Source organism: Pithys albifrons, chromosome 4, assembly GCF_047495875.1.
Source record: "Pithys albifrons albifrons isolate INPA30051 chromosome 4, PitAlb_v1, whole genome shotgun sequence".
In the NCBI taxonomy this organism is placed as follows: Eukaryota; Metazoa; Chordata; class Aves; order Passeriformes; family Thamnophilidae; genus Pithys; species Pithys albifrons.
The window spans coordinates 39,921,605-40,062,993 of NC_092461.1; the positions used below are offsets into that span (position 1 = coordinate 39,921,605).

General features: G+C 41.2%; 1 protein-coding gene across 1 annotated transcript; it reads right to left on the reverse strand.

Moving 5' to 3' along the window:
* Window positions 1-39,441: 39,441 nt before the first annotated feature.
* On the reverse strand, window positions 39,442-113,669 carry FER1L6 (fer-1 like family member 6). The gene is made up of 41 exons (XM_071554242.1): window positions 113,635-113,669; window positions 104,003-104,085; window positions 102,442-102,568; window positions 101,792-101,846; window positions 101,565-101,696; window positions 100,805-100,867; window positions 96,079-96,157; window positions 94,772-94,928; window positions 93,543-93,729; window positions 91,786-91,978; window positions 90,446-90,792; window positions 86,976-87,084; window positions 85,123-85,303; window positions 82,104-82,224; window positions 80,716-80,816; window positions 79,992-80,082; window positions 79,105-79,224; window positions 77,883-78,035; window positions 76,453-76,639; window positions 75,777-75,901; window positions 73,753-73,887; window positions 73,117-73,266; window positions 70,078-70,188; window positions 67,373-67,534; window positions 66,045-66,228; window positions 65,671-65,855; window positions 64,976-65,098; window positions 64,811-64,850; window positions 62,941-63,056; window positions 61,692-61,823; window positions 60,542-60,667; window positions 59,344-59,471; window positions 56,904-57,074; window positions 55,583-55,743; window positions 52,639-52,781; window positions 51,984-52,072; window positions 49,916-50,014; window positions 47,441-47,682; window positions 46,948-47,111; window positions 43,650-43,750; window positions 39,442-39,628 (listed from the first exon to the last, which is right to left on the reverse strand). Exons 1-41 carry the CDS (start codon window positions 113,667-113,669, stop codon window positions 39,442-39,444), a joined length of 5,595 nt encoding a protein of 1,864 aa, XP_071410343.1.
* Window positions 113,670-141,389: the final 27,720 nt, after the last annotated feature.

The window sequence follows — 141,389 nt, forward strand, 5'->3', positions numbered from 1 at the left end:
CTGGGCTGACATAACATGTAGCCCAGGCGACCAGGTGGGCTTCCCCTTCCCCTTCCACCACATACAGCATAGAGGAAAAGACTTTGGCACCCAAAAACCTGATCTACCACATTGCTTGGTAGTGCAGGCATTGCTAATATGGGCCACAAAATAGCTGCAAATGTCTATATTTTTAAAACCACATCAATTCTCAGCTGTATGTAAGACTGAATGACCACAATGATGTTGTATAACACCTTAGTACCTTCTTTTTCCCATCTGTAAGCCAAAAATAGTAACACTAAACCTAACAAGAGATGTTGTGAGGCTAAATGAACTTCTGGCTCTCATCAAAGGATACAGTTTAGGGCCACTGCCTTTGGTAATGCTATGCTCATACTGGTCTCCAGATTTATCCCACTGACTGTTTTATCTGATGTGTTTGCATTGCAGATGTTAGATATAAAATAAATGGGAAAATATTTTCAGTATGAAGAGTGAAAACATTATCAATTTTTCCAATCATTTAATAACTAAGAAAGTGATGAGCTCCCAAAATATTAGTTAAAAAAACAACAATAAAAATCAATGGAATTATTTTCCTTTGCCATCTGTTTTTTATTATTTAAATACATAAATATTAAATCCAGCAAAGACTGTTAAATAATTTGTTGTGACATTCTGAATGGAAGGAGCTTAGACTTCATCCTTGGGACTCTTGGATGAAACCTGACAGCATGTGTTGGAGTAAAACAGACATTCCAGAAACATATCTTTCTCCGTTAAGATTTCCAGAGAGAGGCAGAAGAGTTTAGAATGAAAGAGTTTAGAATAAAAAGGTTTAGAATGAAAACAGCTTAAAGAAAAAGTGAGATTTTTTTCATTGCCAAATATGACCCACCTCAGCACCAGGGATTTTCAGAAAAATACCTTGTGAAGGCACAAGAGTTGACAGCTACAGGAATTTTAAATGATTGATGTTCACTTCTGTGAGGGTTATGAACCATTAAGCAGATGTTTGCACCTCTAGTTTCCACTTTGGCCCCTGATTCTTCACACAAATGCTGTCTGAAGGGACATGTAGAACCCAGACACTATACTTGGGATAACACTGAGAGCTCATCCCTCGCAACTTTCTCACCCTGTTTAAAGGCACCTTTTTTTTCTTCCATATTTTATGAAAGTAACTCTGTCCTCAATATGGGATATATTTAACAGATGAGATTTTGAGCACACAAGTTAGAGATATATCCTAACAGAAATGAAAAGTGTACCCACAAATTTTCTAACTTACCTTGTGTATTGCTGGTGCAGATCGAGAAGGTAACAGGCCATGACATTCCTATCCCTGGTAAAGCTGCAGTATAAGGGCAATTGGACCATCTAAGCATGCAAACAAGAGTTTTGCCACAGAAAGAGGCACCTCAAATCAGAGGTCTCCTGGTTTGGAGGCAAGGTCATACCTCCTGTTTCTAACTCTCACCTCTGGTCTATTTTTTTGAATGTTAACAAAGCATCACTTTATTTTTTGCTGCAGCTGGTTGAAGATAGCGAGCAGGACATCTTCTTGAGCTCTTACATGGTAGGCATTGCTCCAGTGCTTGAGAGTGGAGTAGGTGAGAAGTACCTGCCCATTTTCTCCCTCTGACTGTCTGACTGCATGACTTTGGTGCCAAATTTTGGGCATGGACCACTATGGCACAGGCAAACATATTGAAAATACAGCACTAGATGGAGCATGCATGATAAATACTGTCTTGTTTTGCTCTTGGTGGCCAGTGCTACAGGGTGCAAATGTATCTTTGTGAGGAACTCATTTCAGACACTGCTGAAACCACATTTATTTGTTATCTTCTTATTTAGTGGTCTGGCTTGGACCACACACAGATTGCAAACTCTGTTATGGCACATTGTTGTTACTGTTGATTGATCTTTGGTTTACCAATGCCGCAAAATTTCTCCCCAAGCTCCTTCTGCTGATCTTCAGTGTGGGAGAACATGCTGAAGTCACATTCTCATTGTGAAATGAATTCTCATCTCATTGTTCAAGTAGATTTTCAAGATCTCAGTCCTATGTTTCCTCCACATCTTGGAAGGACAGGAATGGCACCTTCTTTTCCAAATATTTGTATTTGTCTCTGGCCAAGCCACTCACTGGGGCTTCACATGGCACTGAATCAATCAAAACCTGTGTTAAAGGTGGATTTTGAAATAGGCCTTTTATGTTAAGTTGTATGATTGATAATATGATGATAAGGCAGGAAAAAAGGGAGAAATTAATGTAAGCCTGTTTGAAAACCTTTGCAAACTTTGCTTTCTGAATGCACAGTAAATAATTTGTAGATACAGAAAAGAATTACCACATGTTCAAATAATTGTTGCAGAGAAGAGTTGGACTTCTTAGAATGACTGCCTGGCTCTGACAATCACCTAACAGGGGAGATGGAAAAAGTCACCTCTGGTCTGCTGAACTATCCAAGTGACTACACTATGGGGTCATGCCCCAAAAGGGAAGTAGTAGGTCAAAATTCAGTGGCAGACAATACAGATCATCTTTAAGCACCAGATAAAAAAGCTTCTCACATTACTTTCTGACTGATAAAAGACAGTTATTAATAGTCAAGGTGACTAAGGCTTGTCAAAATCACTTTACATGCCCACAGAACACTCTTGCATCTCAATCTCTTTGTTAGAATCATAGAATAGAATCATAGAATCGATTGGGTTGGAAAAGACCTCCAAGATCATTAAGTCCAACCCTTGGTCCAACTCTAGTCCATTTACTAGATCATGGCACTCAGCGCCACGTCCAATCTGCGTTTAAAAATCTCCAGGGATGGTGAATCCACCACCTCTCTGGGCAGCCCATTCCAATGCCTGATTACTCTCTCTGTAAAGAATTTTTTTCTGATATCCAACTTAAATTTCCCCTGGCAGAGCTTAAGCCCGTGCCCCTTTGTCCTATTGCTGAGTGTCTGGGAGAAGAGACCAGCCTCCACCTGGCTATAACTTCCCTTCAGGTAGTTCTAGACAGTGATGAGGTCACCTCTGAGCCTCCTCTTCTCCAGGCTAAACAACCCCAGCTCCCTCAGCCTCTCCCCATAGGGCTTGTGCTCCAGTCCCTTCACCAGCCTTGTTGCTCTTCTCTGGACTCGCTCCAGCACCTCAATATCCTTTCTGAACTGAGGGGCCCAGAACTGAACACAGTACTCAAGGTGTGGCCTCACCAATGCAGAGTACAGGGGAAGGATCACTTCCCTGGTCCTGTTGGCCACGCTGTTTTTGATACAGGACAGGATCCCATTGGCCTTCTTGGCCACCTGGGCACACTGTTGGCTCATGTTGAGCTTCCTGTCGATTAGTACCCCCAGGTCCCTTTCTGCCTGGCTGCTCTCCAGCCACTCTGTGCCCAGCCTGTAGCGCTGCAGGGGGTTGTCGTAGCCAAAGTGCAGGACCCGGCACTTGGCCTTATTGAACTTCAGCCCATTGGAATCAGCCCATCTCTCAAGTCTATCCAGATCCCTCTGCAGAGCCCTCCTGCCTTCCAGCAGATTGACACTCCCTCCCAGCTTGGTGTCATCAGCAAATTTGCTGCTGATGAACTCAATCCCCTCATTTAAATCATCAAGAAAGATGTTAAACAGGATTGGACCCAATACAGACCCCTGGGGAACACCACTGGTGACCGGCCGCCAGCTGGATGCAGCTCCGTTCACCAGCACTCTCCGGGCCTGACCCTCCAGCCAGCTCTTAATCCAGGAGAGGGTACACTTGTCCAGGTCATGGGCTACCAGCTTTTCCAGGAGTATATTATGGGAGACAGTGTCAAAGGCCTTGCTGAAGTCCAGATAGATCACATCCACAGCCTTCCCCTCATCCACCAGGTGGGTCACCTGATCGTAAAAAGACATCAGGTTGGTCAGACAGGACCTGCCCCTCCTAAACCCATGCTGGCTGGGTCTAATCCCTTGTCCATCCTGAAGGTGCTGTGTGATTGCACTCAGGATGAACTGTTCCATAACCCTGCCAGGCACGGAGGTCAGGCTGACAGGCCTGTAGTTGCCAGGGTCCTACTTGCAGCCCTTTTTGGGGATTGGGGTGACATTGGCCAACCTCCAATCATCTGGGACCTCCCCAGAGAGCCAGGACTGTTGGAAGATGATGGAGAGCGGTTTGGCAAGCTCTTCTGCCAGCTCTTTCATCACCCTAGGATGGATCCCATCTGGTCCCATAGACTTGCTAGGATCCAGCTGGCTCAGTAAGTCAATAACTATTTCCTCCTGGAATACAGGAGGGGTATTCAGCTCCCTCTCCCCGTCCACCAGCTCCAGAGGCCAGTTGTCTTGAGGGCCACCTGTCTTACTGGTGAAAACTGAGGCAAAGTAGGTGTTAAGTACCTCAGCCTTCTCCTCATCTTCCTTACCTATATTTCTCTCCAAGTCCAACAGAGAATGGAGGTTTTCCTTGCTCCTCCTTTTGTTATTAATGTATTTATAAAAGGACTTTTTGTTATCCCTAACTGAAATAGCCAAATTTACTTCAAATTCCACTTTTCTTTCCCTAATTTTTTCCTGCATGACCTAGCTCTATCTGTAAATTCTTCATAAGTAGCCAGCCCTTTTTTCCATAGTCTGTAAACTTTCTTTTTATCCCTGGTTTCTTGCAGAATCTCCCTATTTAACCAAGCTGGCTGTCTTCCCCTCCGGCTGGCCTTTCGGCACACTGGGACAGCCTGTTGCTGTGCACTCAAAATTTCCTTAAAACATGTCCATCCCTCCTGGACCCCCTCGCCTTTAAGGGTTGTTTCCCAGGGTATGCTCTGAATCAGTTTTTTGAATAGGCCAAAATCTGCTCTCCGGAAGTCCAAAGTAGAGGTTTTAATGGTGGCTCTCCTTACATCCCTGAGGACTGAAAATTCTATTATTTCATGGTCACTGTGCCCCAGGCGGCCTCCAACCACTTCATCATCTACCAGCCCCTCTCTGTTTGTAAACAGTAGGTCTAGCAGGGCCTTACCCCTGGTAGGCTCATTTACCAGTTGATGAAGGAAATTGTCCTCTATACACTCCAGGAACTGCCTTGACTGCCTCTTCTCTGCAGTATGAAGCTCCCAGCAGATATCTGGCAGGTTAAAGTCACCCACAAGAACAAGGGCTGGAGATTTTGAGACATCCGCCAGCTGCTTGGAGAACAATTCATCTCCTTCATCATCCTGGTTGGGTGGTCTGTAACAGACTCCCACAAGGGTGTCAGACTTGTTGGCCTTGCCCCTGATTCTGGTCCACAGGCACTCAACCTTGTCACTGCTGACCTCAACTTCAACAGAGTCAAGAGACTCTCTAACATATAAAGCCATCCCCCCACCTCTCCTTCCCTGCCTGCCCTTTCTGAAAAGCTTGTAGCCCCCCATAGCAGCACTCCAGTCATGTGAGTCATCCCACCACGTTTCTGTGACAGCAACTATGTCATAGTTTTCCTGCTGCACTATGGCTTCCAGCTCCTCTTGTTTGTTTCCCATACTGCGTGCATTGGTGTACATGCACTTCAGCTGGGCCATTGATTTCATTCTCAACTCGGGCTCTGTGCCCTTAGGCCTATCTCTGGAGAGCCCAGTTGCTGTCCCTTCCCCCTTCAAACCTAGTTTAAAGCCCTCCTAACTAACCCTGCCAACTTATGGGCTACCATTCTTTTGCCCTTCCCAGATAAATGAAGCCCATCTGCTTTGACGAGACTGGGCAACATGGAGTTTGCCCCATGATCAAAAAACCCAAAATTTTGACGATAGCACCATCCCCTAAGCCACCTATTGGTAAGCTGGGCTTTCCTAAACCTCTCCTCATTCATCCCAGCTAGCACAGGAACTGAGGCAATTACTACCTGTGCTCCTGTCCCATGAAGAGATCGGGTCAGTGCCTTGAAATCTTTTTTAATTACTCTGGTACTCCTTTTATTAATGTCATCACTTCCAACCTGGACAACCAACAGCAGGTAATAGTCTGAGGGTTGGATAAGCTTAGGAAGTTTTTTGGTAATATCCCTCACCCTGGCCCCGGGAAGGCAGCAAACTTCCCTGTGGGACGCGTCTGGCCGACATAGAGGGCCCTCAGTTCCCCTCAGAAGGGAGTCACCGATTACAACAACCCTTCTCTTTTACCTGTAGTCATAACCCGCCCGGTAGACTGGGGGTAACCAGAAGACCTTGTAGACAGATCTTCCTCCTGACTGTCCTCCAACAGACTGTCCGAGTCCAGGGCCATATACCTGTTTTTTAAGGGCACCCTGGCAGGTGAAAGGGGTCGAGAGGGGGTGTTTTTGCCTCTATGACCAGGCACCTGTTTCCATTCGTCCCCATCCCTATGGTCTGTTCTGTCTGCCTGATGGCAGGAGGGGCTGGGCTCCGCCACATTCTGCTGGGCTTCCTTAGGAGTGGAAAGGGTATGACTCCACCAGTCAATTTCCCTTTCACTCTCCCTTATGTTTCTGAGCCTATCGACCTCTTCCTTTAGCTCTGCCACCAGACCCAGCAAATCGTTCACCTGCTCACATCGTATGCAGGCGCTTCTCATACTGTCCTCTGGTAGTAGGTCCAGGCTCAAACAGTCTATTCAGCCAGAGGCCTGAGTGGCTGCATCCTTTTTAGAGGGTTCTGTCTGTATTGACACCCCTCTACTGGTTACAGGAGCAACAGCTTTAATTTTTTTGGGATGCATGACTGCCTTGAGCTGTGGGCAAAGGTAGAAAAGAGAAACAAACAAACAAACAGAGAAAAAAACAAAAGGCCACAGAAATACCTAGGATTATGCCCTGCCTGTTCGCCCTGCCTGTGCAAACTGCCGTGCAAACTGCCGTGCCACGCCCTCACTGACGTGCCACGCCTGTTTGCCCGCTCCTGTTCGCTGCGCTCCAGGTCACTTGTGCTCCCTAGAGAAGTTTTTAAAGCCTTCTCACTCTCCTGCTAATGAGCAAGCCACGCCTCCAACTCCCCCCTGAGTCAATGAAGACAGACTTGTAGGGAATGAGTAATTCTGTTCATTTAAACACTACTGTAAAAAGAGACAAACAATATTAAATTTTCCTCATCCACTCTGTAGACTTTTGGGTGTCTAGACAATGCAGCTCGGGTGGAGACATGTGGAACATGGAAGCCAGTACTTAGCCAGCTGAATCCTGGCTCTACTACCCAGATAACGCTCCTTAATGCATTATGTATCTGGACTTTGAATTGCTCAGGACCATTTTGGATCTGCTGATCTGCAAAATTAGGTGATTTTCAAATGCCTGTCCAAAGACTGAAGAGTTGAACACAGGTGTGCATCAGAAATCCCACACACTCAAAATGCTGTTAAAGTCCATAAAACTATTATCACAAATTCATGCTGACATTCTTTAGTACTGTTTATTAGGTTGAAAATACTTAGAAGGATAAAAATAATTTAGTAGTAATCATGCTCTGAAACTGAATTAAATTACTTGAGGACTTTAAGAGCTTTTCTTTAAGTTGGACTCTTCTTTCAGATGGTGCACATTAGTTTCTTTTGGGAAATGGGTACAACATAACCCTGACTTAACTGCACAGCCAATGCAGTCAGATGCACAGGACACATATTTTCTTGTATAAGTGAAGTCTGGTCTTGCAACCACTGAATCTGAGTAAAAGGACCTATTAACTCTGGTGGTGATGCAGGACGATGTTTATGGGTACCTGAGAATGTGGCTTGTCATTTCTGCATTTTCCTCTACCACTATCACTAAGTTCCTAAGACTTGCAGGATGTATCAACACAACTTATTTTTCCACTGTAGGAGTTCCAGCTAATTAGTCTAAAGTCTCTCCTTGTCATTCAGGCCAACTGCCCTTTGGGTCTGCCCTCCTATACAATGCCAACCTCCAGGTGTTTGGTATCACTGCCAAACATGACCAATATTGTGCTGCCCCACTCTCTCCAGCTCCTGAATCAAGTGTCACTCTTTCTTTAATTCAGCCCAAGACCATCTTCTTCCCTTCATTTGGTGTTTGAATTTCCAGAGCTTTCCAAACATGGAAAATGTAATGTTTTTTAAAAAAAATCTTCTTCAGCATGTTGTGGTGGTGCATCCCTCTCACCTCCTCGAGCCTGCTCTACCATCTCAGGAGCTTCTGGTAAGTTTTGACTGAACCACCTTGGAGAACTATCCCTTGACCACACTCGTCAGACACTGAAGCATCCCATGACTATACCAGGAACTTTTGCGTGGTAATGGTGAGAATGACACTAATCATGTCAAGACAATCAGTTGCCTGACCAAGATGGGGAATGAGGGTCAATCAGTTATCTCCTGACAGCCTTGGAACATCATTTACCTGAATCATAGCCCGAGTGGAATGTACCATTGTTTCTGTACTGTGTTGGTAACAGTAGTCACCAAACTGGCTTATGGCCAGGATGGAAATTTACCCATGGCTAAAGCCAGTCATCTTGCAACCCTACAGCCAGCCTAATTGGGGCCCTCTGAGCTCTCCTGGACTGCAGTGGTCTGTGCCAGCACCTCTCTCTGAGTGGGACACCTCTCGTAGCTCACAAACCCCACATTTGTGATACATGAAGGACTGCGGCTGACTGCAGGCTCTAGGTGATACACCCCCTGTCCTCAAGATGCAACCCTTGCCATTGTGGAATGCAAAGGGACTTGATGTTTCACTGGACCTGAGGAGAATTTTTAACGGGTACCTCTACACACATGGGTATAGACGTATACATTTCTTTGCCTGTCTGTGTGCCTGCAAATTGACTATGGTAGGAATGTTGTTTTCTTGAATCTGTAGTTAAGTCACTGTTGTAATTGTAGTAAATCCTATCCATCCACCTCATAAATACTAAATTAGTCAATGATTAAGTGCTTCTATAGCCTTTTGCACCCCTAAGTTTTTGTATTCCTGTCCTTTGCATCCTTCCCCTTTTGCATCCCTGGTCTCCATGTAGATCATTCTAAATTGATTCTAATTTGATTTTTCTTTATGTGCTTCATCTGTGTTGTAAGTAACAAAATGAACCTCACGAATGAACTTTGTTAAGTCATACTTTCATGAATTCATATTAAAACCCTCTTTTTGCCAGTACCTTTGATGGTGATTCTTCATGCAGCTTAACCACTCATGCACAACATATGTAGATCAAATATTGTCTTTGCTCTCTTTCCAGATGTATCTTGTTGCTTGCTCCTCTTTCTATAAGAGGTAGAGCTATTTCACCTGTATTATTTTAAACAACTGCTTTACATGGCCCCAGAATTCATTAAAGGAATAATATGTCAACAAAAGTGACTACACACTAGGGTTTAGGTTTTTAATTTCAGGAGAATTCACACAGTCTGGACACACAGTGGTAAATTATCATTGCCTTCCTCTCTCAATGTCTGTACAGAAGAGGCAGCTATTTAAAAGATTTCAGGAAACTGTTATTAAATAATTGGATAGAGAGAATTGGCCCATCCTGCTTGTCTCCATGCTGCTCCTCCTAGCACTGGGACTGTGAGAGCTGACAAAAACTTGCCCCTTTCTTGCCCAGGCAGCATGTTTTGGGGACAGTCCAGGCCTTTGCAAGCCACCTGACATGGGAAAAAGGACCTAAGCAACTGACACCAGTGCAGGAGAGTGCCACAGAACTTGCCTGACTCCATTTGTGCCCCTCTTGCTGCTCCCATTGGATTTGGCCCATCCATTCCTCTCTGTGCTGTGCAAGCAGAAAGCAGCATATGTCCAAATGTCCTTGAATCATTACCCAACACATTGCACAATCCTTGCGTTACTGTGAGCTGGGAGGTACGTGACCTCCACACATCTTGGGAGAACATTTGATACTGCCCACATGCCCTCACTGGCATAGTTATGCTGCCAGTTTGTGATCAAAGAGCACTTCGAGCTTCCTGGGAGCAGTGAAGTGAGGTGGAGTGCCAAGGGGGATGTCCTTCTGAATCCACCTTGGTGCAGACCCGAGGGAGCTACACAGCTGACGTGTGACAGCCTCCAGAAAAGCCTCTGAGGAGGGGGAAGTTCAGTCACAGGGCCTGAGCTGTTCCTCTTTTATATCAGCCTCTCCAGACTAAGAAAACCCAAATCAAACAATTATGTAATAAATGCATGGCATGTACAGTGTTTCCTCAGCTGGAGCTGTGTTGGCTCTGAGGCTGGGTTTGGCCTGCCATGCAGACAAGGATGCCCAATGCCTTTGTGAAGCCAAGACCCTTGTATGCAAATTGGTGGCATTATATCTTTTCCCAAGATGCATTAAGTCTTTAATCTGCAAAACATAAACCATGTCTCAGATGATGAGATGGGTTGAACAGCTGCTAAGGAAGTTCTCTCTCGAGGGCTGTTAAAGCAGGAGCATCATTCTATGGTTTTATGATCTCAGTGTGGAATAGGGACAGAAAGTACTATTATAAATCAAATTTCTATCTGTAGGAATATTCTTGCTTTTTCACAGGGTGGTGGGTTTCTATATCCAGTGGTATGGCATTGTGCAGGGCAGAATTTTTAATAAAGGACCAGAATTTCTAATAAAGGACCCTTTTTCCCTCATTAAGGCCTAAAAGACTATCAGGAGGGTAGAGGAAATTTTCCTTTAAATGGATGAAGCAGTAATGAGGGACTGAAAAGTATTTGAATGCTGCAGTGAACACTAATTTACTTCTGTTCTATATTTAGATTATAGTAAGCATGTAGTCAGGCAGAAGGATATGGATATAGAAACCACAGAGTTTGGGGAAATGAAGGATTAGGGCTTGGGTTGACCTGAACTCATGTGAAAAACTTCCTTTCAACATTTATTATTTATCTTAAACACTAGGATCTGGTTGTGCTAAGCACTGGGAAAAAAAAATCCCAAAACTAAACAAAATCCCTGCCTGTATGAATTTGCCATCTGGAGACAAATAAGGCTGAGCATGGGCCGCAGGCAGGGTCTCTCATGCCTGTGTTCAGAGTTGAGGTTTTGGTCCTGACCTATCTACACTCAAGTTTTCACCTGCATTTCCTAAGCTTTTGGTTCTCACCACATTTGTAGAATCATAGGAACTTTAGTGGCAGGGGTTCTCCATTCTGAAAAATGGGACAAAAATGTGCAGTTGTAGGGGATGCATTAGAAAGGAATTACTATAAAACCACGTTCTGAATGTCTTGAAAAAAATATGGAGTTAGTGTTTCATGGGAGATACTTACATGTAATTGTACACTGCACCTGAAATCTCATTATATTCCATGTTTTGTATGCTGTGTGATGCAGAACATGACTGAGGAGAGCTGCAGCAGAGCATGGTCCTGTGTCCTGTCCTGGCTGAATGCTCCCCTCAGTCATCCAGAGGAAATAAGCATAGTCATTAGAGAAGAAGCCAAGTACTAAAAAAATTCAGATGAGAAACGAATCAGTTGTTGACTCGCTCTAAAAATACTTGCACAGTTAACACATAGGACCATGAGATCTTGGGTCATGCCTGTGCCAGACAGGGCCTTAATTCATGTAAATTAATGAGCTTTAATAATCAAATGACCATTTTCCCGTGTTAGAGGAGTATGGCTTGAGGTATAAATCGCTGCAAAAGCTACCAAAATTTGCAAGCTAACTCACTGATCAGCTGTGTATTTTCCACTATTAACTCCAGGGCTATTACAAACTATAGTAATCAAATATGAAGGTCATATTTAAAACAAGGACAGAGGTAGGAAGTGGAAAAAAATAGGAAGCAGCAAAATTCAGCATGCTTTTTAACCTGGAGAAATGCAGGAAAGATTGGGATGTATTTCTGCATTTTGTTCCCTTATGTCAGTCACTTCCGTACAGTGTGTGCTGTGAAGGAACTGGAGAAATAGTCATAAAATAGCAACAAGACCACAACATACAAGGGAATGCAATCCAGAGCCCAGAGCAGGGCAGAACTGTGAGGAGCGACAGTGGCTGTGGCAATTCCTTACAGAGATGAATTTAGCCAGTATAAAAATAGAAGTTGTCAGGCAAAACAGAAAGTCCTGGAGACAAGCAGGTGGCTGCAGCAGATTTTTATTTGAAATGTTAAGGTGAAGGAAAATTACCAATGTCATCCAGCCTTTCTCTTCTTGATATTAAGAAGAAGCCAGAAAAGCTCATGGAATTCTCTTGTCTTCCCACTGAACACCTCTTTTCATGGAAAAAAAAATGAAGATAATGCGCTTTATGAACTATTGCCTCTTCCACAATTAGTGTATTGATGTTCTCTTTACTCCCACAGTTTGGGAGGTCAGTCAGAGGGTGGATACTCTTCCAAATGTAAGCTGTAATTTACTGCCTTTATCAAAGTTTTTTCAGTTTCTCCAGAGCTCTGAGACACTCATCTGCATCCCTACTAACAGCTGAAGGCGGTTGCCTCTGGCAAGGAAGGAAGCAATCTATTCCTGAAGTAACCAGATTATGTCAGAAATGGGAATAGGCAGAAGCAGACATACAACAGCCAGAGCACTCTATCAGCAATTCCCAAGGACTCTTATCCAACAGCCTTGATGCAACACTGTACAGGAATTTACTGGCAATGTAACCAAATAAAGCTCAATGTACTGCAAGAAGAACAAAGCATTTTAATCAATTAGGTGCTACATGCAAACCAATAAAGATGTCATGAGAGTACATGCTTTTGCAGATAATTCATTTTGAACAGACTGGGCATAGTCTTTTGTGTAAAAAATGCCTCTGCTGTTGTTAGATTGGGAAAGATACATCATACCTAAGTTTGGATGACTTTAGTGCATGTATCTCCATCTGAGCTCCTCATCCTAAGCTCCTGACACTGCCAAAGGAAAGAAAAAGTAGGCAGTTTAAAATATTTATATAGTGTATTTTAGGTATTGACTTTGGAGTGAGGTAATGAACAGTTGTAACTACTATTAAGCAAAGCTAGATGAATGTCTCTGACATGCTCTTCTCTACATCTGGTCACATGAATCCCATGAAAGGAGTACTTCACCCTAAGAGACCTTGGCCTGTGTAGGTTCCCAGTGCTGCCCAGTAAATATAACTCTCTGCCCGTGTGGATGTGCTGGTTTATTTAACCTACAAGAACTGACAGTCATCTGGGATAACCTCACTGATCTGCCAGAGCCAGTAATGGGAGGATTATGGTTAGCAACACATCTCTGCCTTTGAGGCAGCACTGTCTAAACCAGGTCTCTTCTCTGGACTATTTTCTAGTACCTTTGTATCTTCAGGGTTGCCTGAACACCACCCATTTATGTTCTTAAACAGCAATAAGGACTGCAGGAGCTGTTCTTTGCAGTGTATGGCCAGGAGGACAGGCTGTCTACAGAGTCTTTTCACACTCTGCTGAAACAGGTGTTGACAGCAGTATATCAGCCTGTGAAGTTCTGAGGCATAGATAAGATCCCCCCAAATCCTTTGGTCTTCAGTCACACACTCTGATACACTCTTGTATGTAGGCTACTAATTTCCACTTGTTTTCCTCTGTAGATCTATCCTGCTCTCTTTGTCTTTCTCCTGAACCTTCCTGGGGTTTCTTTGAGTTATTTTTTCACAGAATTTTTGCATTTTGCAAATTTATAGCTGTTCAAAAGAAGCATGAAAGGCATGCATTAGGCCTGAAATCAAAATGTGGGGAGTACAGTCTCAAATCCTTTTGCTCCTTGGAGTTCCTCAGAAATGGCAATTTCCACCATTGAGAAACTAGCATTTCTGACATTGCATTTCAAATTAAAAAAAAAAACTACTAGGAAATGTCAAATTTTGTACTAGTACAGGCACTTTCAGCTGTAGTTGTGTGCTGAGGAATTAAGAGGAAAGTTTGAATTCCATAAAAGACAAATGTTTTTCAAATGAAATTGTCACTTATGACATTTTCAGCCACAATTTAATGAAGTTTATCTCTGTATTCAGTTATGACTTCCTTCACTAAATTCTCTTGGCAGGACACTGGCTTAAGAGAGATGATTTTGCCAGCATGCTGTTTTGCAACAATTTCTAATTTTACTCAAATAGCTTTTCCCCAAATAGCCCATGGGCAGGTGGTATAAACAGTAGCATATATATTGTGACTACCTTTCTAATTTCAAAACAGGTTCAAATTTATTTTGCTGCTGTCTATCTGGCAAATGACTTCTGGTCATAATCTGTGATGCTACCTTTTGTGTTTGATCATCTCATTACAAAGAGATGATCAATCCTAAAAAGTCATGTTGTAATGCCAGTAATGACCTTGTGTGCACATTCAGATGATGAGCATTTTTGCTGTATTTCTTCTTATGCTAATGAAGTGTCTTTGGTCTTGTTATTGCTATTGCCTTTTCTGCAGCAAAGGTAGAAAATGTTGGATGCACCTCTGTTGTAAACCAATGTACTAATAAAGGGACAGATCTGAGTAAGTGATTTTGAAGAACTTCTCTCCAGCTGATAGAAAATATGCATCAGAAAGTGCATAATGGGATATAAAGGGATTTCACTCTGTGTGTATGTTGGCAAAAACAGTATCAGTGCATATATTTCCATATTCAGAATGGAAAAGGGAGGGAGTCTTATATTATGGTCATTAGAGTACGAGCTTCTTCAGTACCTCCTGGGTCTTACCTAAAAGGAGCAGAGCACTGCCAAGCAAGCCAGTCCCATGGGGGCTGTTTAGCCATCACCTCACTTCACCTCTGTCCTGGCCTTCTAATGTTTCCTGCTAGAGCAACAGCTGCTTGTCAGGGTAAGCTCTGATCAGGACAAGGCTTGACTGGCATCCTCCTCCTGCACCATCCTGCAAAGGGATCTCACTGGCAAAACAGCTTTCATTTCCCCTCCTTTTTCTTTCTTTACCAGTCCTCTTCCTGTACCTTCAGTCCTTGTGACATCTGGAAGTGAAATGACTAATGATAACATCTTATAGCTCAGATCTTCTGTGCTTCTCAAAACACTTCAGTGAAGTCTATCAGTTGGCATCTCATTTTTCTGAAGTAGAGGCCTCTGAGGCAGAAGAGGAAAACAAGGACTGTACAGCAGCACCTGTGCCAGTCTTTAGACATCTAAAAGTCTTCATGTTTAGTTTAAACTGGTTGCATATGCCTCCTCTATAGCTATAGGCACACAACAGAACTATTTTAATTGAAAACTGGGATTAGAATGGAAAAAAATTTAATAGAATGTAACGTAACGTAACGCAACGTAACATGACAAGATAGAATAGAATAGAATAGAATAGAATAGAATAGAATAGAATAGAATAGAATAGAATAGAATAGAATAGAATAGAATATTTTGGTTGGAAGGGACCTGCAAGGATCTTCTAGTTCAACTGCCTGACCAGTTCCATGGCTGATCAAGTTAAAGCATGTTGTTAAGGGTGTTATCCAAATACCTCTTTAACGCTGACAGGTTTAGGCACCTCCCTAGAAAACCTGTTCCAGTGTTTGACTACTCTCCTGGTACAACCATGCTTCCCAATATACAGTCTAGACTCCTCCTGTGGCAGCTTTGAACTATTTCCACACATCCTATCACTGGATTCTAGCCAGAAGAGCTCAGCCTTCTGCCCTTCTTCTCCTCAGGAAGCTGCAGTACTGATGCCAACCCTTTGCCTACTCCTCTGCCAACTAGACAAGTCCAGAGTTCACCACCCCTCCTCACAGGACATGCCTTACAGCCCTTTCACCAGCTTTGTTGTCCTCTTCTGGACACACTCAAGGACCTTCACATCCTTCTTAAATGATGGGGCTACGAATTGCACAAAGTGCTCAAAATGAGGATACATTAAGGTCCTCAACAGCGGGATAATCACCTCTTCAGATACCTCCAGTTGAACTACTCACCGTAGGTTTCCTTTCCACTCAGCTGACAGAAGTAGGCTGATTCATCATTCCTCTGATAGAGGAGATGAACTGCACTTACTCCTCTCCACTGATCATAAGGTAATGCAGTGATGACTTGCTTGGCAACAGATGTCTGTGTTTTAGAAGCTGATGTGCAGTGAGTCGCATTTCCTCTTTATGATAAATGTCAGTATACTCTGAGATTACTTTTAATACACTGTCACGACTACCTATTGCCCTGTCATGAACGTCATGTTCAGACTCAACTCCAAGGTACAAATGAGAGTGATGTTTCTTGGTCTTGGGTATAACTTAACAGCTCTTATCTAATGTCTTCAACAAATTTTATGACTGAAAAGTTCCACAAGGTGGCTGACTACAAAGGACATTTGCCAGCCATAACTTGTGCAAAAGGGTAAGAAAACAAGACAAAAGGACTATTTTTTTGATCTTGACATTAGTCAACATTAAAGAGTTATAAAAGCAATTAGCCTTGACTAAGGAGAATAAACATCAGGAAAACTGAACAAGCAAACTTGAAATAACTTTGTAGACTGTTGTAATTTCTGAAAGCCATGTCCTTCTTACCCTTCACTTTCTGGTGTACATCTTGCAAGAGGTCCTTTGTTTTTTCAAGTGTAGGTCATTGCCAATCCTGGGTTAAAAATGCCCTGTTCAGAATTACCACAGATTATCAAATTTAATCATTGTTAGCTGCTTCACCAGCATGTTTTGGAAAACAGCATCTGTAGGACTGGGATTATGCAGAGCCAAAGTCTCTAGGTAGTATGAAATATCATATTCCTTTTATCTTCATTTTCAGTTTTATGATCTCGTGTGATAAAGATAAAACAAAGCACTTCTCATTCATTGCATCTTCCAGTAAAGAAGACCCAAGCCATATCTCCTGGGTAAGCAACATAGGAAGTGTCTTGTAATATTGCAAGACATCTCAGCACAGCCAGCCCATCTTTGCCTGTGAGAAATTATCCCATCATTGCCCTTTGTGGGCTACATATCTTCTTGAAGCAGGTATTCTCAAACCCCATTTATATCCTGATAGTCTTAGTACCACAGGAACTATTTATCCATGCCTGAAAGAGCCATTTTGATTTAACTAGAGGAAACAAAATATTATCAATTAACTAGGGAAATAAAATATTATCACTTAACTAGGGAAATAAAATATTAACATTTTATTCTGATAAAAAAACCCCACATCTCAGATATAATTTTAATGCAGTGGGAGGATGGGTATGTTTAAAGAATCATATCCATTTGGCTGAATTAATTATTGAAATTAAAATTCTGATATAATCCAGCAAAAAAGATGAAATCATATTGAGAAGCAAATACTGTATTCAGAAATCAAGACACTCACATGCACAGATGTCACAAGAGAAAGATAAAGGGCAGATGGCTTCTTGGTCATCATTTCAGTTTTCATCTGGATTAAGTCTCACACAGATGTCAGCTTTGCAGGCCAGGGCAAAAAACCTAAACAGTAAACTGAAATGTAAAGGAGGAATATGTCTGGGTTTTATACCAGTCTTTTGATTCTTTGTGCTGAACAGACTCAGCTCTACCTGAGCCATGCTGGGCTTGAAATCATGTGTGAGAACAATTTCTGGTTATTCCAATGTCATCTTCTTCTTTGGCTGAGCTGATTGAAATCATATCTGAATGCAAAAACAAACAAACAAAATAAAAAGTAAAAAAACCCAAACAAACAACAAACCAACCAACCAAACAAACAAAAAAACCCAGAAAAAATGTGGAGAGGAAGTACAAAAGTAGAAAGGCTAGAGGAAAAGGACTTTTATGCCTTCTGTTCAGCCAAGTCTGAAAGTCATATTTGGAAGAAGCTGCATCTCTTGTGATATTCTCCAGTCACTGAGTTTCATGAATTTGAATCTTTAGTGCTACACTTCCACAGAGTGACACACTTTGCTGTATATCCTGACACAAATTTTTGCGGGTATTTTGTGCCCACCTACCCCCTTAGGCAAGGCAGGCCGCCATGCAGGTGTTGCCTTCCATAGCTCAGCCTGCCACCCTGATCTCTCTCTGCTGTTGCAGTTTTACAAATCCACTGGTAGTGCCCCATGACAACATACCCAGGGTTAGAGACGCACAAAGCTTCAGGGAAGAGCCTCACACCGTGTGTTTGTCTTGAACAGAGAGCTTTAGAAAATCCTGCTGGCACCTTTTGCTTGTTGTTGAACCAGCAGACAAGAGTCACTAAAGTTCTCTCTCTGAGAAATATCAGGTACTTTGTTATATATATGTGGTGTGATGGAGGAATGTGAGCATAAAGAAAGGGCAGCAGAGGGGCACAGAGAGTGTTGCACAGCAAGAAGACAGGACACCTAATTAGGTGACCTGGAAGGAAATGGAAGACAGAATCCTGTCTGGGACCTGTCTCTGGCTCATGACCCAGCCATGTTCATAAATCCCCATCCCTGTAAGGAAAGATGCAGGTTCAAGGGTGAAACTCTCTAGAAGATGGTCAGAAGGGCAAAGCTGAGCATGATACATTTGAAGATCTGGTGATGTGTACACCCTGCAGTTGGGCTGCCTCTGGCCTGGTGGTGGAGTGACCCAGCTCTCCATGAGCTGCAACTTGTCCATAAGGGCAGCTCTGTGCAAATCCTTACAGAATGTTCAGTACTGAGCAGCATTGTGTGATCTCCAGGTGTCTGATGCACCACAGTTCCATGGTGGAGGTGCCAGCAAGTGGCACCCAGAAGTGCACAGAGTGGTCCCAGGATGGCCAAGGCTGGGGAGAAGTTTGTGCCCTGAAAATGGCTTCTTCCCTGCAGCACTCCCCAGAAGGCACTCTCAAAATACATCCAGAGAACAGGAAAGCAGGTTTCATTTCACACTGTATTTTTTATGGAGATATGCATATATATTTAATTCCATGGTTGTGAGAATAATGACATTATTGCAGCCAGGATGGTGGGGAAAAAAACCCAAATTCAGGTAGAATCATGAATCCAGTTATTTTCATCAAATTCCAAGACTTCCAGGAGATGGAAAGAGATGGAAATTCTACTAAGCAGACATTTCCTACTCTAGTCCAATGCGTAAAAGAATACAAATCTGTCTAGAGAGGATGGAAAAAATTAGGAGTTATGTCGGAATTTAAAGTGAAAAAAAAAATATTTCATTTTATTTTCCAAGGAGGAAAGTTAGAGGCAAGGAAGAACAAGTCACAAACCTGCAAGTGATACCAACTTTTGCTAGGGTAGATAAAGACAGCTGATCCAAATCACCAGAAAACTGGTGACACAGTGGACCTCCCACATCCACCTATTCTGTCTCTCATGTGTCTTTTCTTTATCAGTTCTCCTCCCTGGATCAAAAACATTCTGTCTGCTTATTAGTTCCTAGAGAACTTTTCAGCTGCCATATCACTTTTCAGAATTATGTGTGAGCTACAAATGAGAAAATATGTGTATTATGCCTCTGTATCAAAAAGTCTTGCTTCCACAATCCACATTTTCCTGGCATGCACATTACCTTTTTCCTGGGATGATCCATCTTTTTCTCTCTGCTCCCTTCTTGAGCATTTCATTGCCTTTCACCTAAACTTCTGTTGATTTTGTTTTTTCTATTCTCAAAAACAAGGTAAAAAAATAGTACACATTTTTAATAGGTGATTTTTCTGGCCAAAGAATACAATGCAACAAACTCAGAGTAAAAAGTAAATTTCATGAATTTCAGCATCTCAGTGAATGCCAGATACTGCTGACTGAGAGAAATTCAGATGTAAGAAATTCCATGCTGTGAAAGAGGTTTATTGGCATTCTGTCCTTGCTGAACTTTCAGCCCTGGCAAATTATGTGTCCATGGCAATACATGAGGGATTAATTTTGTCTTCCTTGCCACTTTTTAATGCTGTATACAGTGGGTATTACATAACACAGACTGAAGCACACAGTTTAGTTGAGCTTTGGACAGACCATCTCAGACATGGACACTGCAATGCACATCTGCAGAGAAGGACTACAGCCTCCTCCTTTTCTCAAAAGCTCAATTGTCAGAGGCACAAACTACATCAAATGGGCTGCAAGAGGAGCAAGGAGGAAGATGAAGTAGGAATATAGTTCTAGAGTTGTGCAGTTCTCCAAGTAATGCCTGAGAAAACCCAAGGGCACCATTTATATTTACCCCTGTCACAACTGTGTAATACAGGTCATACATTACACTGAGGGTTTAGGTGTTTTGCTTAAGTCTAGGACTTCAGAGATGGGGCCAGGGGTTGAGTCCTCATTTTGGGATATTGTGTACTGCCAGTTCCCTTCATGGACCTCACTCACTTATCCTTGAGAGTCTTCTGAAATGGATCACTCCCAGGGCTTGCTTGATGCAATATCCAAGTTTTTTTTCTTTATGTCTAACTATTTCAACTTGAATTAATATGTACCTATATACTTTTAATATCCTTTTAAAACTTCCTTCTAGAAAATATAGCATCAATTTTATAGCAGTATGTTAATTTTATCCACTAGCAGAAACCAGTTTCTCTTACACATTTCTTCTGTTCCAGTCTTGGAAAATTTTCATGCTGCATTGACACAGATAAAAAAACTGCAGTACTCTGTAGAAAATGTGTGAAAATATTAATCTTATTAAATAAAAGAATACATTAAAATAGGAACAGACTATTCAAAAAAAGCTTCACTGACTACAGTTAGCCAAGGTGCAGCCTCACACAATGAATTGCTGATATTATTCTATTGACTTTCATAGAAAGAAAAATAACTAAGTGAAATTCTAAATGGATTCAGCAACCTTCCATGAAAGATTTTAAGATCTAGAATTACTCTTAACTAAGTTCATTTCTTTTCACTCACCACTCTTTGGATAGCTGAATCACTGCCTTTTATTGCAGCAGATATCATAAAATACAACAATAATCAATCTTCTGCCTAACCTGTCACAAGTAATCAACTACCAACAGAAGTGGGAGGTTGAGTTTGCATTGGAGACAGTCTTTGAGGAATGCTGTTATGTGGTACATTTTATGTCTGATCTACAAAGTTCACTTATACTTAAGAGCTGACCTGAGGTCAGGTTAAGACATAGAATTTAGATTACATGTAAATAAGTCACTTCTCTGCCCTTTTCTTGGTCTTTGAAGTGTCCAAGTTCTCTGTGAATCCTTACAGGACATATTTTCTTGCTATCTCTTCTGCTCAGATCCTGTATATAATAATTGTAAAGTCACTCTGCACATTATGGTACATTGGAGTAAAAATGATTTAGGAGTGTCTTTATACAAAGGTGATGTCCTGAGACAGCTTCCACAATTCAGTGTATTGTGCACATCTGTCCTTATGCTCCCAAAGCACCTACAACTGGAAAGCTTTAAGAACAGCTTTATAGAACCACTAGGATTAACAATGGAGAAAATAAACTATTTTCTCTGACCATTTCCTTCCCTCTCCATGGCTGACTCTAGTACATGCCTATGAAACATGAACAGCAAGTGACTGGATTTGCCTGACTCCCCCACCTTTCCCCAAGCAACACAGCTCAGCAGGTCACACTCGGCTAATTATGAAGGTGACTTTTGCAGTTAGACTACAAGGCCCCTGCGGTCACTCTGCTGCCCTGTTCAGCATGAATACAGTCTCACCTGGAACACTTGGATCCATTCAGAGCCGGTGACTCAGAAACAACAAAAAGACCTTGAAATATATGTCAGGTTCCTATGAGGGAAAAAGGAGTAATACCCATTTCTATCCCAGGAGGGGCAGAATAAAAACCAATCAAAGACACAGAGAAGAAGTTACCTATTGAAGAGTAGAGAACTCTTTCTGTGAGATCAATATATGAGGAATGACCTACTTGCCTGCCCTGCAGACGTGATCCTTCTAATCTTACAATTTGCCTTACAAGCATGTCTAGCAGCACTTGTAAGTTTGCTCAGTTGTAAGAGTTGGAGATGGAATTTCCCAGCCTGAGGTTTAGCAAAGCTTTCAGCCCAAAGAGCAACAAAATTTGAGGTTCTAACACTTCTCTCAGCTCTGCTGCTAACTGGAAGGATTTGATTTGGAAAATCTACAGTCTTTACTGTTCTCAGTCATCCAATCCAAACTGGAGGAGCTACTTCAAAAAAAACAAAACCAACAAACCTTGGTACATACCCAACAGAGACATTTGTATTTTGTGGGTTTTGAACAGAAAGACTCTGCATTCAGGGAATTGAGTTCATCCCACTTGGCTCTTAAAATAAGTGATGTCTGATCAGGTGTTGAAGAAGTTCCTTCTATTGCCACTTTTAATATTATGTGGAAGTCTCACAAAGTGCCTTTAATATCTCACATGCAGCTCCCCCCTCGTAAACTAAATGAAAATGTAAAGCAAGAGTGGCTACATCTTGGTATAGGTATAGCTAATTGGTATAGGACCTGTCTTAGGCACTTATCTCTGCCAACTTCAAACACTTTCCTTGAATTTGGAAAATGAGATGAAGCACAAGCTTTTGCCATCTATTTCATGTCAATCTGCCAAGGTCACCTTCACCTGCATCCTGCTGAGCTTTGGAGGGAAGAGGGATGTTCAGATCCTGTTAGCCCTTCTGAACAAGGTCTGCTCCCTGCTGCCATTCATGGAACCAGCATCCAGCTTCTGGGCTGTTTTCATGATGACATGGGCTTTTTTCCAATCAAACACATATTTGCAGTACAATTTAATTTCTCAGGTAGTTAGCTTTAATAATGGCAATTAGCAAATTGGAAGAGCATACTTGACCTTTGAAGTCTCTGCAGTGATTTTTCTGCTGTTTACTTGAAGAAGAGCAATACCCTGAACCCTGCGCAAGAATGCAGAAAACATCTGTATCAGAAGAGTTGTGAGAATGTGGCAATGATATTACCATTAGAAGAAAAATAAACAGATATCTGATATTCCCCCAAAGAGATTGATGGATAAATGCTGCAATGATAGCAGGAAAAGGGTGTTTTCATTTGGTAAAATACAGAGGTGAGATAGTTCCTCCTTTCTTCATGGTTATCTGATAGGGCCATGCCCAAATGCAGGCTGAGGTTAAGGAGTGAAGTCCATGTGAGGAGACAGAGATACCTGCTGGAGTGGGATCAAAACACAGAAAATAAATTCCAAAGGAGTAAAGACCTGAGTGTTTCAGGGACTACCTTGCATAAAACTTTCCATTCTCTTGGACAAGTGAGGCACGTGCCAAGAGCACTCAGAGATGGGTGCCTGGAGCTGGAAGCTGACCCCCCCAGCTGCTGTAGAGGGACTTCTGTCTGGGAGCTGACACTGTGGAAAAGTGCCTAATGAGCTGCCTTTGAAGCTCTGCAGGAGGCACATTGTCACTCGTCCTGGGTGCCGGGTCCCAGTGGTACTGCCTGTAGACATCTCTACCTCATCTGCTGTAGAGTCTTCTCACTTTCCCAAGTCTCCTAATAAGGCAAGGCAGAGGTGACAACATGACAGGTTTATTTCAGCCAAGCCAAAGAACAAGTAGCTACTCTGCAAATAGGGGGAAAGATTAGAGAAAGGCAGGCTAAATTAACCCAACTCCAGAAAAATGAATTCAGCCACAGATCCCGTCTGTACAGAAACATTCCTGCTTGGTAGATGCTGAGGTGTCCTAAGGCTTTTCTCAGCTGGAGAGCAAAAAGGAATTCAGGCATCAACACTCACCTCTCTGCATGCTGCTATTCAGTGTTGAACCTAAAGGAGTTTGACCCCTGAGGTCTTAACCCTGAACAAACACCTTCCCCATCCCTCCCAGGGTAGCTGTGTCTGAGCTCTCTCTTGCTCCTTTTATCTGTGATGGACCTCCTTTCTCTGCTGTATTTGACTTCCACTTGCTGGTTCTCCTCTGTAAGAGAAAGGCAGCTTCAGTGGCTCAGATTGTTGTTATATGGGACCATCTGCTCTAACATTTCTCCCTGTCATGTCTTTTGGAGACAGGCTTGGATGTGTAACTTGCAAATGTAACAGGAGCTCCCTAGTCCTCCGAGGTGGCCCCTTAGTTCTAAACTCTTATTTGGCTGAGACCTTCTGAATTCCTGTGAGTCACACATGGTAAGATGTATTTATTGTATGGGCACTGTAGGAAAATCACAGCCCTACTGAGTTTTATCTCTCCACAGGGACCAAGAGCTACATCACTAATGCAGAAGTTGGAGTTATCCAAACTTCCCACACTTGCCCACACACCTCTCACAGAGGGCTTGCTGGGAAGCCAATACCTATTTGTTTATTGTGCCATGGGGTATAGAGGAAGTAGCTGAAAGGTTTTTCATTATTTTGGCTACTACCAGAGGGCAAACTTTATCTTTGATTTAAATAACTATGAAGGCACACTTTCAGAGTGCCTCAAACTCTTTGAAAAGTTTTGCCACCTCCCTGACTGTGACAGTGTGCTTCTCTCTCCTCCTTTCCCAGCTTAAGCAATAGCCACCAGTGGTGGTGTGATGGCTCTGTCCAGCTTACTGATAACAACACAAAAGTTAGGGGCCATGAGTCTTGCTCAAGAGCTGAGGGCCAATAAGTCTTGCTCAACAGCTGAGGGCTAGTTGAACATACATCAACCTAAAGTACAGCCAGTATGCAAATATGACTGTAAGTCAATCGTTTTACTCCATAAATAGCAGGCAGCCCAGGGCCCATCAGATTCTCTTGCAGGGCAGCAGGCTGCACACCAGGATCTCCCCTTGAGTAGGGACACCTCTCAAGGTCACTGTTTGAGGCTGAGATGCCTTGCATGCTAAACTTTGAAATCTCAGCTAGTGGATAAAAAGGCTGGATTGTGCCCACATAGACCTTTAGACACAAACCGTTGACTAAGTCTGGAACTAAGTCTGCACCTAAACTCCACTTGGAAAGGAGCTTAGAATGTAAAGGGGTCCTTTCTGAACCTCATAACAGTACCTAATGACTCAACAGAACTTAATGACTCAACTGTCTCCTTCATAGTTGTGTTTGATTCTGTCCTCTATACAGTAAATAACCAAGTGTGCCTTGTTAAATAGCTGTCACATTTGCTATCAAACTTAGTTAAATTGCTGATTTATATCAATAAACATATTGCTACTTCTCTGTTACAAGTGAAATGTGTCACTCCACTCAAGACACTGACACAATGTCAGATTTTACAGATGGAAAGAGAAGTTTTAAATATAAGTAATAAGGGACCAGTAGCATCCTGAGCTCCATTGAAGGAGTATTGCAAACAGGCAGAGAAAGGTGATCCTTCCTCTCTTCCCAGCATGAGTGAGACATTTCTGGGTATTGTACCCAGTCACAGGTTCCCAGCACCAGAGACATGAACATACTGATTTCCAGTTTGCAATAAGATAAGAATTTTAATTCCCATGCTCATATTTGACAGAAGTTTTATAATTTTGTTAGATTTTGTAATTTTTTTAAAAAAACAATTAAAAGTTTGGATTTTAGGAGGACTTTTTAAAAGTCTTTATACAGTAGTATACCTTAGCAGGACTTCATCTTCATCCATACTTTATCCACAAAGATGATTAAGGGACTGGAACATCTCTCTGGAGCTGGGACTGTCCAGCTTGGAGAAGACAAGGCTTGGGGATCTTATCCATGTGTAGTAACATGGAGAGTGAATAGAGAAAATGGAGACAGGATATTTCAGTGGAACTGAGTGATAAGACAGACAGGGAACAATTGAGAACCATTTATTCATTTTACAAGGTCTCCCAGTTCCATGAACAGCACAGGAGATGTTAATCATATTTTAAATACTGCTTTAAAGGTTCCACAGGCAGCTGATTAATGAGAGCACGTAGATACCACCATCAAAACAGTGAGATACGTGAGCAGGAAGGACACTGAGGTCACTCTTCTTAGCCATTCCTCCTGTGCCTGAGAGCAACTCATCTATGTCCCACCAGCAAATTTCTCCTTTTTTTTCAAAAATTAGTTCACAAAAAGGGAATGTCTGTACAGCAACTGTGCTCCCTAAAATTACTGACAATCCAGAAATCCTGTCTCCATCCCCTATGCCCACTGAAGGCAGGCAGATCACTGGGATAGTCTTTCCTGGCCTTTCTCAGATCTTAAATGATTTTGCAGATACAAGTGTAACCACAAAGGCTTGATATATTTCTTTAGTCTTATTCCACCAAAGTGAAAGCAACCCCTTCCATTTTCATTAGCCACACAGGGGCACTGAGCACAACCCACCATCTGAACTATGTCCTCTTCAGCTCTTCAGAGTGGATGTAAATCTTCTCTAAAGGCAACATGATGGATTATGGGAAGATATTCTTTGAATATGCATGATATTTGAGCAGTAACAAAGTATACAGCATTCACACACACAGTCCTGCTAAGGTATACTACTGTATAGACTTTTAAAAGATTTTCCTAAAATCCAAACTCTTAAATGTTTTCTAAAAAAAATAAATTACAAAATCTTACAAAAATTATAAAACTTCTGCCAAATATGAGCCTGGGAATTAAAATTCTTATCTTACAGTAAACCAGAAATCACTGGCTCTGTAGCAATATTGCTTTTACTGCATATGATTCTGTTCTGCTGATAAACATTTTGGGCTCACATTTTCTACACTATCTTGCCTTCTCTTTCTTCATGTGATATCTACTTCAGCACCTTCCTCTCCATCCTATTAGTATCTTTCCACTTGAGAGGCACCAACCATATTTCCTTCAGCAATTGTCTGATACACAGCTCATCAAACTGTGACAACTTCTCTCTGCTGTTACGTGCCTGTGAAGCTTCCTGCTTCTATTGTAGATGTGAAGCAGCTCCTCTGTGCCAAAAAACTTGCTTAATTCTTTTTGGCTGGGTAAATTAAAGAGAGGTGGTGTCTTAACTTACATACCTTGTCTTGATTCAATAATTGTTATTAACCTTTAATTTTTAAAGAAATGTTTACATAAGGATTTGGTTTAGAATGCCAGAACAGCTCAGCTCAGCGCTGCAATGTAAGGAGTGATACATTTGCATCACCAAGATCCTCATTAGGCCAGGTGGATTTAGAGTTCCTGCAGTGTAGTAACTGCATGGCAAAACAGCTTTTCTGCTGAAGGACTTACTGAAAAAATATAACTGCATATAACTATGGATTACTTCTTCTACAAACAGAAAATAATGTAAAGGGAACAGATGGTAATACTCTGTGTAGGTGACTCAAATTTTGTCCTTTAATAAAACCAGTCACTTTATGCTTCACCAATTGGGTTATGGCAAGCCAATGTGCAAACTTGCAGGGCGTTATGAGGAAATGAGAGACGTCTGGCATGAGTCTGCTTCATTTCAGTGAACAATAGGAGGTGATCAGTAAAAGCACAGAACAGATTATGGACAGAAACTGTTATCTCAATAAAAATATAGTGAAAATGGCAGATGTGGTTGAAAATACATGATGCACTAGAATCTTCTCAATCTCATTCATTTAGTCATATTCTCCATTTTTATTATTTTTCAAACTGAAATGTTATTCATTCTTCTGCCACAGCTGAAAGATTATTTGATTAGACTCTTTTCCAACTTTTGCAATAAAAGACTGAAATCAGAAAAATAGGTAAGGCAGTAGGTTTGTCTGTTGTTGCCTAACTTCCCTCTGTTGAGCTCTCTGGTTGTTAATGCAGCCCCAGCTCATAACCCTGATGGTCTGATTGCTGGGTTTATTGAAACAGCTTGTTCTGGGTCCCTGCTGCAGTGCACCATGAGCTCAGGAGATCTCTCTCCACTGTTACTCTGAATTGCCCTACTGTGTGCTGTATGTTCCTTTTTTCCAGAACTGCAATGCTCTTGACTAGGAGGGTTCACTTCTGTGGCCACTGACAGCTAAAAATGCTTCATGGCATCACCTGTCCCATGTCAATATATCTCATAAGGTGTTATTTGCAGCAATAGTTTGGATAAGCATCTGCGGGTGTCCTGGGGAGGATGGGCTGGTGAAATCCTCACATCAGGTGCTGCAGTGGGGAGTTGTAGGGTGAGCATAAGCAGCTGAGTGTCCTTTTCTGCTCTGCCTCCCAGTGTCTGCTCCACCTTACCAATGCAAATGGGTCCTACCTTGATGTCTCCAAGGTGATGTTTCCACATGCCTCCTACTGCTCCAAAACTGAAGCCTCCGAGCCTGGATGAGAGAAACTGATCTTCAGGGCTGCAGTCACACTGCAGGAGTTTAGAAAAGCTTCTTTCTTTTTTTTTTTTTTTTTCAGAGAGGTTTCTTGTGGGCTTTTTTTCTCCCAGCCCTCATTTTGAGTCAGGCACAAAAAAAGTCTGGAAAACTGAAATACCGAAGCTACTCTCAGCTTTTTTATAATGGAGCATTTGATTACAGTGGGTTTTCCTTTACTGTGTGTTCTGTTTCCTCCAATACACAAATCTATGAGAAGCACATATACTTGATGAGAAACCAGCAGAGGTTTTTTCCAAAGCCTTTAGCAGCGAAGTTACTTTCTCTCAGTCTGTTGGCTGTTTGAAATCTACCAATCTCAAGCTCCACAAACATCAGAAACACAACTCCCACTCTGTTCAAGAAGAGCAGTACTGTTTCCCTGTGTGATGCTTTGAGAGAGAGTAATTTCAGATTAATGTTTAAGCTGTGCCAGGGATAATTGACCACAAAAACCATATTGTCTGTTAGTTAATCGAGCATGAGTACGCTGGCATATCAGTGTTTCAGGAGATCTTCTCTGATCACAGGTTTCACCATCAGAGCTTTGCAAGATGTGAGCAGGACACACTTCAGCTGCACACAGATCATCAGATAAGTTGCAAGTACACACACACCCCACTCGGTTTGCTTCCCTTCCAGTGAAGTATGTGGTAGCAAATAAAACCAACCCACAAGGATTCCTGAGTAAAAGACCCTAAAACCCTTGGATGACAGATATTTTGATGGATTAAAAAAGGAGATCACAGTCATGCATATTCATAAGTCAAGAGCCTGGTGAAAGCTCTGAGTTAATGCAACTATAAGCAGTGCAATCAAAGAGTTCTCACGTATGAAGTACTTGCCAGCTGCACCAGGTTAAAATAACGTTTTTCACTTACAAATTTGCCTTGCTCTCTCAAAAACACTGCAAAACCCACACATTGCTTGTTTTTTAATGAGACAGGGATCATCACTTATTTAACTCAATTATAAGAGAAACTGACAGTGGTTTTGAAACAACCATAGCCTTTGAACAACTTGCAAAATATACAGAAATCAGATCCATCCCAGAGAGCTGAGATGAGACCACATCAGGTAGGGTTGAGCTATTGCTGTCAAACACTGACCCTGATCAGCACTGAGGAGCCTTGGCAGCAGCAGAGCCTGTCCTCAACCATCCATCCCACAGGGCACCTTGGTCCAGCTGGTAAGTCTGCTCCTGTCATGTTTAAGCTGCTCTGAAACCTGGAGGTAGCAGGACCAGCTGTGAAATCTGGAGTTGGTTCCTCCTCTGTGCTTCTGCAGTGGGTTGGGATATGCAGGAACCGGGTTCCAAATCTGGGTTTGACTTGTGCTGCCAAACCTTCTTGTAAAAGGCTATTTCTGAAGCTCATTTTCACTTATTTCCTAGCATGCTGGAAGTTTCCCAGTCCCAAGGACTGCAGAGAAGTGAAGCACCTGCTTTTATGGTTTAATTTACAGCCAATAACTGAACAGAGTCAATACAGACTCAGTAAATAACATGCTGTGAATATTTGCATGACATGAAACAATGAAGAGCCCAGTTAAACCAGGTGTGTGTCTGCTTTTCATTGCTGGTGGAAGAAGAGTTTACTCCATCACTATTTAAAATGGGGTTGCTTTCTTCCAAAGAGGGAATTACTTGTCTGTCTTGCAGTACTGGGAGCGGGTGGCACAAGGGAGAAGAAACAGGAGTACTAGAAGATGGCTTGGCAATGGCAAATGTTTAATTCTATCATTGAGTGAAAGCTGATTTGGAAACCTTGCCTTGTGCTCAGGGACTGCAGGGAAAGCCTTGTACCCTGGAAGGATGCAGAGGAGAGGTCTGAAGGCAGGGAGTTACACCAAGGTAATTAACAGGTAGGATTCATATCACACGCTCTGCTTGTCCTTCAGCCCTGCTCAGTGGGATCAATTAACAAAGCAAGGCAATATCATCAGGGCTTATTAAGTACTTCAGCCAATCCAAGACCGGACTCAAACAGTGAATTGATATCTCTTTCCCAAGATGTCAGTCCCCCAGCCTCTCTTGGAGTCCCCAGGATGCTCATGGGGACTCATGAGAAACTTCCTTGCAGGGGGAGCAAAACGAATGGGAGTAAAAAAAACCCAAACCTTTCACTTTTTGTGAAGCTACTGAAATGTAAGTGATGGAAGCAGCCAGTGTTTAGGTTTGTGTGTGGCAAGATCATTTTCTTGCCATGAATAAATTAGCATATCTGAATACTATCCAAGTGGAACAACCTTTCAGGCAGATATCAGACCTTTGTAATCCTGTGCCTAAAAAAGGTTTTGTGCCTGGCATAAACAGTGGGGTGTCTGGTGTCTGACACACACCCAGATGCCATAGAGAATTCAATCAGCACCACAGTGACTACAGAAGCAGCTTTCCTCTTAGACCCCAATGGGAATAACACCTTGGATAATGTAATGCCTCCTGAGAAATTATTTGCCTGATGTAGTAAGGAAAGGCTTTGGCAAGGGGAAATTCAGCTGCTAAAGATCTCACATTCTGGAGTACCTTTGTGGCACAGGTACCTGAGAACTGATGGAAGAACTCAGCTTTGCTGGCTGGACAGAAGGCTTTGATGGCTCCAATTGGATATAGAAAAACTAAATTCTCACCAGCTTATGCTTCCCTATCCCTAAATCCTGCAGACTTCTCACACCACTAAATGGAGATGGCAACACTAAAGCAAATCTATAAAATTTCAGCCCCCAAATCAAAGATGATGTGGAGAACAGTGAGTTTCTTGGAAACAGAGGTGCTTTGGCTCTTGACCCGAGACGTTGTGGGACTCTACAGTCAGTAGAATTATAGAGAGCTGTAATGGGATTTGGGCTACAAACATCGTTGCTCCAAAACTTTCCCTTTCTCACTGCCTGTGCAATCTATGTTTTTATAAACCAAAAAGGCCCTGGACCAAAGCACATGGAACCAGTAAAAAGCTGAAATCTTTCCACCTTTCCTCTCCTCATCACAGATGTTACAGAAACAAATATGCTGATGAAGGATCTGAGCCTCACTTTTCAGTCTGAAACACCTTTCATGTCCAAAACAACAACTTGATGAGCTAAGAAGTTCCTATTTTTGGAGCACATGTGTTGGCCCCACACTGCAAAGGTCGGTAGTGGGCAGTGACCATCATTGGTGAGAGATTTTGACCCAGGATCACATGGACAGCACTGGGGGAGGCAGGTATTCAACTCTGTTGAGTGTCTATCATGTCCTTAGGAGGGAAAATTTGAGTGCCTAGCTTTGAAAACCATTCTCCATATTGTCACATTTTATACAGAGAAGTGCCCTCACAAATAGCTACTCCAACTCCTTGGCCAAGAACAGGAAGACCTGCCCATGATACATCAAAATCCAGCTTCCAGAGCCAAGAGCAAACCCACTTTGTAGCCACAGGTGCTCATGGGATATCTGTGTAAGCTGTACCCCATCAGCATTCAGTCAAAGCAAAGCCTGGGACATGCAAACCATTTAAAAATGAAGATATTGAAGGAGAAGAAATGAGTTAACTGTGCAGAACAAGATAACTCTCTGTACTCTTCTTAATAATGGCTTGTTCTTATTATCAGAGTTTGTTTAATATCTTGACTTTACTGCTCTGTATTCACTGAAGTTGTGTTCCAACACACTAAAATAGCCTTTGAGGCTGCTGCAGTGTGGCACTTTCGCACAAGCTGTACACATCCATTTGACCTGTGGGTACCAATTCCAGAGAGCCATCGGTCGAAGGCAAAACTGCTCTCTTGAGTGAAACTATTCAAACAGTGAGAGCCAAGAGCATAATGATGGTGTCAAGTGGCATTTGAAAAGTGTTTTGTTAAGTGCTTTGGTGTTGTTTTATTGCCATGGCTAATTAAAAGTTCATCACAAGCACTGAACTCAGCCAATGTTTATTTGATGTACAATCATATTGGCAGGCCAATGCTTTGTCAGTATATCAGAGCTGTGTGCTTGTTTCTGGAGAGGATTAACTATTGGTTATCTGTCAGGGAAAAGAAACATCTCTAACAAACAAGTAAACAAAAAAATAAATCCTTGTCTGTCATGGTGTATCAACAGCCTTTGGAATGCACTTGGTTATTTTTCTAATGTTTTCCTGAAATCTGGCATGTAAGCTGCAGTGCAGAGCTAAATGGTGTGTACCAACATGCTTTGGGCATGACAAATCTATCAGGCTTTCCTTGTGTATGAAATCTGTCCCTTGGACCAGCAGGGCCTTGCAGCTGTAATCACTCCTCATGGGTGCAAGATTGTTTGATCCAGGATGAAGGATTGAGATGCAGTTGGACCAGCTGTAGTCACTTATATGTGGTATCCAGGCTGACTGCCCTGGTTCAGGGATTGAGGGCACAGAGACAGCCTTCCAGATGAGAACAGCAGAGAACAATAAATTACCAGAGGAAAAGAAATTCACTGAAGGAAGGGGACAGCAGCACAACTATAATGTACAACCATCCTACCCAACAATGTAGACTATGAAGAGTTCTTGGTTGGTATTTTTTATATCTTTTATATATATTACATTATTTCCCAGTCTCCAATGATTCTCAATTTTGCCCAGCAGTGGATACTGAATTTCTGCACATGCCTGTCTACAAATAAATTTGGGGAAGAAGTCTTACAGCACATGTAGCTATCATCTGCAGGTCTGCCAGGTTTTCTGTGCCTAAACGGCAAGGGAAAATGCAGACTGCACCTGGACATGTAAACTGGATGTGGTTTCCCCCCTCTCTGCCAGTCTCCCCTTCATTTCAATTTCTGAACCAGTAGCTGGCTGCAGCACACTTGTGGCTTTCCAATTGCTCACGGGCAGGAACCAGCTGCTTTGTAAAGAGTATCAGTCACCATCACAGCTAAAGTCAGGGGCATTGCTGATAATGATGTTCTCCTGCATCGGTGGGTCAAGCACTGCCCTTTTGAGGAGCTGCAATATGAAATAAGTTCTGAGCTGTGGTGACCAGGTAACTGAAAGAACAGAGGTTTGGAACTAGTGAGTTAATGAGCTGTCAGTGTTATCACAGAGAATTCAGCCAGGGGCACCCTTCAGTCAAAGGGAGAGAGAGAACAGACAGAGATCTTTCTGGCCTGTAGGTAATGAAGGCAGCCTCTGTTACTGATGTGGAGTCCTGGAGCCACAGCAGAGGCAGCCAAGAAGCAGATGCACAGTTTCTGCTAATTAATGTAGCTCTGAGTAGTCTTCATACCCGCTTACAGAAGTGATTAAAAGACAGGCAGTCTGGAAGATTCTTATAAATGATCCTTTCTCCATCAGACATACATGGAAATTTATTTGTTTGCTTTTGAGACAGAGATTAATTAAAAAGGAGAAAGGAGAGGTGGTTGTCATATACCAAAAGTCTCAGAGGCTGGAACCAGATCTTAGGCTGAGCTTTTCCCCAGTCACAAACAGCAGATAGAAAATGTATAAATTAGTCTGGAAGGAGACAGTGCTCTGCACTTTGGAGCTGACAGCAAGCAGGTTATTCAGCCAAGATCATAAATATCCCTTTGGACCTCACAGTCAGCACACAGAGCAATGAGGAGCTGTGCCTGGCAATCAGAAGCCACTTCTGTGACTAATGTGGAGGAAATAAATCTTGCATCACCTCATCAGGGGATTTGTTTCTTCCAATTGAAAAAGTCATTTTAACGTAGTCAGTTAGTCACTATGAGACCAATCTGCTGGGTCCAGTGCAGTTTGCAGGCTGGGAGCAAGGCACAGATTATTCTGCAGCAAGCAGGCAGATTTCTGACTCCATGACCCCGACCAAACTACCTTCCCAACAAACGCCCCCCAGCAACAGCAACTGCAACGTTACCAGATAATTCTGTGTTTTGTGAAAAAATTCAGTGCAATGAGATAGTGATTTATTATATTCCATGTAGGATGGATATACCTGTCCCTTGTCTACACGGCCAGCAGAGTGGTGATAGTTAAACATGAAAGCTCTAGGGAACCTTTAAGTGAGGAACAAGCTTCAAAGGTCCGGGTAATGCCTTCCTTTTTATGACATGTCCCTAACATATCCTGGATGGTGGTGACCATATTTCTTTGTCTTGAAATCAGACTGGAAGTTGATGCCTAAAGGGTTTTTGATTTTTTGATTTTTTGATTTTTATAGATTTTAGAAATACTTGTAACTGTAGTAAAACGCAATTTTTGTGTGTTAATATTTTTAAGAGCTTAAGTTCAATGTTTATACATGCCAATCTCTGCCACATATCACTACCTTAAATTCTTTTAGTTGTTTAGACTCTCTTCAAGGCAGAAAGCTGAAGAATATGAGAAAAGCCTGCAGAATGAAACATAAACATGAGACAAGAACCTTGGGTCTAAGAACACTGGAAAACCTCCAAGGGCCCTATGTGTGTTGAAGAAGAGGAAAATGATGAAGAGAGACTCCTGACTCAAATCCTGAGGAGGTGTGACCAGGGGCAGGATAGGACTGCACTGAGAGATGTGTGAAGTGGGGATTGGGTAGACAATTTTATAAAAACCATAGAGATCAGTGTTTGGGACACACATCAATATGTATTCCTGTGGGCCCTCGGCCTGATATTAAAGGACTTTCGCTTTTTATCTTAGCCCACACTAACTTGGCTCAGTCCTGCTTTGCTGGGGTCTCTCACGGCATCAAAGTGGAGGACATCTTGCACTTACTGCAAGGTGCCAGGGCTGACTTGAGATAGTCTAATATATGCAGTGTAAAAAGGGAGACGTCCAGGGGATGAGTGTGATGGTAGAGAGATGCCTTGCTTTCAAAGCTTTAGATAAACTAACTTCTGGAGCTATGATCACATGAACATCAACCATAGAGCCTTCAAACCTTTCCTGATTAGGAAAGAAATCTCTTACATTTGTCCAGAATCTTAACGTACAAGAGGATTTGGAAAAACAGAAAAAAACCAAAACAAAACAAACCCGACAAACCCAAAACAAAACACAAAGGCCCCAAAACGACAACAAATAAACCCAAAACAAAAAAACCTCCAAACCCCCAAACTATTTGTGGCCAGAAACCTGTTAATAAAATGCCAACTTGCACGAGCTGGCCTCAAAATTAAGCCAGCATAATTGGGGACTAATGTTGAGATAATGGATCAGGATAAGGTTTTCTTCTATTTCAGTGAAATTGATAGGAGCTCTTGATAATGACAACAATCCTTGGAATAAAACGCCCTCTCTGTTAACCACAAACCCCATGTCACTGTAAATTCAAGTAAGATGCAAAACTGTTACATCTGTCTTTTGTATGAGAAGTCCAGCATTGAGTGCTGCTATTCTTTGTCTCTTAACACCTTCTGACAGCCCTGCCTCTCTACTTGCTTTGCAGCCATTTGTGAGATCATAAAGAGGTATTTGATTCAGCTTCATCCCATAAGACAATGCTATCCAGCTCAGCCCACACGTGTTGTGCATAGTGACAGGCAGTTTAAGAGTTGTTGAAGAGTTAGCTTGCTTGCATTTTGTCTGCATGATGCCCCTTTTAGCCCAGACTGTAGGGCTTTGCCAGGGTGATCAGTGATACCAGTGGCTCAGGAATGGTCATGCTTGCAGGGGAGTGGAGACACCTGGGGCAACAGGAGTGAAGGACATGGTAATTTTCACTGGAGTGCAGGGAATGAAGTGGGACAGGGTCATTGTATGGTCCCTGCTCAGCCAGATGCAGACCAGGACTTGGAGGAGGATGTCATTTCAGCTATCTTGTCCTAACAGTGTTGCTGCTACCATGGGCTTGCTGCTGGAGTCCAGAGCCAAGGCTTGGTGCTGAAGTCATGCTGGACGACCCTCTGCCAAGGGCAAGGTACTCAAGCCACAGTCCTGTGCTCCACACAGTCGAAGGCAGAAAAATCAAACAAGCAGAGTAAGGACAGATGGATACAGCAGCTGTCACGTAGCATCAGGATCACTGACATGTTGCAAAAAAATCAGATCTATTGCCTTTTTGGCTGACACAACATGCTCTGGTTGTCAATATTCATTTCTTCCCTTTTGCACCAAAATAATTTAATTTGCTTGTTCTGGAGCTTTTAAATTGCATTTCCAAAATTGATGGTATGGTGAGAGAGAAGAAACATTTCCTTTTCTGCTTCATAAAGGCTCAATTGCAAAATAGCATAAAATGAAAAAGAAATTGTTTTAAAGGAATGTCTCAGGCTACGTAAGCAGAGACTGTATCAGACAAGGGCCCACAAGACAAAAAGGGACTCAAGACAAAGAGGGTGATCAGCACCTTTCCTCATCACTGGCTTACATTGCTACATTTAACTAGTGAAGATTCAACCATGTGTTCTAATTTCTTGGGCATATTAAATACACTTCTAAAGGAAAATAGCCCAACAGAAAAACTCATCTGCTGTGGTTCTTTGCCACCTGTCTAGTTGTGATGTATTTAGTCACATATCTGCTTAATTTCGTTATATTTACTATATACTTAGAACAATACCTTTAGAAGAAATACGGAGTCACAATCTGCTGGATGGGGTGGGAATTGGATGCTTTCAGCCTGCCTTTAGCCATCTGCCTGTATCATCAGTGGAATGAGAAATAAGCACTTCTAGAGCAATTCATTCCATCCAAAATAAGCCTCTAAAAGGCTTTTCAAAGGTAAAATATTTTCTCTGTGGAAGTGGTGTAGTTTTGAATTATTATGTAAATTCTCTTCCCTGCCACTAACCGCCCACACCATTAGTTAACAAAAAGAACTTCTTGATTGGTTGGGTGGGGGGCAGGCTGTCTTTTGGTTTTGGGGACATTTCCATTTTTAGCTGGGCTGAACTCAGGAGTGTGTGTGTGTGTGTCTGTGTCTGTGTCTGTGTCTGTGTGCTGGGGTAGAGGAGAAGCCGTTTTTCTCCCTGGCTGCTCCTGGCTGCTGCTGCTGCTCCTTGGTGAGCCAGTTCTTTTCTCCTTGCCACAGCTGTTCTCCTGGTTTCTGCATTTGGGGTCCCAGTCTCTGCTTCAGTCTCACCGCCACTTGCAGCGTCACGGCCTGTCCGCCCCGGCTGGGGCAGTGACCCGGGAGAGAGAAGGTTGCAGCTGCTTTCCAGGACACGCAGTGGTTCACTGCTTCCAGTTTTTCTTCATCGTTTGGGACAAGAAACACATGAGAGAGAGAATTCATCTGGGAGCTCACCCTGCAGCCAGCCGGGCTGTGACACTGATACTGCCATAAGTATAACTTTTCTCCAGGAGGAAACCTACTGGTTTGGGGAGGGGGGGGAGGTTGTTCTTATTTTTTTCTTGTGGTGTTGGGGAAGCAGTTTGCTCTGGTCTGTTTACAGTTATATCTATACCTACATATATATATATGTATATATATACATATATCAGTTATGAACATTTATCCTTTTTGTATCCATTTTTGATTAACGTTCATTTTCTTTAAATTTGATAGAGTGGCATGATTATTGTGGAGGAAACCCCCCTCCTCTGCTTGTGGGTAAACATTTTTTTTTTTTCCCCTCACTCAGGAAGTTTCACTGACACCCATTTACCAGAATAATGCAATTACCTGTGTTTTAGGCCAGAGGGGAACACAAAGGGGAGGCTCATTGCACAGCCTTAACAGGAAAGGTGCAAGCAGTACTAGACAAGTTTAACTTAGAAGTGGCCTCTGAGAATTATCAAGGTGCCTGCTTTTCTATTGCTGCACGCTGAGCTTGTCAGAATTACCAGTATTTCTTTGTCTTGCCTTTTGATACTTTAAAGTGTGCAAGGGGTGCTCACACTTTGTATAAGTGAAGCATAGTAGAAAGCATTTTCTCAAAGGTCACCTTTACAACATGTCTAACCATGGGTGAGGCTGGAGGAGATTTCAATAGCTACTTCAAATTCATAACCACTCATTTTAAGGCCAAGTGGGGTCATTGAGTTATTAAGCCTTGCCTTGTGCATGACAAGGCAGCAGCATTTCCTATATTCTTTAGGATAAAGATTTTCACACTATGTAAGGTTTTATTCCTTGTTTTCTTTAATCCTCCATGGTTTGTTCCACTCTGCAGACCTTCTGTTTTCTGTTGCTCTTTGGCTCTGCTTTGTAAGCAGCAGGATTCTCCCTGTTCCCTGTCCTCTACAAGGATCATTTGCTACCACAGTACCCATGGCTGAGTCTTCATCTTCCTGATCCCTCTCCTCCGGCAACCTCCCGCACTTTCAAACTGCAACTGAAAAAGGTTCTTCTAATCTCTGCTTTTACCTTCCCCTGCCACTGGCACTTACCTTATTTATCAGTGTGTGAGATGTTTCTATAGAATACCACATTCCTACTGAGAGGTGCAGGATGAATTCTGTACAGGACACTGTTGTAGTTTGGGATTATTATGTAAATTCTCTCCCCTGCCACTTAACTGCCCAGGCCAGCGGTTAACAAAAGAAGCAGTTAACTGTTGATCGCTGGGGTGGGGCAGGTTTGTCTCTTTTGGTTTTTTTTTTGATATTCTCCGGAGTCTTGGCTCCGCGGAACGGGAGAGTGGGGGCTCAAAGGAGGCAGGCTGCCCTGCTGGTTACTGCTGGGGTTTTTTCCTGGCTGTCTTGCCGCTGCCCACCTCGGACTACTTTTATCGTGCCGTGCTGCTGCTGCTACCTGCCTTGGATTTGCTGCTGGTTGCTCATACCTTTCTGCTTCTTGGACGGGGAACACAGGGGGAAGAGACTGAGTCCATCTGAAAGCCCACTGCTCATCTGTTTCGCTGGAGAGGGACTGAAACTCACTCTGCAGCCAGCCGGGCTGTGATATGAACACTTAAGTATAACCTTTTTCTCGCGGAGGAAAACCTGCTGGGTTTTGTTGTTGTTTTGCTTTTTTTTTCTTTCTCTTGTGGTGTTGGGGACGTGGGTTGCACTAGTCTGTTTACATATATATATATATATAGCAGTTATCCTTCTTGTATTAAAATTCCTTTTTCTTAAATTTGATAAAGAGTGGTGTGATTATCGTGGAGGAGGCCCCTCCCCTGCTTGTGAGTAAAACATTTTGGTTTTTTCCCCTCAAACCGAGACAGACACCAAATGAGACAATGTAATGATCAATTTTTTTTAATAACACCTTTTATTTAAAAATGAGCATGCCGTTATATTTCCATTGAAAAACAGTTAAAATAATTAATTGCAAAACTATGCAAATACTATATTCCACAGTTATCCTTGTGTACAGATTTTGCTCTTAATACTAAATAATTTTTCTGGAAAAAAGAATACTTGACTGACAAATCAGTTTCTGCATAGCATTGAGGAATTTACTTTCCATTTTGGGTACATAATGACCTTTTCAATAGTAATATCAATAAAGCTGCACCAGTGATGGATCTGAATGAGCATTCAAAAAAAGAGACTTTTTTTAATCTCAGAGTTCCAGTTTCTGATGCAAATAGATTTTTAAAAAAAATTTTATAAGGAATGAGATGTGTTTCAGGTTGATTATTTTGCCTGAGTTTTATTTTTAGCCGAAGTATTTGTATATGATTGATTATGAGAGCCATAACCTACTGTCTTCCTATAACTATCCTTTCACTGATTGCACCCGGCAGTGTGTAGATGAAGAGTACCAGGAAGACAATGAGAATAAGCAGAATTATGCCAATGATGATATACTTCTTGTAATTTCTCCAGATCAGGTGATACAAACACTTGAAAGGATTTACAAACCAAGAGAACGATGTGTCTGGTCGGCTAAAGGGGAAGAAAGAAAAAGAAAAATGTTTATAAAGGCATATCTATCTCTTTCCAAAGTTATCCAATAGCAAAATATATATTTGAGTCTAGAAAGGGCCTTTAACTCTTGGTTACCTACTACAGAGTTTAGAGGGAACATCCACAAGTTTCACAAAGATATTGGTCCACTCATCCCTGAGCCCAATCCTCTACACACCACTCAAAATGAAATTCCAGCTCACACTTCATAAATACTCCAATTTATGTCACAATGTGGGGTTCAAAACTGCAAACAAGATCATGACAAATCCTAAAGAAGAAATGTGGGCATCTTGAACTTGAATACAAAAGCTTTCCAATAATTTCAAAGAATTTAGCATCACAAAAGTGGTAATGGGCCACTACAAAATAGCTGATTGCACATGATAGTCATGCTGTCATAATAGTTAGAGCCAGTTCAGACCTGGCATAAGGCCCAAAGGGGTGTATTTTCAGGAGGAAATTTTAAAGAGGCCTCCTGAAAACAGAAAATGATGAGGAGATGAAACCCATGTAGTTTGCCTGCGTACATAAAGAAGAGCCACCTTCTTCCAGTGGAGAATATCTGCATTCCACAATCCAAGCTTTTTCCAAATGTTGCCCCATGTCGTGTTCTCCTCCATAAGCAGAAGTTTCTCTGCACTGTACAACAAAACTAACTGCATACAGAGAGGAAAACATTGTTCTCCTTAGGAGAAACGTTGGTATAGTCTCTCCTCTGACAAGCCACTCAGCTCGGGAGTGCTCTATGCCTCTGACTTCAACAGCCCTACCCAGGGCAACATCTGACAGATTGGCATGATGGGGTGACCTGACAAATGCAGTGGTGTGGTGCAAAATTGACACCCATAAAACTGGAGCAGGTTGTCTTTCTTATCCAATGTCACTGTAATTGTGCAGATGGTGTAGCAATAAGGAGAAGGAAATTAACTGAAGGCCACAGAAAGCTATGGCTGTGTCTCACTCCAGAGAGCTGTTTCAGGAATTTAAAGTGTCTGAGTTATCTGGTGAACTCAGCATTCAGCATGTGGAAGTGAATGCAAACATGACAGAAAGTCTGTAAATCTAAAAAGCCAACAGAATATCTTTTAAATACTGACTGTGTTTCATACTGAGGTAGAAATGACTCAGAAATAAATCAACAAATAAGCCCTCCAGGTTAAAAGGAATTATTAAAAAAACTGGATAGTCTGAACAATATTCTGCATGTTGCCTCTGTTAAAAGGCTTTTCATAACCTTTAAAGGCAGGGAAATCCCCAGACTGTTGTACATTTAATTAGTTTTCTTTGCAACATAGGCAATAGAATTCAATACCACTTACAACAGTGCATTAATTAGAATAGACTGCATCCAGCAAAGCATCCTGTCTTGATCTGCAGAGATGAAGAGATGGATAACCTCATGGTGCTTTGGCCAGCAGGAAATTACACTCATGGCACCGTATTCTTTATTTACATGTTTCTCTCTCTAGTTCACAGATATTTAATCTTTGTCTGCCTTTGCACTGGTACATTAAAGAGGCTTCTACTGTTTACAGATCTTAGAAGATAATTTTGGGTTTGCAATTATTCTGTTTCTTAATTAAAAAAACTTAATTATGCAAAACAGTTGGAAATTTCTGTGCTTCTCTGGGTGATCCTACATGATGAAAAAAAATGTGAACCTACAGTACTGACATAGAGATCTGGAGGCCCTGGCATAAAGTTCCTTGAGACCCACTCCTTTCTGAAGAGAATTCATTTGAAGGGCAGAAACAGTTATCTCTCGGGTGATTGTGACTACTCTGCATATGTGAACCAGATATTTCATCACTCAGAGGCACTGAGCTGGTAAACTTTATTACCTTTAAATTTTAATGGAACTGACGCATGAAGTATCTTCAACTATCAGTTTATTTTCTTCCCAGTGAGTGTCTAGTTAAAATAGTTATTACTATTCACATGCTGGTACTGCTTTAGTTACCTTAGGATTTATTATGCCTGACTTTAAAACTTTGGTGCCCTGCCTGGTCAATTGTGGACTGACTGCATGGGAAGAGGAAGGACCTTCCAAAGGACAAGTCCTCTCTTTCCCAGCTCCCATCTTTAGGGTATGTGTGGTAGGTAAATGGGATGATTCCCCTACCTGTACATGAACAGCTACAAAAGGAACCTGAATGTTTTGCTTCTGAGGTGGGTGGTGTCAAGTGACACTTGCCCCACCCTAATTGTGATTTAATTGAGGCACACATCTTAACTAAGAATAGAACTGTGTTGAGCCACGTGTTGGCTGTGTATTTCATCACAAAAACCTATATCTGGAGCCTCTGATCACTCAGTGCAAGATCTGGTGCAAGACTCTGGTTTTTATGGCTTCTGGATCCAAACATCTCCAGGCTGAGTGTGCAGCAGAGAAGCAGCCACCAGACCATTGACAACCTTTTGGCCCAGCAGCACATTTGTGAATTAAATGCCCTTGACGTAAAAACACAGGGAGGCCTGGAGCCCCAGACTGCCTGGGGTACATGGCCTGGGACTAAAAACGTGAGAGAAAAATACGGTGGTGCCTTTTGCATCCTCTTGATGACCTCCTGTACGTGAAATCCCTCTGTTGCCCAGGGCACTCTCTCTTAAAACTCACTAGGTTAGTTGCTTCCCACCACATGTATTTCAGAGCTATCCCAGTCCTCTCTCTTCTGTTTCCATTACTGGGAATCTTTCAGGCACAGACATCTGTCAGGCATGGCTCATCCTGCCTTTGGGTAAAGATTTTGGGTGAAATGATTGATTAAAGCCTTAAAGGCTAGGTTTAAACAAGTTTATAATGTCTCTAATTTTCAGGATAAATTTATACCCTTAGTAAGCGTGTTGGGAATTCCTTCATGCTGTTTTCTCCTTTTTCATGTTTATCCTGGGATATATTTCAAACAAACAAAATTAATGTGTAATGATTACCATGATGATAAGAAATTGATTTTTAGAAGCTTTGGTATCAGGAAATACAACATCAATTTCTCTCTCTTCCATTTTTTTTTTTTAAATTTTAATCCACCTCATTGCTTTAATAGAAAAAACCCCTCGAGCCAAAATAGATTATATGTACCTTTTTCAGAATGCAAATGTCAGCTGATAATATTTTTTAATGTGACAAATACTGAAAGATAAAATGCTCCTTCTAGATCATTTGCCATCATTAAACTACTTAAAATGTCTTCATTAAACTACTTTAATTGTCTCATGATGAAAAATAATAAAGATAAAAAAATAAGCATCTTCATTCTTTGAGTATGAAGTAGAATAAAAGTAGAGAAAGTTTCAAAGTTGTATATCATTTGCATGACCACCAGCTCCATTACCCTTCTGTGAAGGACCTGGAGCACAGGTCATAGGAGGAGCAGCTGAGGAAACTTGGGGTGTTTATCATGGAGAAAAGGAGGCTTAGGGGAGACCTTACTGCTCTCTACAGCTGCCTGAAAGGAGGTTGTGGTGAAATGGGGGCTGGTCTCTTGCCCAAGTAACAAGTGACAGAATGAGACAAAATGACCCCAAGTTGCTTCAAAGAAGATTTAGATAGGATATTAGGTAAAAAATTATTGACCAAAAGGGTCATCAAGCATTGGAACTGGCTGCCCAGGGAAGTGGTGAAGTCACTGTCCCTGGAGGTGTTTAAAAACATATAGATGTGGTATTTAGGGACAATAGTTTAGTGGTGAATTTGGCAATGCTGAGTTAACAGGATTCTAATATTGCTTCTAATAGATATAATCCATCTGGTATTTATAGATGACCAAACTGAGGTGTTGGATGTATGTGTAAGTTATCATGATTTAAGATGTTATCATGTCAGGTCAGCTATGGAATAAGCTCATGTGTGATCTCTAGCTGAGGAAAAAAGTGCAGCAAGGCCAACTTATTTGGCCTTCCAGAGGAAGGCATTTCAGCTAACCTGGAAGGTGCTACCAGCAACGAGTGCCAGCAGCCAGGTTGTCCCATCTTGTTTTATGAGCATGTTCCTACTCACTTGGGTTTTTCCAAAGGCTCAGGCTCCTTTCGAGCTTTTCCTACTGGATTCTTCTCAGCTTCTTCCGCTGTGACTAAGTGAAACTCAGCTTCCACCTTGCCCTGGGTCAGAGAGATCATATGTAAACATCCAGTCTTGGGTTATTATCGCTAACTCAGAGCAGCACTCTTCTTGTGGAGAAATGATGAAACCAGCTGAGGGCAAAGGGGAAAAGATAGTCTTTGCAGTCTAATAGAAGGCACAAGGAAAGCCTGAGGCACCAGATTACTGATCTATGCTTAAGGACTGTGGGAAAGAGAAGTGGAAGATTTTCTTCCAGACTCATAAATATATTTTCTGGCTCCTAAATTATAATGCAGTTCATGTGGGAAGATGTGTCTTCTGCCTATGACACCTCCTGGCAGACTGAATGGCTGAGCTGGAAGTTGTGTTGTTGACCTGGGCAAGATGTAGTCCATCAGCAGGGGGAAATTCAGCCAGTCACAAATGCTGGAGCAGTGTAGCTGTTGGGTCTCAGCTCGCAAAAGGAAGATGGTTAGAAATGAGACCTTGTGAAGAAAACATCATGCAGTCTTAGAGCTCTGCTAAGGCCTAAAGAATAGCAGTCTGACAGGGCAACCCAGAGCCCATTTTCTTGATGGGTGGCCAGAGGATGATACTCAGAGTGATAACAAGAGGACAACTTTGTTCAGCACCAACTTACTGATAATTTCTAGAATTCAGAAAAGTCATAATGGAATGTAACTGCTGGTTTAGTGCTTGTTTTCACTCTGAGAAGTCATTAAAGCTTGTTGAGTGACCAGTAAAATATTATCACTTATAAAAGATTGTGTCTCCTATACCTTGCAGTAGAAATATCTGATCTGACATATGTAATCTGTAATTTGGACACATAGTATCAATTGCAACGTCTGCTATGGAAGTTAGATCTTCCTAAACATGGATTAAACATTTGTTTTCTCCTTGCACTCAGAGTAACAAATCTGTTGATAATTCTGCCTGTAGAGAAGTTCTTGCTTTTCCCTGTTCAGGGATCAGGTCTGTTCCTCAGTACTGTCTAAGACTTAATTAGGCCAAAGGGAAAAATAATATTTCAGAGATTTAAAGATTCCAGTTACAATGAAGAATGGGTAAATCAAATCAACTTCCTAAAATCTGTGCTGGATTAAAAAGAGACAAATGGCTTTATATGTATTTGTTATTTTCCTACCCCATAAATTTGTGAATGGTGTTAATCTAAAGTGTTAATCTATGGCCAGTGGCTGTGATTCAGCACAGAATGGGGCTGGAAGACAAGCGCATAAAGAGATGAAAGTGGACTGGGAGAAGGAGAATCAGTTGTACTAGAGTTGAGAAAATGAAGGTAAAGCAGGGATTTAGGAGTGGAGACCACTCACTAAATCCTTGGAAAGTACACAGTCACCTTCAGTTTGAAGAAGGCAATGAACTTGAAGATGGCACCTTTTATTAAAATGTTCTTGTTTCTGGAATGGACAGAAATACAAAGGAATGGTGAGGCTTGGAAAAATCCTTAGAGAATCAATGAAAAGTCTGGAGACAAAGGGAGATCCCGTAAAAAGGGCCAAACAGGTGAATTTGTAGAGGGCTGTACTACAGGAACAGAGATTGTAGCTCTTGGTCTGTAACCCCACAGGAATCTGAATGGACCTAAAGAAACTCCAACCACACTAATTTTAGAACAGGGCTGTAGGATGCCCAAATTTGTGTTCAAGCTTCCATGGTGCTCTGTGGCCATGTAGGCACATCAGCTTGGGTTTTCCTTCACTAGCTCACACAGCTCTGTTTCATATAGACCTGTCCCAAAGTCTGTGCGCAGAATCAACTATCAGGATGTACTTCATGCCTTGATACATGCACTCCACCTTGGAAACAGGATCAGAGCTGTCTTTCATTTACACTGAGGATTCTATTCCGCTGTGACAGCAAAGAGGAGCCTTAGAGACAGGTATAATGGAGAAGTTGTGTTCAACAATGAAAACTGCAGTGTAGCTTTAGATTATGCACAGAAAGTACTTCAATTATGAAGAGAAGCTGCAGCAGAAAACCCTGAGATAAACCCTGGGTGTGGCCAGCAGGTCGAAGGAGGTGATCCTTCCCTCTACTCTGCCCTAGTGAAGCCATATCTGAAGTGCTGTGTCCAGTTCTGGACTCTTCAGTACAAGAAAGACAAGCAGCTCCTGGAGAGATTCCAGTGGAGGCTACAAAAATGACTACAGGTCCGGAGGATCTCTCTTACGAGGTGAGATTGCTGGAGCTGGGCCTGTTGGATTTAGAGAAGAGAAGACTAGGGGGGACCTTATTAATGCACATAAATACCTCAAAGGTGGGTGCTAAGAGGATGGTGCCAGACTCTTTGGTCATGCCCAGGAATAGGACAAAGAACATAAACAAAAACACACAAATTTTCACCTCAACATGAGGAAGAACTTTTTCACATTAGGGCGGTAGAGCACTGGAACAGGCTGCCCAGGGAGTTTGTGGAGTCTCCCTCTCTGGACATTAAAAACACATCTAGACATGTCCCTGCATCATATGCTGTGGCAGCAGGGTTGGACTGGATGATCTTCAGAGGTCCCTTCCTACCCTAAAAATTCTGTCATTCTGTGGAATTATTAGGTACATGCTGAGTGAGCTTCATACCTTGCTGCAAGCCTTGTTATGCTACAGGCTTCAGATAAATGAAAATTTGTGCGGCAGCTTTTATATTCTGCTTAGGAGGATAATTCTAACATAACATGTCTTGTAGAGTTTTGGGGAAGCTATAATTGTCCTTTGTGTTCCTCTATGCCAATTGTACCCTGCCACTAAACTAAAAAATACTGAGCACATTCCAACAAGAAGAGGGAACTGCTCTCTTTCTACTTGAGATATGTCACCAGCAAAGTGAATTTTGGTAGACTCCAAAATCAGTTCCTTTGGGTGGGTTGAAGTTAGCCATAAACAGTAAAGAAACAAATAATCAGGTGAGATTCTTTCTCAGATTTTCTCAGCTCACATAAAGTTAGCTGGAAACACCTGATTTTCCACTTCACACACCCAGTATTCTGTGAGACAAACAGTAGCAGAAAGTAAAGAGAAAGTACAAAGTGCTCTGGTTGCCTGAGTTTTTCTGAACCAAATCTATGGAGAACTGCTAAAGCATTTGGAGGAGTCCTATAGATTGCCAGTGGTGGTTGTTCTTTAGATGGCATATCCAAGGTTACCATCTATCTGTTTCAGGATCTCAGCAGAGTATCAGTCCGAGAGAAAAGCTGGTCATCTGCAGTGAGCTGCCTACCGTGAGCTCCCCAGCCTTCATGAAAGGCCACCAGCCTCTGACGCGCTTCTGCTGAAATATGGAGATCTTGTTTTCTTCACTTACTGCCACAATCATTTCTGGGTCACAGCTCTTGGATGTCTTTGCTGCTCGAGGGAACCCATTCAGGTTCAATTCAAGAGTGCCTGGAGGAAGAAGTAATGTGACTACACTCAGACCAGACAGACACGAAAGCATCCCAAAAGCAGCTTCCAGACAAGATACATGGAGCAATGCTGCAGCTTGGGCCCAAGTGTTAGAGCTGGGGATTTCTCTGTCTGTCAGTCATTATTTGTACCGCATTGGCATTGTCTCATCTGATTGGCTCTCCAAGAAATGTGTAAGTTTGCAATGTGGTGCTTCAGAAAAAGACAAGCTAAAGTTGGGGCTCAGACACCATTTTGTACTTACCACTATGAGATACAGATTTGGTGAGACCTCACATGAAGTTCAGGCAGATCCATTGCATACTTACCCAAGAAATCATCTGAAGAGAGTCTTTCGAAATCCCACACCTGAAGCACCAGCTCAGCAGGTATTTTGCGTTCTGTCTTTTCCAAGGAAAATATATTTTCTCTTTTACTAACCACGATTTGTTTCTCTGCTGGGAGATAGTGGAACGGAAACACAAAGCGCCAGTTGAAGTTGCCCTCTCCTGTCAAGGAATTGTAATGTACGTCTGTCTCCTGTTTGTCCTCTTCCAGGCCCTTTATCCACCTACAGGAAGCACAGTCGAAAACATTGCTGTCACCAGGGGAGCTTGAATTGTAATTGTTGTTAATTGGTTGCAGGCATGACCATTTACTATTTCCTACCTAATCAGTAAGAGGCGATGGACTGTTCAGGACTGTGACATGCAGCAACAGCCCTGAATTGGTTATCTCAGCCACCTCCCATCTGTGGCACAGGCTGCAGAAATGGCCAGTGGTGAATGAAAGCTGAGAGTGTGAACGAGATTTTTATTTTGGTCAGAACCCAAAATACCAGTTGGTTGTTTGTTACTGGCCAGAACATCCTCTACTTTAGGACAGACAATGACAGCATCAATCATTTTTCCAGTACTAATGACCCTGCATTCATGTGCCACACTAACAAATTCTGTGTCAGTGTCCCGAGACTGATTTCAGTGCTCAGTATTGGAATCTAAATTGTTTGCAGTTGCTCTTTGCAGGTATAAACATGGCATAAGTATGGCTGTGGAAGACTCTTTGGGGTTTGTGTGAATTTTTTCTTGGTTTCTGCTACAGTGTGCACAATATTGGATGTGCTATGGTACTAAAGGACAAGGTTTTCCTAAGCATAATTAACTTTTCTGAAGAGCTCCACAAAGGTAATGATCCAGCTAGCTATGCATGAGTTCCAAAGATGATTTATCACAGCTGGAGTAGATTAGCATTTTTGTACTGCTTCAAAATAGTGGCTTTCCCCCCATAAGGCCCAATATTTCAAAAAGGAATTGGAAAAATGATAACAATCTGAAGCATGGCACTGTCCCCACTGCAAATCCATGCCTGGTGTCAGATGCAGCGTAACATGCACTGTCTGAACATAGTAAGATTTGTGTAATCATCACTAAGGCACAAAAGCAAATAGTTTTCCACTCCTGGCTTCCCTGTCAGACTGTTCTGGCATTGATAGTGATGACCTCATGTTATCACACAGCTCAGCACAAACGCTGACTCCCTATTTAATTCCTCACTTTGGGGCACTCAGCTACTCTGCTGCTGCTCTGAAGACGTTAGTTCATTGCTAAGTTGGATCCATCTGTGTGAACACCAGTGATTTCAGAGCAGCTCTTCTCAGGGACCTGCAAAGGGAGGTTTGCTCAGCCAGTGTGTGTGCAAAACCCATGCCTGCAGCACACTGGGGCCATATGGCTGTACTAGTGTGTGCTTCACCTGGACTAGTACCCCGTGCTCCAAAGGAGTGGTGACACTCCAGGTGCCCCACCTGGCTTGGTCATAGACAATGCAAGTTTCCCTGGTAAAATGCATGTAGGTATGTCCTACACAGGAGTAAGAGCTGCTACCAGATTTCCCCGTCCTTATGTTTACTTTTGGTATCTTATTACACTCATGTGATTTTCAGAACCTGCAAAGTGGAAAACATCCTCTCTTTCCTGATCCATCAGCCCCAGTTCTCCCTCCTTCAGCTTGCTGCATTTGGTTATTGGCAACACTGCATCAGGTTTTTAAGGAAATTCATTCTGCCATATGCCTCCACAATGATACAATTCATATTGACACATTAATCTCACTCTCAAGTAGTGGAAAAATGGTAAGAAATCTATGGCCAGTCTGGCACTTGAGCTTTTCAGTATTTCATGCTGCCATTTTTGCCATAATTTTCTCCCACTCCTCCCAGGTACTTGCATACAAATCCTGCTCAGAAGCAGAAAGTGCAAAGCAGTACCCCAAAATAGGCAACTAAGTAAGAAGTAACCTGCTACAGTCCCAAGAAAGGAAGGAGATGGAAAGCAGAAAGTGCTCATGTGATGTGCTCCTTAGCTTGGCCATTATCATTCACCCACACATGAAATTAGAAATATTTGCAATAGAAATAGTCTGGAACAGATCTGCTTTCTTGTTCCTAATAAGGTCATATTTCCTTTTTCTCTGATTATGTCAAACCTCTCTGCATCTGTGTAAACTCTTACAGTGTCACGTTCTATAAGTGTTTAATCTCCACTAATCAGTGAGTTTGGTTCTTGTCTTGTGCCAACTCTGCCTGAGTCAAAACTAACAACTGGTGTCATTTTATAGTTACTTGATATAAAGCGGGGATGGGGAAGAAGCAATATTCAATATAGGTGAGTAATGTGGGATGGGATTTAGAGAAAAGTGCCTGGGTCACAGAATCAAATATTATTGAATAGTCTCACAACATAATTTCCCCCCTAATTTTGAATGAATTATTATGTTCTTTTGAAGACAAGTGTTGAAGAACTTACCCTTTTACATAGATGTCACTTGATTTTTGCCCTGTAAAGACATTTGTATCTTCTAGAATTACATCCTCTGTATTCCAGATTATTACCCTCAGTTCATATCTGAAAAAGAAAAAGTAGGCCTGTTAAATTCAAGCTCTGGTCAGACACTAATGCAAACCTCCATCAAATCATGCTTTTATAAAGTGAGAAATGTTGTATTTGTGCATCAGGCCCAGGCCTCTCATGTTTACAAGAGTCTACTGATAGAGTGGAGGTGTTGGCTCCTCTCAGCTCATGGAGTAGGATGCACAACAGCAAGATCACTGTCAGCTTTGGAGAGATGGAAAATTCCTTACTTTTTATATAACTATTCATTTTCAATTCTTTTCAAAAAAATACTACAATGAAACAAAGCAAAGTTAATCTGAATATCATCAGAGCAGTCTTCAAAACAGTGATCAGCTTGTTATTAAAAACTAGAGCTACCTGAGAGGTGTTTTTCAGAAGAAATGCCTAAACCCACTGCATTTGGTACAATCTAGTGCATTAAAGGGAACAGAAGGACTGCTTAGACATATTTTCATTTAAGTAAAACCATCTTTAGAAACAATAGTAATAGGCAATACAGTTTTCCCATCCTTTCCACTGCCTATATACAGATATTTATGGTGGCCTTTCAAAGATCCTAAAGCTTGACCTGAAATACATATATTGCAGGTGACATAAAAAAATGATACCAAAAAATTCAGGTATTCCTTGAGTTGTGGTATGAATTACAAAATAAAAAAAAAAGGTAAAAAAACTTCGTTTGAGAACACAAATATATAGTTTTTCTGATATGACACATTTTGTCTTGGAAATAGCCTCAGTCTCAGAGTGTGCAAAAAATTTGCTCCAAAAGTTACCAGATGTTCTGCTCCAGAAGTAGCCAGAAGTTACCAGATCATGGAGCTCTTAAGGAGATATTGACCATGAAAACCAAGCCTCTGCACTAGCCAAAGAAACTTGCATCTGCAATGCTCCCTCAGAGCCTTATTCAGTCAGAAATTATCATTAAGAGGTGTTTTCACAAAGTGTTTAAAGTTTCACGGAGCCTCAAGACTGTTTTAATGCGGCAAATATGCATTTCTCAGCAAGATGTGTAACTCATGTTTGCATGTTCATGTTTTTTTCTCATAATTAATATTTGACAGTATTTTCTCCTGCTACAAAAATGGCAACAACAATTTGATTTTTTGGACACGATTAGCTTTAAATCTTTTTGAATTGAAAAATGCTTGTGGTAAAAGGATTTTTATAGAAAGTTCTGGTCTGAAGGAAGCAATTGTTACATGGACTTTTGTTTCTTTGTCAAATCTTGGCTTTTGTAAAAGGAAAGGAAAAGAAATCTTGTTCACACATATATAACACAGGAATAGTATCTGATGCTGCTTCAGACATAAAATTATCAGGAAAGGCCTTGCTAAAATATATGATAGACTGAGAACTCTGTTGCTCATTTTGTGTTTTATTTACAAACATTCAATTAGCTTGAAGAACTATGCACAGTATTGCATATAAAGCAGCATAATTAAATGTGAAATTTGAAAGAGGGCTATTCCAAATGGATCTTGTCTCTTTGTTACTGCTTTATATGTTTCTTGATCTATCTTTGAATGAAGTGCTGGAAATCCAGTAGGTGTAATTCTATTGCATCAGATTAAAGAGCTCAACCAGGGTCAAGTCATCTCACTGAAAGAGGTAGTGAAACCAGAATTACTCCTTTCAGCTCAACAAGTGGATAACATCCAAATTATTAAGATACTCTTTCCTCTAGCCACCTTTAATCTCTATAAGAAAAAGGGATATTTTTGTAGAAGAGGTGTGTGATAAACCTTGTTGAAAAATTCATCAACAGTTCTTTGAGTCATTTATTGGAAGAAACCAAACTAGATGCTTTTGTTAGACTTGAAGTCATGTGAATCTAAGAAAACCTTTCTCAGGACTGGAGAGGTTTGTTTTAATAGTTCTTTTTCTATTTATTTCCAGAGACTTAAGAAATACTCAGTCTTTGAAGAGTTATTGCTGAGAGAAAAGCATAGGGCATTACCCTTTGGGTTTTCTTGGTGAAATATCCACTGGGGGTCCTGGCAGAGGCATATCATTAGGAAACATGTCGACCCACATCTGTACACGACCCTTAAAAAACAAAAGAGACAAATACCTCTGTAACCCTATTTTATGCAGACTTCAAAAGCCTTTAAATATAGTTTTGACATCCAAACCCACCACTTTCTCTATGAGAACCAACCATCTCACTGTCCTGTAACCATGATTTCATCTATACAATGTATTTTTTCATACACATATTCTTTCAATTTCTCAGGAATTTGATGAAGTTGGAATAGAGTTCAAACATTGTCAGCTTCAAGATAAAATCCATGCAAAATAGTATGTGAAGAACACAAAAAAAAAACCACCAAAATTCAAATATAAGCAAAGGCTTTGTTAATTTAATAAACTTAAACAATTAAAAGAATGAAAAAAGCAGTTACATATTGTGTGATTACTGTGTATTCAGGTAATTGGCTGTATACACACATGGGTGACAATTTCCAGGCTGACACTATACAAGGTCTCGTGTATGGTGCAACACTCGGATGCTGACTCTGTAAGTTTGCAGCTACAAGTAGAAACCGCAAGAACTGAAGAAAATGGAAACTGCTCCTGGATCTACCATCACCACCCCCTCTGAGCTGCTCTACCTGTTCCATGCCTGGCTTATCCTTATGGTACAGAGGCCGAGTCTCAATGTGTTCTGGGACCAGTTTATATCCAGCTCCAGGGATTTCCTCCCAAGCACGTAAAACCTTTAAGGAGAGATGTTCATACGATTCAACTGGCTCCTCTACAGGAAAGAGCAAAACAAAAAGAATGAAGAGAGCTGCATTATACTATTGAACCCCTGGTAATATGTTCCATTAATTATTAAAAATAGTAATTAAAATTTTGCTTGAGTTAGGAGAAAGGTTTTATGTATTAGAGCCAAATAAAGAAGGGCCTTGATATGTATTTAGTTCTCATAAATAAGGGTACCCACGAGGGTAACTAAAAGTTTAGCACTTGAGCAGCAGTTTACCTGTAAAACAGCAAATCATTTCACTATTACATTAGCAGAATGGAAGAAGCCTGTAAACTACTCTTTTTACAGAAAATTGCAAATTTTTAAAGCTCATGAAAGACAAGGTGACTTGGATTTCACAAAGCTGACAGTAAATAGGCTCTAACAGTTGTCTACACCTCATTTTGCTTTGTGACAGCAACAGCAAAGACCCCTCTGGAGAACTGAGTCACACCCCAAGGGAAGAGAGCTGAAGTCTCTGGGCAAGCAAATGTCACCTTCTGACCAGCTCAGTTTGGCCACTGGAAGGGAGACCCCAAAGAATGTCACCTCAAGGAAGGACCAGTGCTAATATTGAAAGCAGGGTGGTTATTAGAAAGCAGAGGAAGCTTTCTGAGCTCTTGAGCTTCTCTTTCCTTCCTTTTTGTGTGGGGTCCACACCAAAGGAGCCCAGGCTTTTGAAGAGTGTTATTTCCTAGATTAGAAGATAAGTCCCTAAGTGAGAAGGAGGTTAAGATTCATTTGTGTCAGCAAACTGTTACCACTTTTCCTACAGATGTTGCTATCTCTGAATGGCTGGTAGTTGAAAAAAGACTAATTTGGAATTTCAACAGTAGGTATTAAACCTTTTCCAATGGCTCAGAGAGTGAGGAAGGATGATCCTGTGGCTATGAATCTTGGTTCCCTCATGTGTTTGAGGTGTGATGTGTTTCATCTAATTTTAGCCAACTAAAAGCAAGGTCTCCAGCCTGAGCTAATCAGTCAGGCAGCCTCACTAGCAATGACATAGATTGTCCTATGATATCCTATATCCTGTCAAAGACACCTTTTATCACCTCTGGAGATGCCTGTTTCTTCCCACTGGCTACAGGTAGTCCTAGACTACCTGGGAGTAGTGGACAGGTCAAGGTGATTGGGGTATGTCTCTTCCAACTGAACTATTCTATTCTGTCTAACTTCTATGTTCCTAGAGCAAAGTTAAATTATTATTTCCCTTGCAATTTAAAGCTGGATGGATAAGTGCATTTTCTCCACCTGTAGAGTGGAAATGGTCCTGCTTCCTTTTTTCAGTACTCCTCTAGAACTCAAATCTGCAGTCTTTGTTGGTTTTATTGATCCAAATGACAACTACCACAGATACCAATCAGGAATTAAGGACCCAGATGTACTTGTCAGAACAGCAATCTGGATAGGAATTATGCAAAGACTATGCTATAAACTATTTCTGTATAACATGTTGAAAAACTTATGTCCATAAGTATTTTGGTCTTTGCCATCTGGTTCTGTATTTCCTTGCTTCTGATTTCCATCATCTTGTCTGACATTGGTTTGTCTGAATCACATTTTAGTGAACTGGAATTCTGATTTAGAGATCCTGTTTCTGGTATTCACACTCAGTCATCTGCTAGCAAGGAAAACAAACAACAATACTGGAGTAAAAAATCTTTTTCAGGTCAAGAAACCAAAAATGTATCAACTTTTCTCCCTTTAACAATGCTACCTTAGCAGCCTTCCACTCAAACTGTGAGATGTATTTTGTAGCTGCCAAGAGGAATGTGGTCATATAAGGGAGTGGAAGTTTTCTTGCACTGCCACAGTGTCCACTACTGTCTCTCCAAGACCAGCTCCTTTTTTATCCCTCGAAAGGCTCCATCTTCATACCTCTTTTCCTTATCCTCGCTATAAAACTGAGTCATAGAATGGTTTGTGTTGGAAGTAATGTTCAAAGACCATCTGGTCCAACACCTCTGCCACCAGGAGGGACACCTTTCACTGATGACTCTGTCACACTCCACCCTATGATATGGACACACAAGGTCCTGGTAGCTTTGACCTCTTTTAAATCTTGGAGCTCTGAAAGCAAGTTCTGTCCTGCCATCTGCATTCATGGACCCCACAGATACCTGGATTTATGCAGTGCTGTGTTAATGCTTCAGAAGAGCAGTCAGAGTGGTAATAACCAAGAGGACATAAAAAACAAGACAGGAAAGACAAGTAGGTAAGGTAGAACTGGCAGCTAAGTGGTCTGGAGTCTAACTGTGGTCCTAGACTAGTCTAACTTCGGGTAACTCCACGCAAATCTATACTTCCTTTCTCTCTTCTCACTTCTTGGGTCTGTCTAACTAGTGTTTTAATTTAGGCAGGCATTACATTTTTTGAAAGACTCTCCTTGCCTTCCTATGCTTTGATAGACTGTGTGGAAGGATCTCAGAGCATGCAAGCTGGACTCCTTTTAGATCAATACTAAACCAGAAGACAAGTTCCAAGAGGGTCACCTGCACTGCAGCCAATCCTAGGCATATCATTCTCGGGATCAGGTAGGAGCTAGTCCAAAGTATTACCCAACAGCCACCATGGTGATGTAGGTCATCAGCAACAACTATTTCACCCTTCGGATTCTCTGCAATCAAGCTACAGCAAAAGCTAATAATAAACACAACCTTCACTGCCACAGTTATATGAGTGTTTCAAATTAGACACAGGCTCCAGTAATCTGACTTTAGAATGCATAGCACAACTGGGCCCCAGCTGCAGTTTGTGCAGGCTCTTGGTACTGCAACAATGTAACTGAAGAATGATTTCATTACCGTTCTCATCTTCTGTGAAGACTGTCTGTCCCTTAAAGACTTTTGTTCCTACTTGTATCTCCCCCGGCCGCATGAAGGGTCCATTGATTCTGTAGTCCTTACACAGCTTAGTGAGGATCTCGCTTGGCTTGGTTGCATCTCGCCATGCATTGTACCCTTCTCTGCAAGGAGGGAACAAAGGGAGAAGAGAAATGGATGAGGTTTTCCTTCAGCAAAGTGCACAGACAAATCAGGAATTTCCAAGCAGAATTCATTTTGTGGTCGGTGGCCCTGACATCTGCTCAGTCAAACTTCTCCTTTGAGGTGTTCAGCACTACCTCTTACCTGAGACACTGTCTCTCTCTGCTCAAGTCCTGGGGACCAACCACTCTTAACACACAGGAGAAGCTGAGGCAGCCTCACCCACAGCTTAGATAAAGTAACCCAGACATTGCTTCCCAAGAGGAAAAGGACCAGAGCTCATTCCATGTTCTACCATAAGGATTCAAGTCTACATGAGCTACATCCATTCAAGTGGAAATGTTCTGCAGCTTCCTAATGCAGAGGGGAAGCTGATGTTGTCTGGGACCTGGAGCAAGCACAGGAAGACATATCTCACACTGGAGACTGAGCTTGCAAGGGAAGCATTGTGGTTTAGTATGTGCTCCTGGATTGCTTTTTTTACATTGTCCACCCTTTTTTTGTAGATAAAATGAGAAACAATCACAGGAGAACACCAACCCACATCTGCCGGTTTAATGCCCTATCCCAGGGCAGTGGAGTTATTGTAGGTTGAATTTCTGCACATTAATTAATTTTGTGCATAACATCCTTGACAGTGCAGCTGTATGGCAGGGACCAGGAGTTTGGCACCACCGCCCTGTGGCTCACCCGTTGCAGAGGCCATGCCAGCGGCCCCATTCTGCTCCCACTCTCCCCAGAGCCACACAAGTTCCCCCAGCCTTGCTGCAATCACTCCAGCTGCAGGTGAATAACAGAGTAGAGTAGTGCCCTGGCATAACTTCTCTGAGAGACTTTTTTCCCCATTTGCCCTTTATGCCTGTTCAAGGTAGTTTATCAACCAGGTATGTTATTACATCATCTGTTTACTATCTAAAATACTTCTTGAACAAACAGTGCTGCTAATTTTAAAATATCCACTTCCCACTGAGTCTGGCAGCTACACAGAGCCACCAACTAAGCTCTTTGGTGTATTTTAATTAAAATACCTCCTGTGACACTTTTGTGCTGGAGAAAGCTTAATATTTAGCCAGATCTGAAATTTTTCTTTCAAGTCAAGTCACTCACTGTGTGCTCTGCTGCTGTCTGAAGAAATACTTACATTTCATATTGACTCTGTAACCCACAGGTAGCTCGATGTCTGCTGTAGAAACGATTTTCCAAATCAATTTTTGTCTCTCCAATGAGATCATCAGTCCCCACAAAGTCATGGTCATAGATCAAGACTTTGAGTAAGGAATCCTTGGGGAATGTAGCTTGGATTTCAAATGATCTACAGGAAAAATTGAGACCTATATGCAGTCAAATCAGTTTTGAAGCCTAAAAGACTAAGCTAACAAATGCTGGGCAAACAATGCGCGCATTGTACCTCTTCTAACAAGAACTGGGGTTTTTTTGGTAGTTCTTTTTTCTTTGATTAAATATTTGAATATGCTAAAAACACACACTGCAAAAGTGTTTTCTTTCTCCTGCTTCTCTGCCACTCCCTATAATGTTCTAAGATTATTCCTACCTACAACAGACAGAATGGAGCTGGTCAGTTGCAATTACAAAATCACAGAATACGCTGATTTGGAAGGGACCCATAAGGATCACCAAGTCCAACTCCTGGCCCTGCACAGAACCATCCCCAGGAGTTACATCATGTGATTTAGAGTATCATCCAAACACTTCTTGAACTCTGTCAGGCTTGGTGCTGTGACCACTTCCCTGGGGGATCCTATTCCAGTGCCTGACCACCCTCTGGGTGAAGAATGTTTTTCTAATATCCAAACTAAATCTCCCCAACACAACTTCAGGCCATTCCCTTGAGTCCTGTCACTGGTCACCACAGAGAAGAGATCAGTGCCTGCTCCTTCTTTTCCCCTCACAAGGAAGTTGTAACTGCAATGGGGTCTCCATTCAGTCTCCTCTTCTCCAGGCTGAATCGAGCAACCTCAGCCACTCCTCATATGGCTTCCCCTCAAGGCCTTTCATCATCTTTGTTGCCCTCCTGAATCCAGTAGAGGTGGAAGTCTGGAAATTACAAGGCTCAGGAAGCTGTATGCAAGAGTTCTCACATGCTTTTCAGAACACCCCAAAGGTACATAAGAGTCTTTTCTATCCTCTTCCAAAAGCTGCAGGTTAAACACTGAAATTAAGAATCTGGGGGCACCCAACAAAATGGTCAGTCAGAAGTTTTAAACAAGTCTCAAAAAAGCAAAGATCAGAACTCCTTTTTCACTCACTGCAATTTTCAGGGATAGGAATTGTTGTTGAGAAGTTTAGGGAAGATGAAAATATAAAAGGGATTTTAAAAATCATTTGAAAAATTAGTGGAAGGCAGGACATCCTCATCAGCACAACACTCACTCCAGATTTCTCCAAAGCACAGGCAAATCCAAGCTTTGTCTCCTGAAGGATGGATGAGTTTTGTTCTTTTACTCAAGGTGATCAAACTCAATTTTGTAGCAACAGCAGAGTACTTTTAGGAGGAAATATAGGTTTGGAGATGGTCTGGGATTGACAGAAGTTGGTGGTGTCCTGCTGACCAGGGTCTTTAGGATGGTGAGAGGTGTTTATTATAATACTACTGCTGTGAAAGGAGTTGCTGGTCTAGTCACTCCAGTACTACCACTGGCAGCAGCATGAACTATCCAAATGAACAGCCCATTTCCTGCCTGAAACAAACACAATGATGATTTCCCATTCCATCTATGTGTGTCTATAATGGCTATGTGCTCTATGATTTATCATAATGATGGATCAGTTGCAACCTCTGCTAAGAAAAGCTTAAATCATAGAAACTGAGATGTCATGCCACGGAGTGACCACTCTGTTCTTGTCTGTTCTCCTTTAATGTTTGTCTCTATGTCTCTGTTTTGGCAGACAGGACCCTGTTGTAGGAGGCTTTCAGTCCAAAGTAGTACAGTATCTCTGTTTTGATGTTCTTACAGAATAACTCCATCCCAATTCAAAATATTTTCAACCTTCTTAAAACAAGGAAATTTACAGGGAAACAAAATCACAGTTATTACCAACAAAAATATAAATAATTATAAAGCATTGATAATACAAAGTGGATTTTTACTGACAGCTTGCCCCTGGCTCCCCCATTCAAAAGGCCATACAAGTTTGAAAAGCTATTTTTTTGTCCTAGTCCTAAAATGATGAGATTTATTTGGCACTCTATTCAAGCTGAAATAACAATAAAGATTGTGAAAATACTTTTACTGTTCTGATATTTATTTCACTTTAAACTCAATTTTTGTATTAATTTGCACAGAAAATATCATTTGTTGCTTCATTTCCACTCAGGCATCATCTTGCAAACTCTCTTACAGATTCCATTACTTGATGTGTTTTGATAGATAGAAAAATGATATATTTTATAATCATACAGGGTGACACCAATTGTCAGCATTTTAACCAGCATAATTACAAAACATCCAGCATGCAGAAATCAGAATATAGCAAGCACTTTGTAATAGTAACAACAGCAACAGTAGTAGCAAGTGATAAAGCACAAATTACACTGAATAAGAAAATAAGCCATCACTGACCTTCCAAATACAGGGTTTAGCTGCTTGGGGATGTAGTTATCCCTGTCTTTGATTTCTGTGTTCCCCAGTCTCAGCACAATGTAAGGATCTGACTTTCCATCTGGATCAGCTGGGCTGAGGTTAAATGCCTGTTAGGAAAAAAACCTGTGTTCTCAGTTTGCTGTGATCACTTAAATGCAGATAGCTTAAATGAAGTGTGGTTACAGCACAGGACTGTGGGTTTTCTGCCTGGTTCCAAGTATTCTGGAAGGGCAGGGGCGTTGCTTGCTTCATGTAATGCAAACTTTGGGCTTTAGCTTTGCAGGCTGCTAAGAAGAGATGATCTGGAGGAGAAAAGTTTGCAAGGATGCAGCTGTGTAAGAGCTGTCCTACCAGTATAATGGAAAAAAAATTAGCTGGAGAGGTAATGCAGAGGAAAAAGCTGGCTGCACAAGTGCATGTCAGTTACAGGAAAGGTTTTCCAAAGATATTGTTCCAGATCCTTGAACAGCACAAAATAATTCTTTATAGAATCACAGAATTGGTAAGGTTGGAAAAGACCTTTAAGTCTTTATATTCAGGAAATAAAAAAATCTTTTCCTATTCTTCTCTTCTGTTTTGTTGCACTGTCTCTTTGCTTGCCATCTTTCTCTCTTACATTACCTGCAACTCTCTTGGTTCTCTGAAATACTTGTTATTCCTATCCTTTTTATTTCCCACATCATGCTCTCTCATCACCTTGTCTTCTGTATTTCTACCTTTATTGACTCCAAAACTTATTCACAATATCTAGCACTTTGATAATGTGCACTTCACAGCCCTCAAAAAATATGCTCCCATTTCCCCCTTACTAAGGTTTTGTTTAAATGTGTGAGATTTTGAAACAACTCTACTGATTGAAACTGGCTGCATTTGCATAATATGGCTGGAACAAGTTGTCTGTACTATGTTGATTATGTATCCTGCCCTTTCAGTTTGAACAACTAAAGTGATTTTCCAGTATTGGAGAAATCTCAATATTTCTCCTGAGGAATATGGAAAATTTTGTACTCTGAACACCCATTTTTACAGTATGAAACTGTCTGAAATATAACCAGAAAAAATTATACCATGTGGACAAGGATTTTCAGAAGCTTCATGGCAATGACACTGCAAGTAAACTGAGTTGAAAAGAAACATCCAAGGTATTTCAAGGTTCAAAGAGCATCTGTCTACTTACTGCCACAATATAAACCCTGATGAGCACTTTGACGGAGTGGTTTGGCGGTATCCCTTGCAGGATGCGGGGCTGCCCTCCGTCCAGCAAGCTGCCATCCTCAGGACTTGGGTATATGCAGAAGGAGCCCTGGTAACACACTGACTTTTATCTCCCTCGCAAACAGATCAAATGCAGTACAAAAACAACCCTTGGAACACAAACAAAATATCATTCATGCAGCCTGTGCTGCAGTACATACATACACACAACATATGTTGTGGTACCACTCACAGGGAACCCAGTCTTCAGGGCACTAAACATCATCTTTTAAAATGTCTTTTCTCTATAACATGGTACCATCACCACATCTAGATGTTTGCAAGAAGTGCCTGCATGATTTTAGGTTTCTATTTGATTATATGAAACTAACACCTGTAGGTATTCTAAATCCAGTTTTCTTATTATTAGTATTCTAAAAAGAATATTTTGACCTTAACTGTATATTTGCAAATTAATCATTCCACTAGGTAATTTTCACAACAGTGTGACTAGAATCTAACTGTATTTTTGCAGCCACTAAATAACTCATATAAATCAATATTGACTCATGCTGCTGAGTAGCTCATATTGCCTGAAAGCAACTAAAAAGTCATTTGGATAGAAATTTGCATTGCAAACTAATTGAGATATCAATGAGTTTAATCAGTTCCCCTAAACTACAAAGTGCTTAAAATCTGATTACCATTACTCATGCTTTGAACTTTTCAGATTGCCCGATGGTGCCCTGGATCAAGCTGTATCTGTGAGGGGCTCTATTTAAATGACACAAAACTACATATAAGGTGCTGTTACTGATAGTGCAGTAATAAAGTTGCATTAGTGAAATCTGGACTACACAATATATTTCTTTTTCCCCTTCTGTGATTTCCAACTTTTCTTTCCAACTCTAATTCCTTATTTCAAAACAGCAGTGAACACCTGATGCTGGATGGTGCTTTTTAGTATCAGATAATCACAAAGGAAAAAACATGACTCTGGGTCTAATAAAAGAGATAATTATATTTACAACAGACAGTTGATGTCTATTACTTTCATATCTGGTATACTTGAAATATGTATGAAAGCCTAAAGTTTCTAAATTATTACCTGTTTAATCAGCAATAAATCTTACCTTAAATTTTCCTATTATTCTGTCTTCAGCATCAGCATGAACTTCATCATTAGATTTTCCTCTTAAAAGCTGGAAAGTTTTCACCCAGTCTTCAAAGTTATTAAATTCACTTTCCAAGTCTCCTTCATATATCTTTGAAAACAGAAGAATTTTTTTTGTGGTGCAGTGGATATATTTGTAGCAACTTTTTAATTAGAGAATGACTAGAAATTCATTTTGACTCAAAATGTAGATTTTAATAAAACCAAGGTTTTGCAAAAGTCCTTGAGGGGAAAAAGTTAATTTCCCACTTAAAACAGGATCAGTTTTGTCCTCAACAGAAGTTTTTCACAACTATTGAAATGACACGTTAATGCCGCAGTTAGAAGTGACTCTAGAGGGGCCAGAATGAATGTTTGTAAGCCCTGGTGTGAAAAACAGTGTGGATGTGCCACCTTTTACTTCCATTTCCTCTCTGCTTTGTGCCTTTGATGCACTGACCCATTCTGCTGCCTTAATGAGTCAGAACTTGAGAGCAAAGCGGACAATAACAAAGTGCTATGGGGACAGGGCTTTAGGATAGCTTAAAAGACCAAATCATTTTTCAAAGAACATGATTTCTTTCAATACTCTCTGCCTGTAATTTATCAAGTGTTATTCAGTGTGAAATAGAAGGGCCTATACTACTGCCCTCCCTTAAAAAATGGAAACAGCAGTTTCAAATTCCCCTTTATTCAGCTACAATCTAATCCAAGCAGTCCTAATCTTTTCAAACCTCTCATCTCTCCAGTCATTTTGCATGACCCATATAGTTTTTTTTAATTCCTTCTATCATTACCCAACCAAATTTAATGTGAGCTGAATGTTATCTCCCATCAGGGACAATGCACTAGCAATTGCAGAAATGTTTTCCATACTCTTTTTAAAGTCATTCTTAATAGACTGTAATATTTCCAACATGAACTTTGGGATTTCTAACTTCAGTATTTTACATGCAAACAACACTCCATTTTCACTGAAGCCTCTCTGGGTCTGTCTATAGCAATAAATTGAATGTCTAAGGCCAAATGGGCCACATCCATTCAGTGAGGTCCTGGTTTCCTCTGGGTCCCATGTGCTGAAGTGTGTTATATCATTTTGTCTGTTTTATTAATCTTAAAATGTCTGAAATAAATGTAAGGAGAGTTTGCCAAACTCAGCTGCTGATGTCAAACTTTGGGGAGACAGTGATTAATAACAGCCCTACCTCTTAGTCTTACTTCTCTCTTACCTGCAGTGTTGCGAGGTTGGCAGTTTCATTCTGATTCCTTTTCAATGTCTTATCCTTCTTCTTTTTGTCTGGCTCATCTTCTACGATCAATGCTACGTGGCCAGAATTCTGCTCATCTACAGAGATTTGATGACATCACGAATGGTTTCAATTAGCAAAGCATATCAAATGCTTCAGATAAGGATGCAAAATACATTCTAAGGAGTCCCCCTTGCTCCTTCTCCATTAATTTTTCTACTGTCAGAGATAGGATCCTTCCTTTCAGGATCCTCTCCCCACTGCTCCTCCCAGGCAGATAGGTGGCATTTTATCCTCTCTGTGGCTACCAGTCTTCCTGATGAACTTGTTGGACCAACTGTGATGGTGTCCTGTATCACTCCATCCCTGCATGACACAGAACACCCTTTTCCTTCCTCTCTGACTTCTCCCCAGTGCAAACTAACAGATCTTAACAGCTTTCACATAAAATTTAAACCTTATTTAAAACTGGAAGATGGCATTTAGGCTGACTGCTACTTCAGATATCAGGGTGACCCAAGTCCTTCTCTGCTAAAAGGTAGCACAAAATAGAGTGTATGGCACCTTGTGAAAGTCTAGAAGTCTGAGAAATGGCAGGAGGTATCTGACCAGCCTAGAGCCAGATTCTAAACATTGAGAAGGGACTTCCAAAAAGAAAGAGGGCCTCAAAAATGGCACTGAGATTGTTCCATTCCGAAATCTGAATTTTGAGTTCATTTTATTGTCATTTTTTGAGTAGTTCATGTACATTTGACAGCACTAAGAGTTTAGACATATAAACATTATATCATTGCTGTCCTGTATGTATATTTTTTATCATCACAGGTGAAAATATGTAAAAAAAACTATCAGAAGAGAATTTACAAGATCCGAAACCATCAGTGGAAACCAATATGCCAAAACTACCTGAATGGCCTGTGGGTAGATGTCACAATAGCAAGTAAATTTCTAATTGTAAGTGAACATCACACCTTTGTAGAAGCTCTTCTATCTAAATATTTTCCTCCAATGTGATTCATTTAGAAACTGATCTCCAACTCATCTCTCAGCAGCCTGGATGATGACTGAAGCATGGCAGCTTCTATTTCTGGAATGATATCATGTGATATTTAGGTCCTTTCTTCCATCCGGAGCAACCTCCACTGCTTCTTTAAACCAGAAATTACCTCAATCACTGGTGAAGTGCAGTCAGCTCTGGCACGGGAAGGTGCTTAGTTTAATTCTGAATAGCAGCTCTGAGTAAATAGTAAATATTTATATTCTTTCCCAGCCTGCTCAAATAATCACATTTGTCCAAAAATAGAATTTTCTAGAGTTCAGTTTGATTGTGGGAGGACCTGTTAAGCAATGGAGTATATATGTATGAAGACATATATACATACACACACAGAACATATGTCTGGTCAAATCTTTTAGGTTCTTGTGCAAAAACGTTTTGCTGGAACACAAGGTAGATAAAACTTTTCAGTTATGGAAGTAACACACATGACTAAAAGTCTGCTAGCAGATGCTGTTGCTACATCACTGATCCTGACTTGGATTCAAAACTGAGAGGAGCTTCTTTTTCTGAATCTGCTACAAATGCAGCCTAAGATTGGGACAATCTCTATCTCCATCATTTAGGACTTTGACTTTGCAAATCTTTGTGGGTGAGATTTAAATGACAGGAAACTCATGTTAACCCAACACTGGCTTTGAAGCTTTAACCTACCAACCATCTGATCAGCTGTAGAGGAAAGAGGACAGGATACCAGCAGTTCTGTTACCAGATGTTAATTGTTGTCAGTAAAACAATAGAGAAGCAAAATATTAGTAGTACAAAATAATAGAAAAATGCAAATAATTTACTTACTGTCCTCAGGTTTTCCTTCACTGGAAAAAATGCCTTTTGCCTTTCGAAAGAAATAGATGATGGACAAATGGCTCATTATGGATGTCATACCAAAAAGAAATCATTCAGCAGTATATTTAAAACACTGCTCATCCATGAGAGTTTTGGGCATGCTGGGTGATTTACCTTTTGCATTTTGAGCACAGAAGCATAGTATTTTGACCACCAGTCAATAACATTTTCAGCTGATTCATCTGCAATTGTTCTTTTTCTCCTCTTTGTTGACCGTCGGATGGACTTCTTCATATCCTACCAAATCATGGAGAAAACACTGTTGAACTCTAGAACTGATCAAAACTCATCACTTGACTCATGACATTGAGCATGAACAGATGTATGTAAAGAAAATTTCAACCTCCAAGAGCTAAATGAAATGCAATATGAATTACTGTCTCTGTCTTTTATTCCAAGACACTTAATTAATGATAGTCATATTAAAACTATCTCTGTATTTCCTGCTGACATTGCCAAAACTTTGAACATTGGAGTTGTTACCTCAGGAGCAACTCATACAATGGGCAAATCTACTCAGGTAAATAAGTAATGATGTTTTATGGGATGCAAACATTCAGATACAGATTGGTTTCTCCACTTGAGTCTGAAAGCATTTTGAGAATCTGTTAATAGAAGGTATGAAATTATGTAGGGTTAAAGCTACATTTGTAACTAGTTCTCTTTAGGGCCAGCAAAATAATGTGGGTGTTAACATCAGTACCTAAAATCTCTAAATCTGAGATCTGAGAGATATTACCATTTTATAAGGAAGAGCTAAAGTCTGCAAGACTGAAAAAGAGTTAGCTGTCAGCTTCAGCTATACCCACCTTCTGTTTCCTCCCTTTCCCTGTCTCAGAGGCAGAGTGCTCTGGTTCAGTGGCAGGAAGTGCCGTGAGAGATGGGTCTGGCTCTACCACTGTACATTTACCCTGTTCCACATCTACGTAGATGTGATCAACTAAAAATGGTTCTTTGCGGAATAACTCTGCAGGCTGGGATGACTCAGGCGAAGCTGAAATTGAAACTTCACAAGTTAGGTAAGGTTTTTGCCAGAAATGCTATCATAACTTTTGATTATCATGAAATAATTATGTGATTAAGGGTTTGACCATATGCTCAACACAATGAGGCATACTTCTAAGTGTTAAGCCTCTAAGTAGGTCCTTTGCCTTTTTCTTTGGGGTTAGAATTGAACACTTACCTTCCTCAACTTCTGCAATATCTAGTCTGTTAGGTGCAGATTGAGAACCCAAAGGAATTTTACATAGGAATTGCTTAAGGCAATTGACGGTATGTGTTCCAACAAGGGTACTCCTCCCAAATGCTCTCCAGTCGACCACACAGATACTTAGTGGTGGATGCAACAGTTCATTTTCAGGCAGCTCCTAGTGCAGGAGAACAAGACAGCAGCATGAGGACTGCTAGAGAATATAGAACATATATAGAATACTTTTCATGCACAACAATGAGGCTTTTGCTCTTCTCTCCCTTCTCCTCCTCAGCTATTAAAACATTCAAAATGCAAAATGCATTCAGCTCAGGCAATATAATTTCATCCATAGTTTTCTGCAAAACTGGAGGAAGTCTTGTTCTTAAGAATACGGAGTGGACTGTATAGGCTGTGCTGCTGGGTTGAGTCCCATGCTGTCATATGCAAGCACCTCTTGTTAGAATAAACTGGGAGAATCAGGAACATCCAGAAGGAATGAATGCTGGAAGTTGTGAGTCCCAGTGGCATTGCTGCTGTGTTGAAGGCTATTAACCCTATCTGCCTGAGTTTTCCCGACTAGGAGATGTGGACACTGGGTGGTTACATTCCTTATAGGATGAACTACCAAAGGCAAAACAGTTCTTTAGACATGTGACATACAATGGAGGTTAAAACTACCATAGAAACTATACTTCAGTATCCAGGTTATTGTTTGGATATCCTTTCCTCTTATAAATTAACTTCTCTCCAGATCCTGGCAACAAGAGCTAGTTGAAAAGACTACTTTTTCAAGAGCTAGTTGAAAAGACTACTTTTTTCTGATTCTGACCTTTGTCCACTGAAAGTAGCAGTTTCTATAACCCAATCAACAGGTGATACATAACTTTCCAGTTCATAAAAGCGAGGGTGACAATGTGAAAAGGTCCAGAGCTCATAAACCAGAAACTATCAATCCCCTTAACAACTCAGTAATACAGAGAGGAAGATTAAAAGAATGGAAAGAAAATAAAGGAAACTGAACTTTCAACAAGTTCCAATCTATCAGTTGGAAAATGTATTGATAAGTAAAAATCTGATTGCAACATATTTCCTGGTCTACTTGGGACATTACATGAGGAGCAACATCTTCTCTAATCATACAGTTTTAGCAGAAGTCTTTCAAAGCATCACCAAATCAGTAGCTTTTGCATGAGAACTGGTGTTCCTTACTATTTAATCAGGACACAAAGGAAATTACTTGTCAAGAAAGGAAGGGCAACGGCAATTAACACCTTGCCTAACCAGAGCAGGACAGGCAAAGGGCAGCAGGGTGTACACACCACTTCAAACCAGTCTGCAAGGCCAGTGAAATTGGGATTTTTCTTGTAGCTTTGTATGACACAGGATTTGACTCCTTTTCCTGCACATTCGATGAGAACCTGGGGGCGATCTACAGAGAGAAGCTGGACTTTCTTCAGCTCTCGAACGCCCCAGAACAGGACCTGTGTTGTGCAGAGAGAAACACTGTCAGCCTGCAGAAATCTCTCAGTCTTTGGAAGCCACTGCTGGGATCCTATCACTGCATATCCCACTGGGATTGCATGACTAACAGAAAAAAAACCCAACCAAAACATAAATCTGATACCAATAAACATGAAAATTCACGATGGAAGTAAAAACAATTAATAACATCCAACTGTAAAGAGTTATTGCCAACAGCAAGTAATAAAAAAAGGTGTCTTTTCAGCAGGTCAGGGGGACTATTCATCTGAGCAGCAGGGGCTTGGTTCATTTAAAGTGTCAGAGCTGTTGAAGGAGCAAACAAATCCCACAAGAGCAGAGGTGATTCACAGAGGTTTGCCAGCCGAGTTAGCCCTCAGGTCTGCATTGGATGGCAGGAGGTCTCCAAGTAGTTTCCCTTTAAAGGACTGTGCTCCTGGTCTGGAGGACAACAAGGAGACTGGGCCTGTAGAATAGGAGTCTGTAGGTAAAACGGGACATTAGAGAGTACATGCTGGGAAGCCCCAAAGTAAAGGGCTGGGACAGTGAGAGATGGTTATGTTATAGTTGCTGAGTGAAACAATGAGTCTCATGAACCTGAAATGAAGACTGGAAGCCAAAGGAATCATGGGGGCTTTGTGGACAATTTGAACACTGGTAGGACTGGGAATTTTTGTGAGTCAGGGAGTGGTAGGGAGAACTGGAGGGGTGTGCTGATTAACGAGATCCTGCTCTGCTGCCAGAAGTTCCCAGTTAAAACTGGGGCACACGTGAATTGGCAATTGCTTCATGGCCTTTTCCACCAGTGCAAGATAGAGTTTATTGTATATTGTATGGCCAAACTTTACAAACAAAGACTTGGGAAGGGCTCTCCCCACACGGGTAATGCCCTTCCAGCCTGTGCAGTGGATATTTTAGGTGAGGCACAGTGTGTGCAGAACTGGCCGCACCGTTTAAGTCCTGAGGTTCATCTGTGATGGTCAAGTGAGCTTAGGACTGTCTACAGCACCCGGTACTAGCTGGGGCTGACCCTGCTGAGCATCCGAGATCTGACGGGATCGGATGGCAGGGAGGCATTGAACTGCCAGGGGACAATCCCTACTGAGACTTGAACTCAGGACCTTGGGACTCGGAGTCTGGAGTGCTCACCGTCACACCACGGGACCGCGTCTTACAGTTTATAATATTTTAACAAAAATAGTTCTGTTATATTCATGCTGTGTAAATTGTATGCTGGATACTGTCCAGAGTTCGTATTTCCTTCGGTTGCACTTCAACTATAAACCTGTTCTAGAAGCAATTTAACTATCTGGATCTGGATCAATTTATCTGACTCTAAGGTACCCAAGGTATCAGGTGGAGGAATGGAACTGTTCTGGTGTGCCTCCAGAACCAATGGATACAGAGGTACACTTCCTAAACATAATTTATTCTATTTAAGATCTGAAATACTCTGGGAAGATGGCTGCTCTGCTCAGCTGTCCAAACAAGAAACCTACAGTAAGGAAAATTCTAAGCTGGGTGCCCTAGAGTGGGGATGAAAGTCACAGCAATGTGAAATATAAATGTACAAGCAGCACAAAACAAGTGTGCAACAAGGGCAGTGGGAAAGCCTTCACTGAACAATACTTAGCGAAACACCTAAGTTTAAGGATTAGGTTGTCCATTTTGCATCAGTGAAGTAGTCCATGGTGTTATTTACCTGGCAATAGCAGGGGTAAAAAAAAAAATTACTGCTAACAAATACTGCTAACAAACCCTCATTCCTATGTACAGAAAGCAATAGCTTAACAAAATGACCTCATAACTGTTCTCTCCCTTTCAGCAGCTCAGTTCTTGGATCTTTGAATGCAAAGCTTAAATTGCTTCTGGGCTCCTGAGAAGGGATTTCTGGGGGAGGGCCATTAGGTAACACAAGCAGGGTCTGACTTGGCATGGAAAAACGGGCAAATAAGCAGGTGGTGTGATGGCTGTAGGATGAGTGCAGTGAGTGGTAAAGCTGGGCAGCATCCAAGCATTACACTGATATGAAAAACTGCCACATTTCCCTACTTTGTAACATGAGGGTACTTTGGACATAAATGGTGCAAGAGAGAGGGACAGGAAAGATGTGGACATTTGTAGACAGGCAAATACATTGTTTGGTTAAAGTCTGTGACCCAGAAAAAGCCTGTGAGGTGGCTGATGCCAAACTTCAGCTCCAGTGATGTCAATTGAAGGGGAAGCTCTCCAACTCCTGTAGGCAATGCCTTGGGCTGCAGAGACTGTGGGCCCATCAGCTATGCTGTTGCAGGAGCAGACCCTTCCCAGCACATCAGGACTGAAACATAGCCCTTGCTGACCTCAATGGAAGCATTGCCTTGCATGTCCAGCCTTAGAGAAACAATTTGGTCTGAGCTTACCATGTTAATTTTGGGTTCTAAATGCTATTTACATATGATTCCTATTGATCATGGCTTTAAAACTGTCATCCTTTACTGTTAGAGTTCAGTAAGAGAATAAAAGGAGCTGATATTAGGAAATGGAAACATTCAAAGTAACTCACCTCCACTCTGTATTTGCTTAAAACAGGTCGTATGTTAGCCGGGACTGGGAAAATCTGGCCAACATCTGGTGGATCCAGTGGAGGAAGTCTGTCTGGATCTGCCTCAGGAATCTGAAAAATGAAGCAGTCATAACTTAGGCTGGTTTTTGGAAGAATAAACCCAGCATTAGAAGTATCTGTGAATGACACAGAGAACACACCGATTTAATGCTGTTCTATAAGACATTTTGCAGAGCAGAGCAGTTGTGGCATGACAGGAATGTGACCCGGATTGCTGTCTCTCATGCTGTGATGCTAAAACATTTGGCAGAAAGAGTATTCAATAGGTTTCATTTATGCACCTTTTTGCCTTAGCAGGACGTAGTCTGCCCTAAGGACATGTATGTACTGAAGTGTGGTAATTCTATTTACTAAAAATGGAAAGCAAAACTGCTTGAAAGACTTCCACAGGAAAATTCGAGATCTGGTTCTAGTTAAAAAGTGAAGAGACAGTGCACATCAGCAAAACCACACATTTGCCAGAGAGACGTAATTCTCTCCAGCTGCTATGGAATAACTTTCCTGAGTTATTGCATGCTCTCACCATTGGAGAACTTGCAAACCACATCTCCAGTGTTGGGTCTTCCCTGTGCAGCTACTAAAATCTTGTGGCAGGTGGCATTTACATTCTTTATGTGTGATTGCATATGAGCCTGACCCACATTCAGGAGCTTATTTGGGTGTACAACTGCCCTGTGCCAGTTGGGTGGGAGGAGAGCAGTCTCCACTGCAGCTCTGAGGGTTGACCATCTCTGCCTCTTGCTGTGCTCCAGGCTTTGTTGCCTGCTTGGTTCACCTTCTCTGAGAAAGCTCATTGGCTTAATTGCCATTTTCTAAGACCTTCCTAATTTTTAACAGTGTAACTATGACCTTCTTAGTACATACAGGTCAGATCTGAAGCCTGGACTGATTTAGCGAATTTCTACAGAAAACAGCTGAAGCCAGCAGCTGATAATGAATCCTGTGAGAAGCTCAGGCTGTGGCAGCAGGGAACAACCTACAGACAGAGCTCTCCTCAGCTTTCACTTGAAGCATGGTACCTAAAGTGTTGTCTATGTGCAGCTCCTGGGATACAGAAACACATCTTCTGGAGTGCATCAGTGTTCCTAAGTTAACTTGTCACCACTGAAAAGTAAAACAGGTGAGATAAAGCTCTCAAAGGATCTGTGAAGTTGAAGTCTTCTGCTTCATTTAACTAGGTCATCTGTCTATGTACAGTTGTGTGGGAGTTTAATTACCATCAGGGAGAAAGGACATGTTCCCTAGAACCTTATAGGTGAAGGAGGACATGGGTGGAAAATGTAATTACTAGTATAACACCTGCAGCATAGGTGAGTATTTGCATAATTATCAGTAACAATTCACATGCACTTGTGATCTACCCATTTCCAGTAAAACCCAAAGCAATTAATTTAGTAACTGCACTGAAAAAGAGGTGAAGAATGATCTAGCACTCAAATGACAGCCAGGGAAAATACCCACAAGTTTACAAGGGGATTTTGCCTTTTTTGATTTAAAAAAAATAGTCGGTAAACCCTGAGCTCACTTTGAGCAAAATCAAGACTCCTAGTATTCATTAATCTGTATTTTTTAGTCCACTATTTCTCTAAATGCCAGGAAGCTTTGTTACAAGAATAATTTTAATCCTCCAGCAAGACCCAGCATTCATTTTGAGAAAGGATCATGCACTTCTTACACAACATTCATTCAGCTGAACCAAATGGTACCTGCAGATCAGAGATACTGAGCACAGTATGTCAGAGGAAAGGTTATGGGTTCAGAATGAGAATAAATCAGTGATGAGAGATTTTTGTTTCCATCTTGACACAGAGCATCATGGGGAATGCCCTGATGTTGCAAGCAGCCCCTGGCATATCAGTGAAGAGAGAGCTCTGGGAGATCTTCTTTGTGCGTGTGTGTGTGTGTGTATATATACACACATATATACATATATATTTATATATATACATACATATATTTTCCCCCCTGAAAATTTCTTTAATGTTTGTATTGCTATTATCTGCCATGTGAGATGCTCTACAGTGTTGTCACTGAGAAGAATAATGCAGAGAATGAAGATAAAGGACTCCTGGGTTTTTACTTATAGTTCTTGTCAACTTTCTAGAGAATTCTTAGGAGTTTATTTGAGTATATCCCCAAAGCAGTGCTGCTTCTTTGTCCCAAAAGATGGCAAAATAAAACACAATACTCTTTTGTTCACCAAAAAGTTAAATTCAATTTAAAAAAGAAAAAATTATTGCTAGGATACTAGTCTCTATCCCTTGGTGCCTATCATAATGAGGAAATATTTCACACGGTGTCATATTTCAGGCTTTCACTAAAAACATAATTAGCTATCACGCTTAAAAACCTGTTATTAATTGGGAATATCTAGAAAACATATCACAACATTCTATATTTTTCCCATTTCAGATTTCAGAATAAACTGCTGTAGGTTTTCAGCAGATAGAAGTTTCCTCTAACTGGTGGCTCTGCAAATTCCACTGAAATTCCCTGAAATCCCAGGCCTGATACACCCCAATCATACATCTGTCAGGCTGGCCCAGGAGCTAAGTTGAGTTCCCTTTTGTCTTGCAGTTGGGAACCACGAAATATTTCTTTTAATTTAGTAGGGATACCTGAAAACTCAGCCTACCTAATTCAATCCGTATTATTCACCACTTCCTTTTCCTAAGAGTGAAAGCAGCATTGGGAGCTTTGAGGCTGGTAAAGTCTGGCCATGTGCTATGCCAACGAGCAGGCAGTGGGATTTTCATAGGTGTCAGGTCAGAGCACAGTTTAGGGTGGGACAAGTGACAGGCAAAGGAGGCTCAGAGCATGTGAGAGGCTGGCAGTGGTGTGTACATGGACAGTGGCCCCTGACAGGGTGGAGGGAGTGGAGGTTGCATGGGGGCTATGAGGTCCAACAGCAGAATGAACTTACTCCAGTTGCAATTCCCATTAATTCAAGAGTGTAAAGGACAAGAAAGTTGAGTTTACCTCCAGAAGCTCAAACGCAGCAAGAAGGTCTCCTCCTGAAAGATTTCCACAGTGCACAGGGTGGTAAGAAAGTTTAGGTGGTTTGTAGCTTTGATGAGCAAGTCTCACCACAGGGGCAGCCACTGTAGACCCAATATATTCTGCCTTACCCTAAATTAAAGAGAATACAGGTGTCAAATCCATTTGGATTTTGCAGCTGTCCTGGGAACCAAGATGAAGCAGAGCTTAGTATTTGTGAAAATAATCTGAGTGTTTACTACCTCTTCAGAGCATCCAAAGTGTGAGTTCAGTCAGTAACACTGTGTCAGAGTCTGCATGGTCAGAGATAAAGCCATCTTGCCCCAGACTTAGAGACAGCATTTATAGTTCTGTTCAAGGGTTGAGGGAGGAAGATGCTCCTGATTTCTGTAAGCCAGCCTTTTGGAGCAAGATTTGATTGGGGAAGTACAAGGCCATAGCTTTGCAAGGACATGAAGTGAATCTCAGGGCTGTTCTCAGATGCTAAACCACAAACCACAGTAGCACTGAGCTTCATTCAGCAAGATCATCCATTTTAATGCCTATTCAGTGGCTCAGCTTTGTTTTCATGCTGGCAGTAAGAGCCCAGGTTTTCACTAAAAAGATTTTTGAGTTTACCACTGCGTCGTCATCGTACAGCTCAATGACGATCTCCGGCGGGAACTGAGCGATCTCCTCTCTGTCACCATGAAGCACAATGCTGTTGAAGAGCAGCATCTGGTTCCAGGTTGGGGATAATGTCTGGGAAATGATCTAATGGAAGAGAAGAAGTGTTTAATGAGCTATGAACTGTTGGTTTGGAGTCCTTCAACAGGACATGTTGATCTGTTGGTGACATCCATTCCCACAGCCTGAACAATTCCATGTCTGAGACACCACATTTTTCAGCACCTATTCCCAGCCAGAAGAACATGAAATTTTCACCCATCTGTTTGCCTCACAAGCATATCAATACATGACCACCAGTCTATGTAGACAAACCTCATTTGTTAGAGTTATTAAAGTTAGAGGAAAGCTGTTGGTTTGGAAAACAGTTGCATGCCCATTGCTATTGAAATAAAGCCTTTGCCCTAAACTGAGGCCAGTTTTCACTTCTCCAGGGTACATTTTTTCAATCTTGTTTTGCTTCAGTGTAATGACACATAATACTTTGCAGGGGGAGGGTGGGGAAAGAATGTATTTTCATGAATCACTTAAATCAAAAGTGTTTAATTTGTTGTAATTTGGCTTATGTGGATACTTATGGTATTTCATCATAGACAATGTTTTAACTGTCTAGGTAGGAATATATTTAACAAAGATAACGTTTAAAGATGAAAAATATGCCAACTGCAAAATGACTCATAACTTGCTATCTATCATTCTTTTGAATGGAAATAAGGCTCTCATCTACAGTTTATTGGCACTTGGCTGACACTCTTATAAAAACATGTAAGTTATCAGCTACAATATTTTATTCAGGCAGTGAATAAACTTAACACTTTTGTGGCTATAAAACCCTATCTTCCCTGGGCCAAATTCTACATTCCAGAATCTGGTGCATCTAAACACTGACTTCATAGGACTCATTCAGCAGCTTCTATTAGAAGTTAAAATCACATTACAGGAAAAATTCCATTCATAACCTTGAGGCGAAAGCAGCAGAAATAGTCATCTACAACTTAGAGAAAGGTTTTTATTTCTTGCTCCTTTTGGCACATGCTACAGAACTTCCTTCCTAAGAGAATAAGTTGTCAGAGACATTTTAGAATTAATTAAATTTAAACAGTCTTTTGTGAATTTGCGGGGTGGGGCTGGATAGGGATAGGTTAAATACTTTTTCTGAAGTAAGACCATATGTGGCCAAGCAAATTCAGCTTGTGGCATGGGTTTCAGAACTCCTGCCCAATTTTTACTCCAGGGTAGTTGTAGAGGGCTCAGGATCTCTGAAAATTGGTCTTCATATTCTGTGAGGGACCATTCTCCCGCTTATTTGCCAGTTCAACCTTTCCAGCTGCAAATCTGTAGTTCTGCCTTCTCCCTAGAGACTCCATAAAATGTCCAGAGGAGTCCGTTTGTCTCCTGGAGATGCCTGAAGCCTATGGGCACATTTTTGCAGCATTTAAGTGGTGAAGAAAGTCTCCCATCTCTCTGTTTTCAGCTTATTTCCACTTGATCACTCTGAAACTACCAGTGTGCTCTGCTGAATTCCATCCCCAGGAGCCATGCTGGATCACATGGCTGCAGAAGCCAATAAAGGTCTTTACCATCCTCAATCATTGCAAACACAGACTATAGGAAAAGAGAACCATGAGGGTTCATCTTTATACCAAGAAATGACAAGAGACCAAATTAAAAACACATAGAAAAAGATGTAGAGAAGGGTAATTCACTTGCCAAAAAGTTCCAGGGAATCTGATATCTGAGCTAAAATGAACTAATATTACTGCACCTCATGTTAGAGTAGTGAGTAGGTAATATGTAAACGTCTGCCTTGTTTGCAATGGACTGTCAGCAGCTGGCCTTTAACAGCAGGCATCTAACTTTTCTTGATAGCTACCTACTTGCAAAATCAATATTTTTAATTTTCATAACATAATGGGGGAAGGAAAAAAAAAAGAAGAAAAAAGTTTTTAGGTACCAAAAGAGACCTTGGAACTTACCTTCGTGGTCTGGCAGCGTGATGTGAAAGTAACTTTTGCAAAAGGATCAGAAAGTCCAGTGCTGTCAGCAGCAATAAGCCCCCTGGCCTGATACATGTGGGCTCTCAGCTGGAAGAGGTGTGGGGCTACATCATTGCAAAGGAAACAGTAATGTCAGATTCAGGGAAATGATGCAGCACATAGGTAGGAAGGGAAGATTCACTCCCTGCTGTCTCGCCAGGATCTGACAAGGGTAACTGTTGCTAGTGCTACCTCACTAAAGAAACACCTGAGATCCTCAGAAGTTGTGCAAGACTTCTGAATTCACTTAAAACCAATGACTGATGTAAGTCTCTACTGCAAGGCTGTTAACTTCAGATTTTTATTTCCCATCACTGTCTTATCTGGTAGGGGTTCAATACAGTAGCTTCATTAGGAGAACTGAGGCATGATTCCTCCACAAGGAGGCAGACACATGAGACAGGGAACAGATATTGCAAGCGAACAGGTTCTTTCCCTGATGTCTACAAAGTGTCAGTGACAGAACTGGTGACTCGTCATTGAAACCAGCCTGTCCTGATGAAAGAAGTTAGGCCATGATCATCTTAGATCTGTTACTTTATATAGGAGTTTTGCCACTTTCTGATTAGAGCTTAATTCTCTTAATTGCCAATACAAAGAAGAAACAGTCCCTTACTTTTATAGAGCAGGCAGGCAGGTGAGGGCACCACACTGTGCCCTGAGTTGGTGTTAGATGGTAATTCAATCTCATATCCTACAGGCAAATTCTCCATGACACTGTGGGCATAGCTGGCAGGTCCAAGCCATAGGTAAATGTCCACTTTTGCCTGCACAGTCCAGCCCAGAGGACGCTTGCCTGGTAACTGAAATAAAAATCCACCCATCACCAACAAGCACAAGAGAGATGGCTGGATGCTGAGTACTACCAATCCACAGTGAAATAAAGGAGCATTTACTGAACTGATATAATGATAAATGGCATTTCTCCACAAAGAGAGGCCCTAAAACTCATTTAGAAGAAAGTTTGGTGATTATTAGGGAAGAAATAAGTAATTTGCTCAATCAATAGTCTAAGTAAATGGCATACTGCCCAATATGCAGAGGTTTGTGCAGGCTACCTTATAGCTGCAATCATATCAGTGCTAGCTCATACACTGCTTTGCCCAGACTTCAGCCCACTATAAAATGTTCCCATTCTTGACCTATTATTTCCTTCCTCTCTCTTCCTATTCCATCTAGATCTGCTAGCTGTTTGCAGTGGGCTGCAACTAGAGTTTAGTATTATGTGTTCCTAAGGTATATCTTGATACTGAAATGGGCGGACAATTAATTGCAGAAATTTTTATTTCATGTAGGCAAATAGTAGTTTGCTTAACATGTACCTATGGCAACTATCAGCAGTTTAGATATTTCTATCTGCTCTTTAGCTGTGCTTTATGGGATTACGCCCAGCAAAACAACATGGAAAACTGCTAAAAAGTCATTATATGCAGTTGCTGTTGTCTTGCATGTTTGGGCTTTTTCGATGGCCATAGCAACAATTATATTGAACATTATTTCACTGCAGGTACTACCAGTCACACTGCCTTTGTAGGAGTATATACACTAAGGCTTTTCTTCAGGAGAAATAATCCAATAAAAATATTTTACACATATATTGCACAAACCTAGGCACACTTTAAAAAAGAAGTATAAATACTTGCTGTATTACCCCTGAAGACCCAGTTTTTCTTGCTATCTGAGTTGCTGAGTGCTGATTTCTTACCAGTCTCCTCCCAGACTTTCATGTGCTGCATTTTGACATCTTTGCCAGCAGAGAGGCTGTACCTCCTCTGTGTATACAGCCATAGATAAACAATGCTCTATATTTTCCATAAAAAGTAGTCAGAGAATTAATTACTCATACATCAAAAGCCTGTCAGTGATAGAGTGCTTAAGGAATGACAATCATAAATGTAAGAAACAAATATTAATAAGTGGCAGGTATAAATGTGTATACTTTTTTACATTACAAAGATGAGTCTGCAAAATAAAATCCCTGGAAGACATTTAAATACCACATGCTCCCCAGGCATTACCTGTGTTTGCAGAGTGCCACAAACTTACTTTCAGGAAAAGGGTTTTAATCTTTCCACAGTCCTTGCCTTTCTGCTCTCTTGCAGGGGAGTAGAGTATGTTTTTTGCTGGGACTCTTGCATAGGCAACTCTCTTATTGTTGCTGAGCATCCAAATGAATACATCAGGCACTGTATTCTGTGGCTGTTAAATGAAGAATATTGAACTAAAACTGAATTCTATCATCCACCCCCATTTTTTGTTGCTGAAACATTCTACTAAGGACTGATTCCCTCATGGCTCCTGTGTAGTGGCAGATATGCACCTAAACAAAAACACACTGTCACCTCATGCTTTGCAGTCCATACCTCCATTTCTAATTACAGCTGAAGGTAAAGAGCTTTGCAGAGTGGTTAAGGAGCACCCACTTAATATTTCAGGACAAACTAAAATTATGGATCTGGCTATGACTCTGTCTCAGGAAATAACTTACCCTCAGACTGCATAAGTAACTACCATGGAAATACCATCAACTTCATCTATACTAGGAAACCAAAAAGGATCAGGGCCAAACTCAAGCACTGGCACATGATCATCTATTCTGCTTGTGAGGATGCTCAGTGAGATTGCCTTGCCCTGTCCCAAATAACATTTCCCCAGGCAAAGCCTGGACATAGTTTGCAGCAAGGAGCTGCTTCCTGAAAAGAACTGTGTTAAAGGTCACTGTTTTAGGAAGGAAGAGAATTTTGGGGTAGGCTGCAAATCATGTCAGGCTGTGCCACTTGCTCTCTAAACCAGGGAATAGCCATGGCCCTGTTTAGTTTGCTAGCACAGACAGCTCTCAGAGGGACTGCACTGCTGGCTGGATTTTGGCTGACCAAATATGTCCATTCTTCTGTTATTCTCAGGCTTAGTAATACAGACACCCCTGAGCTTCTATCAGTTCAAATCACTACATCCATACAAGTGGAGACATGAATTCAGATCAGAAAGATGCTTTCTCCAAGTCACCAGGTATGGGATGACTTTATCCAAAAATTAAAAAAAGGAAAGAAAAAGAAAACTCTCTCTGTCAAGTATTGTCTCCATACCACATAGTCCAGTGTTTCCTACCCTGGCTTGTTAACAGTTTCACTTAATGTAAAACAGGATTGGGTCCAGAAATCCAAAGAAGTCTAAAGAGTACCAAGTCAGGACTTACTATTCTCATGAGATTATTAAAATCAAATTCAAGTCCTGGATTTTAAATTCATCTGAATTCTGTGTGGATTACCTCATCAACCAAGAATCTAATTTTTTCTATGAAGGTCTGAGTCTCGTGAATCATTTCATCTAGTGACATCTTCTTTTTCTGCTGCTGAACAATTCCCTTGGCATCACTGGACATTCCCTCCTGCAGGCAGGAAAGACAACATATACTTTTTATGTGTTATCAAGTAGTTTGAACTGGAGGACAAAACAGTCTTTGATTCAAGTTGAAATGAGGAAATGGAGACACTTGGTTCAAGGTTTCTCTGTCATAACAAAAACTGATCCACTCTTTGGAATTGAGTAACATAAAACAAGAATATCCCCCATTTTGTCTTTGTATGTATCCTGCATGTATGGAAGTCTCAAGAAATATGAGATTTCCACATGGAATTACTGGCCCTTGGTCCTGACAGAAGGCACAACCTTTTGGGCTAAAAACAGTAAATAAAGGTAATAAACATTCAGGCAACCTCCTGCCAGTTTGGTTTCTTCTCACTAGTTCTCTGGAGGAAGTGACTATGCCCAAGAATATCAAATGCTTTACTAGTTTTGAAGTTCAGCACCACCACAGTAATTAAATGCCTAACAGCAGTGTTAATGTGGTGTTCTTGCACTGAACTCAGCATCATCCCATTTTAAGATGCATGGAAAAGAAATATCAGCTTATTATTATAATGCCTTATTTACATCTAGAAACAACATTTTTGGATTTGTTTTATGGTATCTTACAACTCTCTATTAGGCACAGCAGGTTATATAAAAAAAATTGCTCTTGGATACTATATTTATATGAATTACAAGGAAATCCAGTATGGTGAAATCAAACAGAAAATAAAATATCTACAACCACGGTGCTTCCAGTTAACATAATTTCATCAATGCTTGTAGGAAAAAGACCCCCATATATACCAGCTCCTGCTTGAACAGCATGAGTCTCTTTTTGTCCAAAGCAGTGTAGTTCAACCCTTTGGGCTTCTTTTCAGCAATGGTCATGAAGGCCCTAGGACACACAAAGAACAGGTTCTCTAAATGTGTGGGGTTACATGAGCTGTTAAAATAAATTGGAATACTCTGTGTCTGCTGCAGTACATGATCCAGAAGACAAAGACGCTGAATTTCTCTAAAATAAATATTATGCACCTGTAAGATTCAAAGAATAGAGTCCAAAACCTCTGCACCACACTTCACAGAAATGGGCTTAACTGTAGAAATCAGGATTTATATGTACTTTGAGCCAAATCATGTCAACTGACACAAAGCCAACTGGGTGATTTATACAAGCTTGTGGAATCCTTATCCTTTTTTTGCAGGATGCCTATCACACACTTTAGTAAATCCTACTTCTCCCATATACAATCTATTCTTAGAGTCCAGAAAGTCAAAATAATATGACAATGATTGGCACTGATCTATTGTCAATACGAATATTAAAAATAACAATAACATATTTTCCCTGTCTAAATAGAATCTGCAGTTTGGGAAGGCCTTTTCCTTTATAGCAGAATAAAAAAAATATATATTTCAGTAAGTCTACTGTAGTTTTTCTTAATTATCATCAATTTCCTTGTCTAGCCTTGAATTTGTAGCCAACATTAAAGGCGATTTTCTGTATTCGTCTAGTATTTGTAGTTACCTGCTTTGACTGATAAAATCTTCTAGAGTCTTCTTCATTTTCTCCTCAGCTGCAGTCTCTGAAACCTTGATCAAGTCCTTTACTTGCTCTAATGATTCTTCCTATGACAAACACATGAAAAAGCTGTTATGCAAAGGAAGGCACTTTGTCACTGCCAGTGCTACAACACCATTAGTTATGACGAAGAAGAATGAGGGAGGCGACTTTATAACCTGACAGAAGAAAACCTTTGATGTATCACCACACTTGAGGTGCACAGAGAGCAGACTGGCAGCATGGTGTATTCTGACCTCTCCCCAGTCTGTCTAGTTACCAGTCCAAGACACTACTGCTTGTAGTAACTTTGTTTTCTCACTTTTTTTATGAAGATCAGACGGTGGGAAACATTATCCACTAGGTAGGAGGAAAAAAAAGGTAGCTCTCTTTGGTTCTGTTTTTAGCCCTGCTTCTCAAATTTACTGAATTTTTTAAACTTCAGTGGACACCTAAATTCCTATGCAAGGTCCACTGTAACACCTACTGTTATCAGTGAGAAATTGAATCTGTTCTTAGAAACTAAGATAAATGGCTGGACTTCCAGCAAGGCCTGTGGGTGTTCAGGTGCACTGACAAGCATATGTCTCCATTTATATATGTATATATTCAGATGTTTAATTTTCAGATACTTGAGTTCGAAATGTTGACATGTCTTGACAACTAACAAGCCACTGTCTTCTCATGGTACAACCTTGCATAAGTATGACTTCCATGTTGTTGCCCATATGAGATATATATGGATAAATGAGGGATGAATCAGACACCTTAATCTGAGTGCCCCAAATTGAAATATTCAATATTAGAAGTCACTTTAAAAAAAACAAAACCAAAATTAACTTTCTTGAGGTTGTTGATAGTCAATTTAAACCAGGGTAAAAAAACCCCATCATTATGGGAAACACTATGACTAGGGCATCACAGAGCCTGCTCATGAGATGATATGCCATTCTGTCTCTGTCAATGTTTTTTTGAAAACTGAAAGCAAAAAATGTCCTTTAAAGAGGGTCCAGCATAAATATATGACAAGAAGGGATCAAAGGAAGAGCCAGAAGTGAGAGAATTACTCTGTATCTTAATTCTTTGAATGTTTTTACAAAAAATAAAACATTTCTGAGCAAAGAAAACAGACCTACAGCCCCTCAAATAATTGTGGACAGGAGTGTTTGACTAGCTCTAATAGTTCAAAGCATTTTTGGGGGAAAAAAGGAAAGGGTTTATATCAGCTGCTTTGTCACAAAATGGACAGCAGGAATGCAGCTGGAGGAAATTTTGAAGACCTAATTTGGAGAATGTGCCCTGTCACTGCCATACTTTGCTGAATACATGAGCCTGGGAGAATGGTTGCCAATTACCAGGCGATCTGCCACTTTCTCAAGGGTGTTGGAAGAGTACAGACGAAAGGTCTGGTTGCCCCAGTAGCTCTTGATGCAGACACAGGGCTTCCTCTCCTCATATGGCAGGTACTGGTAGTTCCTGTGGGAACAAAGTGTGGAGCAGAACATGAAGGTGAGAGAGCAGTTCAAGAGGAAGCACAGCAAAGAAAAATTGTTTGATGCTCTCACTGCACCAGAACAGAAGACACAACAGGATGTGTTCAATTGTGCCAACCAGTAAATACTGGGAAGAGCGAACCCAAGCATCACTATCTGTAAGATCCCTGAAGAGAAGAAGTTTGAAGTCAGGGCATCTAATTTCAGTGCTTTCCAGGGGGGAGATAAGCCAAGCAGAGGCATGCAGAGAAGCTCTGGAACACTATCAATGGTGGGAAGCTACAGGGGGAAAAGGAGCAAATATTAATATCTAATCACATCTTCAAAAGGAATGGCTCTACACACTGCACAGGGGGAGAGAAATGGCAGTCTCAACATCATGTTACTTTCACACCATGCTCTTTTCCAGAAGCAATAGCTCGTGGAGGTGGACATTCCCTGGCAGAAGCTGGTCTGCAAGACTCTACTTAGTAAAAGTAACACCAAACTCATCATAACTCAGCAATAAAATGGATCTACTGCTCTCCTTTTCCCCACTTTTTATCTTAGGTCCAAGTTTTCAAGTTGACTGGTTTTGTAATACTGCTTTCTTTGAATGTTCAGCTGCATAAGAATCTTGTACTGAAAAAATACGAGCAAGATGACAGCAGAACCAGTCTCTGCAGACCTGCCACAAATGTTAATGTTTTGATTAGAGCTGCGATAGGCACTATGTCAAGTCCATATTCCCAATAAACACATTGTCTTCCCTTTATATAAATACTATAGCTTTATGAAACACATTGCTCAGCCATACTGGATTTAACAGTAGAGGTCTCACCATTTTCCTTACTAATGGTGGGACTGTGGAGAGCTTTTAATGCCTACGAATGTGTATAAATTGCTTTATATTCTTCTGGGCATGGTTCTAATGGCCTCAGATACTCTAAGCCATTTCAGATAGAACTGGCCACATGTATTTAGTCACTAAGCCAAGCCCACAGAAGTCAAATCACTTGATCTCGAGCAATAACTCCTAACTTCCACACATCTCTAAGAGGTTTATGTGAGAATTTTTTCTGTTTAAAAAGAATACCTCCTCTACAACTTCATTTTACTGCCCTATGTGATATCAAAAGATAAACAAAATTTCCCATTTATTTTCCCCTCAATAAGGGACATTAGTCATTGAATTTGGTGCATAGCACAGCTATATAGGTCTTGGACATCATTAATTTTGGTGCTTTTATAAGAGGGAAAACCAATTCAACTATATCCCAGGTCCAGAACATCTTAACCTGAAATTCACGCAGTTTATGAGTTTTTCATTGGAATTACTAAGAAAATTATATAGCCACAAAATAATTCACATGGAAAACTGAACTCTCGTGTCTATTATTCCCGCCATAACAATTCTGGGGAACCACTTTTTCAGTATTGGCTTCTCTTTACTATACATTTTTACATAAATGTGGAAAACTCCTGGCAGTTTCCTGATGCCTGCTTTAGAAATCTTATTGTTCTTCCTGTTTCTTTAATATAATAATCTGCAAAATAGACTCTTATTGTTTTCAATTGTTCATTTATGATCCTAAAACTCAGAATTTATCTAAACTATCGGATATTCCATTAACTACTGATTAATACTAAAGATATCCAGTAAGATGCCATTATAAGATGACAGTCAAAAAGTCATTTATCTGTGGGTGGCCAAACTGTTTTAGATATCCCAGGAGGGAATAAAAGATGGAGCATTCTACATAAATCTGAGGAAAAGGGAATTTTAATGAGAGAAAACTTTGTTGATATTGGAGTGAGCCAAGAAGCAAATAACAGGTTTGAAGACTGATTCATTCTTTTACAAAGGTTTTTAAATCTAAATTCTTGCTCAGGGGAAAACTTAAAATCCCACAGCCACTCAGGGAGGATAATAATCCTTTACAAAAAATCAACAGTTCTGTTAATGAGGAGAGGTAAGTATCGTCCTATCAAATGGTTTTTTTTCACCCTTCTCTTTGTTTACTTGCTGCTGAAACAAAATTTTCTACTGTGATATTTTCACTCGTGTTTTCTTTCACTAGTTCTTGTTTAATCCAACTGAGATATTGATTGCAGGATACAATGGACATATTTTTAAGTTTAGACATGTCCAGAAGTCAAAGAGATCCAGGCTGATATTTCCCACCTGGTCCTTGTATCTGTAAACTGCTTGGCCTTCTAAAGAAAGAGTTACCATCTAGTCTTGGCAGTCAGCAATACAGGGTTCTACCTACCAAAGCAACAAAGAAAATATTTCTTTTTATTAGCACCTTTGAAATTAATTAAACCTTTACCCTTCTGTTTTTAAACAAGGCCACTTAGAAGAACTGTCCTGCATGTTTTCATCCATTACTCCATTTTTTTTTTTCAAAGACTATTTCCTCCTATTTCTGTTACTACTTGTTACTTAAGTCTATGCCTGTACTTTGTAGGTCTAGAAAGTGTTCTGGGAAGCTGACTTTGTCTTGACCAGATTTCAGTATTTTATATGTGATATTCTGCTCCTGGAGCTGGTCACTAGGTGGCTGTTACCTGTGATCACATTGTGGGACCCTAAAGCAGGGATGGCACTGAAGAACTTGCATTTTTCTGAAGCTTTCCGATAGTTAGTGTAACACAGCCCTTTTAAAAAGGGGTTCAAAACCCATGAGGTCAAGATTAGATGAGTATAAAATGGCTCAGAGCTGTTCACTTCAGTGGAAACTAGAAAATCTACTGTTGTGAAAGATGTAATTTAGGATTTGAAAGCCTCTGGTTCACAAACTGTTTAATACTGCCAGGGTTCACATCACTGAGTCCCTCAGGATTAAAAAAATAGGAATGAGAGCCCTGTGTGACTAGGTTTTGAAAAACAGATCCTCACCTGTTCCCACCTGTGATCAGTGGCTTCTCAGGGGGTGTGGTAGATATCAGGGGTACTCCAAGGTCATGAGAAAGGTCATCCTCCCCCTCATGCAGAAGGTTTTCTTCTGCTTCTTCTTCACGAGTTTTCTTTTTCCCTCCAGCTCCCATTGATGCCCCATCAGTAATACTTCCAAAGTTACCTAGAGACAGAGTTACACGAGGTGACTGTCTTGGAGGTGGTAATTATGAATGAGGTTGGAAAAAAAGAAAGACACCAGTCATACTAATGGAAAATATTTGGCCCCTCCTGTTCGTTAGTCTTCTGGCCATAGCACAGTTTGGTCCTGACAGGTTATGTTGATGCCCAGAACATCAGACTCCAGGACAGTGCTTCCTTACCTGCCCTGTGTGATATACACCTGGTATATCACATCACTAAATGAGGTGATCCTCTGGTTGCTGGCCCTCAGGACCTTCTGTTTTGCTAAAGAAATTCAGAAACAAAACCAATACTGCTGTTGACATTTCTAGACTCAGGAACCCTGTTATAGGATTGATTTGCATAGAAAATATATGTCTTCTTTACAACATATGGATGATCATTTCAAAGTCTGATCTCAGAAGTGCTAGAACTCATTTTCAAACAAGTAAATTTTGCATACTAGGGTTGCAAAGTTGGTAATAACAATGCTTTGAGGCCCCAGCTTTAAGCCTAATGCCAGATAACTCTGCTAATGAGACAGTTTTCTCTGATAGGATTTTGCCTTAAAGGGCAATTATCAGCACTGGGGAAGAGGTGCATGCATCAAACAGATAATTGTAGATTTTAAAAGAGACAGGCAGAAAACATTCCCTGCAGGAGAAGGATGTGCTGAATCACCCCATATAACACCCTGATCTGGATTTTTGGTTCAGCCTTTCATGTAAATCATGTATAAGTTTTGACAAGAATCACTATAATTTCTTGCTGAAATATACAAATTAGTTTCTTGTGATTCTCAGCTGTTTCCTGTTAAGTTTCTGCAGAAATCAGTGTCACTCATTGCTTGCCCTGTTAGTAACAGGCATCTCTCCCTGCACAGATGACCTTACAGTCGAGCACAGTCATGCACACAAGGACAAAGACTGGAAGTGCCAGGCTGCTTCTGTGCACTTGGACTCTTGGTGGGACTATTATGGAGATAATCAAACCCCTGCAAGGAAAATGAGACCAATTCAAGCTTCTCTCTTAAGAGAAATTTCTTTTGCTTTGAAAATATTTACTCACTGTTCATGAAAATGTCTTCATTTTGTCTTTGGTCTGCTCCCAGGGACAATTCAGCTCCACCATAAGGAGGACCCTCAGGTAGCACAGTCCTGCTTTACACTGGAGAAGGACAGGACTTACCAGAAGGGCCTCTAGGACATGCATTTTGAGGCTTGGCTGTACATCACCCTCACGTCACACTCACAGACCCAGATGTAGCTCAGTGGGGTTGGCCAAGCAGTGCACATGGATCCTCCCCACAAAGAGGCTCCCTCAGAGTTGGGGACTAACTGCAAAGGACACAGCAGAATGAACTCTGCCCTGAAGTAAGTTATCTGAGTTTGGTTTCTCAAGAGATTAAGGGGCTAAGTAGTGGCTAAGTTGCTTTATATGTTGGGTGAGAGGATTTGTAATAATACGGGGCATCTGGGAGCAGAGAGAGAGCTAGGAAACAGCATGCCCAGCTTGACTGCTATCTAGAAAAATGATAATCAGGGTTTAACTAAAATATTAGCTCTACTGTGAAACTGATTCCTGAGCCCCAAGACACAGCCATCAGTAACACCTATCATCTCCTTGCTCCTGAGTCTCCCTCTCTGCTTTGGAAAAGAGTGTAATTTACTTACCAACAGAAACCTCAAAGGTTATTGGCTTGTCCCCAACCTTCCTATCAATCATTGTGGCTTCAAAAAATGTCCCAAAGAGTAGGAATTCCTCAAATTTTTCTTCATAGATCTATTGGAGAAAAAGGAGAAATTACATTTATTTTACTTTCTTCTCTTTTATTACAGCACAAGTCTTTATAAGTCTATAGTATTTGGGTTACTGTCATAGATCTATTAGTCTGAGGTGGGCAGTGAGGCACATTTTGTAGGAAGAATAACTTTTCTCTGAGAAATTAATACATCTGTGTGACTTTGGTCTTGCCAGTAGTGTCCAATTTTATCATAATATGTAAAAGTAATTACCCCTCACTTCATTCTCTGCCCCACTAGTAGTAGCTATTTAAATTATTTCAGCATCTTCATGTACTCTTACAACATCATTCAAACTATACATCTATGGCTGTCCAAGGGCAGTTTAAGGGCACACTTGTAGTGCAACAGCAAAAAATGAGAGTGGCCATGGATTTTCTTTGCATTGCAATAGTAAATGTAATGCATCCAGGCAGGGAAATTCTTGCCCAGTTCCACTTTCTCGAGGATGACTTTCACCTACTGCCCCTGTATTTGTACTAAGACTTTGACGTTGCTCAAAGTGAAAACTGACATATATCTGCCAGTGACACCAGTAAGACACAAAGATTTCTAGTGTCCACATTTAGGTAGCAGCCCTATGTAAAAGCCTACTGAAATAAAGTGGTCCATCATGGTTTTTCTATCCTGCTGTGTTTTAAACCACAGGCCCAAAGGGGGAGGATCTCAGTGGAGGAGGAGGGGTGGGGCAGGGGTTCTCTGCTCTTTGCCTTTCCTGGGATCACAGCATAGAAACCAGCAACCCAGTAATCTTGTTTTCAGCTTTTGACAGAATTTGGAAGCACAGGAACCAAAGGGACTTAACACAGTAGCAGACCCTGAAAAGTGTAATGGTGTTTTGTGAAGTTTTAAGGCCCTGATATGCTCTGTGTGCACCTATTGGAGACCCAGCATCTGCTTGTCCCTGGCACAGACTCCCACTCAAGGAAGGCCAGCTAACATCTCTGACGCTCTTGGGTCAGTAACAAAACAAGCTATAAGCCCCAAACCAAGACTAAGTTCAAAGAAGATGTATTTTATGGCTTGAGTTCTCCTCAAATTTACACCCCAAATAGCATGATCTTTCCCACACAAATCCTACTCATTCCACTGCATGGACACCAGCAAACTGAAGCCTATTAGGCAAGATCCTTCTGCAACAGAGTGAGGCAATGAATAAAATATCAGCTCTACATGAATATTTCTTTTCCTGACATTTGCAAAGCAGAAACAGCTCTTGACAGAGCCCATGATCTCTTAATTTTGAAAAACCTCTGTTACACAGTCAAGGGCATAGGTCTTCAGTGAAAGGATTAGCAGCATCACATAATATCAAAGCCAACTCCACAAACTGATTGCAGCCTCAAAGTAACTTTAGCTTCTCTGTCCCATGTTTATTTCCACCATGAAACCCAGAGCATGGGGTGCCTAATAAAGACAAGGCTCAGAGACTATGACACACACATCTACCTTCCATTGCAAAGAAGACAAATTGCAAATATTTAATATCTTCTTTGCTACCGGAATAAGTCAATAAAGTTGTATTGTGGGGATGGATGATGTGCCTCTGTTATCTTAGGGGCTCTGTGAGGCATTCTTCAAATTATAGGTAAACTCCAGTTCTTGCTTTTCCTTTCAGAGAGTTGTAATACAATTACTGTGCCTACTGTAGCATGAAACACTGCTGAATGTCAAAACTAAAAGAATGTCAAACATCATTGTATCATGTTGTTGCCTTTTACCATTCTGTATTTGAAATGGAGGCAGAGTATGCAGAAATAAATCCTTATTATTACTAACAATGTTTTTAGTGGTACAGCAGGTTTTGTTGCTCCATCTGGAGTATTTAGCTATGACCAAAGACCATAGTTTCTGAGCTACTCACAATAATGGATTTCTTCCATATAAAGGAAAATATATATGGAAATAAAGGTCTTCTAATGTCACCTCTCTTATAGTCTTCAGAGAAGAACTGAAGGAAAGAGGTAATTTATAACTATGTGAATATATAAAACAAGACCAGGGCACAAGTTCACACAACTGGCTTGCAATTATCCACGCCATTTCTCTGCTAACACAGCACTCCTGCCAGAGATTCCAGGGCACCAGTCAAGGAAGAGCACTTGTCAAGGCTAGGCCTCAAGACCAAAGAACAATTATTCCTCTCCTATTTACTTGTAGAGATGGAGTTGAAAGACCAAGATTCAGATCCAGTAAGGGATGCAAGTATCTAAAGCACTGAGCTGGCACTCCCACTACAAAAGCCAAGGCTTTGATCAATGACATAGAATCATAGAATCATTAAGGTTAGAAAAGACCTCCAAGATCATCAAGTCCAACCTTCAACCGAACTCCAGCTTGCCAAATAAACGATATCTCAAAATGTCAAATCTACTTGGTTTTTGAACACTTCCAGCAAAGGTGACTCCACCAGTTCCCTGGGAAATCTGTTCCAGTGCTTAACCACTATTCCAGTGAAGACATTTTTCCTAATACCAACCTGAACCTCCCCTGCAACTTGATGCCATTTCCCCTTGTCCTACCACTAGTTACCTCAGAGAAGAGGCCAACCCCCACCAAGGTGCAACCTCCTTTCAGGTAGTTGTAGTAGATGTACTGAAGTGGGAGGAAAGTTGGTTATGAGAATATTTTTTCATATTTATTGGTTATAAAAACAAATTAACTTGCATATGCACCATTGTGCTGTTGCTCCTGAACAGTGAGGTGATGCACAACTGCACAACTTTCCCAAAGCATTGTAGTGCAGATCTTCCCATGATGTAACCCTGCACAACAGGTGAAGTTAGACAAATAACATCAGTTAACACTAGTTGAAACAGCATTTTCAACCCCTCTCTTAAAGAGATTATCAATGTAATACCACACTGGCAAAGCAGGGTTAAAGGAGGTGAGTAAAGCAAGCTAGAATGTATGTATCTCTCTGCATTTATACAAATGTCATGTCAGTGATTCCCTACTCACTTCAGTTGACAACTACCGATTTTCTTGAATGAATGCAGGAAATAGGACTTTATAATTACCAGCTGCTCCCTTTGGTTCTCTGTCATTTAGCAGATATTGCATCATATAAGTTTCTGGTAGTTGGTGCGAAAGGGTCTATAGGTCAGGAGACTTAAGGTTTATGGAAACCATGTCCTAATTGAGAGTTTTTTTAGTTACAGGTACACAACAATGCTCCATTTGTGCTGGACTGTTATGGGAAAATCCCAAGACTGTGGAGGTATGGAGATGCAGTAGGGAGCAGAAGTAGTATCACATGGCCTGAACCCAAATACACATACCAGTACCGTCCTTGGAGTTTTAGGGACACATGACAAGCAATCTCTTAATATTATACTGACCTCTAAAGGTACATCAAATGGCTCAACTTCCACTTCAGTTGAGTTCATCTTATCTGAAGGAGCAGCTGACTTTCGATCCTCTCCTGCTTTCTCAGTTTTGTCTTTTCCTTTGGGTGCTTTGAAGTCTTTGCCTTTAGATGATAATTTGATATCCTTGATCCTTGAAAACTTTGACTCACGTGCTCCCCCTGATAGTATCTCTACAGCAATCTCAATGAAGAGGCGCCCCCTGAAGGAAACCCCTTCTCCAAAACCTTCATTAAGCTCCTGATGGTCATCAATGAGGCTGTGGTTCCGGGGTGAGCCATAGAGATTGATCCAGGCAGGCCCAAAGGTAGGCAAGAACCCTGGAGATAAAGCATATTTTAGGTATTAGCCTGCTCTCCTCACTGTCTGCTCCAAGAAACCGTGCCTCTTGCACACCAAAAGCCATGCCTGGACCCATTTCTGTGCAGGTGGGAACCATTTCATAATGAGCCCTGGTTTATCTCTGCCAATCCTCAACCTTGGACTCTGCTGGTATGGAGCCCTTTCTCAGAAGGCGTTTGTGACACAGGTGCTGGAGCAGGAGGTCTATTGCATCTCTTGAATAAAAGAGCTTGCTGCTATAGACTGAGTTCTGGTACATGGTGGGAGACGAATGAAGGCTTTCTCTTTTAGGTTAAAATGTTTCCAAGTCCATGTCGCTATTCAGCTTATACAATTTTTTAATTATTTTTTGATTAAGGACTTGGAGACACATTTGAATTGGCAGGTTTAAAGAGTTACTGTGCCTTTGCTGAGCTGTGATAACTGGCCATGTTCTACACATAGATCACACAACAAAAACCAGGCTATACATATAGACTCAAACGTCACTGAAAAGACTCCAGGTAGTGACACAGGTGTGGGCAACATGCTCGTCCGTGGTACTTCCTCACACTGTGGTAGCACCCAGTTGAGTATCACCTAACACTTTGCTCTTACTGGGTAGATCAAAAACACAAGCCTGCTCTGCCTTTGATTTTCAGTGATTTTCAGCTTTTACCTTTATTGCCCAACAGAAACCCACATAAACTGTAAACTTGTATCAGTCATCTTTAATGAACTAGAGTAGACTATTGTTACAGTCACAAGGAAGGTAACAAATTATGCAGCAGTCCTTTCACAAGAAAGACAGTGGCAGACCACCACACACTGAGCACAATATAATACAATGTCAAATTAAACAATAGAAGGTGCCTCAGAAGCAACGTGTTAGCTCTGGACATTCCTAAAATGGGATTAGCAAATACCCAGTTCCCATGCAAGTGGGTTTTACCTTAGGGTCATTTCCCTGGAACGGACATTTCCCCCTTTACCTTTGTCACCGTCTTGTTCATTTGATATTTTCTTCAAATCAATGACATGGGTGGCTAAGGCCACATCATTCATGCTGCCTTCATCCCAGACCTGGATTTTGACTCTTCGGCAGAGTGGAGGGAACATTTCCTTGAAGATAATCTGTTCATGCCACACCGGATCTGCACAGTTCTTTTGCACTGTTGTCCGGCCCTGAAATGAAAGTCCAGCAAACTTAGCCCCAGAGGGGTGAAATTCTGGAGAATGGCAATGAGAATAGCACAAAAGCATCATCTCTAGCAAATTTTAAAGCACAAATATCCTACCTTGAAAGTACTTTGGCTTTTTTATTAGCTCGTTTATTTTACCTTCCATATCTAATAAAAGACCACATTATGGCTAAAGAATTCTCACCTGCACACAGCAGAGCCTGGAATAAAATCTAACTCTTCAGGGCACCTTTGCACAAAATATATCTTTAAAGCCAGACTTTGGTATTTCTGCTGCAAATTGCACATCTTCAAATGGCTTTTGAAATATCTGGGTAGTGGTGATGCAGCGCAGTTTGTCTCATAAAAGATTAAATTCATTACAGCTGCCAGGCTGCATGTACCAGTGGGATTACCTTAAATGAGGCAATTTATCTAGCAAAAAATATGATTACTCTGGCTCACATTCTGAGCATATGCCTGTATGCTGGAGGTGTAGGCTTCAGAGCTATTCTTCTGAACCTGAAGGAGATGTCAGGGCTGTATCACAATGTGTGCAGTCACTGGCTGTGGCAGAAGTTCTGCTTTCACATTTATTGGGGAGAACTGAGTCAGGAAACCCACCAACACTACACCTCTGAAACCATATTCTATCCACCGGTGTGCAAACTCACATCAGCAACCCATTCTTATGTCTTGTTCAGTCCTCTGAAAGTGCTGCATGCATTTGAATGCTTTAATCCACACTAGTTGGAGAAGTAACACTTTGCAATTTGGATTCATAACAAAACATGAAATCAGCTCCAAGGGCCTTGTTTTCATGTCTGAAACATCTGGAAAGGACTAACTGGAGCTGTCTCTAGGGTTTCCTTGCACACAGGAAGCATTGCTGGCTTAAAATAATTTCTAGTTTGATTCCTTCCTTCCTTACACCAATAATCAAGATTCCTTGACATGGTTGTACCCCAGAGGAACCAGGCCTTGAGACCTCCTCTATACTCCTTTTCCACCAAAGTCAGAATCCCCTCTCAGCAGTTATCTGTCACACCATGTTTGATGTTGGAGGGAGCAACAAATCCAGACACTGAGAGAGTCTGCTACAATGCTTACTCTACACAAAGAAAGCTGCGAGGGTCCTGAATTTCAGTAGAGTAATTCAGAAATCAATACATAGCTCTAGAATCCAGACTGAACCATTCTTACTGATTTCAGCCCTGCTTTCTTATTTCACTCTAGGGAGACCAGAACATAGCACTAACCTAATACCATGCTGGGTAAATCACTGTCTTGTAACCTGATGTTTTAGTCACAGTGCTACAGAATCCTCTTTCCCCTCCCTGACTGCTTCTAACCTACTGCTGTAAGGTTGATATTAGATCTGCTGACATTAAGTGTCTCTATCACTTTATTCCTGCATAATTTAAGAACTGGAAATTTTCTGATGACAGAAATTGTATTTTACTTAATTTATGTGACCGTAAGTTAAAGGACATCAGTATAATCACCTGTCTGTAGCACAGCTAATAGGAAAGAAGGCCTACTTTTGTGATCAAGAGGATCCCAATTACCATTTGACCTGCAAACATGACCACCACATAGGGATCCACAAGGTCCTTACTGTCGCCTATGAATGCTTTGGTGACATTGGCCATGATGCTAGAGTTCATCTTTGGAAGTCCTTCTGCCTTGTAAATTCTCACATAAAATCTGGCCCATGGTCTTTCAGATGGAAAGCCTTTGGGGATCAAGAGGTTCCTGAAAGAAAAAAAGAAGCTATTTTCTTAAAATCTAAAACTCAGGCAATGAAGTGATATTTTTTTCCAACAGTATTGTCACCTGAAGCTAGCATTTATCCTGAGAAGATGCAAAAAGGTGTATGAATTTTCTTCTGGATCTAAACCAAAAATAAATCTGGTTACCTTGAGAAAATTATAATACAACATCACTCAGCAAACTGGACTAAGTCATATGGAATCAAGTCCTTTTCGATCAGGTTGCCCAGGACCTTGTTCAATAAATTCTGAATATCTTCAAGGACAGAGATTTCCCCCTCTGTCTGGACCCCTGTTACATTTGACCATCTTCATGGTAAAAAAATCTGTTCTGAAATTCCCTTGGTTTTGCATCCTAAGCTTCTTATTATTCTACTGTATTCATCTGAAAAGAGTCCTTTTCATGCAGGATACCTCTTAGACTGTTCTTCTTAAGGCTCAAGAAACCAACACCCACTGCGTGTGCCTGTAGACCACAGGCTTCAGCCCTCCATCATCTTGGTGACCCTCCATAGACTTGGTCCAGCACTGACCAGAAATAGTGCACCAGTAAAATCTGAAGTATGCTGGTGGCATGTTTACCACACTGAACTTCTGTATTTTAGAAGGAGAATGAAAAGGCACTTGAGTTTATCAAAGCAAATGGAAAATATCCATGCATACATATCTAATAGTGGTGGAAGAATAGCTTTTCCTCATAATTGTTCTTCTTAGTTCACTGGTTTAAGAAATCTTTTATTGGTTTCAGATCAATGAACCTTCTGTCAGGGATGATTTGGAACTTAGCCACAGGACTTGACCAAGTCTATGAGCTGCAGAGAAGTGACCCTAACATGCCTTTCAATTTAGTTGAGAGGATTTTAAAAACATATCTGAGCACATCAGAACTGCCAAGTGTACGATGGTATCCTGCTATTAATGCTGAGTTAACAAGGAAAGGATGGAAAGGAAGACAGAGAACTTATTGAGGCACCCAGTAAAGAAGAAAGCAGTTTAAAAAAATCCAAAACAAACTATTGCAGTACTTTTCAATCTGCTCCTCAGTATCAGCTGTTTTCTGCGTAGCTTGTATTGCATCACCTTTCCCAGTCACACTGATGTCACACTTCAGGTATCCCTTGGCTCCTGTCCTAATGTCAGCAGGGTCTGTGAGAAGTGCCCACTTGTCACAAAACTGATGACCTGTAAGAAGGAAAAACTTAAACACTCAGATAGAGGATGCAAAAAAAAGCAAATATTTTCCTCTCCACTCCCAGAAAGGGCACATCAAACAATGCTTTTGCTTTCAGGAGGATAATGCTGAAGTATGTTTTTTTACCATACTAGAGGGTCCAAAATATGTGACAAAAAAGGCAAAAAAGGTTAATCAAGAATGAGCTCATTTTCATCAAGAATGAGCTCATTTTCATCAATGGTTACTAAGATCAGGAACTGAACACCAGTGGAAGGTTGGGTGAGATTTCAGCAGGTGAATCAAGGCTGAGGCTTAATGAGGAAAGGCCAACTCTGATGATAACTGTCTGAGCATCTCAGAACTCTGCAGCAGCAAAACCCTTTCTGGGAGCTGTGCCCAGATGTAACACTGGCAGACAGCTAAGAAATGGAGGAAGAGGGTGGACAGCCATCAGAAGAAGAGGTAGCCAGATGCAGATTCAGCTCCATTTTTCAAGGGAGAAATAAATGCACAAGACAATTCACTCACAACAGCCCTTAATGAACCCCTTCTTCAACAACCCCCCAAAAAAGGTCCTAATATCTTGCATTAAGTCCTTGGACATAAACTTGGGTGTGTAAAGGAATGAGAAGAAGAGACCACAGTGTACCAGGGATATGAGCTCAAGATCAATCCTCAGATACCACTCTTCTGTTCAAGTGTGAGCAGAAGATACAGGACAGAATTCAGGGACTAACACAATCTGAATACAGACATCAACTGCTCGCTTCAGACAGGCCATTACTCTCTAGTGAGTCTTGCAGGAGCCCTGAAGAGAGGGTCCCCTGAATGACTCTAACCTTTTCTATAACTGTGTGACACCTACAGAAGCTGGCTTAAATATGTTTTTTTCCAAAGACCAAGAAGAGACCAGGTCCTTGGATAATTATGGAAGAGAGCAAGGTACATGTTTTGTGAATGCCACCAAAGAGGTGGCAGGTGATCTTTTCTTAGCTATCCAAATAGGAGTACAACCCTTCCAAAAACTTTTGAGTCTATCTCTCGGCATAAACCTCAGGCATCTAAGAAGAAAAACAGCACATCTCATCTCCCATTCCTCTCCTTTCCTGCCTCACATCTCATGTAACAGACAAAAAGGGCAGAAAATGCACTACTTACCTGGCTGACTGTACACTGTCCCCAGATCTACTTTGAAAGAGCCTATCAGCACACTTCCAATCAGTTTGTTGTGCATAACCTGTTAGAAAAAGGCTGGTTCAAGAATGTCTCTCTCTTCCCAGTCAGCATAAGAAAGAGCAATCCAAAGATCACATTTGGTTCTAAGGTAATAAGCAGCAGCATCCAGCACCACCCAAAACAGGAGGCACATACCCACAGCAGATACAGAAAGAATTTGAAATATGTTCCCTACCCAATATTGTGCCAATTTAGGAAACAATATAGTTGCATCTGAGTGGAATCACACAGGTTCATCCCAGATCACAGGATTATATAAAGGAGGAATTAGATGGGTATGTCTTCAGAGCAGATGCAGTTATATTGCTTATGCTGGCAGTTTCAAATAAATCATAATGAGTATAAACACACGGGGCATAAGTGGCTTCACCCTAGGCTGCAGAAATCCTATCATTTTCTGTGCAATAGCTGAATTGCCATAAGAACTGAGTACACTCAGAGGAGAAAGTTTTGAAGTGTTTCTTTGCAACATTTCAATGCACACATAAACCAAGAGACTCACTTCTGATTTACCTCCCACAATACCAATGAAATCAGAGAAGTGATATAGATGTAAATGAGATAGCAAGCAGGCCCCAGTGAGTCTGTCTCCTTATTCTTCCTGCCAAGGAATGAATTTAATTTAATTTAATTCAAATTTAATTAATAATTTTCAGTTACCATGATTCCCAGATCTATTTATTTTCTTGTCTGTTTTTTTAAATACTCCTATATGACTCCCTTTACAGATAAGGCAGAGGCTAGAACTGTATTTCTCAAAAATGTATCTCACTTGGTTTCAGAATAGCTTAAAAGGTTGAAACCTATTTCTTGGCTGTGGAAAAGCCTCTGAAAGCAGGCTGAATTTTCTGGAACACCTTTACCAAATTGCAAAGAGAGACAAAGTACATTCAAATCCACAGAAACTAAATCAATTATGTTGGAAGTAAACAACCAAGCCTCTGACAGCACTTCAGGAATCTGGACGACATCATAACCTCTCTTTGGACCTATACATCCTATATAGGGATACAAGCCTTCTGTGATTTTGCACTGGATTAGCAATGTGACTTTTTTGGGGGGTGCCTTTCAAGAGCAGAAGACGTACTTTTCAAAGTAAATATCACTGACACCTTCATCAAGGTTCACCAGGAAAGTTAGGAGGTTTCTAGTTGAAATATAATGCCATCCCAGTTAAGGGCCTGGGGCCACTGTGCCCCTATGATTTAGGGAACACACTCAGTTGCTCTTGGTATTTCCTCACTTCAACACAGAAGCAGCTTCTAGGACTGAAAATCAAGAGTGAATAAAGGAGTAGTTTTATTTTACTCTACTACTAAAGCTTAAAAATTAAGCAACATTCACATGGGAAAGGAGCCAGTTAGAAGACAATGCTCCATGCACTGGTACTGCTTTTCTTCAGTCCCTGGTGCTGTCAAGTCCCTTCATAGCACTGAACCCTCCTCCTATGAGTCTGGACTCAATGCACAGGGGTGGGGAAGAAGCCATGAAAATTGCTGACTTTCATCATGAAGCCAGGCAATATTACAGCTTTGGAGGAAGTACATGGGAATAGTAGTCTGCCCAAATAAACTGATCCAGGTATGACAGATTAAAGGGGAAAGAAGGCTGTAGCCTTTCTATAGGAAAACAAAGCAAAAACCAAACAGAAAAACCAACACACAAAAAAAAAAACAACCAAAGAAAGCCCCGTTAATACTCAAAAACAACAGGAAGATGTGCAGTGAGTCCAAGGTTGTCTCCTTGCTGTTTGCTCATTTCCTCTCCATGAAGTATATTCAGAGAGGATTAAACATTAAATGTGTAAATCTCACTTCTCTGTCCTTGAGGTTTGCTGTGTGAAATGTGGTGCCCTTGGGTAAATGCCCCTGTTCCCACTGAAATGAAGGGGATTTCCACTCCCAGCAGTACGTGTTCCTTTTAACTGCTGAGGAAATTTCTCACTGCTTCTATCAAAGGCTCTTCATCTTTCCTGGTATGTTTTTTTCTAATGCTACAAAGCAGGTGAGCATGAAGGTTATAGCAAACACCCCTTTTCTTCTCTGAGAGGGAGCATCATATCCACACTGTATCTAATTAAGGTTCTGTGTCTTTCCACACTTGTTTGACTCTACAGATGACTGAAGGATTTTCTTCAGATTTTCTGAAGGAGGACAAGCATGAACAGTGTTAAACTGAGGACTATTTCAGTACTGGAGATACAGGTTTAGCATGAAAGGGGCTCCTGAGTTTTACTTTGATATTACTACAAGTTTGCTGAAATGCACTGGAAGATAATCATGAAGAAAACTTCTATTAATTAGCAGATGCTCATGAAGTCTCCTTTTCCCCTCAAATGCAGGGTTTGAATACAGCTAGACTAACTAATGAACTGATGGACAAAGACACTATTTTTTTTTCCTTGAACTTCCCTATGAGGTAAATTATTTTTTACAGATTAAGCAAATTCAGTGCATGAATGATTGCTGGTAATGGAGACTGCCAGTGTTTGTTTCTCCTTAAGTGGGATTCATGCTAAGCAAGTGCTGTGAAACTTTCCATCCCTCAGGGTTCCCTTTACTCCCAGCACAGAAATTTCATCTCTTTGTTTCTATTTCCCTGATAGATTGCATTCTTCAAAACTATGTTGCAACGTAATGAATTTCTGTTTTCAGTACCATACACGAGCACCACACTGGGTTAGTTTGTTGTTGCTTGTGGAGGTTTTTTTTAAAGTGATCTTTTTTCCAGAAGACCTTTAATTTCTTAGTGTTACACCTTCATCATCTGTAAAATAATTTTGGTGACCCTAATGAAACTATGCAGATAGACAGCAGATAAAGGTGACGCATTTTCCTATACTTCCAACAGATTCATAAAGGTGTCATTCTCCCCTCCACCACTGGGTATATGGAATCTTTATCAAAAGAATGTAAGATTGCAAAGACTGGCCTTATCTTGGAGAAAAATAACTGTTCATCCTCCAACAGCAGCAGCAGCAGCAGCACACAAGTGTTAATGTCTTGGCACTGTGCTGATATGAACCGCATCAGAAACATATATAGGGGCCATACACAGCAGCAAGGAGATATCTACTCCCACCCAAAATATGGGCCATTGTCAGCCTATAGTAAATTCTGTCCTCAGAGATAAGAGGAGATCAGACCTGCAGATACCTTATGTAGGTATGAACTTCACATACATGAGCTGTGCATATGATAAAGGGCTTTTCAACTGAACCTTAGGATTCAGACTGTCAATTTACTACCAGCATTAAAAACCTAGTTGTCCATCTGGCCATGTATAAATGAACACTTTTTATTCTGTATCTGGGAAAAGTCACTCTATAATCAGCTCAGAAAAGCAAGTAGATGATGTGTCCTATAGCTCCTGACCGCTGCTTGTCTCTGTCAAACACAACTGCATAGACCCTTTCCTGGTGTACATTTTTGAAATGGATAAAGCATTTTAGAGAAAAAGAACCTTTCCTCAAGCAACAACTCACTGTTTATATGCCGGAAAAATCTCTGATAAAGTGGGTGGACTTTTGGCAAAAAAAAAAAAAACAGTTCATGAAGAGCACTGTCCAGAATCTTATGAAATCTTCAGTTCCTTAGAAGCTTTGTTATATGTGGCAATGAGTCACAGACCAGATAATTAGCGTTGCTCCATAGGCTTGGACTTCCACACTTCCAACATCATTATCTAATGCCCCAAGTCCAAGTGCATATTTGTCTTCCATCAGAACTGTTCTGAGATGTCACAGAATCATAGAATCATTAAGGTTGGAAAAGACCTCTAAGATCATCAAGTCCAGTTGTTAACCCAGCACTGTCAGGTTCACCACTAAACCATATCACCAGGTGTCACATCTACAGATCTTTTGAATACCTGCAGGGATGGTGTCTCAACCCTTTCCCTGGGCAGCCTGTTCCAATGCCTGACCACCCTTTCAGTGAAAAAATATTTCAAATATCCTCCCCTGGAAACATCTGAGGCCATTTCCTCTTGTCTGTTTCTTCTTGTCCTATCACTTACTTGGGAAAAAAGACCTATCCTCACCTGTCTAGAACTTCCTTTCAGGTAACTGTAGAGAGCAATAAGGTCCCTCTGTACCTTCGCTGGGATTTTACTTGCAGTGAGCAGTGGAAGCAGCACTGAACATTTGGAGCCCACTCCCATGCTAATAGCAACCAGTCACAGACACTCCCAGACAGCCCAAGAGCCACTGCTGTGAATAAAGTACCTGGATTAGTTCAGTTTAGTTAGAAACAATTTTATCTCAGGAACTGACATAAGCCAGACATTTCAACTCAGTCATTTGAATCAAGGGGCAGCTTGAAAACTAGGCAGATGAAGACCGTGCTGACAAAAGTGAGCTAAGCTGAATTTCCTCATTCTACCCTCCCTATTGCCAAGCCAGTAATGTGTCCCTGAAAACACAGACTAAAACTTATTTTGGGTTATGTCCTTCAAATCACTGCCAGCTGCCTCTTCTCCTTTTCTTCTCCACTATCCATTCTCTTTCCCATACTACCTGCTGATGGTAGAGCACGCTTCGTTCCTAAAATTATTTCTCTTTTTAATTACATTAAGAATCATTTAGAGCTGAAGTAAAACAAACAATAATGACCTTTACTTACTGTGCTAAGCTTTTCCAGGTACTTACAGAGATGTTGATTATTTTGTCGAATAGCAACACTTGCGGTCCAGCGAAATCAAACACAAAGTACTGTGGGAAAAGGTGACAGCAGATCAGAATCATCTTTGTGCTGGCAGCTAGCACAGTCAGCTGCATGGTTCAGGATTTTGGGTTACAGCATAGAGTCCCAGTGAGACACTGGGTTTGCTGGGGAGGAAGTGGTGCATACAGCAAAACCCTTTCCTTGCCCCTGGCTCATGCCTTCCATGGCCCCTGACTTGTTTTCTACTCTCCTCCTGACATAGCTGCACAACACTGAGCTTCACAAGTGCCTGTGAGAGGATATTGTCAAAGGGACAGGAGACACAAGGAAACCCAAAGGACCTGTTTGTTCTGGGGGTTGTTTTGGCCTTGTCTGCTACAAGGGCAAGCATAGGTCAAGGAAAGGCTGAAACAGTGAAACAGTAAGAAGCAGAGTGAGAGGGCAGGATGGGCAGCACTGTAGACAAAGTTCCCAAACATATCATTTGACAAACTGTGGCAGCAGTGGGATTAGGGCAGAATGAGTTGGAGAGGGCGAGGAACAGGATGGACAGAGCTTAAGAAGTCAAAGATGAAACAAAACTAAATCCAACAGAGCTTTTGCTGGTGCTTGGCCCTCTGGACAGACCTCCTAGCTCAGACATGCATGTGCTACAAACTTAATTCATTCCCTTTGGAAGTACTAAATGGTAGAGTCCACCCAGAACCACTGAAGAAAGTGTTTTCCTTAAGGGAAAGCACCTACCTCATTGTAGAAAGGGGCATTTGTGCCTTCCTTCACTGTTGTTTGCTTCTTCTCATCACCTATCTCAATTATCACCACAGGATCAATGTTCTCACCCACCAGCTGCCTGGCCTCGATGATGGTGACGGCAATCTGTGGGACACAAGGATACCATGCACAGTCCTGGGCTCAGGTCCAGCCTGCCTGAGGAATTCACAGGAACATAAGGGCACTCACCCCCTGCTCACCTGATAGTTCTGGGGTTTCAGCTCCTCTCCATGAATTCTGGTTACCAGCTTTGCCCTATTTAAATGACAAAACAGGTCATTAGGCATCTCTAGGCAAGTGGCACTTGGACACACATTGGAAAGACTTCCTGACATTAGGCTAGTGTTGTTCATAGCAGGTATCTTTGTTGTAAACTGTCAGGCTTGATTTCAGCAATAGAGACCACCTCTGCTCTCATATACTTGATAATAGGGAAATGTTTGGCATCCACAATGCAGGTGGAATGATTTCACTTGATGATCCCATCAAACCTGACTCTATTCCTCCATTGTATGAAAAAAAAAAACAATTACACAAGATCTTTGCTATAGATTGCCATTCCCTTTGGCTCATTTTCTTCAGCAGAACTCATTAGCACAGCTGAGGCACCCTCAGGATCCCTTGCAATCCCTCCTTGCACTGGATAGCACCTGGTGACATCACTGAGTTGACAGTATTTTGCTGACAAGTACATCCGACTCTGCCACATGGGAAAGCAGGAGTAAAGGGATGACTGCTGTCAGTAAATGGATTATCTGTCATCAGATGCATTGTCCTAGGGCAACACCATTCCCAGGAAGGATGGAAAAGGTGTTTGGGGGAATGTTAGATAAGATACTTGAAAGAGTACCTTTTGCTGTTTGAGTTTAAGGATTCAAAAACATTGGACAGGGCATCACTGTTCATTAGGTCTTCCTCTGCCTCTTCTCTTCCTCTGAGAGTGTCATGAAGAAGAATTGCACTTTCATGATGGTCACCTGATGAAGAAATAAACCAAGAAAGTATAACACGCATCTGATTTCTACTAGCAAAAAATCACTTGGAGCAGAGCAGTGAAATTATCAGCATGAACTGAGTATTTTAAATTTTTGGATGTCCCAATTAGAGATGCAGTAGTGGTTTGTATTGAGCAGCATTGATTACAGGAGCAGCTCCCCTCCTGTGCAAACAACCAGGTACAGCACAACTTTTGCTTCTGTTGCATGGCAGCCAGGCATGAGGCAGCTCCATAAAGGTTCCTCCCTCAGCAATCTCATGCAACATCTATGCTCCCCTGCTGCCCTCTGGTTCTTGTTCCTAGAACACAGGGAAGGTGACATTGTCTCTGGATCTGTGTAGGCATAGCCTGGTCTTCAGATCTTGAGGGAAAGTCCATAATTTTGCACCTGTAGCACCAAGTTCCCATAACTGCCCTCCATATCCTATTTACTCTAGAGTACCCTGTTTGATTATGGGCTTGCCGTAGCCTGAATTGTTTGCTCTGGGGCTAAATTACTTGTAGTTAGTAAGAAAATGGTCTTCAGTTTCCTCTGCAAACCCCTTGCTTTAAGGACCAAAGGATAACCCTTTTAAAACAGTGTCCTTTACCTTGCCACAAAATGTGTATTCCTGTTTCTGTCTGGACATAAGTCAAGACACATGTGGCTGGTTTATTGCAACACTGTAATTCAAGGGCTGCTCTAAACTCAGAGTAGTCCAGGTTTTAAAAATTTCATGAAATTTCAGGCATGAGACTACAAAAATAAAACTACAGAAGGTTAAGACTTTGTTGTTGCTGAACTACAGGTTTTGGTAAATTGGAGGACTGTGGTGACAGGAGAGAAATGAAAATGATAGAATGTGCAGGGGAATGTATCCTTACTTGGGAAACCAATGGTGTGTTAAAGACAAGAACTAGGAGAATCTGTGTCTTATGGAGGTACCCACATCAAAATAAAAAATAAAAAAACAATAAAAAAAATAACTGATTTGCATTTAAGAGGAGAATTGCTGCAAAGTAAAGTTCCCAGCTTTACTGAGTGAGCTCATCCAGCCATCAGGGCCTACACAGGTTGTTTCTAAAAGAAGCAGAACTTCTGGAGGAATTACACTCCTGTAATGAATTACCTATATCTAGAATAGAAAAAAATATTTTCAAAAATCTGCCATCTCTCTATCATAAAATCAAGCAAACATTTTTAGTTTACCAGACAGAGCAATCTGAACTCACGGAATCTGAATGTAGCATTAATGAAACAGTTAATGCAAAAAGAATTAACTCTCTGTTTATTTGGAAGTGTTAAAGAGTTTTACTGCCTGTTTTATCAATACTAAGCCTTGAGACACAATGCAAATGAGTTCACATGACATTAGATCTAATATAATCTTTCAACTGTTCTTCCCAGTTGCAATATTGATTTATGAGGCCTTACCCAGTGCATCTTTGTTTGCAATAGTCAATCCTTTCTCGCCTTTTTTTTTCTTCTTCAACTTCATTCCAGCAAACAGCCCCTTTCTGAAAAAGTAAAAAAAATTGTTCAGTGCAGTATCTTCAAGGCCTTTTCTGTGCCCAACTCTAATTTAATTCAAGGAGCTGTTAAGAAGTTTTGATTTCCAAGCAAGATAATTATATTCTGAATTTCCTTTTATTGGAAGCAAACAAGAGAAAACTCTGATTTTAAGCTTCAACTGATTTTGTTTATTTTTAAAATTTTCCCATGTACAGGCAAAAATAATGAGAGAACAGCCAAAGCATCTTTGCAAGATGCAAAGAAAGGAAATCAAAGACTTCCCACACATGTAGTTCTTAAGCCTGCGACAAGACCAGAGATAAAAGACAAATTACAGAATCCAGACCAAAAGCAGTTCTCCACTGAATTAAGATAAACATAAATGCATTTGTATTAATTCCTTGGTGACAACACCCACAGGGTCGGTGGCACATACACCATAACAGCTTTGCCTTTTATTTACTTAGGTTCTCACTCCCTTCCAACAGCAAAGCCATGAACAAGCCTGGACAAGGTTTTCTCCTCAAGCTGTGTTAGAGAAATGCTTTTGCCTGGCATCAACACCAGCTACCACTGCATGGGGCTTATCTGCCTTCTTCCTATACTGGATTAGGGAATTAAAGCACCTTAAAACAAATCAATCCAGTTAAAAATTGAACTTTATCAGATCATGCCTGGATAAAGTGACCTTATTAGGTCTTCCTTATTCCTTGTCTTCAACTCAGTTTTAGCCACAACTCCCTGCCAGAAGCCTACCATAGTTGTCCAGGAATGCAATGCGTTCATGGAGTGAGATGCAGGCAGTGAAGCATGGCCCCAGCTGGTTGCCATCAGAGGTAAACCATGGCAAGGCACTCAGCAGGGGTCCAGAGTGTAGTCTTGCTTCTTGGGAAACTGGTGGCAAAACACCCATGGCCCTGAGACAGGAGATGGCACAGCTGCCAAGCTAAGCACCCAAAGTACCTCTCCCAGCATCAGCACAGGGCCAGGCTGCCTGTTCAGAGGTCTGTGCTGGTTGTCTTTTTCCTATTCTACTCTTCTATTGGTCCTGTAGCTCTTCAATGAATAGAGAGAGTAGGGAGAAGGAGCGGTTGTGTTTTGTGGAGTTGGTTTTTAACAAGAGGTGAAACGAAATATCTTTACAAATGTCATACAGTATTTTCCTCTCAACAAAGATCCACCAGTCCCTCCTTCTTGGTTGCCAGCCAGCCTCATCCCACAAAACTCCTTGTTTGTCTCAAATCAGGGTGCAGGAGCACTGGTCCTGCAACAGGACACTGATGCTGTTCTGACACTTCACAAGCACAGAACAAAGTATGACTACAAGACTAAGAATTTCAACAGTATCCAATTCTCACCTGATCTACTGCTCCAACTTCTGCTCTGCCATACCCTAGAGCCAAGCAAGGAGCTGATACACTCCAGAGAAGGAAAGCTGTGGGAAGAAGATGGGATTTCTTCCCTTTGCCCCTGAACCCAGCTGAACACAGCATACATTCTTAGCAACATGGACAAGAAACATCATTTTCTGCAATAAAATTTGCCCAGAGAGCCTCTTTCAACAGAAGATTTTGGAGAAGAGAGGGGAAGATGTCAGTTGTCCTGCAACTGACTCCATGAGAGGTTAAAGTGGGCAATATAGCACAGTTATCCTTACACTCTGGAAAAGGACTGGTTGCTTTTTGTTTATCTTCATAGATTTCTTATCTTCTCATCCTTTTTCAAAGTGTGTGTTTTTAAGGCACGTGATTCATCATTCAAGAGGGATTTGGGGAGTGGAAATTAAATCTCTGAGCACTGGAGCATGCAGTTCAATCTTTCTGGGTCTTTGAATGTTTTTGAAGACTTGAATCAGTGTTTAACAATGACCCTTAGAGTCTGCATATGTCTTTTCTTGCTGCCAATCAAGTCCTGGTAAAATAGCCATAGGAAACATAACACAGGAAACCCATACAAAAGTTCTTCTTTAATGGTAAACTGGACTGTGTTTGGAGTAGAAGTGGGTAGTAATAGACCCTTGGCTTTGAATCTCTCAACCAAAATTAAAAATTAAAATTGGATAAAAAAATCAATAGAACTAGACTGACCTTGAAAGATTCTTTTCATTAAATAAAAGCCTGTGGAATTAAAATTTTGAATTAACTAGATCAATCTGACATACTCAGAAATCCAAAGTCATTGCAAATTATTTACCTATCTATATTTGAAGATGAAAATATAAATCCTATTGTTGCATATTTTATCTGCTTGCTGAAACCAACATACTTCAGATTTTTTATTATATAGTAGTGAAATACATGTCTCATTTTGCAGGCAATTTGGTTTTCAATTTGAAATGTCAAGAAAAGCATTTCAACATATCTGAAAACTTTAATTCTGAAATGTTAAAATTACATGGCTTTGTATTTTGAAAATATGCTTCTTTGCACCTCATTTTGAGAGCTGAAACATTCACTAAATCCCACACAAACTTGTGAGCAGTGGTGGATTTCAATCTACCTAGGACTTCATTTTTATTAGTACATTGCTCTGTACTATTTTCCCAATTATTGGTTCCATTGGTTCAAGAGGAGTTCTCTGTGGTCATGATTTCATACTGCAGTTCTTCCGAGGAAATAAATACACTGCATATTTCAGCGAGAGAAACCACCTGTGCTGCTTGAGAATTTTGTGCTATTGATTTTATTGGCAAACAAACCGGGGGGTGAGTCAAACACAAAGGATTTAGTATAATGGCAGCATTTTCCAGGTTCCCTGTTGGCCACAAACATGCAGTGACAAACATTCAGCACGTTTTTTTCTACTCTCATCAGAGTAGAAATCAGTAGTTTGCCAAAATTCCTGAAGGTGTAAAAACTTACCTGGGTGAGCACACAGTCCAATGAGCCAAAACAAGCAGGCACCTGTGAGCTGAGTAAACCTGATAGCAACCAGTGCTCAAATAGCTGAAATCACCTGCAAACTCGAGCTGCATTTAGCTATGGAGGAAAAGATAACACCATCTGGAAAGGAAAGCTGATAACCTTTAAAAATGGTATTCAGAGCAAGCAAATTAAGTTTACTGGCCAGGCCCAAGAGGAATGTCAGCAATGCAGGGTACAATAGCAGAAAATGCACAACTCCCAGTATGCGTGGAAATGTAGTACCCCGACAAAAAATGGCTCAAGCAAAGCAAGAGTCAGAGGGTGACTGGAGGGAATGGCCATTAAGAAAGCCTGATGTGATTCTTAAGTTTACATAACACTGAAACTGCTTAAAGACAGAACTGCAGAAGGTGCCACAGGGTGACAGAAACAGCCAAGTTCACCATAACTACATGGTTCCAATCTATCTTTGAAGTAACTTGGATTTCAGTCTCAAGTTTTTTGTCTGCCAGAAGTTTGGGCACAGAGGGGCATATGAAAGCACCCGATCTGTCATGCACCCCTGGCCTAAGCAGTTACCATGGCCAAGGGCAGCTGTAACCATGAAGAGAAGTGTCCCTCAACAGTACCAGAGAGGCAGCAAGCACAAGTCACTTGCAAGGCTCAGCTATGGGAAAGAAGAGTGTGGGTTTATTTGCCAGGATGCATTCATATGCCTGGGATTTGACAGAGAGAAACCACATAAATGAGGTTTTCAGGGAACTGAATGTCGCAGTCCTTCACAACAGAGGCGCTCCATCACTTTGATATGCAAACTGCTTTTCATCCACTGTCAGGGTACACATGCTTATATGGTGCACATGGCTAACAGCCATACTACTTAATAAAACCATTTAGGTTCTTTGAAATGTTCTGTGGGTACTCTTTTTGTGGTAGATGGTTCTCTTGAAAGGAAGGATAAAAATAATCTTTCCTCAAGCTTCCACAAAATGTTTCTCTTCACTACATCTTCAACATAAATTCAACCAACTGCTAAAATCTTGAAAATTACTCTACCCTTTTCCCAAGATGGCATAAATTTTAAAAGAGAAAGTCTCAGCCTTCCATGCAGTTTCACTAGATTTGATAATGTCCCCAAAGTTATTTCTGTCCATCTGTATCCCTAAGCCAGGCATAAAACTCTGTGTCACCTCTAGGTAAACCCCAAAGATGTGAGGAAGCATTTGCCATGTTCCCCACAGGATGTCCTGGGCATCAGTGAGGCACTAACATGGCACCGCCAGAGCCTGGGAAATCAGGAGAGACTTGGGGTGTAGAAGAAATCACTCACCTGTCATGGACCTGTGGTGAGGTTGAAGGTTGTTAATGTTATGGTAGCACTGACAAACTTCAGTGAATATTTAGCCCTCATATGCTACATGATGCACAAATACAGATAAGGATTTTCTTCCTTTCTGGATCCATCAAGTTAACTTAACATACAATAAAACCATTTAATGTCCAAAGAGAGGCAGATGAAAAATTTCTGCAGGCTACCAACAGGTTTCCCATTGTAAGTACCTTGATCAGAAGCAATTAAAAATCAGCCATCTCAGCTAAACAGCATTGCTTAGTTCAAAGAGGACTTGAGTCTCCCAACTTCTTTCACATGGGGATTGTAAAAAAAATCTGGAGATAGGACAAGTTTTTCTCTTCTGCTTATGGACAGTAACAATGTAGACCTTACTTTATGACTGCGATTCACTGAGGTTTCCTTGATATAAGTAGTAAATAATAGTAGGACACCAACCATAACACAGCATTTGACTGTACCCAGATCATACTGAATTTGCACCAGAACTCTATAAATGCAAGGGTTCATTTCCCATTACCAGTGTCACAGGTCCACTGGGTCTCTGAATTAATTCTCATACTCTTTGCAAAAAAGACTCAGAAATTGCGTTCTCCTCTCATCAATGTTCATCCATGGCAACTTCCAGCTTTTTAAAAATCCTTTTGTGCTCTTTTCCATTTAAGCTGTCCCACGGTCACAGAGGCTTCATAATTCCTTCTTGCACAGCATAACGTTCTCTCAGATAACCAATAATTGCAATTTGCAGTCTAATTTAAAGGAAAGTTGACAAAAAAAGCACTTCAGAGTTGTCAGTATGAGAGTAGAAGTGACCTTACTAATACTGAATTTCCCTGGAGTTTCTCCACATTGTTTCTTCCTCTACTAAAATCCTTTCAGAAGTATATGTACTTGGAGAACTGACATATGAGGAGACTGGCTTCTTGCTGTGGGAATGCTCACACATCATCCAGAGACAAACAGGCACTTCTGGGGTGCCACTTATTTAGCTCACTCTAGACACTTATTGCAGGATGGCAGAAAACAATTCTCCATCAGTTATAAAACCAGAAGAGTAAGTTGGAGCCATCTAAACACAGGCATGTGTAGCTCAAGGAGGGACCTTCTGTCCCATTCTGTAGAGCCCCCTCTCAGTGCAGCTTGCTAGCCCTTGTTCAAGTAAAACCCAGTCTTGGGCTTAACCTGCATTCAACCAAGATACTTGTCAAGGTCCATTTTCATACCTTTGAGCCTTGGGATGCCCTTCCCTACTGTTAGTGTGTGAGGTGCTCCCCTGGTGGGAAGAGAGGAATGAAACCAGAGAATGAAATTTGGAAGCATGGAGCACAGACACAGACACAAAACCTGTTTTATCCAGCATGTCCCCTGGGACCATCCAGCTCTTGTGTGGACATGGTGAGTGAGCTGTCAATGTGTTCCTGGCAGCAGAAAATCCTTAATGGAGTAGCTGCCATGATTTTCCCCCTCAATTCACTTCCTTCCTGGAAGCAGCACTCTCAGCAAACTTTTTGGAATTATCAAAATTGTGTAGTTCAGGGATGATCAAAGGTTTGTGCAGCTCAGATCTGAGCCAGCTCCAGTGCCTCAGGATTGTAAAGCTATGGATACAGAGACTGCCTTGGCTGAGGAAGTGTTACAAACTGAAGAAAGAAGGAAAAGCCTTCAGTGTTCTCACTCAAGAACATAAAATTTGACAGGTGTGTCTGTAATTTGCATTTTGTAAGATGGCTTGGTGGATGTTTTTTTTCAACATAAATTCATTTTCCAAACAGTTTTGCAGTAGATCAAACAGTATTGCACTAGGTGAATAATTATCTACACATAATTGTTCTAATTTCCATCAAATTAACACACACCAAAAGAACCTAATTCTCTAGTTATAAAAATGTTTTATCTTTTCAAATGAAAAAAAAAACAAAAACAAAAACCCCATAAGAACTAATCTTGGCTCATTTTATCACTTCCACAGTATGTACTAGTCAAGGAAATTGAAAGGAAAAGTAAATTATCTCATAATTTAAACCCCTCTTTTCAAAGAGTAAAACATAATTACCATACAAAGATAGGGTTTCAAAATGAAAAGCTTAATCAATCCAAAACAATCACATGAGCAGAGCTGGTCAATTCAGAACTATTTTTTATTAAGCTAGTATGTAATTTGTGTTAATAAATGAAGTCCCAGGGAAGAAATTTATTACACTACATTTAATTATCAAAGAGGGCTGAATAAAATAGCTTCTATAGCTTCTATTTTCTATGGAAAGCAAAAAAAGTCTTAATGAGTGGTTAATGATGTACTCATTTCATGCCTTTCTTTTCTCAGGATTACAGAAATTAAGGGAAAATATTGCTTGTTTATTCATTGTGCTGTTTCCCAGCGCAGGGTTGCTTTGTACAGTATATTGTCAGATCCTTCATTCTATTTCAGTAATGAGCCTCCCTTTATCCCAAAATCCATTATTTCTGCTGTGGTTCTTTCACAGCTTGGAGCTCTTACAAGCTGCCTTGTTTCCATTTTTCCTGATTTCCCCCTAGTTCTGCTGTTTTGACAGGTCCAAGGTTTGCAATGGAAAAGCTTCAGCTCCTCTGGAAGGTGAATACAGAATCCTGTATGACAAGCTGTTATTTAAAAAACAGCTGTAGCACACACACACAGGTATCAGTTCTGAAGCCTGGGGTTTTTTACATCCATGGGGCATGTCTCAACTATTAATATGTCATTAATAAGAAAACAAAATTGCAAGATGACAATACAGTTGTCAATATTAGACACACACTAGCTGTACATTCAAGAATAGACTCTAAATGAGCTACTCAGAAAAGAAATAATGCTGTCATGAGGATAATTCTCTGTAAAACTTGTTTCCTACACTTTAGCAGTCAAAACCTGAAATCAGCCATTAGAAAGTATAAGAAATTAGTTGAAAATATGACAGGGATCATCATGCCACTAAATTACTGCATTTTGGCTACAGCTTGTCACTCTGTTTGCCCCTCTCAAAAGGAACTCAAAACTCAGCAATGTGGAGAAAACACTGCTACGTGTGATCAGAGGAGGGTCCTGGCAGAGTCTATTGAGCCTGAAAAAGAGACAATAGCCTGTATTTTAAGGCGCTCCAGTGAGGTAAAAATAATCAAGGATGCATGAGAAGCACTGAACTGGCAACCAAACACAAGAAGATAGGCCTAGAGTCATCAGTGATGGTCTCTGAAGTCAAGCAGCTCAGTGTGCAGCATCAGTTGAAAAAGTCAGCACAGTGCTTGGTGTGGTCAAGAACGGTGTGAAGAAGAAAGCAGTGAGTGCCATTTTGCCTCTAAAGCACTGGCGAACCCACACAAGTTCATCAGACAGGATCACAGAATAAACCAGATCAACATCTCACATCCTGGATGCAGCTTTGGTCTCCACATCTCAAATAAGACAACAGGGCTAGAGGAGGCACAGAAAATGCATGGGAGAAGCCAGCTTATGACAGACTGAAATAGCTGGGACTCCTTGGAGAAGGGATGACTAAGTGGGAATAGGATCAAAAATTATAAATTTAAATGGGCAAATGAGGTGAAAGCAGAGCTGTTTGTTACACAGCAAACCCCATAGGGCTAGAATGAGGATAAACTTGACGAAACAAGACTGAAAATACTAAAAGGACCAGACAGAGATGTAATTATTAACACTTATGAGAAAAATGTTCTTCTGGGTGCTGGGGAGAATGGACCAGAGAAAGCACCCAGACTCCTGTGTTCTCACTGAATATGACTTCCTTTTGCCACTTCTGGAGAAAAGCACAGTTCCAGATGGAGATGGGATTTGACCTCATAGGGTACTTCTCATGTTCTGGTTGTTTTCTGGTCAGAAATACCAAATCCATTCATGGCTGGATCACCTGGCAGTCATGGCTATGGGTTCATCATCACATTTCTGTCTTAATGATCAAAGGACATAGCACAAGCTTTTGCCAAAATTATACCTAATCTAGCATAAAGCCTGATAGTGAAAAAACTAATCCTTTCTTGGAACACACTTGAACAGGGAGGTGATTTCATCCTCAGTTAGCACAGCCTCATGTGATCATCATGTTCTTGACAGATATCTGGATTTACTGTATTGTTTAACCATAGTTGAAGCAGTGTTTGGAAGTGAGCTATAAAATAATGAGTGACATGGAAAGATGGATAAAGAAAGAGTTTCTCAGTTTCAGTCCCCAGACCACAAAACCACAGTGCTCTAATGACATTGACAGTCACCAAGTTTAAAACAAATGAGGGTGTGAACAAATTAAGTGTTCTTCAGTGAGACACATAAATCATAGGAGTGTTGCAAGGAAAGTTGAGTTAAAGAATTCAAAGAAATTTCAGGTATATTTATGGGGTTTGTGGACAGAGGGCCTGATATCCATCCAGCTTGTAACCTCTCTAATGTGTAAAACTGGTGAGGGCCTGATGCCTTGCTCATACCCTTTTCACAGACACTATTCACAAGTATCCACCTTTGGACCCTCTTGGGAGGCAGAAACTGGGTTAAAGGAGACTTTATGGTGTGGCCCAGTTGATTCCATGTTTTTCAGCATTTTAATTAAAAAAGATTATTTCCTTAGATGCTACTATATGCAGAAGAAGAAATACCAGCTGTAATAATACACACTATGAAGAGCCTGTAATTTGAACTTTTGAACTGTGAACAGTTCTGCCACAAATTATCTAAAACTCCAAAGTCTGAGAAGGTTCCAGAAACAGCAGCACCACAGCATGAGAGTTCTGCAAACACTGGCCATTTACCCCAGCACATACAGCCTTGGTTCTTTCAAATCCTGTCCTTTCTGCATAAAATTAATGATTTCTTAATGACACATTTAGCATCCTTATACATCATGAGTCATGACAGCAAAGAAGCCACATCCTGAACAGGTGCAGATTAGTGGTCATATTCAAGAACTACTCCTATCTCAATACCCCAGATCTGGGTAACAGCTCTACTAAATACTAATATATGTCGTCTACTACTACCAAAATAAAGAATGCAGTTCTTACAGGTAGGGGGGTCATTTCTCTTGTTCCTGCACCTTTTACAGTTCTTTTCTCCCTCTACAGGGACCTTGAGCCATTACCTGCTGAGCTTGGAAGGACCTTCCATGACTTTGTGCAGTTAGAAATTACTAAAGACTGCACAAGGCATCATAGACTAGATAAAAAACAGAACTAATAATCACACCTCTCAGGAGCAGTTGAAGCAAGCATTAAAGGATTTGTTAATTTTCTTTTCCTTCAAGAAAAAGTCTTTAAATATAATTATCCGAATTTAATTCAAACCTTGGAAGAATTCCCTGGGGAATTAGACATACCTGTGGGCCTCAGGTGCCACTGTTGAGGGCTCCATCCTGCTGGGATTTTTTCAGTTGCTACCTTTCACATTGTGAACAGGTTCTCCAAGTTTATGTAATCATTTAGGTGGGAAAATACCTCTAAGATCATCAAAGTCCAACTGTTAACCCAGCACTGCCAAGTCCACTGCTCAACTGTGTCCCTGAGTGCCACATCTACATGTCTTTTAAATACCTCCAGGGTTGATGACTCAGCCACTTTTTGTCATATCCAATCTTAACCTCCCCTGGCAACACTCAAGGCTGTTTCCTCTTATCCTACCCGCATTTAAGACCGCATTTAAGTTTGCTTCTTGCTGGTAGCAAATGTGGTGGCTGGCTAGTCAATGTGATAAACACTGAACAAGAACAAAGACTTACCTCTGTGCAAACATTAACTTCTCTTGCTCTGCAGAGAACTGTGGGAGCCAGTCAGTGACCCATGTGCTGCCCTTGATAAAAGGCCACCTAAAGTTTCACACCCATCAAGACACCTTGAGAAAGTTTAGATTTCTTACAACCCTAGCAACCACTCTATGGAAAAACAGGTCTATTTAAAGTTTTCCTGTATTTGCATCCACTTATTTTTAACAAGAACATAATTTCTTTTTTTCTATTCTCTCTCTTTTTCAACCTATAGCTTGCCTGACTTCTCTCTATTGCAGCCCAAAGTACAGGGCTCTGGATTGTGGTTTCCCCTACTATTCCTCACACCTCCCCAGTTAAAAGGCTTAATATGTGTTATTTTTAGTTAATAAACCATCACATTATTCACAACTCTTGCCTCCTCTTGTATATACAGGTACTTCCTTGACATTTCCTCTTGGACATACTCCTGTCCTTGCTCAGAACAAATTAGAGAGGCACAAGACCTCTTTTATTCTGCACTTCCCAAAGTCCATTTTCACACTGTTCTTAACCTTGTCTGATGGGTACTGACCTTTAGAGAGGACAGTATATTATCATGAGTTGGAACATGTCATTAAAGACACCTTTGTAATTAAATATTTGAACCGCAGCAGACCCCCAGCAGAGGCATTCATTATTCCCAAAATACATAATTAAGTTCCTTGCAGTGATAAAGTACCCATGGCACGTGAGGCATTAGTTGTTTTATTGGAGTGAAAAATGCAGAGAAATGAAACCACATTATGCAGCTTAACCCAAGTGATCAAACAGGTTCAAAATTCTACATCCTTTTGCTTCTTTGGTGAATTTAGGAAGACAGCTGCCTCTGCAAGTCAGGCTTATTTGCTCTGCTTCTCTTCAAGAAGATTCCAGCCTAGCCATCCAGAAGCTGTCCAGTCCTTTACCAGCATCAATCATACTCATTTGACTGGAGTGATTGAGCAAAGCTCTGCTCATAGGAGAAATGCTAATTATATCAGATACCTCATACAATCCTGTATCTTTAAAAAGCATTTGAAAAAATCCCTTTTCTCCATTGGAGCAGAAAATTAATGCTTTTTTTGTCATTCATCCTTCTGAATTTTGCAGTTAACCCCAGTTCTGATGCTGACTTTTACTGATGGTGTTCTTCTTCAATTTCTATTCTTACTTTGTCTCATCTTCCTTCTCTTTCTTTCACAAACAAGCCACCATGAAAAATAATAATAACAGAAATCACCAGCATTTCATGCCTTACTTTTGAGTGATGTGCCTATGCCCCAGGCAGTTACTGTTGCTGTAGCAATCTAATTCCCTTAAAAGGCTTAATAATTTTTTAATAAAAAAGCGTGAGCTACACTAAGAAAAGGAATAGCAGCGTGGGTAATAGCACATAATAGCACACCTAGTCCAGGCAGACTTAGCCAACGGCAGAACAGTGTGGTCCTTTGGGACATGTCACAAAATGCTGCCACTTCAAAGCACATTCACCAAAGTCAGGTTTTAAAGCACTCTGTCACTAGATGAAATCCTTAACACGGTGAGCGGCCAGAGAGCCCTCTCAGGGGAGGGGTTGCTCACAGTCTGTAAACATGGGGGGGGGGGGGGGGGGGGAAAGAGTCTCTTCAGCAGGGCTGAATTGAGAAATGATCCATGACCTGTACAGAATGGTTCCACTACCCTGCCCTAAAAATTTTGAACAAGTAAGCTGAACTAGAAGCTATGCAGGAAAAAGCTGTCAGGGAAAGACAATCCTGGGAACTCACATACATGCCCATGGATATCAGCTCTGCTCACCAGCATTTGGGCAGGCAACCAAACTCTTCTTGCCTCTGCAGAGAGACTCACTGCCAGGCTGCAAGCCACCTCCACCATCCAGGTCCCAAACAGCTTCTCTTCTAACTGAACTAATCTTCCCATACAGCCTGAAATAATCCAATAAGCATCCCCTTTGCTCAGCTGAAAACAGTGGCTCTACCTTGAGGACTCAATTAGTACTTGAGTACCAAAAGCTGAGGTGACCTTTCAACAGCTGCCTTGACCTGAGACTTTCTCTCTCTCTTTCTCTCTCTCTTTCTCTCTCTCTTTCTTTCTCTCTTTCTTTCTCTATTTCTTTCTTTCTCTCTTTCTTTCTCTCTCTTTCTTTCTCTCTTTCTCTTTTTTCTCTGTCTCTCTCATTCTCTCTTTCTTTCACTCTCTTTCCTTCCTTCTTTATTTCACTTGCTTGCCTTCTTGCTTTCTCACTTTTTTTCTCTTTCTCTTTTGTTCCCTTTCACTCTTTATTTTACCTTTCTTTTTCTCCTTTTATTTCTTTTTTCTCTTCTTTTTCTGCTCTGCTTTTCTTTCTTATTTTGAAATAGTAACAAAACCAAGTCTGGATTAAAAGAGAAAACACTGTTGGGAAAAAGGAGAAAGTATGTGTGTCTTGGCTGCTTCATTCTCTATAGGATATGTTTTCAGACTTAGGAAATTTAACAGTTAAATTTCAATGTGTATACAGGTGTAAATCAGCCTCCAGGCCATATGGGATGCCTGCCTTGAGCTGCCACACAGTGCTTTTTTAAGCAAATGTAAACATGTACACTGCTTCTCAGTCCATGTGTCTCCAGAATGGTAAGGCTGGCAGGAAGTCTGTAATTAAGTACTGTAACAGCAAGGAAAACCTGTGAGGGTGGTATCTCCTACTCTTCTTGATGGGAAGGACTATGTTCCAATTGCAACTTCTGCTCATGTTTCCCGAAGTGTATGTTTCCAGACCTGCTGTGCGACAAGTAGGGCAGAAGCAGACTCCTTGTATGTGTCTATATACACTGAAATTAAGCCATGTTTGCAGAGTAACTGGTACAATGGAGAGTCTTCTTCCAGGAACTCCCTTTTGCATTTCTTATTACTCACTAGAAAAGTCATGGCTGCCATATCAAGATAGGTACTGAATTACCAAATCAGACTGTGTGATGTTTCCTATCTATATTAACACTGTACTGATAATTCCATTCCCTTCACCCTTTGCTAGTGAAACTAAAAGCTCTTCAGAATAGAAACTGTCTGTGCACATACCCTGGCCCAAACACAGTGGGGTCCTGCCCCCTACCTGCCATCTTATCAAAGGCAGTGAAAAATATCAGCAGAATAATTCTGGCTATTGCTGTGGCACACAGAAAATTCTGGGTGAGAGAACATTGGCCAGGATTGGAATAACAGGCTTCAGGGTGGTGGTAGCCAAAAGTGAAGCTTTCTTCAGCAGGTGATTAACAGTGTCCCATTAAAACTGGTATAAAATAAAGGGAGCTGGTTCCAGCTGTGGTGTTAACACAGGAAAGCAACAGCAAAGAGCCCCATGGGTACCCTGCTGTGACGTTCAGATCTGCTTAATTTTTTATGCAGATTGAACTACAAGTTCGAATCATTCTCTTGGGCAAAATTTAAACTCAAACAAGTTATCTGTAAATACCAAAAACTGATTTTTATTAATTGATTGCGAGAGAGATGCGAAAGGAAAAGAGGAAAAATAAGAAAAGTTAGGAAAAATGCTTAAGATTATTTATAGAAGCAGAGAAAAGATACCACCATGAAAAACTACTTGAGTGCCTCATCGATGTAACTGAGAGGAAGGGGGGGGAGATGCAGATGCTCTCTCTGTTTCTGCCACGATGTTATCTCTTGGCTGCAAGAGGATGGTGAGTCTTTGAAATGCAAAAATGCAGTTATTTCCCCTCACGACCGGACTGGCTGGCTTCTGGAGTAGCTGCAAAAGAGGGTGCTTTATTTTAGCCTGTAAGAGAAAAATTCAGAGAAAGGATATACCTCCACAGACAGTCACAGACTATTCAGGCTGCCAGGCAGTCTCGTTCTTAGGCCAATGCCCTCTCTCCAGGCTGACAAGCAGTCTTTCCTTCGAGGCAGATGACAGCTGGTGGTGTTGGAAGAAAGGTAAGACGAGCTGAGAGGAGAGATCCGAAGAAGACTAGGCGAGGCTTCCTAGTTTCTCCTTGTCTCTTGTTCCTCCAACTTCTGAATTCATCTTCAGGTTTTTATAATGCTTTCTTAATCTCTACACATGTTTTTTGGCACGTAGTCAGGTCCAGATGTGGGAAACTGATCACAAAAGCAGGATTTTCTGGCAGGAAGTATTTCCTTGAGAAAGCTTTTCCACTAAAGCTGACATGGCAATGTTAGCAGAATGTATTGAGAGGCAGAAAACAATGGAGAAACATATTTTTGACTTGTTTACTCGCTACACCTGCCTTCACCATCTGTCCATCACAGATCACAAAACACATCACAAATCACTGCCTGAAGGGTGACAATTTCCTGAGCTTTGACTCTTTCCTTCCCTCCCTCAGTAAGTCCATAGTTGTTAAAATAATTTTTTCTTGCCATGCTCAAAGGTCAGCTTTGCATCTCCCGTTGCCATCCAGCAGAAACACCCCTGACCAGCTGTGAGCATCAAGCCACTGGCCACAGTGCCAGTGCCTTTTTTTCTGCTGTGCAAGGCAGCACAGGGCAGTAGTCCCTCTGCCTGATGGATTCCTCTGTGCCACAGGAACAGGTGGACAGAAAGTGCTGGAGTGTTCATTTTATGAATCTGAGGCTGAACAGAAACTCCCTTGTATTTACAGAGAGGGTGTTTCTCTGAGCTGCCTGATAAATCAAGGTGGGGGCTGTGCCCAGCACCAAGTTATAGGATACCTAGGAGTGTCAAGACAGAGAAAGCTTACATAAGGGGAGGTTTTCAATAGTCAATATGTTTACTGTCATAAAAAGTAGACCAGACCTGGGCTAAGCCTGGCCTCCAGGGGAAGGGAAGGGATAAGAAGAAAATCAAGATACAAAGTCTATTTCCAGCTTCATTCCTTGCACGTCCATAAAGTTATGTAGCTTTGAGTGGTCTCTTTGGTTAATGGGTTTAAAACATTTACCTGTCCCATGGGAAGAGCATCTGGAGACTTAAGGGTTGTTTGAGAAGTGGTCTGATCAAAACCACAGTGTTTATAGAGACGTGCTGGTGCATCTAAGGCTTAGACAAAATGGCTGCTCCCAAGTACCCTAGGCACTCAGTGATTCACATGTTTTGCGTTTGATTCCTTTAATGAGTGCAGAATATTGTTCTCAATCACTTTTGAAACCCTAAGGGGCTCTGTGACTTTTGTCCCACTCAGTCAGGTGGTAGATGCCCCATTCTTGGAAACATTCAAGGTCAGGCTGGACAAAGTTCTGAGCAACCTGATCTGGTTGAAGATGTCCCTTTCTATGGCAGGGATTAGGACTAGATGACCTTTAAAGGGCTCTTCCAATCCCAACAGTTCTATAAACAGGCGTTCATTCATTTTGTGGCAAGTCAGAGAACATGGAGCATAAATCATCTGCATAGATCATCAGGTTGTCCTCAAAGTGTTGGAATAGCCTTATTTGAGAGAAAGTGATACTTGGTTAGAAAAACTGAGAAGCTTAAATAGACCATCTCCTCAGCAGGTATAAATTGGTGTGTTCTCTCAGTGGCTGGGTGGCCCTAAAAATGAGATTATTGTAATTTTTAAGGGAAGAATCCATGTGTCAAACACTAAGCAGAAGCATCTAGCTAATGATCCAGCTGAAAATACGTAATGAGGTTTGACAGAGCCAAGTATAAAGAACAGGGTTTGACTTTTGTTCAGTGATGCCTCAAAGCTGATCACAGGCCAAGAGAAGCCCAGATGGAAGTGACTGTACAGGACCACAGCAGGATCATCTTCCTGATGCTTCCTACAGCTTTGGGGAGCAGGTTGCAGGGTGCTCAGACAGGGATAGAGAACCAGAACACATTAACCACTGGAAGACCTGGCTGGTGTGGGGCAAAGCTGTTGGGTGTGAGTGTCTTTCTTCTTAAGTCAAGCTTTGATTCTTTGATGTAAAGGAAAATACTTAAAATTTGAAAAATATAATAAATGATTTGTGGAAGTGAAGTATTACATTCAGTGCCCTACCCAGGGGGACCTCGGAGTTGTGATACCATCTCCAACTCAATATTTTAGCACTTGCTGTACTAGACATTTTTATTTTAGGAAGATAAGACATACTGAAGTGCAGAGGGGTGGTATTTAAGAGCCCTGAATTGTAATCTCAACTTTGCTCAAGGTAGCCAAGCAGCTGCTGGCAGATCTCTGTGCCCTTGCTGCCCCCTTCACCTCCCTGCTTGTACAGCTCGTGCTGCAATGTGGCTGAGGCAGCAAGAACTGACTCAGGCTCTTGCTAATGCCTTTGGTTCTACCTTTGCAGTGTCATAAAAACCTATTGTATCTGCAGAAGTAATAAAGCATCGGTGACAAACTTGAGTCTGTGCTGGTCTGCAAAAGAAACCTGCTCGTCTGACAAGGCAGATAGCTGCCTCATTGCCAGGTCAGCCAGGAGGGGTCTGTAATCTGCCTATAACTGGTGGTGACTCCTCACTTAGTGCCCTTTGGGTGTTAAAACAAGCCTGGGTCTCTGTCCCAGGCAGGAACTGCTCCTGAACAAGCTTTGTCCTGTGAAGTCAGGCTGACTGGTATCCCTTGCCAAGCCATTTCCCACAGGCTCTGGTTCAACCCTTCACAGTCCATGCCAGGTCTCAGCATGCCAGCCCATGTTTTGCAGCTCAGCTGTGCAACCTGATTCTCCCCAGGGGTCTTGTTATTTTACAGTACTCCCAATATACTCAGTCTTTGACTCTGCAAAGACCATTGGAAAGATCTGTCAGCGAATTACTGCAGAGCTAGAAAAGGAGAGGAATCATAAATCCCCTCTGCGTAGACTTGGTGCATGATATTGTGTATGGTTTGGTTGTGGTTGTCAATCCCAGCTCAGAGGTTAGTCTCTTGTGAAGGTGTGAATTAAGTAAGTCATGGTGGTTTAATTCCTCTCCCTCCCTTGCACTCCCAGTCATCAAAGGCTGCCTGGGCCATGGATATGAAATATAATTAGGGCTGTCGTATTTTGTACCAAACCCTGTCAGTCCCAAAGGCAGTGCCATGAGCTCTCACTTGCTCTGACTGGGAATCAAGGCTCTGCCTTCAGTTCACTGCAGCTATCAAGGCTCATGACTGAAAACTACAGCCCACCTCCAGGTTCATCACCCTCCGGTGATGACATAAAATATACTGTGAATGCCAATTAAACAATGACATTTGCAAAGTGCTTCTGTTTTATCAGGACATTGTTTGCATTGGAACACAACCATTGACTGTTTAGCAGGGAAGTATTAATCCCAAATAAATCCTTTCTGGCACAGGAACAAAGCCAGACTATTTGCTGTGGGAAGTGCTCATCATCTGAGTTTATCACACTCAAAGTGAGATTCTCTACCAGATAGACATGAAGTTCTATGCGGCTCAGGAAGATGAGCAGGTTGGTTTTCATAAACAAAAATGTATGAGCACAAAGCAACTCAGAAGTCACTACACCTGGCATGGAACTGCTTTTTTATTTCAGCATCAGAAAGGTTGTAGCTCACTTTACCAGAATGAGTACAGAGGTCCAGTAGCAAGAAACCTGTTAGGCACCTGCAAGGGCCCTGATGGACAAATGTGGAGAATAAGGGATGTCCATTTTCCTCCCAGAGTTTTACCAAAAGCTACTGCCAATTCCTGAGTACATAATATAGTTCTCTGTTTACAACTGCTTATATATGAGAATAAGTAGTGAGTTTTGCATTGCCTATGTCCTGGCAACACTTTTTCACTTCTCACATCCCTGTGATCCCACACCACCATCTTAAGATCCCTTTCCTTTTTAAATCTATCCTTCCATTATAAATTTGCTCTTATTGTGCCTTCTTCAACGCCAGTCCAAATAAGTTAAAAGACAGTCGTTGCCCAAAGTAAAAAATGCTCCCAGATGAAGAGGCTAGTAGTTTGTGTTGCTGACATTTCTTGATACAGGATGAATATCCTGCTTATCTTGAAGTGCAAAGGACTAATTTATTTCTGATTCAGTAGGGCTATGAAACACCAGAGCTTACCAGTCATATATTCCAGAATAGCCTTATGTTCTGCAAAACTTTCAAATTAATCTTCAGTACGATTTTAGAGGATTATCTTCCTAACAGACATATCTTCTGAAAGCCAGAAGAACTCATGCTGCCCTCAACCTTTCTATAGATACCAAGTTTAAACTGAGCATTTTATGAAATAGCTGGTGCAGTAATTGTGTCCAAGTTCAGACAGCAACCATTGCTCAGTGATTTGTTTTTCATGTTGGATAGCCTGAACCCTGCCAGGTCACACAAAATCCCTTCTTCTCCAGTTTTAAACTAGTCATGATAGAGAGGCAAAAATAATAACACCTTGAACAATTACTTGTAGAGCATGAGGGTAATTGCTCCAGCCAAATCTCAAGGAGCCTCCAAGGGCTACAAACAGGACATAGGGCTGCTGGCACTCAGCACCAGGTGACCCACTGGAGGTGCTGATCAGGGAGGTAGCAATGGCCACCCAGAGGTACCTGTGCGTCCTGGTTTAACCTGGAAGGAGCTAAACAGGCAGTCCCTCACTCCCCCACAGTGGGGTGGGGAAAAGAATAGAGAAAAGGTAAAACTCTTGGGTTGAGTAAAAGAAGGTTCCATAAGACAGAAAATAAAGAGGGTGGGAGGAGGAAAGAAAATAATAATGATAATAATGATAATGATAATAATATACAAAACAAGTGATGCACAGTGCAATTCCCAACTGAAATCAGAACAATGTGCTTCACATTAGTGCTGCCAAATGCCTTTTTACTCAAATGGAAATGGGTCTTCTCTGGTGCTGCAGAAATTTAGTTTCTATTTGCTACCAGAAAATCCAAACTTGTAAAAACAAAATGTATGACCATCACAGACTTTCCACAAAATCACTCTTTAATTCAAAGCAAGATGTATCTTTTGGAGGAGAGGGCCTGAAAGTTCTGGAAAAATATCTTCTCTCTCACCTTTTATCATAGCCATCAACATAACATCATTCATCAATTTTGCTCCTTCATTTTACAGGTGTTGAAGGGAAGTTGCTCAAATAAAGAGTGTTTAAAATGTGTAGAGCACTACTAATGTCTACAGTAAACATCTTTATGTCTCAATATTTGTGTCTCATCAATGTTCCTGAGAGAAACCTCCCTTGACAAGCTGCAGCTCAAAGGAGTTTGCTGTTCTGGGGTATGATTCACACTTTGTCAACAATAAGCACATTTGGTTGAACCAAGTACTTTTGATTATTGCAGTATTTCTCAAGGTGTTTGGAAGCAGCCAAGCTGCATCAAGTGTCATAAGCCTTGTTAGTATCAGAGATGAAAAAGTCTGGTCAAAAATAGCTGTCCCGGAAGTCTGGCAAGAAGCCTGTCTACATGAAAATTGGTCCTCTTGTGAAAAATCAGGTCTGCATCAAATTTCATTCATATTTTGCTGGGTCTATTCAATAAAGAAGAAAATCAAATGAAAGAAGATTCTGATTTTTAGATGAAGAAAGATTGTTGTAGGAATGACTAATATGCCCATTTTTATATAAACAGAGAAATAATTAATCTTCTATTCATAGAATCCCAGAATCACAAATTAGTTTGGATTGGAAGGGACCTTTGAAAATTGTTCAGCCCAACCCCCTGCACCCCAGTTAGGGACATCTTTCACTAGACCAGGTTGCTCCAAGCCCTATCCAACCTGGTCTTGAACTTTTCCCAGGCTGGGGCATCCACACTTCTCTGGACAACTTATTCCAGTGTCCCACCACCCTCATCATAAAAAAATTCTTCCTTATGTCCAATCTAAATCTACCCTCTTTCAGTTTAAAACCACTGCCCCTTCTTCTGTCACTTCAGGCCCTGGTAAAAAGTCTTTCTCTGTAATTCTGTGAATGCCCTCTCTGTATGGAGTGGCTGTGACAACATTTCCCTCAACTCTTCTCCAGGCTGAACAACCTCAACTCCCTCAGCTTTTCTTCACAGGAGAGATGGTCTTAGCCCTCTGATCATCTTTGTGGCTCTCCTGTGGACCTGCTCAAACAGGTCAGTGTCTTTCTTGTGCTGGGGTCCCCAGAGCTGAATGCAGTGATGGCAGGGGACTCCAGGTGGGGTCTCATAAGGGCACAGGAGAGGAAAAGAATCACCTGCTGGCCATGTTTCTTCTGATGCAACTCAGGACACAACTGGCTTTCTGTACTGCAAGTGCACACTGCTAGGTGATGTACAGTTTTTCATGCACCAGGATTCCTAAGTCTTTCTCCTCGGGGTTGCTCTTAATCCATTCATTCCACAATATTGATATTGGTGATTGCCCCAATCCCTGTACTGTACAGGACCTTACACTTTGTGAAAATGGACTCATTCCTCAAGCCTGTCCGTCTGGATGGCATCTCTTCTCTCAAGTGAATCCAATGTTCTGCAAACTTGCTGAGGATGTTCAGATGACTCAAAGATGAAAGTAATACAGGACCGAAGTAATTTTCCATATCCACTATTTCAAAAACCTTTTATCCCTAGCTCAAATTATTTGCTTTTCCTTGTGCTGCATTCCCTAACAGAGCTGCTGAGCTGTAGTGAATAGGACTATAGCTCCAAATTTGAACTGTGTTCACTGTTGCTGGGATGGAGGGAGGAAGGGTCTGGTCCCACTGCATATTAGCACACAGGATCCTCTCACCAGACCAGTGGAGACAGACAGGCTTTTCCTGAGAGCATTTAGCTGCAAAGGCTTACCTGGTGTTATGTGATTTGTTTTCAGGAGGAATACTTTACTCAAGGACATAAAATAGCCTGGATCCTATATAATACCTCGAATTAATGAGAACAATCTCACCAGTCTCCTATTGTCTTTCTTCTATGATAAACCTTTTTCGGAATGTGCTTACTTTTATCTTAAAAGTATTCCTGAGTAATGCAGCAGAAATATCTATGAGATGGTAACTAGAAAATCTTTCTTCTGAGTATTTTAAAGATCTTTGCAAGGATAAACATAGACTCATTTTAAAGATGGCAAAATCAGGGAACAGAGAAGTTAATGGTCCTACAAAGGCTAGTTGTCCTTGTTTTGGCTGGGAGAGTTAATTTTCTTCCTAGTAGCTGGCACAGTGCCCCAGGCACTATGGTGGGTGATTCATGATGCCCTGAACAAGGAGCAGTTATCCAAGGATTCAGATGAAGTCAAGTGTACATGACCCATGTGGCAGAAGTTTATAAGGAGTGCACCACCTCTGTGTGCCAACTTGAGTTGGAAAGCTGGAGAGGGGCAAAGGGTGGATGAGTCAGCCAGGCAATTCTGGCAATACAGAGAGACTACCTCTTCCTCCTTAGGGGCCAGCATCTTGCCTGAAAAACCATTCCTAAAGTTCCAGCAATTCACAGAATCACAAAATGTTCTGAGTTGGAAGGGACCCACAAGGATCATCGAGTCCAACTCCTAGCCCTGCAAAGGACCACCCCTAATAGTCACACCATGTGCCCAAGAGTATTGCCCAAATGTTTTTCAAGCTCTGTCAGGCTTAGTGCTGTGCCCACTTCCCTGGGAAGCCTGTTCCAGTGCCTGACCACCCGACCCATGGAATTGATCATGGGTTGGCCAGAAGGCAAAGACTTTGGATTGTCACCAGAGGACGAGGTAACGTGTCCCGAAAAGCCCCTACTGTATAATGAATTACCAGAAAATGGAAAGCAATATTCACTAACAAATTGATGACGGCACAACATCCCCCAGTAGCTCATGAAAGAATTCTCCCCTTGCTCTTCTCTCAGTAGTGGTACAGGTGATAATCAGAATCGCAGGACTGAAAAGGTGGGATTTCAATTCCCTGAGTCCTTACAGAGAAGTCCAAACCCTTCTCCAAAGCAGAGTAAGCACAGCCAGACATTTCTTGCAGCTGCCCAGAACTTGCTGAGGGGAGGCCCAGCTCCTTTCTTGCAGTTGTGTGGTTTTTCTGACAAACTCCCTGTGCCTGCCACTGCCCAAAGCTGGGACGCCTGCCTTGCCTTCCAGCATTGCACATAACACAGCTGCTTGTCAGCAGACTCAAAGCACTGAGACTGTGGGGGGCAGAGAGTGATAGAATCATAGAATAGTTTGAATTGGAAGGGACCTTCAAAGGTTGTCTAGTCCAACCCCCTTCAATAAGCAGGGACATCTTCAACTTTCCTTACTACCCATAGAAACCAGATTCACTTCTGAAGTTACAATAGCAGCACATAAGAAAATAAGACCATGGACTGAATGAAATACTTGAGCATCCTCAAAGTAAAAATCTGTTGATGTGAGAAAGAGCAAACTTAGGAAAGGACCCAGAAGAAATTGGTATTAATATTTTTTAGATTGGATTAATGTCACTGTCCTATTTCACATGTTCCTGTGAACAATTCAAATGCCCAAGTGTTTCATCACTGTTTGTTTACAACACTTTGTATTGTTAAAGCTAGAGTTACTTAAAAATCAACTACATCAACTAAAATGAGATGTATCTAATCCACGAAAACAAACTATTACCATTTTCCAAAACTAATAAACTTTTGAAAGTCAATGTTAAGAACCCTGAACCTGGGAACTCTCTGATGCAGACACTAAACCAACACCCCAGACATCTGGTGGAGATTTCTGTTCTCTGCAGGATCAGACAACAGAACATTAAATGACTTGGACTCCAAAACCACGTATATCTCCCAGCAGAACAAATCCATTTCAGCAGAAGAAACAGAAAAAGTTGATGTATATCTTATCAAAGCTAAAGCTAGATTAGTTTCAGCTACATTTTCTTAGATTGTTTCAATGAGGGAAGCAAACCATGAAAACCAAACATGGCTTTATTTTTCTCATACACACATAAAAGAACTTGTGCAGTTGTCCTAGAATTTTAGGGCAAGGCACAAATTAAAATTTCTCACTACATTAAATTTATTTAACCACTACTATTTATTTGCTATTTACATAAACAATTTTATGGCAAATTTTAAGGCAAATTCTTTATGCACTTTGGCCAAACTTTGGTCTCAATTCCATTTCCCTGAGTCTGTACAGACAGAATAAGATCCAATAAAAAGCTCTAAGAATGGTCTACTACAGCCAAGGCACAATTTCTTTTCAAGAACCACATACAGCTCTACTGCAAAAGAAGGTAGAAACAAGAAAATACATTATAAGCAGGACATCCTATTTAAGTAATCTTGCTGTTAACCAAAATTAAGAAACATATGAAAAAACATGGATATCACAGAATCACAGAATATGCTGAGCTGGTTCCTATAAGGATCATCGAGTCCAACTCCTGGCCCTACACAGAACCATCCCCAAGAGTCACACACATCCAAATGCTTCTTGAACTCTATCAGGCTTGGTGCTGTGACCACTTCCGTGAGGAACCTGTTCCAGTGCCCAACCACCCTCTGGGGGAAGAACCTTTCTCTAATACCCAACCTAAACCTCCCCTGACACAACTTCAGGCCATTCTTTCCGGTTTTGTCATTGGTCACCACGAAGAAGAGATCAGTGCCTGTCCCTTCTATTCCCCTCATGAAACAGTGGTAACTGCAATGAGGTCTCCCCTCAGTCTCCTCTTCTCCAGCTGAACAGACCAATTTATACGTATATGTTCAAAGACGCAATCATCCAAATACTCTGTTCTCTTACAGCAAAAGGCCAGTAACCTTTCCTCATGAAAAACAAGCACTTCACAAATTAGAGCTAAGCCTCAGCTCATGAATTGGATCAACTTCAAGAAAGTAAGACTACTTCCAGCTGCTGCATCTGAGCATTAAAAGATTCAAGTGTCAAAGTTTCCCTTAGATGCATCCTATTGAAATCCAAAGATGTTCCCTCTGGGGTAACTGACACAAACATGTATCTACATATGAAATATTGCAATGCTGCTTCTAAGTACTTCTTCAGGACAGAATCACAAAATTAGAGGGAGACATACCAGTTTTGTTAGGCCAACTGATGCGGCCACAGAAACCCCTCTTGTACATTCAAGCCCCAAAGTCCTGTACTGGGGCATGCTAAGAGATCTCTGTTCTTGCACTGCTGGTTCAATGCACACCAAGTGTGAATCAGGGTAATCCTGAAGAAAAAATTTCTAGAAAACAGTGGACAGAAAAAGAAAGACCTAAAGACACCAGAAAATATGCTTGCCAGAGACATTAATCTCCTCCCATTTGCTGTTCAATAGAATTAATGATCTTTCCTTAAAGACTTTCAAAGAAAGAAGATAATAATACAAAACTTGCTGACTTAAGCAAAACTCTCATGCAAGCACCATAATGTTAAAATTCTAAGTCTTTAAATTTTCCTAAATCTCATTTTTTTCTCATTGCAGAATGTCTTACATTTTCACTGTTGTGTGGTTTTTCTGACAAGCTCCCTGTGCTCTAGAAAAGTAAGAAAAAACATTACCTTGGCTTTTTTTCCTCCATCTCCTATATCCTCCTGCTATCTTGTGCCAAGCTGGCCTTCAGCAACTCATTCAGCACCCATCAGACACACCACTCTTGACTGCCATAGGGATTCTGCCTGTGTTTATGACTAACCCACCCACCGAGAGATCCGCCACAGGAGGGTGAGGCTGTTTGAACACTTGATTATATTCATGACGATTATTGTAGATAAGGTTTCTTTCTCAAAGCACTTGGGTGTACAAGTGCAGTTAGCTGCCCAGTGAACCCTAGAAAAAGTCTGTGGTTTTGGCTCATAGTACTCCTTTACAGAGACATTTTTTCTTCCTCCTGCCACGAGTGGATTCTCGCCACTGCTGCAGTCAGGTGGAACCAGCTTCTGACTCAGACAGTATTTTGGCTCATAAAACAGCTCCAGAGACAAAATAGCCTGACATTCTGGAGTGCAACAAAGTCAGAATTAGGTATGCTGGGGTATATTGGGGTATGGAGTATATTTCCTTTCACAAGGCTTTATGTGGTTCAGATATTTGCTGCACTAATACAATTTCTGCTCCTTCTCCACATCCATAGACTCTCTCTCTGGATTCGAGTCCAGAATTTTCTCTCCAGTGTACAAATATCCCAATGAAATCAAAAGGAGTTTGGTGAAGATATTCGAGGCTAGTGGAGTGGATAGGCACAAGAAAAATCCTTGTGGGTTTAGTTCCTTCCAGGGTTCAGAGGTATTGCTCCCTGTATGCCCTGGGTATACAAAAATGTTTTCATGATGAGGACAGTCCAGCATTAGAACAAGCTGCTCAGTGAAGCTGTGAGGTCTCTGTCCTTGCAGGTTTTCAAAACCAGGATGGACCAAGCTCTGAGCAATCTACTCTGCTGGCTCACCCTCTTCTGAGCAGAGGTTGAACTAGAGACCACTCAAGGGCCCTTCCAAGCTCAGTTCTCCCATGATCCTGTCCTATGGTACTAAATTCTGATCCTGGGCATGGCCTGTGCAGGTGTAATAGGATTTACAGCATGGGTGGAGGATAAAATCTGCTTCCTGTAGAGATGATGATACTGTGACCACACAAGTCATACATCCTTTCTGAACTACAGCTTATGCAGCTGCAATATGGGAATCATTCTAGTTCCTTATTTCCCTGGTTCTCTTGCAGGCATAGTAAAACATTTTAAAATTAGTCATATATCAAATGATGTTTTACAGTCTCACAGCAATACAATCAATACATAATTTCCATTAGTCTGTGAAGTAATATGAATGTAAACTTTGGGACAAAGCATAGGCATAATTTAGGCAATATCTTTCTTAACCTAATTAAACTAAGAACATCAATTTGCTGACCAAGTACAGAGGGTGTTAACTAGCTGATCATTTAATCTCTCATATAAAAAACATATACATGCTACACTGTGTTCCACAGCTCTGCAAAAGTAAATCTATTTCATGTATTAAAAATACAATTCACACACAAGGATAGAGAAACTGCTATAATTAATACAATTAGCAAAAAAAAGAACAGGCCTGGCTTGATGAGCAATCCATTGGCTATGCAGTCATTTTGGTACTCAGTGTAGGAGCTTGGCAATTTGTGTTCAAATGTTGCCAAAAAGTGATTTTGAGGAGCAATATTGAGGTAAGAGGAATGTTTTATATCATGAAGGTTAATTCGGGTCTTTCCAAACAGAATCTGCTCTCTATCTTAGTTAAAAATTGTTTATGACAGAGGGAAACAGTAAAGGACATCAACATTTGTTAGTACTTTATTAACTGGTTTTTTTCCAGGGTTTATAGCTGTTTTAGCACTTGGCTACTCAGCAGAGATGCTCTAGGTGCTAAGGGAAGCTCCCAGGGACACATTCATCCCATGTGGTTTAGACATTTATCTTTTCACATGGCAACCTGAATTAATTTAACAGCTCCATGATGCTGGGAAGGGATGGGACCATCACTCCCCTTTAGAAGTCCCCTCTTCTGCTCTCAGACATCTTCCTGATGCTTATACTATCCCAAATATAGAAACACTCCTCTGAGACAGTTTAACTGACTAATCCTCTATAAAGGAGTGAACAATTTGGAACTGTCTTCCAGGAGGAACCAGGAAGTCTGGAGCCAGGAGGGAAGGAGGGAGAGCCATCATGCAGTTGGCAGCAGGAGGAAGGACAGGAGAGAAATGGAGCCATCAAATTGGCTCTGATGCTGGTGAAACCCCAACATTAAGTACTTGTTCTAGATTCACAGGTTCCCTTGTGTGGCCTATGAAGGTATCAGGTGAGTGGTTTCTTCATTCCTTCATCCAGCAATATGTTTATCCTGACAAGTAGTTCTGGCAGCTTTCTGAGGAAGCTCTAGGTATGTCTAGGTGAACGCTCATCAAGAAAGAAACTGGAGACAGGAGAAGATCCAGGTTCAAAAATAAGGATGCAAAAGGGGCAGTTCTGCTCTGCAAGGGCAATCAGTGCCATCTGGGAAGGTTCAGAACATCCTGCTTGGTATTTCTTCATTGCTCCAGAAACGTCTGGGTGTGCTATGGATCCTGTGTTATACTTACCAACCCTTGTGGGTGGCTAAGCTCCATGGCATCTCTAAAGGCACAAGATGCCTGTGTTTTGAGTGACCCACCAGTTTTCAGTAGGTAATGCTGCAGAGCTCAGTTTTGAAAACTGATCAAAAGAAAACAAAATATGTAAACTCAATTTTTTTGAAAGATATTTGAGTAACCCTCAATCAGTCTATCTCCCACATTCAGGAGAGTTTGCAATTCACAATGTTGAGCTCTTTCCTTCATAATTATTTCAGGCATTTTTCTTGAGAGCAGGTAGCTCAGTGGGTATTGTATCTGCCACTAATAATTACTTTACAGGATTGTTGTAGTTTTCTTCACATTTAGCCTACTGACCTATCTTAAGGTGGGAGAATCATCTCTCTTGGTGACAGACATCCATCAGGTATCAGCTGTTCTTGATTCACCACTCCAGAACGCTTCCTAATATACCTGTTCAGAGGAGGCCAGCAGGGCTGTGATCATTGAAACCTTATCCATCTGCTCCACAGGCAATGCTTCAGCAATGTTCTTCACCTTGTTTTACCTAACAAAATTAAAAGCAGCTTACAAAAGTCTGTACCTGGATACCCCACTACACTTAAATGAGCACTTCTCAGTGGTTTGAAGGTAACATAAAAACAGACATCTCTGCTTCATATGCATCCATTTCTCACTTTTATATATAGTATGAAGAGACTGTAATTTACACAGCCAGATTTCTCCCATGTGAATCAAATAAAATTCTTCTCCCCATTTATATTCTTACAGCTTCCAATGCAGCTCAGATATAGATCCTTTGGTTTCCCTCAGTGACACAATTGTGTATAAAACATTCAAACAGTTGTGTCTGCACAACTGTAATTAAAAATATGATAAAGTTGGTTTGCTTTCATCCTCAGATTTGTTGCATTAGAAAAAGGAAAGAGAATTTTTACAAAACTGCACTTCTTGGTATCCCATACAGATAGGCTCAGTTGATTTATTTGATTCACAACAAACTTATTCATTTAAATTGAATCTGGAATCCTGTGGGTGACATTTTCCTGCTCATATGTCAGCAGATGCCTATTTTGGTTTTTTTTTACTTCAACAGAAACAGAATTTTCTCAGCAGTGTCCATAATATAAATCTCACCTCTAGGCAAGCTTCCAAGCCTCAGCAGGTCATATGGATGAGGGACTGTTCTGTGCTTTAAAACCTCACACAGCATTACCCACAGTAATCTTTCATTCTCCTTTCCAAAATTTGTCTTATTACTGTCCCCTGTTGACCCTGAACCTATAAAGCTAACATTGTCTATTGAATTATTTTTACACCTTCTACTATTTTGCAAGGCCAGGTAGTTACCCTATTTATAATATCACATGCATCTTCATTTGTTTAGACCTTATTTCATAGCATAGGCTTTAAAAGGCAAAGACAGCTAACCCTTTGAAATGCTTTTCACTTGGGTGTGATTCAGACTGAGGCCTTGATTATATCCAATGATTTTTCTTCTTTTCCCCAATTTCTGTGTTAAACAGATTTAACTCCCTCTATAGGTACTTGTGAAACATTCACTTATCCTTGTAAAGTTAGATTGGTATTAATTCTGAGTTTCCCAGCCGTATATGTTTTTCTCTGTGTGTGAAGTTATGGACCACAATTATTGTCAGTGTCTTGCACAGGTCCCATATTACTGTTCCAGCCTCAATTTTGTGAGCATTGCATGGAGTATGCATTTTAATCAATTTATGGACATCTGCCTACAAATTTCCATAATAGACATGGGGTTTCTAAGCACATCTGCTGCTAATGGTTTGGAATTGCTCTCTGTATTTTATCTGCATTGCTTTGCCTTCATAATACTGGTGGGATAATTTGTAAAGCAGTTTTTATATTATATCCTTATTTAATTTTCTTCTGTGATGTCTCAAACCAGAGTGAGACCAGAATGGTGATATCTTCATAAGGCTCCACTTCAAAGCTGCATGCAGGTCTTAAACAGGAGATCACAACAGCAATAGGCAGCAGTTTCCCCCTTACCAATACGAGGTGTCACTTTCCCCCTCATTTGATTTAATAAGGAGGCAAAGGCTCCTCCTGTGAACAGCTCACCTGGGCCAGGAAACACCAGTACTGCCTCTGAATTGGCACATTTGGGTTGAGCTGATTCAGGTCTGAATATGTAAACAAAAAAGCTTTCCAAATTATTATGTTAACTTTTGAGCGTGGCAAACGCTTTCACAAATAACCACCCTGACACTTCTGAACATCTGATAATGCAGGCCTGATTTAGACATTCCAGATGGTGTTCAGCTCTCATCCCCTCCTGGAAACTACTCAGTCAGTATTAACTTAAATCAGTTATAGAAACTGATGAACATGTCGTATTTTCTCATTTCAAAGCAGCAAGTTGAAAGGGTTTTTTCCTTAGTGGGCAGGGCATAAGATCATTAGATAGAGAGGACCAATGCTACAAATTTTTCACAAGTATTTCCATTACCAGATTTATCTTGATTTTTTAATTATTTTACCGTTAGAGGTCTTGCAAAGTATTGTAGTCTCCTTTTGCATTTTTCGTGATGTTTGTTCTTTTTTTCTTTAATAGCCTGAGCTGTTAGAACAATATGTTCTTTTCTGAAATACTCCACTTCTAATATGATTTGGCTGCAAAGTAAAAGTGTCCACCACAACTATCTACAGGCTGAGAAATCAAAGAATAACTCCCAGTCTTACCTGCTGGGGCACTCCACTCCAGGTGGTTTGCAGTTTTTAATGTTCCCACACATCATGCAAAGCAGTCCTGAGAGATCAGAGAATTTGACACCATTATTGCAACTCTTTTAGGCAAAGTATGAGAAGGGAAAGGAGATGGGGCTTTGAGCAACCTGGTCTAGTGGAAGATGTTCCTGCCTGTGGGAGAGTGGTTGGGTGTAGATTGTTTTTAAGGTCACTTCCAACCCAAACCATTCTGTGACTCTGTGTAATGCCAACTCCCATCCACAGTTCTGCCAATGACACTCAAGTTTCCCCCTTGCAAAGGCTTTTTTTCAGTTTGTGGCTTCCTTTGAATTTTCAACCCCTTGAAATCATTATATGATGCAGTTTCTACAGCATGTATCAAATGGTAGGCCAGGTACAAATGTGAAACTGGGCTATAACATGGAGTTCTGCCAAGTAGGCTGGAGTGTCAACATCCCATACACTGGGGTGTTGGACCAGGTAAATCAATATTGAACAAGCAGCTAAATTTGAGGAAGTATCTTGTTATTTCAATGCCATTGCCATGAGAATTTTCCTTGTGCTTTTGACAAATATGTATTGATTCATGTGTCATCATTTCAGGTGCCAAGAATGGAATATGCAAAGCCAGGATGATGGTTTTTCTGGCTTTTATTGGGCACAGAGGAGATGGCAAGTCTGGCAAACATTGCCAAGCAGACTCATCTTTGCGGATCTCACCAGCTTTTCCCCTGGTGTGTCCCTTCTGCCTTCCTATCTGCACTTCGTGCCTCTATCCCTGGTCACACAAATCTTTTCCTCAGAAAGATGCTGCTGCTGTTGGCCACACACAAGTATTTTACAGCTCCCTAAATGGACTCAGCAACTGCTTGAGAGTGTCTCCATTTTAGCAAGAGTGATCACTCAAAATTTGCGTGCCATTATCTTAGGACTTATTCAGACCTATACAGAGGAATACTTCCTGCCTATAGGCCCTATGAGTAGACCCTGATTTTCAAAATGACAAACTGGAAGAAAGAATTCTATTTAGTAAGAAAACAGGAGGTGGATAAGGTCATTCAGAATGATTCCAGAGCACTCAACTCCCACTTTAGAGAATGCATGAGGCAGCCTACAGCTCCACACTGAGCTGCAGAAGAAAGCAGAGTCAAATGGAAATGCCACAAGCATCATTGTGTCCCCAAGGCAGGGCCTCACTGAAGCCAGCAAGGGACAGTCACAGGCTGTAATCCATGAACGGTGGGACCAAGGTGAGACAAAGACTGCCCCTTTGCTTTGCATTACTCAAAGCCTTTGCCAAGAGACATTGAATCTTAATAGGGATAATTGTAATAACTAAAATCCTATTCATTCAGACTCTGAGTAATTTTGGTTTCATTTGATGACAGTGATCTTGAATCACCTGCACAGAGCTGGCTGAAAAGTGGCTCTGAGCTCTCTTTGTGGCAGCATCTTTTTCTTTACCAAAAATTCAAAGAATGGACAAGAAATTTTGGTTCCAGGAGTTTAATTGAGAGTTTTAAACCCAAACAAAGGGTTAAAAGAAGATTGAATATGACACTATTCCATCCCTCTCCAAACACTAAATAGGCAGTCTGGTTGCAGGATGAACTTGTTTCATAGTGTGAGTTTGGCATCTTCATTACAGCCAGTGCCTCAAACTCTAGTAAAATACAGTAACCATGAAAGGCAAAGGTAAAAGAAAAGTAGATGATTCTACTTATACAAACCACTTATATACCCATTTCATATCATTCTATGAGATGTTAAAGCCTACAGTCCACCTCACTCTGTCTGGACTGACAGGAAAATGTAGCTGCTGCCTCAAATCACTCATTACCCAGCAAAGAAAAGAGCATATGAGAGATGAGGCACCTCCCTAAGCTCCCTGTGATTTGACTCCCTGTTTATTAGGAGAGTTTGATTTTCAAATGGGAGGAAATATGTCTCCATTAACTGTCTTTTCACATCAAAAACGTGCTGCAAAAATTATATTCCTTGTTAAATAAGGAAGGTACACAAAAAGCTGCATTTTCTTCATGGCAGTTACTCTGCAGGAAATGAAGTTGGGGTAATATTTGCTATTCTGAACTGCCATAAGTCACAGCAGAGGTGTTCAGTTATTGAACACAGCAACACAGCCAGGATCAACACAGGAACAGCCCACTTCCTCACTGCACCAGCACGGGTTAGAGAGGCACAAAAGCCAAATACTTTTCTTTCTGAATTGGAAAAACCATTTTTGGCCTGCAGAGAGATTGCTTTATTTTAAACAGCAAAAGTCTGCTGCAGTAGGGACTTGAAAACTGGAGAAAATAGGCATCTAGGAGTATAAATAAGAAAAAGCAGAGAAAAAAAAGAGAGGTGTTTTTATTTATCTCAATAAACATTAATTAGAATCTTTTTTCCAAGACATTTAGATCAGCTTTGTGAAAGGTACTGTTCAGGTTGATAGCCATACTTTTCATTTTGAATTTAGATATTAATGTAATTAAAAGATAATAGAAATCTGAGCTGTAATAAAATTGAATTAGTGCAAAACATATCCAAGCAGCACTGTGAAAACCTTAAAACTGGATGTTATGGGTTCACCTAGGTGGGCCTAAATTTAGGTTTTTCTCTCTGTACTTGTGGGGGGATTGGCAGTTTGCTAGCTCAAACCAAGACACTGGAAAAGCAGCTGTCAGTCACCTGTGATATAACTTACTTAGAGCAGCATTTGAGCACATATGGGCTTTGCTTTTTGCAAAACCTCTGCAAAACACAGATCTGGATTGTTCTCATAGAGTGTTTCATATCCAGGGGTAATGTACCAAAGCACTTATACGCAGGAAACATGAATGCCTAAAAAATTTATAGCTGCACCCAAAAGTCTGCTTCTTCTCTTCTCAGTACGGTTTCTGTTAAAGTAATTAGCTGATCCTTCATGAAAAAACAATGCATTTAAAAATATTGCCACATTTACACAAAAAAATTCCTCATTTTCTGAAAAATGGAGAAAATTTGAGAAAATTAACTTCAGATGGGGCTGTTTTGGGTAAAAGTGACTGTAGATGGAAGCAAGGAAAATTCAGGATCTGTGAGATTTCTCTCAAAACAGCCATTCCCAGGAGTTCATGTGTGCAAAAATGAGCAACTGCATTTAGAAATCATAGATTTGCAGACTTCGGTATCTGTAGGATTCTCTGCAAGAAAGTCTGCAGGGAAAATGCTAGACTTTATTTTAACTCCTCTGCCTTCTCCACAGTTAACATGCTTTATGAAAATTGAAAAAAGCTCATATAACTGTCATTATGTTTTCACCCAAACACAGAACAGAACTGGAGGGAAGAAAGCTTGATGCTTTTTTGCAAAGGATAACCAAAATCCTTTGTCATTTAATTGCTCATTTTCTGGGCAAAGGACCCTTTGCAAGCAGAGCCCAGAGCCCACCTGCTCTCTCCCTTTCCCCTCAAAAGCTGCAGCAGCAGAAGCCCCATCCCAGTTCTCAGAGATCCATTTCCATCACAGCTACTGAAACTCAGCTGCAGCGTCAGGAACACACATAGGTCTGATCACATGCTGCAAATAATCCCATATCTAGATAAAAATCATAGATTATGTAGGTGGATGGATGGATGGATGGATGGATGGATGGATGGATGGATGGATGGATGGATGGATAGGTAGATAGATAGATAGATAGATAGATAGATAGATAGATAGATAGATAGATAGATAGATAGATAGATAGATAGATTCAGGAGCCAAATATCCACTTATCAAATATCCACTGGATAAAGCCAGTTACCAGTCATAGAATAGTTTGGGTTAAAAGGAAATGTAGATATCATCTAGTTCCAATCCCCCTGCCATGCACAGTGACACCTTCCACTAGAGCAGGTTGCTCAAAGCCCCATCCAACCTGGCCTTGAACACTTCCAGGGATTGGGCATCCACAGCTTCTCTGGGCAACCTGTTTCAGTGCCTCCCTGTCCTCACAGTAAACATTAAACATAAAGCATTTCTCCTGAAGTGCTTGTACAGCAATTGAAGCTTTCCATGATAAGGTCTTGATACTCAACACCTGTTAAGGTATTTCCTTAAAAATTTCCATAAAAATGTGGGAAAAGACAGGTTTGATAGAATCCCAATGGGAAGGTGAGTCTTCTACATCCTGCCTAGATTGGTTAACCATGATACTAAGAATTCAGGAGAAAATGAAAAGTGACAGGAAGCATGAGTCTTGGTCTCTGCTGAACTTGTTGTTCTGCATTATATAAACAATCATATATTAGTGGGGTGACAGAGAGGGGCTCCCTGAGCCAGCACACATACAGCCTGTAACTGCAGCATCCACGGGTTCACTGCCCTCGGCTGGGCTGAGTCCGGGCTGGGTCTCAGAGCCAGCAGACAAACCTGTTCTCCAAATAGACGAAAATAGAAAATAAACATATTTCGTATCTCTGCCAAACCCATCCCTCAGGTGCCAGGCTGCCATGGCACAGGATCACCCAGCCCTGGGGCAGTCCAGGAAGGGACTGTGTCAGCAGCACACATGCACAGGCAGTAAGGTGTTGAATGCAGAGCAAATGCACTCTGGAAGACTTTGAGGGTTGGTGTCTGTTTTTCCTATTTTATTTTCAGGTCAGCTACTCCCAAGCAGTTTCCAGGTTGCTGGAGCTTTCCCACTGCACTTTAGTCCCTCTTGGAACAAGCACAATTTTAGTCCCCCTTCACCAGCACAGTTCTCCAGATTTATTTAACTGCAGGCTGTTCCCATAAAGCAAATCCATGGCTTGAGCCATTACCTGCCCACCTCTCTTTTTCCAGAATTACTTCAGTCTCTGTTACCTGGTCTCTTGTGGTTTTAAAAGCACCAGCAGATTTATGAGATAAATTCACCCTTAAATCTTGACAGCAGGTGCCTGAATAACTCAGGACTGCAAAGATCTGTATAGATAGAGGTCAGAGCAGCTGAAGCCAACCTTGTATTTATATTATCTGTCCCATTATACTGCAATGACTGCATTCCCTCCCTGTCTTGGTAGTGTCCCTGCCCATGGCAGGGGCTTGGAACTGGATGATCTTTTAAGTTCCCTTTCAACCCAAACCCTTCTACAATTCTGTGATTTCAAAGCATCTAACGTTTTTATCCTCTAACTTAAAAGGACAAATCTTTAGTGTCATCAACAGCAAAGCAGGGCACATTCCCAACTACATCCATTTAACCAAATATTTGCCAGAAAGGCAGCCCATTGTGCATTTTGTGTGTCTATTTAGAAATACTATCTGCCAAAGAGCCATTTCAAACTGTGTTACCCAAACACAGCTTTATTTGAAACTACCAGACACAGGAACTTGCATGGTATTTTTGGAACTGATCTGGTGCACTGAAAACCAAGACACTTTGTCTCTTTTACTGTTACAGATCACATTAACTGGGTTGCTCCTGGTGAACTTGCTATTGTGGTTACCATAATGGGTTTGGCATATTTCAACAATCTTGCATAATGCACAATTAGGAAATCAATTCTTTTTCACTTCACTGTAATGATACAGATCTCTGCTCTTTTCCTCTAAACCAAAAGGAATTATGTGACCACAACAATGCCATACATAACATTGATGCAGTGGTGAAGCTGAATGAGTCAGTCCTAGGAGGCTGGTAGAAACAACTGTAATTAGGATGCCTCTTCACTTCTATCCTGTTTTCATCCATTTCATTTATTACTTCTTATTCTGAAGTATTCTTGTTCCAGGTATCAGCCACACAGACACAGCACTGCTGCTCAGCAAGCCAAGAATATGGAGGGATTACATATAGTTAAAACCTTTTTTTGTCCTTTACATCTCTCCAATAGACAAACCTTTTGACTTAGGTAGTTACAACCTCACTTTATCACATTGCCTCCCCATGCCAGCTCCCATGGGCTGATGGTGTGCTGCCCATCCAAGGGGGAACACACAGCAGACTAACAGCTGCCTCACATGTTATGACACTGACTGAAAGGGTAGGAACAGTTCAGTTCTGGTGGCCTTGTTCAGTTTGGGATTGAATATCTCACATTGGAATACATTTAGATTAAATCACAAAATGGTTCAGCCATTCCATTTGCATTTTTTCAACAGGAAAACTATTTATAAAAAATGTGTCGTTTCAATAAAGTGACTCAGCTCCAATCTCCAGCTTTAACTGTCTTGTTTGCATCAGGAAGAAAATGGGGTGACACTTCAGTGGTGATCATAAACTGTAACATCCCCCTGTAAATAAGTACTTTGTTATTAGTGTAAGCATTTTCTTCCTTTCTTAGATAAAATTACCTCATCAATTTTCTGTTTAATGTTGGTTTATTCCTCATGCAGACAAATATCAGCTCTATTTCTCTAGAAAATACTGCTTATCTGTATTCTTTGAAGCGAGTGATAAAACAAACTGGAACTTGGTACAGGCATGAAGCTTTTTGCACAGGATTGCAGACTGGTTTGCAAGTTTTTTAATCCAGTGAGGGTGAAATCTCTAGATAAATTTGAGTAGCAGAACATAAACAAATAATTTTTTTCCTACTGTCTGTGTTCATGCCAAGGAAGAGCTGCCAAAGCCAGGCCCATGGAGCACACCTGCGAGACATACATGGCACAGCAGAAGATATGCAGGGCATACCTGCTGGATCTCTTCCTCCATAGCTGGCCAGGCACATGTAAAAACTATGCCAGTCTTCAGCATTTTAGGCAGCAAAATTGAAATTGTACCTATTTCAGATTAAATAAAATATAAAAAAGGAAGACCTTCAAGTGATTCTTGCTTCTCAAGAAGGGCTTACAGTACCCTGAAATGAAACATCTGATACTCCTAGGCACAAACTGCTGACTATATTTCTCCTATAAAACTTTTTCAGCCATAATTCTTAAAGCAGGAAATTATGAAGAGAGGAAGCACAATTAAAACACAGACTAGATAATCACATACATGATGCTGCCCCACACACTGCTTCTTTCTCATCAGATGACTCTGAAAGAATCAAAGGGCATTGAACACAATATCAGTAAGAGGCCATACACATCTTGGCCAATAAAATATTTGTGTGTTTTGCTCCAAAACCCACCAGAGAAGTTGGCTTCTCCTCAGCTTTGCCCAAGGCAGGCAGTGGCTCAGGCTCACTGCAGATCACACACTGTTTGTGGTATGTGAGGGTGGAACTGACTGAACTCAATGCAGGAGACTGGAAACAGCACATGGCACACACACACACACACACACACACACACACACACACACACGGAGGAATACCAAACACAGGACACTGTTTCTTACAGAGCAGTAGCCTTAGTACCTGCCTGTACTGGGCAAGGGAAAGAACAGCCCTACTGCAGCTGGAAAACCTGCTGGCTGCCACCTCTGCCAGGGCTTAACAGAGCAGTCACAATGGCTTTTCATTACCAAATAATTGCTCAAGACAGAACATATAGGTAGCTAAATACATGCAGAAAACCTCCATGCTGGAAATGGCCTTTCTCACCTAAGCACTCAGTGGCAGCAGACATAATAGTATCACTGTTGCCAACAGACCATCGACTGCAACTCAGATTCCCAAACATGTTTCTCCATTTTCAGCACTTGCTGTCTCCTTCAAACACATAAGAAAGCTGCCAACATGATTTGCAATCACAACTCAATAAACTTTTAAAGATTGAAATGTTTTGTGTCTAACTTAAAAATATTGTATGGGGGGTTTTTTTATTTGTTCAAGATAC

Excerpts from the sequence above, each read along its gene's own strand:
- FER1L6 (XM_071554242.1), bottom strand. The coding sequence starts at position 113,669 with ATGGAGCCCTCAACAGTGGCACCTGAGGCCCACAG. Across the intron at positions 90,793-91,785 it reads TGAACAAGACGGTGACAAAG|GGTTCTTGCCTACCTTTGGG; the intron begins GTAAAGGGGGAA and ends CTTTATCTCCAG. Across the intron at positions 76,640-77,882 it reads TTAAAACCCTTTTCCTGAAA|TTACCAGGCAAGCGTCCTCT; the intron begins GTAAGTTTGTGG and ends TTTTTATTTCAG.